The sequence below is a fragment of the Mytilus edulis genome, chromosome 13 (assembly GCF_963676685.1).
Source record: "Mytilus edulis chromosome 13, xbMytEdul2.2, whole genome shotgun sequence".
Taxonomy (NCBI): Eukaryota; Metazoa; Mollusca; class Bivalvia; order Mytilida; family Mytilidae; genus Mytilus; species Mytilus edulis.
This window is the reverse complement of record NC_092356.1, coordinates 51337994-51482172: the sequence shown is the minus strand read 5'-3', so window position 1 is coordinate 51482172 and position 144179 is coordinate 51337994. Positions and strand designations below refer to the sequence as shown.

At 31.8% G+C, this 144179-nt stretch overlaps 1 protein-coding gene and 1 long non-coding RNA gene across 6 annotated transcripts; both read right to left on the bottom strand.

The window, feature by feature from the left end:
* Positions 1 to 46543: 46543 nt before the first annotated feature.
* LOC139499888 (uncharacterized) lies at positions 46544 to 102856 on the bottom strand. 5 transcript variants are annotated; one of them, XR_011658255.1, is made up of 15 exons: positions 102638 to 102856; positions 82224 to 82367; positions 75517 to 75686; positions 70160 to 70203; positions 64535 to 64851; positions 58693 to 58765; positions 58092 to 58449; positions 57536 to 57640; positions 57087 to 57174; positions 56300 to 56548; positions 54389 to 54609; positions 53816 to 53998; positions 50410 to 51329; positions 49669 to 50003; positions 46544 to 49367 (listed from the first exon to the last, which is right to left on the bottom strand). XR_011658255.1 is itself a non-coding variant. In XM_071288517.1 (14 exons), exons 1-14 carry the CDS (start codon positions 102678 to 102680, stop codon positions 49841 to 49843), a joined length of 3078 nt encoding a protein of 1025 aa, XP_071144618.1. In that variant the 5' UTR covers positions 102681 to 102856; the 3' UTR covers positions 46544 to 49840. The 5 variants fall into 5 exon arrangements, 2 of the variants coding, with proteins under 2 accessions (XP_071144618.1, XP_071144616.1); XR_011658256.1 differs by having other exon boundaries at positions 46544 to 49257; XR_011658254.1 differs by lacking the exon at positions 102638 to 102856 and adding an exon at positions 84458 to 84657.
* Positions 102857 to 129387: 26531 nt separating this feature from the next.
* Positions 129388 to 138713, bottom strand: LOC139499892 (uncharacterized). Its single transcript, XR_011658258.1, has 4 exons — positions 138649 to 138713; positions 133864 to 133932; positions 132394 to 132491; positions 129388 to 132160 (listed from the first exon to the last, which is right to left on the bottom strand). It is a non-coding gene; the product is annotated as an uncharacterized lncRNA (long non-coding RNA).
* Between the last annotated feature and the right edge of the window lie 5466 nt (positions 138714 to 144179).

The window sequence follows — 144179 nt, the reverse complement described above, 5'->3', positions numbered from 1 at the left end:
GTGATAATGTTTACTTTTATAAATTATGACTTGGAAGGAGAGTATTCTCATTGGCACTCTTACCAAATATTCTTATATCTATGGTCATATCAGTGATATAAATATAAAGAAGACGATGCCTCTTAGAAATCAATGAGACGGTTACCTATATATGCTAGATAACTTTCAGAAAAGTAAAGTAAAATAGTAACAAACGACAACCACTGATTTACAGGCTCCTGACTTTAGACAGGCACATACATACAGAATGTGGCGGGATTAAACATGTTAGCGGGATCCCAACCCTCACCCTAACCTAACCTGGGACAATAGTGTAACAGTACAACATAAGAACGAACTATAAAATTCAGTTGAAAAGCCTGTAATTCAGTGGTTGTCGTTTGTTTATGTGTTACATATTTGTTTTTCCTTCATTTTTTTTTATATAAATAATGTCGTTAGTCTTCTCGTTTGAATTGTTTTACATTGTCATTTCGGGGATTTTTATAGCTGACTTTGCAGTATGGGCTTTGCTCATTGTTGAAGGCCGTACGGTGACCTATAGTTGTTTATTTCTGTGCCATTTTGGTCTCGTTTGGAGAGTTGTCTCATTGGCAATCATACCACATCTTTTTTATATTAACTCATCAATTGGATAAAAATACAAGTTAACGTGGACAATATATGCACAGTATAATCATAAAATGTCACTCAGTTTGTGTTTTTTTTTTATTGTACTCTTTTTAAAATCAGTTTTTACCAGCACCTGCTCTTAAGCATAACTTTTTTTACGATACTTTTCTATGGAGAAACAAAAGTATGAAAAGAAATATATGTTTTGTTTGATACATACAATATAGTTAATATAAAAAGAAGATGTGGTATGATTGCCAATGAGACAACTATCCACAAAAGACCAAAATGACACAGACATTAACAATTAAGTCGAGCATAATTGTATTCATAACTGAGTTTCTTACACCAATGAAACAATGCAGACCATTTATTTATATTTAGGAGGTCGAAAGCACTCTGTATATTTACTTGAACGAACAAGATGTCAAGGTACGCGCATGTAAGAATGTGTTTGATATATTGTTTTAGCATCAAGATTAGAATGAATATTGTATAGTATCTTTGCAAAATAAAAAAGTGCATCAAATTCAAGGAAATTTTGTATTTTAATAGTTCTGAACTTGCTCTGAATTAATATACAACGCCTACATTTTTGAAAATTAAAATGATTCACGATCATTCAAGATTGAAGGTGAAAAATCAGGGCAATAGTTGTCATATAAGAAAACCACTTTGTGAATTTTCAAGTTATTACGGAAACCACAGGGATACTTCACTAATATTATTTGATTCTTTTAAAATAGCTCAAATGCAAGATACAGCAAGCTACTTAAACAACGTTATAATTATAGCTTTATCAAAATTCCATTCTGATTGATGTCAAATTCTGAACTATACTGATTCCCCTTTTAAAGGTCATGTAGAAAACAAAATTGTTAGCGAAATGAATTAATATTTCGATTATGCTGTTTAATGTTTTATTTGAAACACTTCGTCGCTAGTTTTACGTATAACATCATTGACTAACTTCACTTATAAATTGGACATTTTTATGCAGTCAACTACCTTTCTTTTTATCACAAAGTTCCCAACAATAAATAAATTTAATCTTGAACTTTACAAAAACCACTTGCTGAATTATTATGGTAGAAACCCAATACCTAATTTTGTTAGTCGGTATTCAAACGTGACCTTTGTCGGTGAAAATAACCAAGTAATTGTCGATTGACACGAATATATATATATAGGTCCAAATATAGTATGTCAAATGTAAACAATTAGCATTGACAACCATATAACTAACATTGAATACATTTATGAGGGTCTGGATTGAGTTAGCAAATAAAGAGAATAATCGAACAAAAAAAATAGAAAAAAAGAATGCGTCCATAGAACACAGATGCCCCACTAGCACTATCATTTTATATGCTCAGGGGACTGTGAAATTGAGGTCAAAACATACATCTAAATCTTGGAAGCTATTTAACCTCTCTTTTGAGAATTTAGCATTAAAAGTAGTTGTTTGGACTTCAACTTCATCAAAAACTACCTTGATCAGATACTTGAACCTGAAACTGGACAGACGGACGGATGAACGAACGGACGGACTAACGAATAGATGAACGGACGGGCGAACAAATGAACAAGCGGAAGCATATACCGAAAAACATAATTCCCGTAAATGGGGCAAAACAAATAGACAAAATAAAGACTAGAGAATAATATTGCTGAAATAAAGATTAAAGCGAAAATGGGCAATAATTATACAAAATTGAAAAAATTACATAGCATAAACAATTGAGTGGACTCTTATCGTATGTGATAATAAACATATTGCATATACTTCCTTTTTCGTTTTCAGTACTATTAATTGAATATTGAACAATGGTTTTAGTTGTTCCTGATACAAATCTACACGCTCCAGCGATGTAATTGATTATTTGTTCAACACCTCTTAGTCCTTAAAATATATAATTTACTGAATAAAACAAACATTTGAAGAACAGTTGTGAAAATTTACTTTGTTATTTTTAATAAAAAAAAAAAAAAGAAATTTAGAGCTACCATCATGCAAATAATTATAGTTTAAAAAACGAGCTGCTACTGACAACCCATCTTCGCTAGCCAAGGGTTACGATCCACTCCAGTTCTAGAGGAGTGAATCGTATTACTAACCCTTGGCTAGCGAAGATGCTGACAACCATATAAATCAAAAGTTCACAGGTAAAGGATATACAAAGTAAGTGATCAATAAGACAGCGACCCAACAATACAATAACACAACATCGGATAAAGTCTTTGACTGTAGTTTGCTCTTTGGTCGGGCTGTTGCCTCTTTGACACATTCCCCCGTTTCCATTCACAATTTTAAAGCATAAAGTATTAGTTGCCGAAATGCAGTTCCTAGTCAAACTGTTATTAAGTGGTTTCCAAAACAGTAAAACATATGCCACAAAATGTTAATTGGACAAACACATTTAGAAACAGCGTCAACCTCAGAGTTGACAAAACATGCCCCTTCTCTTTCTCTTCATGTTTGTTTTATTTCTAAAACATCTGCATATTTATTGCTGTTGTGGTAACACAACCAATTGATCAATTGACCAATCATCTAGAAAGGATAGCTACTAGTATATGGAGAGATTTGGTCATTAAACTATTCAACAAGATCGGTTCTTGTACATCTATGGCTTTCAAATACAAATGTGTCCAGCAATGGACGTTCCTGGGGGAACATAAATTAAGGAAAACACATCAGTCGCGTGACATTTATAAAATGTTTTTTTTTTACTTTTATATATCTTTAGCCAAGATTAGTAGTCGTACATAACTTACTTCTATGCTTCACCAGTAACGCTGTTTGGATCATCAACAAGATAGGCAAATGGTTCACATTTCATACTGTACAATCAAAATCAACATGATCTTAAAGGAGGGGCGAAAGATACCAAAGGGACAGTCAAACTCATAGATCGAAAATAAACTGACAACGCCATGGCTAAAAAAGAAAGAGACAAACAGACAAATATTAGTACACAAGACACAACATAGAAAATTATAGACTAATCAATACGAACCCCACCAAAATCTGGGGGTGATCTCAGGTGCTCCGGAAGTGTAAGCAGATCCTGCTCCACATGTGTCGACTGAAGCGCATAATGTGTGTTTTAGATGTAAATATTGAAATATACTTATCCAAAGTTATTCAAGGCAACTAACTTGGTTTGGTGGATAACTAACAAGATTAGTAGTCGTACATAACTTACTTCTATGCTTCACCAGTAACGCTGTTTGGATCATCAACAAGATAGGCAAATGGTTCACATTTCATACTGTACAATCAAAATCAACATGATCTTAAAGGAGGGGCGAAAGATACCAAAGGGACAGTCAAACTCATAGATCGAAAATAAACTGACAACGCCATGGCTAAAAAAGAAAGAGTTTTTTTTTTTTATGTAAGTGTTGCTCATGGCTTCTATCGCTTTTTCAAAGCCAACCTGAATATTTCTTTCTGTTATTTATCTATAAAATTTTCATTAAAAATGCTCAAACATTCTCAGATATACATTTTTCCTTTAAAGAAACATTCAAATTATTTTAGCAAAAAAAAAATCGGTCAACTTATGATATTCATGATTCAAATGTAATAGAATAACTTTTAGTGTCAGATTTCGCTATGATTTACAAAGCACAGTCACACTATATATATATACTACAAGTAAGGAAAGATTGTTCATATTGGTGCGAGACAAGTTGTCCCAGTTGATATAACATTTATGAGCAGAAGCAATTTATAAATTTGTGAAAGAATCGCCATTTCATCTATACGAAATCTCTTGAGCACCAATTTGATTGATTGTTGGTTGCTTAAAACGTCCAGTGAAAACAAATTCGTTCATGTGCAGGACGATTTTTTATTTGACAACACCTTTAAAATTAAACTTCATTTTAAGATCATTTATTAGGTATGTACACCTCTCAAATCTGTATTGATAACGGTATTAAGTCATCAAACATAATATAAAAAGCACTTTGGCATAAATAGGTTAAATTTTCAAATTTGTGAAGACAATGTTTATAGCAACATTACAAATATTATAAGTAAACTGTGCAATCGTGTCGACAAAAACAACCATCTTAGATTACATGCATTGTCTATATCTAACTTTAACTATCAGGTCTTTAAGTATGTCTACTAGATCACAGATTGAATAGGTGTAATGATTTAAGGTTTAACAAGGAAATATGTGTTTTATTATCTACTGTGAATAGACATTTTTTGTTAAAATACACTTAAAAAATGTGTATGTTCATGATAAGAATTGAAAATTTTCTGCAGGAAGTCTTCCTAAATAAAAGTGTTCGAATGTTTTTTGATACAATAAATTATCAAATACATAGAAAAAGTGGCAAAGAAAAAACCCACTTAAAGCAAGGAAGTTTAGATTAATGCCATTATTGTAAAGAATTTTCTCCGACGCCCTTTCTCATTTTGTTCATAAAAAACTTTTCTGTGATACGTATAGATTATAACATGCCCTTTTCCATATTGGCCCTGGTATCATCCCGAGACTCCCATATCGGCCTGTGATACGTTTACATATTTCAGGTTGTCATATATATATATATACATATCCTACGTCCTATTCATGCGAGTTGGATTATTGATGCTTGCTGATATTCGACGTTGGCCTTTAGTTGTTTCTGTGTTATTTGGTCTCTTGTGGAGAGTTGTCTCATTAGCAATCATACCACATCTTCTTTTTATATTGACGCCAAGTTGCAAATATTTCATGCATAATCAGGACAAGACCAACTAAACTGTTAACATTGGGTTTTTTTCATATTAATAACCAGACACAGTGAAACGGACACCTTTTTTAAGCCTGTTTTGCCGGTTTTGATCACACTAGTACTAAACAATTGCTACACGGTTTCTTTAACAAGCAAACAGCGTGGCAATTTTCATTTACAAGACAGGTAATAACATTCCTAATCCAAAGTACGTCGCTATGTATTCATACACCCCGCAAACCAAACGATCATGCCCCTTTAATATGAGCTGAACTGCCGGATTTGTGAAATATTGAGGACTATTTGTTTAAACCAAAGTCCAGTCAACCAATGTTTTTTTTTTCAAAGAAGAATGATTTCTATGGAAGCATGGTTATTCATCTGAATTAATTTACATGTTCTTAATCATATGATACATGTTACTATGAAATATGGGGATGAGGTATTTTGCCTCCTTCTGAGATCAAACTGCCGCAGATGTTAGCAACAATATGTCACCGTGTGGTTTTCAACTATGAGTAAAATCCTTATCCCATAGCTATTTTTTAAAAGTCCCCAACACTACAAAATGTAAAATTATTCAAACTAAAAAAATATCACATTGTTCGTTACGAATTTCAATCAGACTATAGTCACTGTGATTTTTTTCCTCAGTTACTAAAATTAACTCTATTTAATTCCTCTCTGTATCCGATTTTCTTCCAAGCCATCACAGATCAGTGGAATATAACGAATGAATTATCCGGGTTATTACTAAATATAAATGTCGCCTAAAAATTATAATTTTCTCATACATGGTCTGAGACCACAATTATTTCGTAGTGCATTTCTTTTAGAACATAAATGAAAATAAAAAAAATCCCACCTGCGCTTTCTCAAAGGAACTTTTACAGTGTGTTGTACTACTTTTGGGAAAAATTATATCAAAATTATAGAAAACTTCATCGTCTCTAACTCAAAATATGGACAATTTTATCTTTAGGGTGTCTTGAAATCTTTTGACAGCTTCCGAAGTGCTATTTTTCAACCTTTTTCACCTGGACCAAATCACTACTTTCCTTTAAAATTCTGGACCCAATTTTTTTACAGTGTAATTTTACCCCCTTACTTGCAATTAGGGGCATTAAACATGGAGAAATAAATTTGGAAGGGGTATAAAAATTAATGGCAAGTAACCCACTGTCAACACTAGGGACTATATTTGAAAAATCAAGGGACGACAATTGTGGTCTCGGACCACATACTCACTAAGTAATCGTGACTATAATTTATTGCAGTGTCTTCAAAATTCTTTGTTTCTTTGTAACCATTGGGAGTAAACATAATAAAAGGATAGTTTTAGACACAGACCTTTTAATGTTAATAAAAAATACTTAGAATGAAAGTACTTGTATATGTTTGTGATATCATATCACTTGACCTATCTTTCCAAATGAAATATGTGATATATGTACCCCATTATCTTATGATAATAGCATAATGTTTATATCTTATCGTGTATATAGCATAACATTTATATCTTATCAATATTTTTAAAAGTCATAATGTATGACCAAAACTTATATACATTATACACATAAACTCTCAAGATAAACAAAATATGGACTTATAAGAGAGAAATAATACATAGAAGGTAGCATGAAAACAAATAGAATACATGGCAAAATGAATTATAAAAGATTCACGCCAATAACATTAATAATATTTCTTTCTTTTTTTTTAATCTGCTGAATGATTTTACACGACGTTCTAAGTTAAAGCATTCTATCTTTTTTTTTCACTTAAAAAAATGCATATTGTTTACGTTGATTTTAATATCATGATTATTTTACCTTTTCAATAATATATGTTAAGCAAGGATTTGTGTAACTAAAAGAACGAAATAGCCCTCAATGGTGAATTTCGTTATTTCTCCAATATTAATGAACCCATAATTTGCAATAAAAACAAAACCAAAAATTCACAAAACGGTCTGCCACTTTTACCAATTTAAAAAAAAAAGGCCGATAGTTATCACAAAATGTACTGGCAGAACTGAAAGTTTAACTTTTAGAAAACAGTTTTATTGACATATTAAAAAAATCTTTCACTGTTGTTTAGTTCTTTGTTTAAAAAGTAACACGTTAATCAAATAATTGATGTTTGACTTGCATTGCTAGAGTAAATAAAGAAATGAAAGGTTTTAATGGTGATTTATATCTAAACTTTGACACAAGAATGGAGACGTATGACCTCAGGTACTCCGAACTAGTGTTTGTTTATTGAAACCCACTTTGATGAATTGTAATGGTTATTGTGAAATGGTCAATATTTGTCTTGACTACCTGTGCATTTATCTAAAATTCTATACAATTGATTGGATATTGCAATTCTTACCCTGTTTATCATTTTATCTTGGGAAATGTCCTTTACATTCCTTATTAGAAAGTAGGTTAATCATTGACGATGAAGACTTTAGTATTTAGTAAAGTTAATAAAATTTCGACACTATGGTTTAGATGTAGTGATAATCTTTGTGCATGGGCAAGAATGGGGCAAGCAGACAGTGAGAATGCTTGTGGACAAAAAATAGCAATCAGACAGGAGAGCACTCAGACAGTGAGAATTTTCGTGGGCAAGAAAGTAGCAATAAACATTCTTAAATTTTAAAAACTGCCATAAAAATAATCCAGCATGTAAACTACACTCCCGACATAATGTCAGACAATCGTTCCCGAAAGGTAGAAATGGAATGTTCAAAGTGTTAAAAATTTCTGATATCTTTTTCTGACAGGGTTGTGAATGTTAAAATGTATGACATGTTGATAAAGTTCTCCGCTTAACACAAAGCTCTGAGAACTCAGATGTTTAAAACTAGAATTTGCTGTTAAAATGTTCTTTTATTTTAGTTTCTCATAATCTGCTTTGTAAGAAGCAGATCATTTAATTTCATATTTTAATTAAATATATTAATGATGTTCTCTCCATCAACAATTCAAAATTTTCGGATTGGGTTCCATTAATATATCCTACAGAACCAGAAATTAAAGTAATAACAGACACGGCATCCTCTTTCTCATTTTTAGACTTATACCTAGAATTTGTCATCAGAAGTCATCTCACTACCAGAAATTATGACAAACGAGACGATTTAATTTTGAAATTATCGCACCTTTATAGTAGCAATATACCAACTTCACCTGCAATTGGGATATACATTCGTTTTTCAGGATCTTGTAGCTGCTACTAAGACTTTGTAAAACGTCACAAGTGTCTGAGCAGAAATTTGATGAACCAGGGTTGTGTTTTATTTTCTTAAAAAGTTCACAAAGATACCAAGACCTTGTTGATAATATTCTGTATCAACTTCACAAATGAAATTATACATATCATCTTAATTACGTATTTTAAAACGTGTTCTTTTATTTGTGTTTGTAAATTATTACTTTTATTGTTTAGTCTATTTTTTGTAATAACCTTTGGCGATTCTCGGTATTTATATATCCCGTTATTTGGGTACTGAGTTTTGGTACCTTTTTGCATTCTTGTTTTTTGATTTTGTTTATGTGCTTTGTCTATATGCCTTGTTGTTTATCTATGCTGACACATTTGTTTGATTTTATATATATTTACTATGTTAACTGCTGTACTCCAATTTTGGACATTTTACTTATTATAGTTCTGTTTGCATTGTTCAGACGTTGTTGTCAATATAATGGAATCTTATGCGAAATTCATTAGAGTGAAAGGTTTAGCTAGCATTAAACCCTGATTCAGTCCATCATTTTCTACATAAGAAAATGCCTGTATCAATTTAGGAATATTCAGGGTAGTATACATAACTTAATAATGACTTCATGGGTCAGTTAGCAAACAAGCCAACCAAGCATACACCTTTACTTACACACCCAAGGCATTTTGCTGTAACGCGTAATCGACTCTAAGCATAAATGAAAGTTTAGACTTCACAAGTTCTAGATGTGGTAGCCTTGAAAAGCTGAAGTATAGTTATACTGTCTCATGTTATAAAGTTGATAGAGACACTAAAACTCTATTGTTCACTTGTTTATCTCCTGGGTTTGACTCTTTATGCATGGTATGACTTTAGAATAGGATCATGCGGTGCAATCACGTTGTACATCACTGCGCATGAGTTCATTCACCGATTAATTTCATTTGTTTTCAGAATCAATTTAAAATATAAACATTTGGTTCGATTTTCAATAACACAACTATTCGCCAGAGACCGAATGACGTAAATGTAAGCAATCATGGTTTATCGTACGTGTTATCTGTTTGTACCTAGACCTAGACCTGTTTCAAATGACGTCGATATACTAACTTAATAAAGTTCAAGTTTTACAGGTAACCGAATATGTAGTATCATTAGTATATTATGTTTATCTTAGGGTGTGATATACTTAATATGGTATAAATATTTCATACTAGTCAATAAAAGAAACAATACAATGCAAAACATTTTCTACATAATGAAATTGAATTCATGGTACCAAACTTGAAAATACCACATTGTTCCAATGTTTACAGAGCGGTGTTTATAACTTTAACGCACAATGGTATTTTTTTTGTTATTTAATTTCATTATATGGAATAATAAATTCGATTTGAAACACGAGTGTCATTACTATTGTTGACTAGTATATATATTTTCCTTGATACAGAGTTAAACTTGAAACTTTGACAAACAAGTTTTTAAGTGCATTATTTAAATTGATTTTTTTTCTTCATCTTAGTTATTATATTCTTTCCAGGTAAGCGACAACTTTTTGGTTTACCTAATATAAAAGTGCACGTCATGTAAAATTGAGAATGGAAATGGGGAATGAGTCAAAGAGACAACAACCCGACCAACTAAAAAACAACAGCAGAGGGTCACCAACAGGTCTTCAATGTAGCGAGAAATTCCCGCACCCGGAGGCGTCCTTCGGGTCTTCTTAAATTGTCATTAATTTCCAATTTAGTAAAACGATTTTATCTTGTGGCTAGTTGGTTATATGTTTTACTGTATTGCTTTACCATAATACAAACAATAAAAGTTAAACATGCAATACTTATACATATATTATTGAAGACATCCTTGAAACTGCGAGCAATATCACTATTTATTATAAAATTTGACATTGTCTTGTTGTTATCACTTATTATAAAAGAAATATATGAATTATTTATAGTGCTGCATTCGCTCCCTCATTGTCTCAATTTGTCTGTCTCTGATCATTAACCTGTACAGTGCCTGTACCAAGTCAGGAATATGACAGTTGTTATTCATTCGGTTGATACATGTGTTTGAGCTTTTGGTTTTGCCGTTTGATTAGGGACTTTCCTTTTTTAATTTTCCTCGCAGTTAAGGATTTTTGTGAATTTACTTTTCATATTAGGACATTGCAGTGTGTCAGTATTGATTTATATTCTTGTTTTTTGTTTTTTCCCCAGTCGTATCTAAACACTGTTTGTTTTGTTGCGCTGTCGTTTTTCTGTTTTTTTGTTGTTGTTTTTTTTAAGTCATATATTTCCGAATCAATCCTCCCAAAAATATTAAAAGCTTAACAACGAAATGTGAGGATAACAAATAACACTAGACATTATAGCTTTAATTTGGAACATTGAAAAACACTAGTTAAGCGAAACTGGTAGCTGGAGAAACGATAAACATGCTCTGTGCATATGGGAAAAAAATATGAAAACTGAAAGGATGTGATGAATGCGACAATGTATCAGTAAACAAGACAAACAAAACCAGCATCCAGTGTCTGTATTACAAATTGGTTGTGTTATTTTCCAACCATATTCATATACAAATATTTTTTGATTGTGTTAAGCCTTCCAATTGATATTTTATCGTGTGGTTTTCTATATTGTGATGTTATGCTATTGTTTCAGAAAAAGGGAGAAGGTTTGGTACTATTAAAACATTTAATCCCGCTGCAAATGTATGCACCTGTCCTATATAGATATAGGAAGATGTGGTGTGAGTGCCAATGAGACAACTCTCCATACAAATAACAATTTAAAAAGTAAACCATTATAGGTTAAAGTACGGCCTTCAACACGGAGCCTTGGCTCACACCGAACAACAAGCTATAAAGGGCCCCAAAATTACTAGTGTAAAACCATTCAAACGGGAAAACCAACGGTCTAATCTATATAAACAAAACGAGAAACGAGAAACACGTATATATTACATAAACAAACGACAACTACTGTACATCAGATTCCTGACTTAGGACAGGTGCAAACATTTGCAGCGGGATTAAACGTTTTAATGGATCAAACCTTCTCCCTTTTTCTGAAACAATAGCATAACATCACAACAAAGAAAAACATACGCTATACCTGTCCTATGTCAGGAATCTGATTTATAGTAGTTTTCGTTTGTTTTTGTAATTTATACGTGTTTCTCGTTTCTCGTTTTTATATAGATTAGACCGTTTGTTTCCCGTTTGAATGGTTTAACACTAGTAATTTTGGGGCCATTTATAGCTTGCTGTTTATTGTGAACCAAGGCTCTGTGTTGAAGGCCGTACATTAACCTATAATGGTTAACTTTTATAAATTGTTATTTGGATGGAGAGTTGTGTCATTGGCACTCACACCACATCTTCCTATATCTATGTCGATCGTTTACTGTCACAACGTCGCATTCATCACATCCTTTAATTTTTATTGATTTTTTTTCACGTGCACAGAGTTATGAATGCCAGTGGGTTGTCTTCGGGAACTCTATTTTCTTCCATCATTAAAAACCGACCGCAACACTATAGCCTAGAGTGTTTATAGTGATGCAAAACTCCTGCAATCAATCATCTTTATTTGTCATTCAAGGCACACACCTCTATACTTTATTCGAAAAAAAGTCGTTTTGAAATATCATTCCACTGGATGCTTAGAAAGTGAATGGTACTGATGATTTCATTTCCTTTACTTTATCGTTTGGTATACACAATTGTACCAGTATATAACGGGTTTTTTCTATACAAACGTTTATTCTTGTCAATATTATCTTGATTTGTTGAGATATAAAATCTCCTTCCATCGTGAAGTAGAATTAAAAAAAGTGTGATCTTGTAAAAAGTAAATTAACAAAAATACTGAACTCGAAGGAAACTCAAATAGGAAAGTCCCTTATTAAATGGCAAAATTAAAATCTTTTACACAGCAAACGAACTGGAAAGCAACTGTCATATTCCTGAGTTGGTAAAGGAGTTTCCTTATTTAGGAAATGGTGGATAAAACCTGTAGAATGTTTAAGTATGAAAATTGATGGTAGACAACAGATCAAACGGCATGGTGACTACTGGTAAAGAGGAAATACGTCATATCTGTACACTAAACTACCAAAAGAACAACTCATTGAAGCGGCCACCTGTTAAAAGACAATTGGTATACCTGTTTAATGGACAAAATTTCTTATCCGTTTAGTGCGCCATTTGTATAAGAGCATTTATTTTTCGCGATCGTATCAGATTAATATATTGTGACCTTGTAAATTATATTATTTATTCTATTTCAAACATGAAATATCACAATTGGAAGATATACAATCCAATCAATATATTTATCTATGGTATTTTAACATGCTTCAATCTGAACTTTAGTCATGAATTATATATTAATAGTTCTTATTTCAGTGAACTAGATTACCACTATTCAAACTGACGAATTCTGCCATTTCCAACTAATTTTTAATGATTTGTTCTTATATTGTGCTGTTACATCACTGTCCCATATAGAAAATGTCATACTATATATAAAACGATTTCTTAGAAGCAGGTTTAAGTTATAGTTTCCGGTTAGAGCAAAACCAAAAAAAGAAACGTCATCAAAAGACATTCTAAAAACAATGCATGTTCATATTACTTTTGTTTTGTTCACAAAATAAACCAAACCCATAAAATATCTAATATTTGTAAAATATAGCTGATCTTTTTAGTTGTTTGTTAATCTCTGTTGATCTCTCTTATATGAATATTTGTTGTAGCAACGAGATTACAAACAATTATTGAATTGTAAAGAAGTTAATAAGATTATAGATTTAGTACAGTATAGAATGACAATTTCTATATGTAACCAGATTTTGTCACGACTGTTTTATATTTTATGAAGTTTATGACTGTTATAGAGTATACGCGCAGATATTATTGGATGTTTAATTAACTGTATCGACTTTGTGTCACGCAGATAATGTTTATGCTTATTTTTGTGACGTAAAACGCGGATAACAACTTTGTGGGTGCGCAGTAGACGATGAAAGGTGCTGCAATCGCTCAACTTACATATCAAAGACCCAGCTAAGCTGCTTAAGCATCGCATTGTCTTTGTGTGTAATTTGCTTGTTATTATCTACTTTCTTATCATCGTATCTATAAACTTAATTTCACAAAAGTATAATATATCCATGTATTAAAACAGTTTATATTTCTATAATAAAATAAGTTGTGTAGTACCCCATGGATATCCTATGTAGTTTTATAGCCACTTATCAATTCAGTTACATTTTCATGGTTGACAAATAACATGAATAAGTAGAGTACTATCCTCACAATATCAAAGCAATTAAGAATCCTGGTATGTATAATACAAAATTTATTTGATTAAGACTAATGGTTTTCTTTGGTTGGGTGCATCCTGGAATTTATGTCAATTTTATACATGTTAAAATACATTTAATAAAAAATAATAAAAGATAAAATCACAAAAAAACTTAACTCCGAGGAAAATTCAAAAAGGAAAGTCCCTAATCAAAAGCCCAAACACACCAAACGAATGGATAACAACTGTCATATTCCTGACTTGGTACAGGCAAAAACTGTTTTATCTGCGAATATGAACTCTGCAATTTTCTTCTTTGTCCGGATCCTATTTCTTTTTTCTCAATGAAAGGATCGATATAGCTTAGGATAAATTTAATTTTCATGGAAAACAAAGTTTTGTGGATACAGTTTCCCTTGAGAACGGAAACATGCCGACCTGGTGAGAATGTTTCCTTTACGAACGGAAATATTTCAATATTGTCCATATTTTTTGTATTATTAATTTCAATAAACGCTATGAAAATAGTTGTATATAAAATCAAAATATACGGCATGCAAAGAACTGAAATCCGGGTAGCTGTGTATATGATCATAAGAAGATGTGGTATGATTGACAATGCGACAACTTTCCATAAGAGACCAAATAATGCAAGCAAACGACATAGAAATACAATGAATTATGTAGACAGCTCTCTCACAAACAAAAACCCTAATTGTAAAGTATATACATTGTAGATACATTGAACTTGAGTTGCTTAGCAATTTTGTTTTCGCCAGCTGGTTATTAGGTATTTTAAATAAAGCTGTGACCAAAGATGGAGTAAATATATCGAACTGAAGTTAACCAATAGTACACAATAATAATAACATCAATTGATTATATGTCATTAGAGAGGTAATAACTTGAACTACAAGAATATTCCTTTTGTAAGGTTCACATTCAAATACAAGAGGAAACAAACGACACAAAAGAAACACAACGTTAAAATGTAACACACACAGAAACGAACTATAATATAACAATGACCATATTCTTGACTTGGTACATATTTTTTTTAATGAGGTTCAGCAGTGATGCTTAGTCTTTAGTTTTCTATGTTGTGTCTTCTGTACTACTATTTGTCTGTTTGTCTTTTTATTTTCGTGGGTATCAGCTTTCGTGGATTGAGGAAAACTTTTGGATATTTGATTTCGTGGTTTTGACAACATCTGCATACAAAGCCTATAGAAAGTTTCTAATTCGTTCAATATCTAAATTCGTGATTCACCTGTATCCACGAAACCTACGAAAAGTGTTATCCAACGAATAATAATCAATGTATCATTATAAGCTTTTAGTTCTGTCGAACAGTACTGATATATAAGAGGGTAGAAATATACCAAAAAACGTGGATAAGTTCCTAGTAGTGTATTGTCGATGATGAACTAAATAGGAACTGGTGTGGAAGTCTGTATAGGTATTGGCCTTGGAATGCTGTCTTAATAAGAATTGCAGTGGTAGTTGTATGACTAGCTATTGGCTTAGGAAATGCTATCTAAAGAGGAACTATCGTTGAAGTTATCTAAATAGGTATTGGCTATGGGAATGTTGTCTAAATATGGACTGGTGTGGAAGTTGTTATGTAGCAATATTGCATGGAGGATACTGTCTTAAAATGAACAGATGTAGAAGTTGTTGTCTGATTACGTATTGGCCTGGAAAAAAGATATTCTGATAGGAACTTGCGTGGAAGATTTCGAAAAAGGTATTGGCTTTGGAGGTGCTTTTAAAATACGAATTGACGTGTATGTTGTTTCTCTTAATAGGTATAGGAAATGCCGTGGGAGTTGTTTAACTAGATATTGGCGTTCGAAATACTGTCTAAATATGAATTGTCGTGGAAGTTGTTTGAATATCTATCGTCTTTTAAAATGCTGTCTAAATATATATTGACGTGTGGGTTGTTTACTGGATAGGTCTTGGCTTTCGAAATTTCTAAATAGGATCTGATGTGGAAGTTGTTTGAATAGATAATTACTTCCGAAATGCTGTCTAAATTTGAACTGGTGAGGAAGTTGTTTTAAAGGTATTGGCTTTGGCAAAACTGTCAATATACGGACTGGCGTAGAAATTGTTGTCTGGATACGGAATTGCATAGAAATTGTTGACTAATGACGTATTGGCTATCGAAATACTGTCTAGATAGGGCCTGGAGAGAAATGCTGTATAATAGGAATTGACGTGGAAATTGTTTTCTAAATATGTATAAGCTTAAAAACGGCTGTATAAATATGTATTAGCTTAAGAACTGCTGTCAAAATAGGAATAGACGTAGAAGTGAAAACTATTTAGATAGAAACTGGCTTTGGAAATGCTGTCCAGATAGGACCTGAATTAGAAGTGGTTAAACTAGTTATTGGCCTTGGAAATATTGTCTAAATATAGATCGGCGTGGAAGTTTTTTTTTAGAATTGATGTATGCTTTGGAAATGTTGAAAAATAGGAATTGGCGGAGCAATTGTGGTACAAATAAATATTGACTTTGTAAATGCTGTTGAAATAAGAATTTGCATTGAAGTAGTTGTCTATATATGTAAAGTCGTGTGCTGTATAAATAGAAATAGGAGTAACTGTTTTCATCTAAATATGAACTGGTGATGACAGTTTAGGAAAACTTTGATAAATAAATGGGAACGCTTGAAATAGTTATCAAAGGTACCAGGATTATAATTTAATACGCCAGACGCGCGTTTCGTCTACATGAGACTCATCAGTGACGCCCAGATCAAAATATGTATAAAGCCAAACATGTGCAAAGTTGAAGAGCATTGAGGACTCAAAATTCCAAAAAAATTGTCCCAAATACGGCTAAGGTAATCTATTCCTGTATGTAAAACACTTGCATGGCTCTATCACGTGCTCTGTGTTGATTGTTTATAAATTTTGTTTAAGTAACAAATACTATTTCATTCAGTGATTGTTGATTGCAAACTAATTAACAAACTGATGCAACATGCTCAAATGTTAATTAGTTTAATAATAATCTCTCTACCGATTTATGAATTTTGAACACCTGTGTACTATTTTTGTCTTTATTTACGCGGTGAATTTTTCGAAGTGTTTTTTCTGGATTTAACTGTAAAAAAATATTTAACATTTCGTTTTTTTCTGGTTAAAACATACATTTATCAACCTTACAATACTTTTTACCATCACTTTTTTTACTAATGTTTGCTTTTACTGATAATACAAAGAATAATGTATTGCATTGAACGGGTTTCTTGTCAAGCTGAAGAACAAGTTATTTTATATGACAGGACAGCTAGGGGCCTCGCGTTTGTCAGTAAATACAATATGTATACTGTGCTGAGGAATTTAACCGAATTACATCGACATACCATCAGTGTTCTTCCTTAAACAAAAATGCACATTACAATGAACTTCGAAAACCTGATATGTTTTCAGTCTGTGAACCATGACCGAGGGATTTGAGGATTTACTTTGTTAATATGATGCATGTATGCTTGCTCTAATTTAGAAATATAATAATTATCACAAAACAGCAACCAGGTACGCCCTTCAGAAACTGTAAATATGAACGGGGAATAACAAAAGCGTCGTCACACGAAATATCTTAGAGGTGTAGGCAATTCATAAATTTCATAGCTTGAATAATTTGATTCAAAGCAGAAAAAAAATTATGTTGATGTAACATTACCAGGTAAAACTAACAATATAGTGAAAAGTAAAATCACAAAAATACAGAACTCCTAGGAAAATTCAAAACGGAAAGTCTCTAATCCCATGGCAAAATTAAAAAAAATACAACCACATCAAACGAATGGGAAACACATTGACAACCAAACTGCATTTTATTTCAATTTATTAACTTCACGCTTGTCATAAACATACACAAGCAAGAAATTTCGGGATAATTGACACTTCATTTAATTTACCTTTGACATACTTTTGGATTAGTGTGGTGAATGTTCAGTTTACGATAAAACTGTTTGTTTATGAAATCAAATTAAAGGACAGAACAAACACGTTCACAAAATTAGTTGAACAAATAAGTGTAAGTACACCCATCGTGAAATTAATGCATATATATTTCAAATAATAAAAAAAAAACTAGACGGAAAAGGATTTCAATGGGAGTTAAGTGAAAAGGTTTTTCCAACACTAATTTAAACACCCTTTGGTGCAATAGGGATTCAACTTTATGTGTTTTAATTGGATTTTTTTTTTCATGATGTCTTATTAAATAAAGGCAACAGTAGTATACCGCTGTTCGGAAATTCATAAAACGATTGAGAAAAAACCCCAAATCCGAGTGATAAACTAAATCTGAGGGAACACATCAAATTTAAGAAGAGAACTACGATTGTTCCTTTCTATCCTTAGTGAGTTTGAGTCTAGTTATTTTTCATTCATTGATATTTTTCTCATGGTTTATCCTCTGTTGAAGTTATTATTATCGTCTGTCCTATTTTTCCTAAATTGATGTTTTATTATGATTCTATCAATCCTTATTCTCGTCTGTATGCCCTTTCGTTTGTTTTTTGTTCCTAACTTTTTTTATGAATTGAGCTCTCTATCTTTCGTCTGCATGCCCCTTTCTTTGTTTTTATTTCTAAAGGAAATTAATACTTAGTTTATTTTGTTTCTGTCATTTGTCCTTTGTATTCAATTGTCTCTGTCCTTCATTGATATCTGTTGGTTTTTTTATCTTTACTTGTTTTTTCCTGCCATTTATATCTTGATTGAAGTCCGTCCAGAGATTTCAGTTAAAATTCAGGTCTGTCTTTCATGGTGTTTTCCTTCGTGTTTCTATACTTACACTGATAATTCATTGGAGCATTTTCATTAACTGATGTCATTTTTCTTCTTTGTTCTTTCATTGATATTTCCATACATTGCTGTTTTATTTTGTCTGTTATTTTGACGTTTCGCTTTGTTCTGTCATTCCATTGATTATTAAGGATTTGCTTACCCTTCCGGAGCACCTGAGATCACCCCTAGTTTTTGGTGTGGTTCGTGTTGCTTATTCTTTAGTTTTCTATGGTGTGTCATGTGTAATATTGTTTGTTTGTTTGTCTTTTTCATTTTTAGACATGGCGTTGTCATTTTTTTTCGATTTATAAGTTTGACTGTCCCTCTGGTATCTTTCGCCCCTCTTCTAGTTCGTCTTGTTGTTGATGTTTAAATTCAAGGATGTCCTCCATTAGTATGTTTATTCTTATGTGCCCTTCGTTGGTCCTTCATTTCAGTTTTCATGTTGTTACTGAAGGTTCTTATATTCATTTATTTTTTGTTTATGGTCCTGATATTTAGTTCTTATTCTGTTCTGTCCCTACATGTTATATCCTCGCCAGTTCTTATACAGATGTCTTTAGTTTTTACTGTTATTCGTTGATATTTTCATTCTGTGTGTCTCTTCGTTGTTTTTTTCCCATTAATTTATGTTAGAAATGTTGTCTGTCCTGAGTTTGACATTTTACTTAGATCTGTATTTCATTGATACTAGTATCCTCTTTTAATCTATATTCTTTAATGCCATTTTAAATCATTGATGATTTTTCCCATCAGTAAGTATAATCCATTGACATTTACTTTCATGTATATTTTACTATTGTCTGTCCTTCATTGATGTTTATATTCTCGTCTGACTTTCTACGCTCTTTCCTTCTATTCATGATTATTTCTGTTTGGCCTTCCTTTCCTTTTCTTGATATTTCTTTATTCTCGTGTGCTCTTTGTTTCTTCCTTCCATTGATGCCTCTTTTTTTTTTATTCCGGTCTGTCTTTTATTGATGCTTTATTCTATCCTGCCGTTCATTGATCTTTTTACTCTGGCCTGTTTTTCATTGATGTTTTTATTCGTTGCATATTCTAAATTAAAAAAAAAACACCAAAAAACATAATATTTCTATAAGAAATAGGAGATAACTCTGAAAACTAAAAAACATTTTTAGCAGGCGAAAAGGCATAATGAGTTAAGTACCATTTTAAAACTTCAACAAATTATTGAATTATTGTTTATTATCAATGCATTGGATCTATTGTCTTATTTAGGTCACATTGATGACAATCATTTTATTCATTTTACGTTAAAGTAGGAAATAGTACTTCGGTACTGGCATGAAAATACGGATTTTTTGTGTTATTTAAATTTGCTGTTACAAAATATTAGAAATTATTATAAATTAAGGAATGTATCTCCCTCATGCAAAGCTCCGATTCCTTTCACGAATTTGACTATACTTTTTGGAACTTTTGGATTATAGCTCTTCATCTTTTATATAAGCTTTGAATTTCAAATATTTTGGCCACGAGCATCACTGAAGAGACATATTTTGTCGAAATGCGCATCTGGTGCAACAAAATTGGTACCGTTGATTTTATTGTCTTTCTCGGACAGAAAATATGAAGAAAACTTAAAATGCTACATTTCTTATTTCCAGACTACCCAGGGTGAAAAAAGACGTTCGAATAGAATAATTATCAACGAGCCTGGACTAATAAAGGCACACAAAGAATAAGAGTAACATTCGTATTATATCCACACACATTTCCCTTGTCTATCTATACTTTACATTATCTACATTTAAAAATGCCTGTACCAAGTCAGGAATATGACAGTTGTTGTCCATTCGTTTAATGTGTTTAACCGTCGGTTGAACACTGCATCTCAAGAAAAAAGAAATAAGAAACGACACTCATTACAGATTTCATGAAATGTACAGTATTTGAGAGATCCTAGTAAATACTGCCATTACAACAGCCAGACAGCATGGAGAGATTGATTTTCCTTCAGTATGTCATTTATCTGTTATAATTGCAGAAACCCGCAACTTATATTGATTAATAATGATACTTTAACGTCATTTTAGATACAATTAATGACAACAGTAGGGAATCACATAACATCTAAAAGGAGCTAGACAGGAAGCATTATCAAGGTTAACGTATTCTATATTTATCCCCGAGAGTATGTAATGCGTCGGTCCTGTCCTGATTGATTACATATATATTTATTTCAATTTTACGTTGATAAACTTTAAATTTATAAAAATAAGACATAGGAGCCAACTTCACCAGATAACGTTTAGTTAAATTTTGCTTTTCTCTATTAATTCATTTTGGTCGTATACCTCCTAACGTTTGTCTATCTCTGACTTTCAAATGTGTAAGTTCGAGTGTTCCTGGTGAAGGTAGATCAATAAACATCCTCGGACGCATTTGTTGATAACTAAATCCCGGATTTTAAAAGTTCCCAGTTATACATAGATTGTGTTCATTAAAATCTATAACATACCTACAGACACAGGCATAGCGAATGAGTTGGAAAATGAACGCAACGTAAAGATATATGCAATTGGTTTTTAAGTGAATACCTACATTATGTCTTTGAATTATATTGGTGCAGTGTAAATATATGCTGAAAAGTAGAAAAATGACAGCTTTAGATGAAAATATCACTTTTCTGGGTTTAACTTCACCAGGAACACTAAAACTTTGAGAGCCAAGAATGTTTAAGACATAAGCACGTTAATCAGTTCGAAGATAATTTCGCATGTAACATTTTATATAATTGTCATGTAAGCAATAATTACAATTTATGTTATCAACATTATGTACATGATACAAATCATGAATGGTTTTAAAATAATCCCCGTTATATGATTATCATTTAGACCGACATAATATTCTGTCTACAGTTGTGTCTTCAACTTAAGTATGGGAACCTTCACATTGTGTATGTGGTTGTTCTTTCGAATTTCTTTGGTAGCGATATAGATCAGAACTTTTCTTGGCGTCGGCAAAATAACACCAATTCCAGCGATACTAGCAGATATGGGATGGCATCCTGTTTTCATTCACAACCAGTGTAACGTTGTCCGCTTATGGTGTCGTCTTATGAACATGCCTGGTCATATAATTTGCCGAAAAGTGTTTGTTTGGGATCGTGAAATGTCGAGACGTTACCGAAACACGTGGTTTAACAGCACAAAAACGCTTCTACACAGATGCAATCTTTTACACATAATTGACAACGACCCCGCTATCTCAACAAGATTCATACTAGACTCTGTTAAAAGTAAACTTGTAGCAGACTTCAAAGACAAGTGGTTTAACGATATAAGTAATATGCCAAAGTTGAGGGCATATAAACACTTTTCGGCAAATTCTATGACCAGGCATGTTCATAAGACGACACCATAAGCGGACAACGTTACACTGGTTGTGAATGAAAACAGGATGCCATCCCATATCTGCTAGTATCGCTGGAATTGGTGTTATTTTGCCGACGCCAAGAAAAGTTCTGATCTATATCGCTACCAAAGAAATTCGAAAGAACAACCACATACACAAAAGGTTCCCATACTTAAGTTGAAGACACAACTTTAGACAGAATATTATGTCAGTCTAAATGATAATCATATAACGGGGATTATTTTAAAACCATTCATGATTCGTATCATATACATAATGTTGATAACATAATGAGAATGAGTTGGAAAATGAACGCAACGTAAAGATATATGCAGTTGGTTTTAAAGTGAATACCTACATTATGTCTTTGAATTATATTGGTGCAGTGTAAAAATATGCTGAAAAGTAGAAAAATGACAGCTTTAAATGAAAATATCACTTTTCTGGGTTTAACTTCACCAGGAACACTTAAACTTTGAGAGCCAAGAATGTTTAAGACATAAGCACGTTAATCAGTTCGAAGTTAATTTCGCATGTAACATTTTATATAATTGTCATGTAAGCAATATTTACGATTTATGTTATCAACATTATGTATATAGTTATCAAAGGTACCAGGATTATAATTTAGTACGCCAGACGCGCGTTTCGTCTACATAAGACTCATCAGTGACGCTCATATCAAAATATTTATAAAGCCAAACAAGTACAAAGTTGAAGAGCATTGAGGATCCAAAATTCCAAAAAGTTGTGCCAAATACGGCTAAGGTAATCTATTCCTGGGATAAGAAAATCCTTAGGTTTTACAAATATTTAAAGTTTTATATTCAGGAAATTTGTAAAAATGACCACATAATATTCATGTCAACACCGAAGTGCTGACTACTGGGCTGGTGATACCCTCGGGGACGAAACGTCCACCAGCAGTGGCATCGACCCAGTGGTGTAAATAGTTATCAAAGGTACCAGGATTATAATTTAGTACGCCAGACGCGCGTTTCGTCTACATAAGACTCATCAGTGACGCTCATATCAAAATATTTATAAAGCCAAACAAGTACAAAGTTGAAGAGCATTGAGGATCCAAAATTCCAAAAAGTTGTGCCAAATACGGCTAAGGTAATCTATTCCTGGGATAAGAAAATCCTTAGGTTTTACAAATATTTAAAGTTTTATATTCAGGAAATTTGTAAAAATGACCACATAATATTCATGTCAACACCGAAGTGCTGACTACTGGGCTGGTGATACCCTCGGGGACGAAACGTCCACCAGCAGTGGCATCGACCCAGTGGTGTAAATAGTTATCAAAGGTACCAGGATTATAATTTAGTACGCCAGACGCGCGTTTCGTCTACATAAGACTCATCAGTGACGCTCATATCAAAATATTTATAAAGCCAAACAAGTACAAAGTTGAAGAGCATTGAGGATCCAAAATTCCAAAAAGTTGTGCCAAATACGGCTAAGGTAATCTATTCCTGGGATAAGAAAATCCTTAGGTTTTACAAATATTTAAAGTTTTATATTCAGGAAATTTGTAAAAATGACCACATAATATTCATGTCAACACCGAAGTGCTGACTACTGGGCTGGTGATACCCTCGGGGACGAAACGTCCACCAGCAGTGGCATCGACCCAGTGGTGTAAATAGTTATCAAAGGTACCAGGATTATAATTTAGTACGCCAGACGCGCGTTTCGTCTACATAAGACTCATCAGTGACGCTCATATCAAAATATTTATAAAGCCAAACAAGTACAAAGTTGAAGAGCATTGAGGATCCAAAATTCCAAAAAGTTGTGCCAAATACGGCTAAGGTAATCTATTCCTGGGATAAGAAAATCCTTAGGTTTTACAAATATTTAAAGTTTTATATTCAGGAAATTTGTAAAAATGACCACATAATATTCATGTCAACACCGAAGTGCTGACTACTGGGCTGGTGATACCCTCGGGGACGAAACGTCCACCAGCAGTGGCATCGACCCAGTGGTGTAAATAGTTATCAAAGGTACCAGGATTATAATTTAGTACGCCAGACGCGCGTTTCGTCTACATAAGACTCATCAGTGACGCTCATATCAAAATATTTATAAAGCCAAACAAGTACAAAGTTGAAGAGCATTGAGGATCCAAAATTCCAAAAAGTTGTGCCAAATACGGCTAAGGTAATCTATTCCTGGGATAAGAAAATCCTTAGGTTTTACAAATATTTAAAGTTTTATATTCAGGAAATTTGTAAAAATGACCACATAATATTCATGTCAACACCGAAGTGCTGACTACTGGGCTGGTGATACCCTCGGGGACGAAACGTCCACCAGCAGTGGCATCGACCCAGTGGTGTAAATAGTTATCAAAGGTACCAGGATTATAATTTAGTACGCCAGACGCGCGTTTCGTCTACATAAGACTCATCAGTGACGCTCATATCAAAATATTTATAAAGCCAAACAAGTACAAAGTTGAAGAGCATTGAGGATCCAAAATTCCAAAAAGTTGTGCCAAATACGGCTAAGGTAATCTATTCCTGGGATAAGAAAATCCTTAGGTTTTACAAATATTTAAAGTTTTATATTCAGGAAATTTGTAAAAATGACCACATAATATTCATGTCAACACCGAAGTGCTGACTACTGGGCTGGTGATACCCTCGGGGACGAAACGTCCACCAGCAGTGGCATCGACCCAGTGGTGTAAATAGTTATCAAAGGTACCAGGATTATAATTTAGTACGCCAGACGCGCGTTTCGTCTACATAAGACTCATCAGTGACGCTCATATCAAAATATTTATAAAGCCAAACAAGTACAAAGTTGAAGAGCATTGTATATGATACGAATCATGAATGGTTTTAAAATAATCCCCGTCATATGATTATCATTTAGACCGACATAATATTCTGTCTACAGTTGTGTCTTCAACTTAAGTATGGGAACCTTCACATTGTGTATGTGGTTGTTCTTTCGAATTTCTTTGGTAGCGATATAGATCAGAACTTTTCTTGGCGTCGGCAAAATAACACCAATTCCAGCGATACTAGCAGATATGGGATGGCATCCTGTTTTCATTCACAACCAGTGTAACGTTGTCCGCTTATGGTGTCGTCTTTTTTTTTTTTTTTTTTTTTTTTCTTATGAACATAGAATTTGCCCGAAAAGTGTTTGTTTGGGATCGTGAAATGTCGAGACGTTACCGAAACACGTTGTTTAACAGCACAAACACGCTTCTAGACAGATGCAATCTTTTACACATAATTGACAACGACCCCGCTATCTCAACAAGATTCATACTAGACTCTGTTAAAAGTAAACTTGTAGCAGACTTCAAAGACAAGTGGTTTAACGATATAAGTAATATGCCAAAGTTGAGGACATATAAACATTTAAAAGACAAATTTTATGCCGAGCCGTACGTACAAAAGCATTTAACAAGGATCTGCAATCGCTAGAATTCGCTGTGGTACTTTCCCACTAGAAATCGAACGAGGATGCTATAGAAACATTCCAATCGAACAACGAGAATGTAAAATGTGCAATTCTGGATCTATTGAAGATGAGCAACACTTCATCTTATACTGTAATCGCTACTCGGTTTTAAGAAATAAACTATTTACTGCAATATCACCAGATCATGCTTATCCTCTACGCATAAATTCACTTCCTCCAAATGTTGCCTTAAATGAACTGTTATCTAACAACAACAAATGTATAGCGAACTTTATATTGGACTGTGATCGTATCAGAAGAGAAATTATCCAACTATTTTACTTTAACTATTGAATTTTCTAATAATTTAGACATTCGTCCAAAACTATGTGCTATCTATTTTTCAAAATTTGAGCTTTAATTTGTCAGTGCATCGTAAGCCAATCTGGCTGGCTGTAATGTAATATTGTATTAATATGTATCTATTGTATAAATACAGGTTGCACTATAATAAATCATTCATTCATTCATTCATAATGTGATGTTGTGTTCGTTTGAATAATCCACAATGTGTTTGTCTATATATTTCAATACCACATAAATGATTAGTTTATGTTAAAAATTGCACAAGGTTTGATGTGTTTGAGTGTTTGTCTTTAGAACGTTGACAGTTTGTTACTTTGATGAGGTTTGTCCATTGGTTAATTTTGTGGAAATGTTTATTTCTGCGTTTAAGTGTTAGTTTCCTTTTTTATCTGTTAATTTAAAAAATGGAAATAATTCTTCGTGTTCAGGATAAAATTGTTTACAGTGATGATAATGTACTTTTTCTGATAGAGGTTATATATAATTCCTTCATAATATAAGTTCCAAAAGGAAAATATATTCTGGAATATTATTTCCACAGGAATAAGTATTACAGTATATGTTCCTATCGGAATAAATGGTATATAATATTTGTTCCAACAGGAATAGATATTATCACAATGTTTATAACAAAGTTGCCATTGGAATTTCTGTTAGGCGGAAGAAATATACGTTGACAGTTTCATATTAGGTTTTGTTCGTAACATATTGTAGTTAGTTGGACTTACGAGTAAATGTATTTCAGCCTAAAACGCTAATCTTAAAATAATTTTGTATTTGTTTTTTTAAAATTTAAAATCAATAAATTATATCTTTTAATAGTTACAACTTTTAAATTTAATCCCACAAACAATATCAGAATCTAATTCAAGATTGTCCATATTTTTTTATAATATTAATTTAAATAAACGCTTTCAAAATGGTTGTATATAAAATCAAAATATCATTTAGGAAAGGAACTGAAACCCGGGTAGCTGTGTTTATGATAATAAGAAGATGTGGTATGATCGACAATGCAACAACTTTCCATAAGAGACAAAATGACGCAAGCAAAAGACATAAAAATACAATGAATAATGTAGACAGCTCTCTCACAAACAAAAACTCTAATTGTAAAGTATATACTTTGTAGATACATTGAACTCGAGTTGCTTGGCAATTTAGTTTTCACCAGCTGGTTATTGGTTATTTTTAATTAAAGCTCTGACCAAAGATGGAGTTAATGTATCGAATTGAAGTTCACTAATAGTACACAATAATAATGACATCAATTGATTATATGTCATTAGAGTGGTAATAACTTGAACTATAAGAATATCCCTTTTGTAAGGTTACATATGACAAAAATGAGGTTCAGTATTGGCGCTTTCAATAGCAGAAATCAATTGGTGGGCCTGAGTTATGGAAGAAAATCACAAACATAATGATACAAGTTGACACCAATGTTTTGTGTCCCATTTATTCTTTTACACACCTTTCATAAATCTTAGAAACTACACATTAGTATATTACGTTTTCTTTTTTTTTTGTACCAAATGCGTTTTTGATATTTATGTTCAAATATCTCCTTTCACATTTTCCTGTTTTAAACTTTCATAAAAATTACATTTTGAAATATGCAGTTTTGTGTTTTCGACCTCTGATTATCAAATAAACTAGCAGCAAGCTTTAGCGAACGCAACACAAAACGAAAAACACATTTTTAGCCTGATTTCAAATGTTTAACATTTTCAAGTAATAAGTATTTTTCAGATTTTTGGCTCCCAACTTAGGACACGACTTCAGTCTTTCTACATTCAAATGTCTAAAAGTAAGCCACATAGAACGTCTTTTCGTTGGATATATACTGGTTGACAATAGTTAATTTTTTTACCAATTGTTTTGAGAGAACTGTTGATCATGGAGTATTTGAATAAAAAGTTATAGAATTAGTAACTGTACAGCTATTGTTTAATTATGAACAGTATCGAATTAATAGAAAGTACTAATACTGCGGATTCATTTATTTTCATGGGTATCAATTTTCGTGGATTGAGGAAAACTTGCTTTTTCGTGGATATTTGATTTCGTGGTTTTGACAACATCTGCATACAAAGCCTATAGAAAATTTGTAATTCGTTCAATATTTAAATTCGAGATTCACCTGTACCCACGAAACCTACGAAAATTGTTATCCGACTAATAATAATCAATCCACAGTATACCAATATAAGCTTTTAGTCTTGCCGAACAGTACTGATATGTAAGAGGGTAGAAATATGCCAAAAAAACGTGGGTAAGTTCTTAGTAGTGTATTGTCGTTGATGAACTAAACAGGAACTGGCGTGGAAGTTGTTAAAAAAAGGTATTGGCTTTGGAAATACTGTCTATATACGGACTGGCATAGAAATTGTTGTCTAGATACGGAATTGCGAAAAATTGTTGACTAAAGATGTATTGTCGTGTGCTGTATAAATAGAAATTGGAGTGGCTGTTTTCATATAAATATGAATTTGTGTTGATAACTTTGATAAATAAATGGGAACGCATGAAAAGTATGTAACAAACTTTTATGGCTCTATCAATTCACTTATTTGTACGAGCTCCTCCACATGCTCTGTGTTGATTGTTTATAAATGTGACAATTTTTTTTTTATCAACAAATACTATTTCATTCAGTGATTGTTGATCGCAAGCTAATTAACAAACTAAGGCAACATGCTCGAATGTTGATTAGCTTGCGATCAACAATCACTGAATGAAATAGTATTTGTTAATAAAAAATATAAGTAGATTAGTATTATTTTTTCTAGATTGCACGTTTGTTACGTAAGCGCGTCACTGATGTTGTGATATCCTGTTTTGTATGTCGTTGATGGAATATGTTCATTGCGGTTTGCAGGTTGTGTCGACTTTTATGTTATTTGTTTGGGCGTTTCTCTGTGATGAGAGTCCCTACGTGAGTTTATGCATGGTGTATTTCTGTCACGTAGTATTGTCAATTTAACGATATAATTTAACATTGTCATAAAGCGGGAGGTTTTGGCTAGTCATTAAACCAGATAAAACCAACCTTTTTTGTCTTAAAATGTCCAGTATGATGACAATTGTTATAAAATAGTTCTGTTCTGTGTGTTTGTTTTTCTTACACTTCAGTATTCCTGGTGTTCATTTGTTTTCCTCTCATAGTTGTTTGTTTCCATCGGTTTTAGTTTGTAATCCCGATTTGTTTTCTCTCTACCGATTAATGACTTTTGAACGCCTGTATACTATTTTTGCCTTTATTTAAGCAGTGAATTTCTTCTTATAGTTTTAACTTAATAAAAATTATCTAACATTCCGCTTTTTCTGGTTAAAACATACATTTATCGACCTTAGAATACTTTTTACAAACACTTTGTTAACTTGTCAAATAACTCCTTTTTTACTTATGTTTGCTTGTACTGACAATACAACAAATAATGTATCGCATTGAACGGGTTTCTTGTCAAGCTGAAGAACAAGTTATTTTATATGACAGGACAGCTAGGGGCCTCACGTTTGCCAGTTAATACAATATGCATACTGTGCTGAGGAATTTAACTGAATAACATCGACATATCATAAGTTTTCTTCCTTAAACAGACATGCACATTAAACTGAACGTCGAAAACTTGATATGTTTTCAGTCAGTGAACAATGACCTAGGAATTTGAGGATTAACTTTGTTAATATGATGCATGTATGCTTGCTCTTATTTAGAAATATAATAATTATCACCAAACACCAACCAGGTACGCCCTTCAAAAACTATAAATAAGAAGCGAGAAATGACACAAGCGTCGTCACACGAAATATCTTAGAGGTGTAGGCATTTCATAAATTTCATAGCTTGAATAGTTTGATTCAAAGCAGATAAAAAAGTTATTTTGGTGTAACATTACCAGGTAAAACTAACAATATAGTGAAAAGTAAAATCACAAAAATAATGAACTCCTAGGAAAATTCAAAACGGAAAGTCCCCAATCAAATGGCAAAATAAAAAAAAATACAACCACATCAAATGAATGGAAAACACATTGACAACCAAACTGCATTTTATTTTAATTTATTAACTTCACGCTTATTATGAACAGACACAAGCAAGAAATTTCGAAATCATTGTCACTTCGTTTAATTGACCTTTGACATAATTTGAGATTAGTGAGGTAAATGTTCAGTTTTACGAAAAACTGTTTGTATATGAAAGCAAATGACATGACAGAACAAATACGTTTACATAATTAGTTGAACATATAAGTGTAAATTAATGCATATATTTCAAATAATAAAAAAATAACTTGACGGAAAGGGATTTCAATGGGAGTTAAGTGAATAGTTTAACCTTTCGGTGCAATAGGGATTTAACTTTAAGAGTATTTATTGGTTTGCATTTTTTTCATGATGTCTTATTAGTCTGTTCCTTCCTATCCTTGGTGAGTGCCCTCTCTCTTATTTTTCCTAAATTGATGCTTTATAATGATTTCTGTCAATCCTTATTCTCGTCTGTATGCACTTTCGTTACTTTTTCCAACTTTTTTATTAATTGATCTGTCTATCTTTCGTCTGCATGCCCTTTTCTTGTTTTTATTTCTAAAAGAAATTAATGCTTACTTTATTCTGTTTCTGTCATTTGTCCTTTGTATTTAATTGTTCTCTGTCCATCATTGATATTTGTTTTTTTTTATCTGTACTTGTTCTTTCCTGCGATTTTTATCATGATTGGTGTCCGTCCTGAGATTTCAGTTTAAATTCAGGTCTGTCCTTCATGATGTTTTCCTTCGTGTTTCGATACTTACATTGATAATTCATTGGTGCATTTTCATAAACAGATGATATTTGTCTTGTCTGTTCTTTCATTGATATTTCCATCAATTATGTTTTATTTTGTCTGTTATTTTGACGTTTCCATTTGTTCTGTCGTTCCATTGATTACCATATACCTGGTTATTTTCGAGGTGTGCAAATTTTCGCCTATTTTCGTGCATGGAACAAAATAATAACCGCCAAAATATTTCGTACACCTTATTCAATGAAAAGCGCGAAATTTTAAACCCGCGAAAATAACCCGCTATACGGTATTATATTTTAACCCGTCCTATTGTTGATGTTCAAGTTCAAGGGTGTCCTCCATAAGTATGTTTATTCTTATGTACCTTTCGTTTGTTCTTTATTTCAGTTTTCATGTTGTTGCTGAAGGTTCTGTTATTCATTTATTTTTAGTTTATGGTCCTTATATTCAGTTCTCATTCTGTTCTGTCCCTACATGTTTTTTTTCGCGCCAGTTCTCATACAAGTGTCTTTAGTTTTTACTGTGATCCGTTGCCGTTTTCATTCTTTGTGTCTCTTTGTTGTTTTTCTCCTATTAATTTATGTTAGAAATGTTGTCTGTCCTGATTTTGACGTTTTACTCTGATCGGTATTTCATTGATACTATTATCCTCTTCTAAGCTTTATTCTTTAATGCCGTTTCAAATCATTGATGATTTATCCCGTCAGTAAGTATAATCCATAGACATTTACTTCATATATGTCTTATAATTGTCTGTCCTTCATTGATGTTTATATTCTCGTCTGACTTTCTACGCTCTTTCCTTTCATTCATGATTATTTCTGTTTGGCCTCGAGCTCCCTTTAATTCCTTTCCTTTCATTGATATTTTTTTATTCTCGTCTGCTCTTTTTTTGTTTCTTCCTTCCATTGATGCTTTTATTTATCCCGATCTGTCTTTTATTGATGTTTTATTCTGTCCTGTCGTTCATTGATCTTTTTATTCTAGTCTGTTTTTCATTGAAGTTTTTATTCGTTGCATATTCTTAATTTAAAAAAAAAACATTATATTTTTATAAGAAATGGGAGATAACTCTGAAAAACTAATTAACATTTTTAGCAGGCGAAAAGACATAACGAGTTAAGTACCATTTTGAAACTTCAACAAACATTAATTGAATTATTGTTTGTTATAAATGCATTAATTGGATCTATTGTCTTACTTAGGTCACATTGATATGATTTTTAATCTTAGTTTCTTGTGTATAATTTGGAGTTTAGTATGACGTCCCTTTTAACTGAGCTGGTAAACATGTTTGTTTGGGGGCAGCCGAAGGACGTCTCCGGATGCGGAGTTTCCCGCTGCATTTAAGACCTATTGGTGACCTTCTGCTGTTCTATAGTCAGGTTGTTGTCTCTTTGACACATTCCCCATTTCAATTCTCAATTTTACACAAAGAATAAGAGTTACATCAAACACATTGCCCTTCTCTATCTATACTTTATGTCGTCAAAGAAAAATTCAAACAACTGAAATATAAGACATAACATGCTGGGGAAAATATATCAAAAAAACGATTAAAACAAAAAGAAGCTAGCTTATGTGCCCACAACTGTTGGTTAAACACTGCATCTTAAAACAAATTGAATTAGAATTAGAAACGACACTCATTACAGATTTCATGAAATGTAATGATGAAATCTATATTATTTGAGAGATCCTAGTACATACTGTCATAACAGCAGCCAGACAGCATGGAGAGATCCTAGTACATACTGTCATTACAGCAGCCAGACAGCATGGAGAGATCAACATGTCATTACAGCAGCCAGAAACCATGGACTGATCAATACTTTTTCAGTATGTCATTTATCTGTTATAATTGCAGAAACCCGCATCTTATATTGATTAAAGATGAAACTTTAACGTCATTTTAGATACAATTAATGACAAAGTTAGTTTACTGATATTAAAACCTTGTAAATCTATTCGCATCATACAGATTAGGTGAGAACAACTTAGGGAATCACATAACTTCTATAGGAGCTAGACAGAGAGAATTATCAAGGTTAACGTATTCTCCTGTGTTTGCTTGACTCATTGAAATGCAAGTTCGTAAGAGCATTATTTTCGGTTTTTGTTTTGGCATTTGTTGTTAAACATGTTTGTGCTATAATAATGCTGTTATGTTTCGTGCAGATGGACTAATATTCCTCACTAAAGCCTTATCAAACGCCAAATTAGAAATTAAATTACCGAGGCCAAAATTAGGCAACCTTCAAATTATTGTTCAGTCGTCGTTCTATTACTTTTATGTCATGTTCCTTCGTGGAAAACTACCCAAGTCCTTGCATACATTATGATAACATTTTTTTTCAGACGAACATAGGAACTAGTAATACTGATTCAAAATTGTCCAATGGAATGATATAAAAGTAACCTGACCAATGACACCCAATAGTCAACAAGAAAAATCAATGTAAGGCGCTGAGTGTTTGGCAAGATAAATACTATTGTATTTCATCGAGAATTATTTATTTTAGAAGTTTCTTATGCATAGTTTAGAACAATTTAATCTTGCCATCACATATATAAACTGCATTTACAAAGAAAATAAAACTGGAGTTTAAGACTGCAAAACGAAGAGATATCACAATCTTGGAAATTTATGAGAGGCATCTGTAAAAGTACAATAAGATAAAAAAACCAACAAAAGAATGCAATGGTTTGAAAAAAACAAATGACGCGTTAAACTTCTTTCAAATAGTATTGCTGGAATTGTTTGTGAAACACGGAGGTGTTGTTAGATTGACCAAAACAGACGAGTTTGAAAAAAATTGAAGGTATATAATAAGCAAACTCCACATCATATATATATATATATATATATAGGTATATCAGGTATAAATGCCTATTATTGGCAATATGTGAAACAATTCAAGAGACAAAATCAAAGGTCTTATAAATGCTCAAAACAATCCTTCAGCAAAACAAATGCCAGACAGCAATCAACTGCAACTACTGAAAAACAGGATTTTTGCTTGGAATAGGAACAAAAACAATGTTGTTTGGTAATACACGTTTGCAAGAGCCCTACCAACACCTTAATCTACAGTTGAATCTCAGCAAAACATTAGACAAACTGATTAAACCAATACTGAGTTAATATCCCCGTGCAGGAAAATATATCCCCGAGAGTATGTAAAGTGTCGGTCCTGTCCTGATTGGCAACTCACACAGATTTAGTTTAATTTGGCTTTTTTCTATTAATTCGTTTTGGTCGTATCACTCCTAATGTTTCTTCATATTTGTTAATCTCTGACTTTCAAATGTTTGGGTTTGAGTGTTCCTGGTGAAGGTAAATCAATAAACATCTTCAGACGCATGGAATTCATTAAGCTTTTTGTTGATAACGAAATTCCGGATTTAAAAAGTTCACAGTTATACATAGATTGTGTTCATTAAAATCTATAACATACCTACAGACGCAGACGAGTTTGAAAATTAATACTTAACTCAACGTAGGGATATATGGAATTGATTTCAAAGTGAATACCTACATTATGTCTTTGAATTTTATTGGTGCAGTAGAAAATTGACAGCTTTAAAAGAAAATATTAATTACAGTATTTCCTGCTACCTACCAGTTGCGGATCCAAAAATTTTCATAAGAGGGGGTCCACTGACTGTCTAAGAAGGGGCCCGCTCAAGTCTTGCTTCAGTGATTCCCTATATAATCCACCAAATTTGAACCTTTGAAAAACCCTGTAATCCGCCTGTGCCTACGCACATTTCTTCAACAGGAACGCTAAAAATTCGAAAGCATGTTAATCAGTTCGCGTTCAAATGGGAACATACTGTGCCCCTCTACTTGCCGACTTGTTTTTTTTTTTTTATTATTATGAGGCTGACTTCATTCAGGAACTTCTTAAGAAGAAAGAAGAATTCAGTATTTTCTTATCCCAGGCATAGATTACCTTAGCCGTATTTGGCACAACTTTTTGGAATTTTGGATCCTCAATGATCTTCAACTTTGTACTTGTTTATCTTTATAAATAGTGTGATATGAGCATCACTGATGAGTCTTATGTAGACGAAACGCGCGTCTGGCGTATTTAACCCTGGTACCTTTGATAAATATTCACACCACTGGGTCGATGCCACGGCCAGTGGACGTTTTGTCCCCGATGGTATCACCAGCCCAGTAGTCAGCACTTCGATGTTGACATGGATATCTATAATGTGGTCATTTTTATAAATTTTCTGTTTACAAAACTTTGAATTTTTCGAAAAACTAAGGATTTTTTCATCCCAGGCATAGATTACCCAAGCCGTATTTGGAACAACTTTTTTGGAAATTTGGATCCTCGATGCTCTTGAACATTGTACTTTATAAATATTTTTGAAATGAGCATCACTGATGAGCCTTATGTCTGGCGTACTAAATTATAATCCTGATACCTTTGATAACTACTTACTGACTTACATTAGTACACGAAAATGTGGTATGTCAATTATCATTTTAGTTTTATCATCATTAGAACTGTCTGGACAGGAAAATGTAACTTCAAAAGCTATAAAAATGTTGGGTTTTTTTATTTGTTTCCATTGATTAATTCAGTACTGATCAGACTTTTCGATTGCATTCAATCAAACATTTTCAAGTCTCTTTTCTGACAATTAAGAATTTATCATTTTGCATATATAAATATCAGCTGATTAGCATTTTGTTCTGAAAAAGGATGGAACGGGTCTTAATAGCATCAAAGATAGCGTCGAAAAGTACTAATTCAACCGTAGCAGATTTGTCTAAAAATTAAGTATCAAGAATGTCTTTTGTTTGTTAATACTTAGTTAATTGTATAGAAGTGTTTGAGTGATGGATCGGAAAAGTCAATAGAAGTGTTTGTCTTTGGAACGTTGACATTAGTTACTTCTAGAAAATCGTTTTGTTCTTTGTGGTTTGCATATTGGTTGATTTTGTGGGAATGTTTATTTCTTCTTATTAATGTTAGTTTCTTTTTTTATTTGTTAATTTTAAAAATGGATATAACTCTTCGTGTTCAGGATTATTTGTTTTGTTCACAGTAATGTCTGTGGTAATGGACTTTTTCCGAAAGAGGTAATATTGTTTCATATTAGGGTTTTTTCGTAACATATTGTTGTCGGTTGGACTAACATCTGTACGAGCAAATAATTACATTAGATAATGTATGTTTCATTAAATACGTCATACTTTCAAATTATATCAGAATGTGTAATAAATTATGTTTTATGTGCAGTTTACTAAACAAATACGCTCAAATGGTATGAATTGTTTTACTTCCCTAAACGTGACTATGAATGTAATTCCGTGAGAAAGTGTCATTTGTTTATTTTCAGTTCAATTCAATAAATGATATCTTTTAACAGTAACAAGTTAATCTAATTCCACAAACAATATAAGAATCCAACTATTTACATCAGATGTGATTTCATAAGTAAGGTAATGAACTTAAACACGGCCGGCACTCGGCTAACCGAAAGAATTGTCGGTTAATCTATATTGAGTATGCGGCTATATCGGCGATTGGTCTGTTAATCGGGTTGGCTAAAGTCGGTTAATCAGGTGTTATCGAGAAAATAATTGCAAGTTTAGTATGTTTCATTGTATAACTTTTTAAATATATTTTTATCATAAAAATTATTCATGTCTGACAAAACAATTCAATGTACTGAATCCAGTGGTGTAATTTTTTTTTTTCTAGCTTTGATAAAAGATCTTTAAAATGAAAAGGCGGGTTACTCATCAATAACTTTATACACATTTTACACACACAAAATGTAAACAAAATGACACGTCGGTTGAATTTACTCCCATGCAATATTTTAAACATCGAAAAAAGACAGCATTATGTTTGTTAACCATATCAATATCATTGCGTTAAAAAATCTACACGAAAATTTGTATTTTGGTGACATTAATCAATTTTTATTTAAAACCTGGTCTGTTAATGGGTCGGATGTATAAAACCCAGTCTGTTAATTGGTCTGTTAAGAGTTATGAATGGCAATAAAAGTACAATTCTATTGCTATATGGGGTGTTATCGGATCAAATGGGTAGGCTCAAGACGAGCGGCTAAAACATACGGAAACAACACATGAACAATGAAACATAAGATATACGGAAAGAACACATGAACAATGAACCATTTAGACAATTGAAATTGAAAATTCATGAAAATGGTATAAATGTCACACATTATTTTGGTACTAAATTTTATATTTCAAACTGTCTAATTATATTGATTTCTATTATGTACATTTCGTATACAGCATGCATATTCAATTTATTCAATACTAAGAATGATCTCGAAAGCCGCTATGAACTTACATGTCCGAAATATTTGTTTACATCTGAAACATGTAAGATTATTAATTTATATTTGTCAATAACCTTTTAAACTCCAAGCTAATGCAAACATCTTACAAGTTCGTTATACAACTTTATTCGGTCATACCAGATACACACATAAGACATAGATAAATTCAGCCGTATAAGAAAAGCAAAATGAGAATGTTAAATTTGATGTATGCCTTTTTGTGCTACTTTGTTACATTTGTTGTTTATGTAGTGATATTAAGATGATAACACAATATTGACTGTTGTACCCCTATTTTTGACATTTTTACTCTTTGAGTATGTTTGTTTTGTTCATGCATCGTTGACAATGTAATGGAATTTGATGCGACTGTCATACAAGTGAGAGGTTTAGCTAGCTATAAAACCAGGTTCAATCCACCATTTTCTACATTAGAAAATGCCTGTACCAAGTCAGGAATATGACAGTTGTTATCCATTCGTTTGATGTGTTTGGACTTTTGATTTTGCCTTTTGATTTTTGATTTTCCTTTTTGAATTTTCCTCGGAGTTCAGTATTTTTGTGTTTTTACTTCTTTTTTTTCATAATTTAATTCACCGATAGATTGATCACCTATCGTAATTCACTTTGATAAACGTAAACAATATGTTATCTAATTTCTGTTGACGAAATGACCATTACAAACTTTGTTGTTAGCAACGCTATTTGGTATTTAAAGAAAGATAAATTTATATACAGGGACTCCGTTTGGACATGCCAACGAGAGCACATGAACTGCGTTCGGATTTTCCATCGCATTCATATACATTGTTTTTGGTTTAAATTAACTAAATTGTAACACTGATACTTTATATTTGGACTTTATTAAATGAATTTGGACTTTACCAATTTGTTTATGTTTACCATATTGAACTGCCGACTTGTGTGTGAATAAAGAGCTAGTACCCCGCATTGTGAATTGTTCCCAAAGACGGAATCCCACTAGAAGCCGTTCTGGCAATATTTATCTGGAAAGGTACAAAATCTTTCTTCATATAAAAAGTGTAATATTAAAGTAATAATAATTTCACCCAAGAATGGTCGCATATATCATGTGGATTCATAATTGTCATGAATGACACCAATTTGTCATCTACATTGGTAACCAGTATACAAATCAGAGATATACGTCGTAATGTAACTAAACATCAGTAAGTAAACTATATTGAGATGCTAAAATAGAAAGAATAGAAAAAGAATAATAAGTAAGATAAATAAAATGTAGAGAAAAGTGGCATAACAATTTAAAGAATACAGAAATAAACAACACCCCCAATCCAGACTTTCATGGTATACACGAGAATCGGGATGGAGACGCAGAATGTAGAATAATAGATAAGGACAGTAGAGAGTGGTGCATTGCTTAAAAAGAGAGAAAAAATAATAACTGTTTAAGAATACAGACATGAAACACCCCTGGGTGTTGAAACAGTAACGGATTTCGATGTATTCAGATTGGTAACAAATGCTAGAAGTTTACATGCGAACAACTGCAGTTCTCCTCTGCACTTATGTAGAAAGGAACTAAACGGAATAAAATGAATTAAAACTTAAGATAACCAAATGTAGCTGCATTCGCTCCTTCCCATTTACATCTTTAGAAGGATTTGTAAACAACATATGATTAAGTAATAGAAGAAAAGAACCAATTGGATGATGCTGACGAATTCGGGTTTAACGTCCAGTGACAAATAGCATGTGCATATGAGAACGAAAATACGTTATATGTTTGTCCTATGTTGTATAAGAAAGACACTTTCAGTCGGATTTTAGAACGTGCTACTTTGAACGGACACAAAAATTAAGGCTGATTGAAAACGATAAAAATAAATTCATGATATCCCAGCGGCCAATCCATATCACGCTATATCGAAGTGACACACCCTTCAATAAAATGCAAAGAAAGTCAAAATAAAAATGCTCTTACTAGAAGGATACTGTTCACCGTATTGTCTTTTTTATACTCAAGGACATCTCAATGTTAACTTTTTCAATGGAAAATATAAAGGTAGCAAAACTATTGTCGTGGCTAAATAACTCTTAACTGATACAATTTTAATTGTCCAACCCATTAACAAACTTTATTACCATCATTTTCACTAAACCGTGGTATTGTTGACGTTATATTACAATTATGAAATATTTACTAATGTCAATTTATTTTTTAGAACCAAAGCACTATTTTGTGTCCTTTAAATGATATCTAAAATTGTTTGATTCGCCTTTTATTAACAAAAATAGCTATGTGTATAAGCATAAATACTACATACCTGCGCGTCGCCCTTTAGTTTGATGTTTTTACAGGTGGAAAATGTTCTATGATAGATATCATTTTGTCAGACACTTTTCTTTTTTTTATTTGGTTCTTATAATATGCCAAACAACTGTATATTTAACAGAGTTTGACATTAAATTGTGCGTTTTACTCTTAACAGACGTATAACCAACGCGATTAACAGACAACCGCCCATATAGCCGCATACTCAATATAGATTAACCGACCAATCTCTCGGTTAGACGAGTGTCGGCCGTGTTCAATTAAATGCCTTTAAAACATAATTCAAAGGTTCAACTTAATCTAACCCCAATATATAAATACTATTCTTATTAGCTGTTGATCCAGTAACCTAAAATGTTTTGTTAATGTATTAGCTTCTTTTCTTTGTCGTTGCTTTTATATAATTTTTTTTTTAATTTTACTAATATTGAAATTATAACTTAAGCGGTACCAGTAAACTTTAATGTATTTTCTATTTTTAATCCATTTTTATTCAGTTGCAATAATTAAAATGTAAACCATTAATCCTCTTGAATATATATTCTTCGGGCAGTGGTAACTCATTTATAGAAATTTTATTATTTAAACATAAAGCCTAAACAATAGGACAATCACTTACTTAGAACACGATTTACATTCATTCCTCACAATTAAGTAAAAACAAACCTTACAAATTCATTGCAGGAGAGCACTTTTCTATATTCCAATTTTATATACATTTGTGTCAATCCAGCACTGTTAAGTCTGTTATCTGACAAATTCAATTCACCTGGTTTGCCCTTTTGCACAGGTAATTCAGCTGCTAGTTATTCTTTCCAAACAATACGTGAAAAAAAAAAATTCGCCAGCGTGCAGAATATGCAAACAGTAATTAAAACCGATACTAAATTCTTCAATAGATATTATGATTTGGTTTTAAAGTTTGGTTGTGCCTGTAGTAAACTTATTTAAACGGAAGAGCACATCCCCATTTTACGTGCCCGAAAATTTAGAAACGACCCTGGTTAACTTATCGATCCTTTCAATAAACTTATTCTAAAAGGTTACCAATTCAACACTGTATTTAGATCATTGAATATTCTTTTTATTGGTATTGATATTGATTTTGTTATCAGTCAATAAAAGTAAACTAAATATTATTTGTTTATACATATAAACATGAATGGGTCTACAATCTGTCGATACCTATATCTTGGCATTGCACAAGGTCATGTTTTTCTCTGACTATTTATGACGTCTTTACACTAAATCCATTGGATGTTTGATGTGTACTGATTGATAGTTTAGTCTTAGATGCATGATTTTTTTATAAGTTGCAATTGTTTGGCTTTGGACTAGCCGTCAGTAACTGCGAGTACTGTCAGATCTGTACTTCGTGTCTTTTTGTTGTTGGCATGTACAAGTATCGGGCCACGCCCACTTAATAGTATTTGTATTTTTATCCATCTGTTGAGTTAAGTTTTTCTCAATTGATTTTTATAGTTCTTTCTTATGTTGTACTGTTATACCACTGTCCAAGGTTAGGGGAGGGTTGAGATCCCGCCATCATGTTTAACCCCGCCACGTTTTGTATGTATATACCTGTCCAAAGTCAGCCGCCTGTAATTCAGTGGTTGTCGTTTGTTTATATATTACATACTTGTTTTTCGTTATTTTTTTGTACATACATTAGGCCGTTAGTTTTCTCGTTTGAAACGTTTTATATTGTCAATTCTGGGACTTTTATAGCTGAATACCAATCAACTGAACAAGTGACTGTCATATTTCTGACTTTTCGAAGACAAATGGTGAATGAAACCTGGTTTTATAGATAGCCTCGCAAAAACAAACAATTTTATTCCATTTTATTTTATTATTAATGTCAAATGTTATGAAGTCAAAGTAATTTTTCTTAAAAAATGAAATAGCGATTCTTTTTAATTTAAAACTATTAAAATTTACGAGAAGGATTCTTTGATTCCCGCCTGGCATTGTTTTTGGCATTTGTAGATAATGTGACACAGTGTTTTCTTCAAAAGTAGACCTTAAAATTTCACTACAATACCAATTTTACTTTTGAAGTTTTCTTATGACTGTTCGATCAAGAAAAATATAGAATCCGTTAGAAATACATTCAAATAAACGACAAACACTAAGTTCTGCAATTCGATTCTCTCCTCTCATCTACAGCCTCTAAATCTATTTGGAATCAACCCAAACTCAATATTAGTAAGGGAGTTTGAACCAATAGCGATAGCGACAGAATATACAAGGGACAATCTGACGTACGTTTAAACTCCATCTAATTTTTCACTTGAATCCTGTAGTATATTCAGAAATGTCGGGGTTTTCTTTAACTTAACTGATGTGTAAATAAAGGCAACAGTAGTATACCGCTGTTCAAAACTCATAAATCCATGGACAAAAAACAAAATCGGGGTAACAAACTAAAACCGAGGGAAACGCATTAAATATAAGAGGAGAACAACGACACAACACTAAAATGTAACACACACAGACACTGACCAAGCATCAGACATGATTTATAATCTGATGTGTTACAATCTAATTTCAAAACATTCTACAACCACTGGGTCGATGCCACTGCTAGTGGTGTTTTAATTCTTCGAAGGTATCACCAGCCCAGTAGTCAGCACTTCTGTGTTGTCTTGAATTATCATTGATATGTTCATAATCATAAATAAGCTGTTAATAAAACTTTGAAAATGAAATACTAAGGCTTTTCTACCTCAGGAATAGATAACCTTAGCTGTATTGGGCAAAACGTTTAGGAATTTTGGTCCTCAATGCCCTTCAACTTCGTACTTTATTTTGGCTTTTTATCATTTTTCGATTTGAGTGTCACTGATGAGTCTTTGTAGACGTGACGCGCGTCTGGCGTAAATATAAAATTTTAATCCTGGTATCTATGATGAGATTATTATCAACACCGTATAGATTTTGGCTGAAATTTGAAAACAAATCCAAGGAATCAGAAATACCATTAACCAAACAGGTGAAAGACACAACGACATATTGTATGCGTTAAAAAATCCTCAACAATTTTAACAACTATATACTTCCCATTATGAATACATAGGATCCATCATTACTTTGATATAGTTAATGAAATATATAGGCAACACCGAGACGTTAACCGTTGTTCAAATCTTGTGAATTCAAGAAGACGGTACAAATCAAGATTTACAAATCCTTGTCCAAATCAAGATTTACAAATCCTTGTCCAAATCAAGATTTACAAGTCCTTGTCCAAATCAAGATTTACAAATCCTTGTCCAAATCAAGATTTACAAACCCTTGTCCAAATCAAAGTGTAAAAGACACACTCTAAAACTGAGATAATCGCATTCAATTCAAAAGGCAAGAAGTCATAACAGATACATGCATTAAACTTTTTATTACAACAATTTTTATTTGTCAATCAAGACGCCCTGAGGAGCAGTAAAATTACAATTTAAATTAAAATATATACAAATAATTGTGGTGATGTTTTTCATTGAACTATTTGCGATTACAATACATGACAATAAAACTAAAACTATATAGGAAAAGGGAGATAACAAACACAGTATATATTCCCAAAGATAATGACCATAAAACGGCAGGTATGTCTTTCTATTTAACCAGGTTCAACCCACCATTCTTTTTCTTAAAATGTCCTGTATCAAGTAAGAAATATGACAGTTGTTATCAAATTGTTCCTTTCTATGTATGCTATCGTTTGTTTTTGCTGCACTTCAGAGTTTCTGCTGTTTCTCTGTATTCCTCTTATTGTTGATTTGTTATCCTGATTTTAGTTTGTAACCAGGATTTGTTTTCTTTTAATCGATTTATGACTTTTTAACACTGGTATACTAATATTGCCTTCCTTTTTCTAGGATTATAATAATTTATTATGTCCAAGGCATGAATTACTCATTGTAGTGTTGTCAAATCGTACACTTTTGACTAACCGGTTACTCGGATAATCGTTCGACAACATGATTGGTAATTCAGAATTACCAATCATGTTGTAGTTGATTTTGCGAACACCATTTTGTGTTATTTATTGATCACTTAGTAGCTGATTAGACACAACTGCAATCTTGATTGACAGATGTTATTATGTCCCATTTATGAACATTATATTTTCTGGTCTGTTCGTTCGTTTGTCCGTCCGTCCGTCCGTTCGTTCGTTCGTTCGTTCGTTCGTTCGTTCGTTAGTCTGTCTGTCTGTCTGTCCCGCTTCAGGATAAATTGTGGTCGATGTAGTTTTTGATGAAGTTGAATTCCAATCAACTTGAAACTTAGTACATATGTTCTCATGATATGATCTTTTTAATTTTAATGCCAAATTATAGTTTTACCCACATTTTCACGGTCCACTGAACATAGAAAATGATAGTGCGGACGGGGCATCCGTGAACAATGGACACATTCTTGTTCTAATTACAATGGACGTTAAGTTTGAAGGATGACATTTATATAGTATGTTTCCCGGCCGTTATTAAAATTCTCGACCATTAATATTTGTACATTCCGAAGGCATACTGAATATTTTACGGATGGGACCAACCTAACATTTATATAACGTGTTTTTTTCATATTTTTTTTATATCCCCGAATCGATACTGACATGATTTATAAAAGAGGGGTGAGCGATACAAGAGGGACAGTCCTTTCAAAAAGTGTCCGTTCATAAAGTTTAAAATTATTAAGAAACACAGGATTCAACTCCCTCAGACAAAGTTGGTATTAGATGGATTTGGCTATTTTATTAGGTTAGTTTTTGGTCATATAGCTCTTCAATTATTTTGGATCTTATAAATCCTTGGAGTTCAAATATTTTTCGAACGCATACATTTTATTTAGCGTGTTGTTTCAATTGTTTGATGAACTATTGACATTAAATACCGGTTTGATTTTTTACATAGATTACTCTTTATAATTTGTTCTTTGTAAGTGAATTTAATGAAGATCTAAATAAATAAACAAATATAATGGAAGCATGTACAGGTTTGTTATGTTTTCAATTGGTATTAATAAAGTTTGAATGACATAAAGATGTGAATAATTTGTTGCAGAAGACAGTGATAGGACATGTTTTAACTGTTGTGTAAGGAACACTGTAGTCTTTTTCCAAGATAATAACTTGTGATGAAGCTGAAATAAATCTCAACTATTTTGTTTTCGATTTTCTTTTCAGTTTACCCAAAACAACAAGCCGCTGTACAAGTCTGAAAATTTTAGAAATGTGGATTCATTTATTTTCGTGGATTGATGAAAACTTGTATTTTTGTTGTTTTGCCGAACTCTGCATACAACCTGATGGAAAATTTGTTATTCGTTGAACATTTAAATTCGTGCTTCAACTTTACCTACGGAATCAACGAATAATAATGAATCCATAGTAGGTGATCGTCCTTTGAATGTTGAAAATTGATAAGATTATGCTAGAAAATAATTGGGTAAAAAGATTTTATAAAGTTATAAAAACATACTTATCATTAAACACTTTTCGTGCATTTAATCGTTTAACCCGCTGCAGTTGTTTGCACCTATCAGGAATCTGGACAGTGGTGTTCAGAAGTTATCGTTTGTTGATGTGGTTCATATGTGTTTCTCATTTTATATAGATTATACCGTTGGTTTTCTTGTTTGAACGGTTTTAAACTAGATATTTATAGGGCCTTTTATAGGTTGATGTTCGGTGTGAGCCAAGTCTCCGTGTTGAAGACCGTACATTGACCTATCATGGTTTCCTTATGTAGATTGTGACTTGGATAGATAGTTGTCTCATTGGCACACATACCACATCTTCTTCTATCTATTAATCGAAATTATAGGACTGATATTCATTTATCAGTTTGGATTCTGCAGTTCTGATAATTGGAACAAGATTCCAATGAAATCTGTTCCTGACCAATTATGAAATCATTCCTTAATAAAGAAGATTATTAATATGTAATGAAGGTATTAGACAAACATACTAATGGACAAAATGATTATTGATACCATTGTGAGTAGGGGTTTAATTACAGTACCTTCAAAACACCGAAGATCGTCTCTTATTTTGATAATTTTTTATTGTTCATTGTTTTATTTTCTGTGTTATGTTGTTATTGTTATTTTCTTTTCTCATTTGATTGCTATGGGATTGTCTGTTTTTATTGGATTGCATTGCAACTGCACATGTTTCTATCTAAAATTGTCATATTTTCAAAATCTCCATAATTTATTCTTCATACACATGTGTTGCAGAACCAGTTTATCAAAGTAAATAAGAGCTTATTGATACTCAATTTGGAAAGTAGTTTGGGAAAGGACAAAATTCAGAAATGCTGTTCAGTATTGTATAAAAAAGATGTGGTATGATTTCCAATGAGACAACTCTTCACAAGATACCAAATGATGCAGAAATTAATAACTATAGGCATTGTAGTAGTATTCGTCTTTAAACATCTACTTTTGATAATGTGTTTAGATACCGTGTGTCCCTTTGGTCATACAGAAGTCAGATGTATACAATTGTTTGCATCTGTCCTAAGTCAGGAATCTGAAGTTCAGTGGTTGTCGTCTGTTTATGTGGTTCATAAGCGTTTCTCATTTTTTCGTTTTTATATAGATTAGACCATTTTCCTGTTTGAGGTTTTACACTAGTAATTTTTGGGGCCCTTTTTAGCTTGCTGTTTGGTTTGAGCCAAGGCCGTATGTTGAAGGCCATACCTTGACCTATAATGGTTTACTTTTATACATTGTTACTTGGATGGAGAGTTGTTTCATTGGCACTCATTGGACATCCTCCTATATCTAAACAGTAAATCATTTTGATTTTTCAATGAACGTAGCTGATCCTGAACAGAAAACAAAACAAGGTGCAACAAGTGCAGAAGTATAAAGTTCACCCTAAGGGTGTCAGAGTTCATCTAATTTAAGTTTGGATTGTATTGCTAAATCTTGCAGTTTTTTTCTGAGTTCATTCAATTTTTGTTTGGAGTGTATAAGTTAATGTAAGTTTCAATTTTCTGAGCCTTTTTTTATACTTTTGCTTTTCTTCATTTGGTCAGTATTTGTTTTTTTCTTTAATTAATATATTATATTTCCCATTAAGTCACATCTAACTTCTTCCTACTTCAAACAAACAGGCTCAGCACCTGTTTCTCAAAAGATTTCTTGTCATTGTATTTGACATATTTGACCTCTAATTTCTATTTCATTAAGTAACAACATAAGACAAATAATAGTTTGGCATTTTAATGTCAATTGATAAGCAAAACTGGATCTCTTATCCTTAAAGCTTTAAAAAATAAAGAATCATCCACTCTTATGTCTATATAAAATATATTTATAGATTCCAGTTTTTCAGCTGATCCTTTATTATTGTAACAATTCAACATATAATTCAATCATTCAACTTCATCACTGGGAATCTAAAGATTCCAAGTTAACAAATCTTATAGGTGTCAATGAATTTTCTACAAATCAAATTAATTTTTAAAATAGCATGTGGCAAAAATACAAAATAATTGTTTATGTAAAAATTAGAATTTCTTTTTATTTCATAGCAAAAATCATATCTATCGTAACAATTGACTGCCATTGAATAAAACTTAAATGTTTTAGAAGGAAAAAACTCCCTTGTAACTGGGGCACCGATGAAAAAACTATTAACAGTTAAACTAGACACCGAGAATTAAATCTGAACCCTGTTGGATCAAGAAAATCTAAATGTTCAACCACTGATAATCTTAAATACACATTTTTTAACACTATAAATCATGATATGTTTTTAACACTTGTAAACCAAAAAATCACAAAGTTTCATCCCAAAAGACTAAGAACCTTTTATCTTCTGATTGTCTCAGATTTTACAAGGTCACAGACTTTTGGAATTATACTTAATTGAAATCATATTATTATGAAAAATTCACCATTTGATTATAAATTCTTCTGATATGTTTATAATTATATATTTCTGTTACATACAATATGAAAAAATTGCAAAAATAAAAACACTTGAGTACTGTAATTATTTTGAGTTATCTCCCATGTCAGCAATTTGAATTATCTCCCTTAACAGTATTTGAAGCATTGTCTCAGACTTTTCTTTTTGATGATTGACGGACACATTTTGATAATTGAAAACAAAATTACTTTTGCTGCTTACAGTGTCTAGTTTCTGGTTATAATGAACATAAAATACATATTTTGATTAATTTGCATAATAATCTTGTTTAATTTCATATGATATGAAAGACTTCTTAATAGTTTTCAAATTTAGAAATATTTTCTATTGCTGAATAGAATTTCCTTTAAAAAAGCAGCTACTTTCATGAAAGAAAAATTCCAAAAAAATAATATCTTTCATGGTACTATCCAGATTACAAATTCAGGAACATTTATCTTAGTTCTTTTAGATTTTGCCTACAACATGTACAAGGATGTATGTCAGTATAAGGTCAAGTTTAAAAAATATTCTTTCTTTATTATATATGTTGTTAATTATTTAACTGAAAATGTTGGTATGTTGTTTTCCAACATTTGGCTTAGATTATTATAGTTAAGATAACAATTTGTACATTATGATATGTTTATTGCCGTTTTCAGGTCCGCAAAAACTGGTGCATGTTTTATTTAAAATCTGATCAGAAAAATAATCTCAGGTGAAAATAAATATGTAAAGAGTGGAAGAGTCCCTTGACAGTAGATATAGACTGACATCAATTTCATGTTCAGTATAGAACATTACATACAGTAAATTCAGAAATTATTGCGATGTTTTTATTATTGCGAAAAAATGAGATAGAGTTATAATCGCAATAATTTAAACTTGTATTTTTAGTTTTTCATATGAATCTAACAGAAATTATCTTAACTTTGCAAAAAAACTAAATCGCATTTTAGTCTAAAATGACAAAATCGCAATAATAAATGCACAAAATAATTTCTGAATGTACAGTATTGTTAATACAACCTAATATGTGTATACACATCAATGATAACTTTGCTATTTATAAAACAGCTCAGTTGTAAGTAGGTATATTTGACCTACATTTTACCTTAAAGGCCAACATGTATAAACAAAAACAATATACAATTCTACAGTATAAAACAAATAAAATGTATGATATGAACGTTAACAATAAAAACATTTTGATTTGAACACGCTATTTACAAATAAAGAGATCTAAAAAAAATATCATTGACCAAGTTATATCACAACACAGCACTCAACATTCCCCCCTAAAAAATATCATTAATTAATATCACAAGTGAGCACTACAAACTTAATATTACAAATATCTGACATTGTCACATTGGAAAGAATCAACCAGTCAGAATAGTCATTAGAAATACTTTCTTTCTCCACATTGTTCTTCTAAACTGAGTTCTAAAACAAAACTTTAAACAGTCAAAAGTTATGTTTAACCATAATCAGATGTAAATTTAGAATCGGAAATGGAATGAAATTGTTTCCAAGGGAAATCAATTCTATATTGAAAAAAAAAAAAATCCTCTCAACCTTTGAGTTCCCTTTTTGATCATCATGCCCAGACAACAAAGTATATACATCCCCAAGAGTATTAAATTTCAGTAAAATTGTCCCTTCATTTTTTTTTTTTACATGTTGCAATATTGTATTGGTAAGCTGAGAAAACTGAGTGTAAAAACAAAATATGAAAAGTGCTTATTTTTGCTTTAATATAACGAGTGCCATATCTACATATTGCAAATAAAGTATAAATGGTCCCATGAGATTCAACGCTATGATAAATATTATGACTTGCTATAAACTATCAGTTGTAAGATAGATGCTTGAATATACTCTAAATTCAGAAATTATTGCGATGTTTTTATTATTGCGAAAAATGCAACAGGGTTATAAACGCAATAATTTAAACTCACGTTTTGAAATATTTTCTATAAGGAAATTAAACAGGATTTGAATATACTGTAAATTCAGAAATTATTGCGAAAAATGCAACAGGGTTATAAACGCAATAATTTAAACTCACGTTTTAAAATATTTTCTATAAGGAAATTAAACAGGATTTGAATATACTGTAAATTCAGAAATTATTGCGAAAAATGCAACAGGGTTATAAACGCAATAATTTAAACCTGCATTTTGAAATATTATCTATAAGGAAATTAAACAGGATTTGAATATACTGTAAATTCAGAAATTATTGCGAAAAATGCAACAGGGTTATAAACGCAATAATTTAAACCTGCATTTTGAAATATTTTCTATAAGGAAATTAAACAGGATTTTTCTCCAAATCGTTAACTTTAAAATTGTATTTAAGTCTAAAATGACAAAATCGCAATAATAAATGCACACAATAATTTCTGAATTTACAGTAATGTAAAACCACAAAGTATTTCTTTTTATCTATCCTTATCTAAAAGTATGAGATTGCAAAAAAAAGCTGGTTGTTTTTGACAGATACATTTTGACATGTGAATGTATAATGCATGAAATACAGGGATACAACTTTCAGTTCTCCATATTGTGTTCTTATAAGATACATTTAACAATTATCATAACCCTCGTGTAATGATAAACGTTCTTCTAACAATGATATTTCGTCTGTAATTGTTCGACATTCTTCATCCAGTCTGTCATATTCCTCTTCAAGATAATTCCTCTCCAAATCTTTCACAGCCTGCTCTTTTTGATTTCTGACAGATATCCTGCAAAAGAAACCAATACATTTTCATTTTTTAACCTGCTTTTTTTTTTAAAACAAAAATGAATTTCTATGATATATGGTATCTTGTGGATAGCTGTCTTATTGGAAATCATACCACATCTTATTTTATGTTTGATATTTTGATCAGGTAAAGGAAAAAAGAAAAATCAACTTTTTAAACATTTTAGCAATTTCATTGGATAACTTAATAATTATTTTAAAGATATATCTTTATTAAATGCATAATATGTTGTAAATGTTAAGCTAAAATGAAATAATTTAGTCATGGTAATGACAAAAGTTATATAACATCATTTCATCCTTTTCAAATTTCCTACATTGTATGTTGATAGGGAAACTTTTTTCACACTTTTCTAGTTTTATTCAACAAGTACATCAAAACCTACCTGGTTTTCTTAAGTTCAACTAAATGAGTTCTTAGTTGCTCTATCTTCCGTAGAAAAGCTTTTGGGTTACCATCTAGATCTTCTAAAATGGATTCAGATTCGAATATAGCACTGTCACACTGGTCCCTAGATACAGACTTAGAATCAACAGTTAAATGTGTCTGAATTGTTTCATTTGTCTGTTCAAAAATTGTTGTTGTTTCTGTTTGGCTAAAGGTCTGCACAGAAGTATTTGACTGGTCGATTATAGAATTGGTAATTTCAAAATTGGTCCTTGAGGATTGGTTAAAACTTTGAGTTGAAACAGTTGATTGGTCCATTATACATTTGGCATTGATATGGTTTTCATAGCCATCATTGTGATGGTCAGCAGTATGTATGACAGAAGAGAACTCCTCAAGAGGACTGACTTGGATATCCGTCCCCTGACTTAATGTGTCCAAATTGTCACTAATGGAATGTACATCTTGGTGAGGTTTTCGTTCTAAAGAACTATTTTCAGAACACACAGCACTATTATAAGCAGTATCACTCTGCACATTAAACTCTTCAGAAACTAAAGAGTTCTCTCTGCTAAAATGGTGATTAATTTTATTGAGGATGTCTGCAAACATACTGCCATCCTCTTCAGAGTTATCTCCCTGTCCTAAATGACTGGTTTCCTGTTCATCAAACTTAAACACATTATCTGACACCCTATGATCACTAGTTAGAGATTCCTCATTGGCTGATTCTGAACTTTTCCTCCTGACTTGTGAGTATAAATCTCCTGTTACCTCCCCTTGAATTTTAGATATATCGGATTCACATTGATCTACAGGGATTTGATAGTCAGATATCAATGTAGTATTAGCAGTAATGTCTAGAGCAGAGTCTTCATTCTCCCCTTCAGAGCCTTTATGTTTCACAATGTTCAAATCCTGTAAAAGAAAATTGTAATGCTCAATAAATATTGTGACAAAAAAATTAGATTCTCTTTGTATCAAAATATGTTTGGGATTTATTGTTAGGATATTTATTCATGATATCAAAGGAAATCATGTCCAAAGTTTAATTTTATGTAACAATTTTCAGGAGCCATTTAAGCATACAAATGAGAATGTGTAAAATACAATTGATATTTGTAAAATTGATAAAACTTAAAACAATTAAATTAAACAAAATGAAAAATATTAAAAAGATTTCTGAAAAGCCTTCACTCTGAGAGTGACAGTTACATTTTTATAAGTTTCATATTTTTCATTGAAGAAATTTTATGATGTAATTAATATAATGAGGAAAATTAAATTGAAGATGATATGAATAATGTCTGACTGATATAGACTGATTATAAGTTGGTGCTGGTTACTTTTGAACTAATAACATTATACACTGGATAAAGTTATCCAAAAAGTGCTACTAAAAGATTGCTTAACTAGCAAAGAGCTTTATTTCTAAAAAAAAAAAGTTTTCATTTGATAAAAGTTGATTGCTACTTTATGATGTTTTATTGGATAGTAAACATGTTAACCAAAGCACATATTGTATTCAACACTTCAAACTTAAACCCTGTACATGGTCAATAGTTATAAAAGGTACCAGGCTTATAGTTTGATACCCCAGACTTGCGTTTCGTCTACATAAGACTCATCAGTGACGCTCAGATCAAAATAGTAAGAAAGTCAAACAAGTATAATGTTGAAGAGCAGTCATCCCTTTTCCATACATAAATGAGCACCAAACAAGAATGTGTCCATAGTACACAGATGCCCCACTCGCACTATCATTTTCTATGTTCAGTGGACCGTGAAATAAGGGTCAAATTTGGAATTAAAATTATAAAGATCATATCATAGGGAACATGTGTACTAAGTTTCAAGTTGATGTAACTTTAACTTCATCAAAAACTACCTTGACCAAAAACTTTAACCTGTTCTTCGCACTATCATTTTCTATGTCCAGTGGACCATGAAATTGGGGTCAAAACTATAATTTGGCATTAAAATTAGAAAGATCATATCATGGGGAACATGTGTACTGAGTTTCAAGTTGATTGGACTTCAACTTCATCAAAAACTACCTTGACCAAAAACCAAAAAAGATTCTGTTGAAGGGCTTATTTTATGGTATCATTGACAAAACACATTTACTTACTCCTATACAAAACAATGAAATAACTATCGAAAAATAATTAAATTGATTATAATTTTCTGTTTGAGCTAAATAATATAAATTTTATTGAAACTACAGCTAGGAATGGGAAAAAGCTCTGGTTGGAAGCAGAGTATTCTATATATTAAATGAAATGATCAAATTCATTTCTATTTGACCTATATTTAACAAGAAAGATAAAAGACATAAGCAATTAAGTTACAATTGTGAATGTTACTTAAAAAGTCTGAGGCAGGTAAAACACTAAGCTTGAGAGGAGTTAGATTACAGAAAAGGGATAAAATTTTACCGATCAGTTAGATTTGTCTTGTTTAAAAACAGTATGGCCTTCAGTTACAACAACATATTGACAAAAAGATCTTCTCTCACAAGTTGGAAAAGTTTATTTTCTTCAGCAGTGAGCACTGAAGTATAATCATAGAAAGATTTTTCCAGACATGAGCAAGAATGACCCCTCTTCATATCAGATGTTATTTCAGAGGCTACCGTGAGTGCATGAGTATCCTGGAAATTAAGATGACATATAATTCTTACATTTCAGTAAGCACAGACAGTATTAGCCAAAATTATATGTACATTAAATATATACATCAAGTAAATTCATTTAAATTTAAATTTTCATTTTCATTTTTCCTTAAGTCATTGCAAGTATCTAATACATAGGAGCTTTTTATCAACGAAAAAAAAATGAAGTTTGATGAATATTTCAACATGCATTTTTGGTTAATGTTAAAATCCATATTTTCATAATTGCTAGTAAAAAAATGTAGTAAATAAAAGGGGGAAAAAATTGGAATTAGACAAGTTTTTCTGGCTACAGATCAGAACTGAATTAGGTAGGTACCAGTGCATACAAAGATGGATTTTTTATTTCAATCAATAGTCTCTTTGCTCCTGAGTTTTAAAGTATTTTAACTACTACTCAAAATTGTAAATGCTACTGTTTCAGAATGATATTATAAATGTATAAAATTTTCTTATTCCACTGACCTAAAGAAACAACTCATTTTAATCAACATGAATAAGTTGCTTTTTAATTTGATTCAATTATTGAAATGTATTTCAAAATTATGTATTTCATCAATCTTGACCTTGTGATAAGGTATGAATAATAGATTCATTGATAAGACTTTTCAACAAATAAGATTTTCTCAGATCATCTCCCCTTGAAATACTTACATCTTTAATAGAAGAATTATCTCCCCTTAAAATACTTCCGTCTTCAAATAGGATTATCTCCCCTTAATATACTTACATCTTTAATAGAAGAATAACCCCCAGCATCTGATGTTGGAGAGGACATGTCTGTTGGATTTATATCATTATACGGAGATTCTTCTTCTACCCAGAATTCCTCCAGACCTTCAGGAACAACCTCTGTTGATGTCTCTCTCATCAGAACTCGTAACCATCCAAACATTTCCTCCCGACTGAGTGGCTACAAATATATAAATAATGAACTTACAATTTTTTTTAATTTTTTTTTATTTAATCTTTAAATTATTTTGATAGGTAACTTTTGCATTTTTTGTTGACAGAGATCACTTTGTCCTCTGGTGTACTGTCCACTTCACACTTCTATCTTTATCCACAAATGCTTCAAAAGTATTTACAAAATTTGACCTGACTTGCACAGATCTTTCTACCATGACCAAGTTGTGCACCTGCTAGTTTACATTTTTCAATTAAGCAGAATTCAAGTTTTTAAACTGACAACCTTGCATACTATCTGGTATCCACTTAAGGTAACTCTATCACCATAGAGATGTTGGTTCAGTTGGTTTTTTTTTATTTTACCATTATGTAAATTCTGCTTTTTTAATCATACCTCAATTGTTATTTTCTCTCCAGCTTTCTCAACCAGCATTAAGCCAAGTTCACTCTTTGTTTCTACCATTGCTCTCCGTAATTTACAATATCGTAATAAAAAGTCCAATTCACAAACACCACTAGTCTCATTTCTGTAACATTCAAATGTGTTATCACGTACAAGACACCATCGTTTTCCCCATTTTCTTTTGTTGAAGTTGCTATAGATACATAGATACCCTGAAATAAATTAAAACAAATGAAATTTGATCAATTATACAGGGCTCACACTACTTCAGAATTATAGGGAGAAGTGACTTCTCTTTTTGAAACTGATAGGGAGAAGTGGTGAGATTTGAAAGAGAAGTGCTCATTCGCACGGGTGCGCTACAATGTTTGGATTTTACAATAGTATAAAGGGCCATATGTAAATAATGTTCTTTTTATGTTGTTCAATTCATATGAGTAAAAAATTACAATTAAAGTAACATTTGAAATTAAAAGTTGTTTAAGTTTTACTAAGGTTCTTGTGAGAAACTACCAACTAAATATCTAGCACTAAAAAAAATAATTTTATTTTAAAAAATGTAAAGAAATTATATCAATTACAATTTAATTAAAAATTATCTTGTGTATGAAATTCAGTGTTTCTCATAAAAAAAATATAAAAGTTATTAAGCTGGGCCATAATATATTGATATTAGTATAATAGTCTCAGAGTTAAGCAACTTTAATCAATAGTTTGAAACATTCATAAAAAATATAGGGAATTATATACACCAATCAATTAGATGTAACCAAAAGTCTCTTAATGCGTGTGGGATGCGTAATTTTTCCCTTTGGGATCAATATTCTTCTGTCAGCTGTTCCCTCCGTGCGTCCGTAGTAATTATTGTAAAAGTACGGATTTCGGTCACAGCTGGTCCGGTTCAGATCCGTAGTTTAGAAATCGGTCAATGGCGGAAGAATGCAAGAAAATTTACAAAAATAAATGATGTTTGACAAGTTATTTGGAAAGGAACATGATGGTTTTAATGCAATAAATGGATTAAACATTTACTGGAGGCAACTTTTATCACGTTTAAATGAAGTAACAAACTTATTTTGCCGCCAAAATTTAGGTTGATGTACGTTTTCGAGTAACAAGCACCGGAACTTGCGAAAATGCACGCAGTGATAAAAAGTTGTATTTTTATCAAATAACCTGATACACACTGCGAAGACATTGCTTCAACCTCTTTTCTAAAGATAATGAATAGTTTATGTCTGAATTTCTTTAATTATCAGTTAAAAATTAATGTTTCATCAACTTGGTAAAAATTGAAAATGTCCGATGACGGAAGCGACTGAAAGCGACTTTCGTCAAGAACAGGGCGACTTGTTTTCGCTTTTGGGGGTCGGGGAAAGCGAAGTGACGGTCGGGAGGGTGACTTCTTCGCCCAAGTCGCCTGGTAGCGTGAGCCCTGTTATAATGATGACAGTATGAAATAAGTCCAAAATAATATCTTTTACAACCTATTCACAAGAAACTGAATCTTTCAAACATTCTAAATGTAAGTAAAATTTGTTGAAAGTATTTACACAAGATTTTTTTTACTAAACTGATAATTAATAAAGGACAACAAAAGTTAAAGATTACAAAATTAAAACCAGCACAGCTTTAAAATAACAAATTTCCTACATTTTTACAGAAATTTTTGATGATCAGTAAGCAGTCATTACTTAGTCTTTGGTCATTCCATTTGAATTAATTAACATGTGGTTATTTACTGGTCTTGTGCAAAACAACTTTTTTTTTTAATTGGTGTAGTTATTTAGTGGATTATCACATAAATTGCATATGGCATATCCACTACAAAGGGGAGACAACTCGAAATATTAACCATGACAGCATTGCTGACAATTTAAGTTTTTACTTATTTCAACTAACCTGAATGTGTTATAGGTCTAACTGATGGTAGAGATGGGATTTCAGGTAAAAAGTCAGGTAAGAACACAGGTGTATCTGGAGTCGTTACAGGTGTACAGGGAGACCCTAGAGAAGTCGATGTACCAGAACTCTCCCGAAGATTGTTTAAACTTGATACTGATGATAACTTTCTCCCAGATTTTTTACCAATGGACTCAAAAAACTGCGAGGCACGGAATGCAAAGGAACCCATTCTGGAAACTTTGGGTTCTGAAAATTAAACAAAATTATCGGTAAATAATTAAACAGAAAAATAAATGATTATCTAAACTGTGTAGCATATACTCCATTGTATTATTGTTGATCTTGAAATATTTTTCTGTTGAGTGTTAACAAATACCTTTTAACTGAATAATGAACACTTAAAAAGCAGCAAATTTTGAATGTTTCACTCAGAATGTTTATCTTACAAGTTTAATGTATACACAGTCTCTTTTCTTTCATTTCTATGACATTTGGGTATCTGTGCTTTCTACCAGTCAAAAAAGATATAGAAATAAATATTAAGAAATTTCATCTAATAATCTCCGTCTATAACTGTACACTGTTTTTCTTTAAAGTTAATTGGTTGCAAGCTGCTTAATTTCTTGATTAAATTTTTGGGGGAAAGTTAAGGACACCTTTTTTTGTTAAATTAACAGTATTTTACCCTGTCAATCAATATTGTTTTATTTTACTTTAACACAATTAACACATACTTTGTGAAAAAAGTTTCTAACCATTGATGCATTAACACAGAGAAACTTACTATTGAAACTGTTTGATCTGACAAAATCTTGGTCTAAACCATCACTACTGGCTAGAGACCCTTGGGATTGAGACATCTTCAGATCAACCTGGCAAATTAAATTAAATCAAACATAAGAATTTGTCTGTTATGGTGACAAAGTTTTGCAGAGTTTAAATTTAAGAATTTCTTGATCTTACCCTGTTTGACAGGTTTTATCTTCATGTTTTTTCTTATTCCTGTCCCTGATTTCTCTTAATACTTTACAGTTAAAATGAAATGAATTATGGAAATTGGAACCATCCCCTATTTCAAAAGTAAGATATATGTTTAAAGTTGTTTTTGAATGTAATTCATTATATCGCTAGCAAACCACATTTTTTCATGGTACTCCATTTGATTTTTTTTTTAAACTTGTGTTTGTACCCCCTTAATTCAGATTTAACAATAGAACTGTACAAATTACAAACCTTGCTACCATAAATCTGGCTGTTGTCTACTGTAAATGAAGTGGTTCTGGCCAGATGATAGTATTGTCCTGGTGGGGCGCCACCTTCAGCCATGGCATTGATATACTGAAAATACAAAAACACTATTACAGGTTTCTTAAAGTAGATAAATGTGTTTTGCATAGATCATGGTTATTCAAGGCTATATATGAGTGATGTCAAAATATATAAGTGTCAGTTAGCAAGGACTACATGTAATTCCAAGTCAGCAAGGACTACATGTAATTCCAAGTCAGCAAGGACTACATGTAATTCCAAGTCAGTAATATCCATTGTGATTGTTTTGTGTAGATCTTTAATGTGTTCAATTTATTCATTTAAAGACAATTTAGAGTTTGACAAATTGTGTAGCATGATATGTATAGTTCACTCCTTTGAGATGTGGAAAAAAGAAAATATTCATGAGGATAAATACAAATGCTAGCTAACAAATAAAGCAAATAATATCCAAAAATATCCAACAGATGGACAAACTCATAAAGAAAGTTGAATAACTTAAATTTTCATGTATACTTACATCGCACCACAAAGAAGCCCATTCTTTAAATTCCACCGAAAACACATGAAGTTCAAGTGAAGGATGAGTTAATTTTATATCAAATCCTTTACGATTGTCTTTTTCTGAGAAAGCACTTTTATATCCAGTCAACTGTATGACTAAGGCGGGTTTGGAATCACACTTATCAGGTTTATAACACACTAATCGTCCTTCCGATAAGGCACATGTTTTTCTTGTCCAGGATAGCTTCCCTTTGAACAAGAGCTCTCCTGACAGAGTCAATTCGTCTAAACATCGTAAAGGCACATTTAAATCCCACTCTTTGGATGAACGAGATTTGGATAACTTTTTGTGTTTATTGGATTTCTTGACTGGCCTGTAAAAAGTATTTATCAGGTTTATGTACTGTTTATAACTACAAATGTATCTTGAAAATCATTTAAAAAAAAAAAAAGTATTTATGTTCTTTAAAATATCTTATAAATTATAAAATATATAATAAATTTTAAGCTTACAAAATAGTAATGATAAGCAAATATATATTCATTTTAATATTTCAAATTTACAATAAAATTAATTTTGAGAACTAGAGTTATCTCCCTTAGATCATTAAACTTACTTTGGTAATTGAACATTGAATTTTGCAGCTTCTTCTTCAGTATAAGATTCATAAGATGTCCCATCTAAATCATCTGAAAAATATATTCAAGTTTGATTATTATAAAATAAACAGGTATTTTTAAAGTCTTGCAAAAAATATTAATGAATATATGTATAAAGTGAGATATGGGGTACATCTCTGAGATAGCAACAAAAACTTTTTAAAATGCTTGAAATATTTAATACTATTTTTCATTTTGTCGAGTATATCTTATCAATTAAACTACAGTCCTGCACTATATATAGTGTGAACAACTTTGACAACTATTTAGCTGAAAGAAAAATTTAGTACATTGCTAAAAAAAAAATTAATATAAGATAAACATTGGAGAGGATATAGAATGTTCAACTTGATTATCTATAAAATTATAAGTATATTATATTACTATTGATATTATTGATGGTAACAAGATACCACTAGTTTATAGTCATGTTACAGAAAAATTTACATGTGTATTTAGTCATGTTAAAGCAAAACTACATTTGTTTTGATTGTCTATGATAAACTAGATTATTCCCGATATGGATTTTATAAGAATTTATCAAGTAATTAATCTGGTTGTTTTTGTTTATATATGTTTACATTTTTGTCATTAAAGGGATTTTGTTTTAAAGGAAGTTTTTGGTTGTCTATGATAAACTTATTTACAACTTGATTAATACTTAAGATATTTGTCTGTTGTTTTTAGAAACTATTATATCTATTATTTTTTTTATGTTGTTTGAAGGTTTCTCATTGATCCCATATCTTGATATATCCATATTTACTTGTCTTATTTCATGAATCAAATGAAAAAGGTCCAAATTCACATAGATTTTATTTTCACAATACTCTATTTTAAAAATTCAGAGACTTTTTGAGTGTTTTTCCCTCCTTTTTTTATGCCCCACCTACGATAGTAGAGGGGCATTTTGTTTTCTGGTCTGTGGCTCCGTTCGTTCGTTCGTTCGTCCGTCCGTCTGTCCGTCTGTTCGTTCGTTCGTCCTGGTTCAGGTTAAAGTTTTTGGTCAAGGTAGTTTTTGATGAAATTGAAGTCCAATCAACTTGAAACTTAGTACACATGTTCCCTATAGTATAATCTTTCTAATTTTAATGCCAAATTAGATATTTACCCAATTTCAAAGTCCATAAAACATGGAAAATAATAGTGCGAGTGGGGCATTCGTGTACTTTGGACACATTCTTGTTTTTATATACAATACCAGCAGTAACCAGATGCTCAGCAGGGCGCAGCTATTTACGAACGCAGAGTTTGAACCCAGAACAGTTGGGGCAAGTATGGACACAACATTCAATTTGGACCACGATTTGGACCAACTTGAAAACTGGCCCCATAAGCAAAAATCTTAATACATGTTTAGATTCAGCAAAATTATTATCAAAGAACCCCAAGAATTCAATTTTTGTTGAAATCAAACAAAGTTTAATTTTGGACCCTGATTTTGACCAACTTGAAAACTGGGCCCATAATCAAAAATCTAAGTACATGTTTAGATTCAGCATATCAAAGAACCCCAAGAATTCAATTTTTGTTAAAATCAAACTAAGTTTAATTTTGGACTCTTTGGACCTAAATGTAGACCAATTTGAAAACGGGACAAAAAATTAAAAAGAATCTACATACACAGTTAGATTCGGCATATCAAAGAACCCCAATTATTTAATTTTTGATGAAATCAAACAAAGTTTAATATTGGACTCTTTGGGCCACTAATTCCTAAACTGTTGTGACCAAAAACCCCAAAATCAACCCCAACCTTTATTTTATGGTCATATACCTTGTGTTTAAATTTCATAGATTTCTATTTACTTTTACTAAAGTTATTGTGCAAAAACCAAGAAAAATGCTTATTTGGGCCCTTTTTTGGCCCCTCATTCCTAAACTGTTGGGACCAAAACTCCCAAAATCAATCCCAACCTTCCTTCTGTGGTCATAAACCTTGTGTTTAAATTTCATAGAATTCTATTTACTTTTCCTAAAGTTAGAGTGTGAAAACCAATGTGTCTTTGGACAACAAAAATGTTTGTGGTCGTAAAAAAGTGTAGATATTTCTGTCCTCACTTTATATCTTTGTCTTCACAAAGGTTCCTCATTTTAAGATGATATTACTTACTTCTTTCCAAAATATTTTCTATGTAGAAGACTAAATGTATGTCAAATGGATCCATGTTTGAAAAAGAGGACCAAAAGTCAAAATAGACAGGTATAAAACAATTGTTCATTATCTAATGATAATTAAATTCAATGCCAAAACAATAATTTACATAAATATTATAATAGGGGGAAAAGCAAAACAAATATCCTTATTAATTATTAATGACAACTGTTTATATATGGCTTATTTATGTGTAAAAAGGGAAAGGCCCTTACACAATACACAATGTGTCAAGCTTAAAAATCAGAAAAAAGTACAAAATATTTGTAACAGATAAACTATCAAATCAAATACTAAGAAATGACAAAATTCTTCTATTGCTTTAATATAAGTATTGTCAAGACCCTGGAAACTTGGGAGTTTAATTCAAAGTTTGGGTATTAAATGACTATTTAAAAATGTTATTAGTAGAACCCTTGAATGCCCTGATCATTTAAAACCTTGTATTGATTGGTAGCTGTCTCATTGTTCAAAATGTTTGATGTAACTGAACCCAAACTTTGCTGAGGCATATGATGGCCATTTTTGAAAATTGAAAAATCTAAACTCAGATGTTCTCAGCGTCACAAAAAGATAATCTCAACAAAGTTACAACTATGTTAAACTTTGGAGGTAATATTTTTAATATTACCTCCTTGTATAAACAAATCATTAAATTAACTAAGTTACTAGAGACTAGCAAATTATTTATAAGATATAACGAAAATTGGAAAAAAAATCCTTTATAAACTGTTGAACTGACTGTAGTTATATAAATACTGAATAATTAATGAGATCCCTGACAGCATTAATTAATTTCCTATTGAAATATGTGTGATTTTTATTGCAAATTGTGTATGCTTTTTATGCTGAGATCATCTTCAATTGCGCATTTAATTGTTTGTATTTTATTTTTATGTAATGCTATGAACAAATGCTAAACTGGACCCCTGTTGTGTTCACTTATCGCTACACTGACAACAGGTATGGCCTAAATCCCGTGGTCAGAATTCTGACCACGGGATTTAATAATTCGACGAGACTAGTACATCATGGGCTGTGTTTAATTATGTATTATACTGATAGCAAATCAACGAAAAATTAGCACATTTATTACCCTACTGAGTTCTTAAAGGAACAAAAGATACCGGCTCAGTTTGTCAAGAACATGTTAACACGCTCGTTGGTCATTTATCTGCGCTACTACCATGGGGTTAATTAACAGATACTTGTTTATTTTGCGGCATCGCAGTATTAACATTTAAGGTCAATTTCCTATCACTTTAATTGGCCAATTTTATTAGCGAATCGTTGAATTTGTAAGACTCGTCCAATTAATGCCAATGTGACAATAGCTCCAACCTGTTCCTTCGGTGCGAAGCTGTAGATAGAACGGCGGACCAGTTTAGAACAAATGCATGGTTTATTGCCATCCTTTAATAAAGTTAATTAATCAAGGTTAAGCTTGGTCTATAAATTATAAATTGAGGTAAATCTGATTGTATGGTTTTTGAAAGAGATTACATTAAACTTTTATTCAAAGAATAGAACTGATTCAAAATGTCTCATTATGAGGTTAAGTAAACCTTACCAAGTTTAAATTAAAATGCAGTCAATAAATCAATAGGTCAACAGCCCAATTAATTATAGGTTCTTTGACTCAGATCAAACAGAAAATATAACCTGACCTAATGGTCAAACGCACCCTTTAAAACCAATAATTATTCATCAGATTGATCTGTAACCTGATCCAATGATCAAAAACTCAACAGTTAACCATTAATTACAATGTTAACTGGATCAAACAAAATCTGGTAACCTAACCCACTGGTCATCAGCCTAGATTACACACCCAATCAAACAAAGGAAATTAGTCCTGTCAATGTACTTAACAAATTCATTCATATATTTTGCTACATTAAGAGAAAGAAGTTCTGTATACCATTCATTTTTCCTTCAAGCTTCTTTTTAGAAAAAAAAACCCGATCAAGTATAGGAATTTCAGTTAGTTTAACATTGATTCTTAGTAGCTAAAGTTTGCAAATTGTCAAAAAAAATCCAAATGCCTTATAGTAATGGTTCCGCAACTAGGACTTTTTTAAAGGTACATAGTAATTTGGTCCAATTAAAAAAATGTCCAAAATGAGTATGTCTGAATTTGTCAAAGTGAATTCAAGTTGCCCTTAACAGAAATGTCCCACAAGTAGAACATGTACAATTCACTGTAAAAATCTTTTTGAGAAAGCACTCATTCTTAAGAAATGCAATACAAATTAAGTTCTCAGACCATATAGAGGTTGTTCTATACAAATATATCTTGTTACTGTTCTAGCTATTGTTTCTAATTGGACAGGAAATTACTAACAGTCTGATCATCGGAGAGACAATACCAATCATTTGTCTTTTAAACAGACAAAATCAATTCTAGCGAGTATTCTTTACTTTAAAAATTTACTTCCGTAGTTTTGACAATTTACATACTAGTCATCTTTTTAAAGTACTCATTGATTTGGGAAATGGTGTAAAATGTCTATTCAATAGTGTATTTTTAAACAATTCGTCAAGTTTTTTTTGTTTTAATGTACATATGTTTTATGCAAATTTACAAAAGTTTTATCAAAACAAATTCAATCTGAATGTCAGTGTATGAAGGTCGAGTAAATTTTACAGCATAAGAAAACGTGATCAAAACTTTAAACAAATGATCAAAATTTCAAAAAATGTTAAGTTCCGGTAATTTCTGAATAAAATAAAAAAATGTGTTAACAATAGGTATCCAAGATTATATGCATATCTTTTACATGTGGTCTATTTTTCTTATCGTCACATAATTTAAACTAACATGATACACCAAACAATCATGCAAAAAGTTAAATAATTATTTGCACAATACAAAGAAGATATAAATTAAAATTGACAAGATAGATCCCATATAACTATATAAATATCATTTTACACTTCTGTGGTTTCAGTTGTGGTAAAAGATTTCAGAAATATTTCCTGTCAAAAGATTTTTTTCTCTATTATGTAACTACAAAATTTGAGAAAGTTATAAATGAATGAAAGTTCAGAAGCATGGATGAACATGTGCTTATAGAATTCCATATTGAGCAGCCTGCACCACATTGACATATTTACACTTGTATGCAAATTTGTGCATCATTACTTAAAATCACACTAGTTCCCACAAAATATTGCATCACAATAAAAAATTTAATGTCATGTTCCACAAGAAATTGTTGCTTGACATCAGAAGGTCATTCTGAGACAGATCTATAGGGTCATTTATAGACAAAATTCAGCTAAATACAAAAAGTGTCAACATGTCTATTGCTATTATCCTCAAATACTGGACATCACAGATATTACAGTAAAGTGGTTATCTCACAATAGATATATGTCTGATGCCACAACTTATCAAAAGTTATTGTTGTATGATACAACTTGCCAAGCCTCCCAAAATCTTTGCTCAAGTGTTGAAAGATTCATAAAATGGGGATAAAGGTCTATTATTAAGTATTTAATCATGCTAATTTGAAGATTCTACAATAACAATGGATTTTGTGAAAGAATTACTTAGAACATCACACATATCCTCAACTACCAGTACCCCTTTCTTAGAAAATTCTAGTCCTCATATATATTTACAAATAAAAGATTCATACCACAAAAATCATCTTCTACAAGTCTTTCATTGGAACCTTTATAAATCTCTGATTTAGGTGTGAGTTGTGGTCGTAGTGGAAGACCTGGTTTGATTTCTTCTAGTATACTCCCGCACGAAGACCGACTCTGGGCATCAGATGATGTCCTATCCCTCCTTGGAGGCAGAGGGGGAGGGACTGGACTGGCAGACTGTTCCTCCTTTTCTGTGGGGATCGGAGATATTGTCGTCTCTTCATAATCATTCTCCTTTGGTGGACTTTGAACTCCTTTAGGTACAGGAATCTCATATAAATTTACTTCATTTTCTAATCCCTCACTGAAAAAGAAAAGAAAAATCATCTCTGTTAGTAAGAATAGTATATCACAAAAAAAGAAAAGTCTAAGAAATTGTCAGGTATATTATACAAAAACAAAAAAAACACTGTTGCAGAAATTAATTTGCTTGAATTGTTTAACGTCAGATGGTGGAAAGACCTCAATTCAAGCGCTTTGCAAAAATAGAATAAAACCTCAGACTAAGTAATTTAGGCAATATGTAATGTTGCTGTATACCGGTACTGGTAAACAATTAGGAATTTAAACTTTTGAGTTTGAGCTGATTCAGTCAAATGTAACACAATCCTTTTTTTTACAGTTTTGACAGTTCTCTGAAATGTTTTGAGTTGATTGTTGTGACAATGGTTGAAACAAGGATGTAATGTGCGTCATACATGTTGTTAGTTTTAATATCGTAAATACATACATGTATAATGATATCAAAATACGTCGTATTTCTCATTGAATCAGATAGCATCATTACAAAATCTAAATCAAAACATTTTATTTGAATGTGTCACAAAAGATTTCTAGATGATAAATGAAATTAGATGTGCCAACAACACAGCAATCAAACATTAATGAAAATTTATCAAAATTAGACATCTAAAGGTCACCATTTGACCCCCTAAACAAAGTGAATAGATTCAAAAGCAACATCCAAATACCTCAATGCACCAACCAATATTCTAAATTAAGGTAGTATCAAAAATATTGACTGTAATTACTTTAACCTGTTTAATTTTCATAAAATTTTGACAAAGTATTTACTTTGACGCTTTGACAAAAATATAAAAAATTTCAAAAAACTTGACCCACATACTTTATCAGGAAAATTTCATTGGATATAAAGCAGTTAGACAAACACTTAATTTGGTCATTGAGATGCTTGATATTTCCTTAACAATAGAACGGTATTAAAACGCTCAACTAATTTCTATAGAGTTATCTCCCTGTAATGTTGTGCAAGAATAAACCACGGACTTAATAGATTTCTACTGTTGCAGAGATAAACTCATTTAGAGATGCACAAATCTAGAAGAATCATAAACAAGGATTATTTTAAATCAAAATGTTATCAAAATGTCAATAGTGACAGAGGAAAACCAAAAAAAAAAAATCAAACATGGTAAAACTTTAGAAAGACCTCTGCCTTACTTCTAGTGAACTTTAATTTCATAACTAATTAAAATAAAACAAACATTGAAAAAAAAAAATTATGTCAGGGTGAAACGTACTGCATAGGATATGATCAATTATCTTTTAATAAATATGGGAGTATTTTGTTTACTATGTTGACTGATTCTCTACATATACACTCTTAAACAGGGAAGTTTTTACTACCAATACACCTTTTATGCTATTTATCCGCCATTACTGGACATCACAAACGTTCCTGTAAAATCAAAAAGAGATTGTTCCATGACGTCAATAGTTCAAGCGGGGCATTATTCTCGGGTCAACAGGCCGGGACAGATATCCAAATAGAGATAAAGTGTTTCTTAACTCTTTTTAATCCCAAAGATGATTGACAGAGTGTCTCCCTTGAATTAATTTACTATATTTTATATCCTAATTTTGGCCCATTTCTGAATGTTTGATTTAGTAGAACAGTTTCAAAACCAGAGGTACAAATGTGGTACTGGTGATCACAGGGTCACAATTTGACTATTTTGACCTTGTTTGTTTTTAGAAAAACAGCTAGTTCTTGAAAAGTACAACCAATAAAATTTAAGTGGTAAATTTCTAATAAAATGTTAAGACTGGCCCATACTCCTGTTATTTGATTGCTGTATCATTGGTTGTCATCCTTGATATATACATACAGGCGCGGATCCAGAGGGGGGGTTCCGGGGGTTGGAACCCCCCCTTTTTTTTGGCCGATCAATGCATTTGAATGGGAGCATATAGCTGGAACCCCCCCCCCCCCTTTTACTCTGCGTTGGGAACCCCCCTTTTTAAAATGGCTGGATCCGCCCCTGCCATATTACATCAGCAATTTGAAATATGTTGGCACTATTAGATCCGTTTAAAGTACAAAACTCACCAACCTTTAATTCCAAAAAAGATAATGAAGTCTTCTTTTAAAAAATAAAAAAATAACCAACTTCATTAATATTAGAAAAGCTCCATTTCCTTAGTTTGTATAAAAACAATAAGATAATCTTTGTTTTATGAGATAACAAGTAGGCAGGTTTATATATTATTCTTATTGACTTTTATATAGAATACAAATCAATTATTTATATGCATATAAATCAATATACATGACAACTACCTATCTGACATATATTGTTTTGTGATTGTCAATGGAATACATATATATATAGACAATACATAGGTGTTTTATAAGTGCATTTTTGTGACATACTGAATGAATATGTCTATCCTACAGAAAATATGTACCTTATTTAGATATAAAGATATTGCTTTATGACCAAGTGATGATTACAAGTGAATAAAAGGAGATGTAGGGTCACTATACATCAAAGAGATATAGCAATTAACCACCAAAATAAAGAACCAAAATAAATATACATGTAGATAAAATATCAAAAGTCAAATAAGTATTTAGACCAAATGAAAAAATCACTTTAACTACTAAATCATATCATTGTGAGCCCAGTGTTTTATTGTTTCCAAAGAGATCATTCAAAAATGCCCCTTATTTTGAAATATCAAATCTAATGTATACTACATGATTTCACAATTTCTTCAAAATCTAAACCTGAAGCAGAAAGAACTTGGATTATTATCAAGGGGCCAAACCTACTTGGGTATCAGGGGGTCAAAATTGATTTTAGAGGTAAAAGTTCAAGGTCTTTTTCGAATTAACAAACCAAGATATTTAAGGTGAGTGGTCTCAGACCATTTATAAAAACATACTGTACTAAAGAAGTTAAGGTAAACAAACTATTTATAAAGGAGGAATAACTAATGTTGGGCTTACCCTTAATGCAGGCATTTCTCATTAACTTGAAATTTTACGTAATTAAATTTGCATCCTTGTCATTCCTAAGACAATATTATGCTTGACAAAATACATTTACTTACTAAATATTTATGACTTTGACCTGAAGATGAACTTAGAAGGCAGGCATAATAGTATATAAGTACAACGCCACATATGGATAATTTATGTGACAAAAACAAGGACAGTGTACTACGTGTACCATATATCATCTGTCCTAAAACACAAACATGTCCACACATCCTTCATTTTATTATAATATACTAAAAACCTATTTATCTTATTCCAAGTATGAAACAAATTTCGGTGGTTTTTTGGTTTTCAAAGTGGAAAAAATTGGTGCATGTCAAAATTTTGTCATGATTTGTCGGGCATAAAATATTAATGAGAAGTAAATGCTAAATTACTTTTGTTGGGTAACTGTTAATTTTGTTCTATATAGTATTGAATGACAAGAAATCCAGCCCTATACTCTTTCCTGATACATTTTAATACTTTAATAGCAACATTTTGGACCTGAGAACAGATATATATTCTGTCAGATAACTGGTTTAAAGCATACATGCCCTCTTCAAATTAAAGATATATTCTCTTCTATACACTTGCTAATTCGTTCATTCAAAAAAGGTTTACAGTTTTCAGATTTAACTTGTCATGAGTAAGCTGCCATGTCTAAGTTTTTTTTTGTGTTTTCCAAAAAATATCTAACTCACATCTTACATAGGTGTAGCAAAGTATGATCTATAGATAGGGTATATAATAAAATTGAACAAAAAGGCTATCTTAATACTGGTTTGATAACATATTGCTATCAATTGATAAAGCAATCAAATTTGGTAAAAAAAATAATTTTTAAACCTCTCTCTATCATACTTCTATGAAATTTCGGTATACAGCCTCAACTAGGTGTAACACTTCTTGACTTGCCTGAGCATATTATTATTTGAATCTCATTCGTGAACTCCCTTGCATGTTTGTGTGCCACGATATAAACATGCTGTACATGTCTCTACAATAACATGAAAAGTCCAATGTTTAAAATGTACGTCACCTCAATTTAAGTCTACGTAATTTATAACAAACAATGTGTCTTTGGCATAACTTAATGTGTAAAATATGCCATGTTTTATTATTTAGAATAGATGGCATCTTTTAAATTACAACTGTCACCGGACAACATGAATAGTGTTGTCACATGATTGTCACATGACATTAACACAATACTTCCCTTTTTCTTATACAAAACTTTGGTCAATTTCTATTTGACAAAATGTTTTGTAAAAAAATGGAGAATGTGTTCATGATCACGACATAGATGATGCCCCACTGGCACATTATATTAAGTTATAGAGGGACATAAATGTAGAAAGGTAAAAGTCATGCTATTCTTTGTACTTGATCCAAGTTTTGAGGTAATAAGAATTGTGCATAAGTTTTGTAACATTTTGGTGGAGGCAAACTAAAGTAAGAGAATGCCCCCTCCTTTATCGCAGGTCATAAAAATAATTTTGGATGCACAGTCAGAAGGATGATGGTTTCAATTCTTTAATTATCAATACTTCTTTGTCACTGTGGCTATGAATACCAGAATATCAGCTACTAATAAGGTCTTTGAAAAAAAGAACAAAAATAATAATACATGTCTGACTAAGATGTTTATAGATACAAGTCTGTATCATAGTGAAACAAACATTACGTAGAATTGTTTTTTTTTCTGAATTTGGTATCAAAATAAATAGATATGTTTAACGTCATACGCTCCACATAAATCCGTGACAATTTAAAACCCCCTCAGGGCTGACAATAAAACATCATCATTTTGAAATGAACTTGTTATGAATTTTATGTCATAGCAATGTTGGTTCACAATACATTAAAACCTAACCTACATTTTAATTTTTATTGTCCATATTTTGAGATAAATGATGTCAAATTTTAACTATTAATCATTTTCCTATTTAATGTTTAGTTACATGAAGATCATTATTTGAATGATGAGAGTTTCGTGGAAAGAAGTTTCAATTTTGATATACATGTACTTGTTAATTTGTATTCTGACGTCTAACTTAAAGCAGTATGCATGCACTCACCTATTTGGCTATTTCAACAGATCCAAAGTTCATAAATTAGTCGAATGTTTTAGTTTTTTCAAAGAACCGAACATAATTTCAGTTAGAATTAAATTTGTCAGAGCAAGAGTTAAGGGGTGGCTAGAGGTGCCTACAGATCTGGGATATCCCCCAGTGTTTTTTGGACCAATTTGGGCCTTTCCCTGTATCCTAGTCTTTGAAAGGGTTGACAGTTGTCTCTATTGTCGTTTTACTATGTTATATCATACCTGTTATTATTCTGGTGGTCTATATCATCATACAACTTCACTCTCTGAAAAAAAAGAAGATAAAATACCATTGTGACACAACAAGATAAATACATTCCCATACAAATAAAACCTTGTGACACAACAAGATAAAGACATTGTAGGTCAAACAAAATAATTAAAAACTAATCTTGCTGAATTATGCAATTGGTCAATAATTGTTGTTTTGACACTTCCAAAATATGGTTTGATTCATTGCGTTTGACAGTCTGCTAGATAATATGTCTAATTTTATAGTTGCAAGTTTCCTCATTAAACACTAATTTTCAAGGCAATGTGCAATTTGCATTCTCAGAGTAAATTCTCATACAAATTTGGCAGTTATTTCAAAAAAAATATAACAGTCAATGGTTCTCTGATACCACTCCTGCTTCCTTAGACCTCCATTAAAAACTAGATAACATATGATATAGCCAAGAGTTCTGATTAGTGGTGTAAAACAACAGCAATCAATCAATCAAAGCAAAAAGATGGCTTTATAAGTTTTAAGATCATATAACCAAATTATATAAAACAATTATCATACCCATAGCCAGGGGGGTTCGGATGACCCCCCCCCCCCCCCCCCTTGAAAACAAATAAGCACTGTTAAAGTCAATGTTTTGTTCGAATTGTGACTGTTAAAGTGGAGTTTGTGAGTCCAAATAACACCCCCCCCCCCCTTTTGGAAATTCCTGGCTACAGGCCTGATTATTTCTGGTTGAACTTTCAGAAATCTGAAATTTACATCCAGATTAATTGTGTGACTGAATTATAAGAATATTTTAACACCCATTGTGCAGATACCTGCTGTAAAATGCAATTGAAACTTGCTAAAAATACAAAGTATCTGACTCATATAAATACCATTGACAACTTCTAAGTACTTCCTACAACAAAAACTAAGATTTCAGAAATTTTCTCAATCAGATATTTTTAGTCACATTTTTTCCCAAAATGCCTGGCAATTGACTAGATGTCTAGGTGATAAAAAAAGAATGTCAAGTTGATAATTTAGCAGTTTTTATATTGTTATGTAAGATCAAAGACACGAATTATATAACCTAAGGTTAATATATAGATCAAACAAAAATATACACTTCAGTAGAAACATTCATCAACTTTAAGTGAGATTTTTTATTTTTTATCAAAATAATGTTCCTCTTAATTTTCATAACTTCCTAAAATATCATTAATGCACTCCACCCATTAATTTACATTTTCTCAAATTATCATGTATATTAAATATGTCCAAGAAATAAAAGGAATTGGAGGTTACATAACAGTTCTTATAGGCTTTACAAAAAAAATGGCATAATGGCCTTAGGAGGACTGTGCTTTGATACAAAAGGGCTAAAATAATCTGAAGAGTAACATTATAGTCCCAAATAATTCACTCTTGTTTATACAAAAATATGAATTTTCTTGAACTGATCAGATGGTGGCTGCATGATCTTTGCCTAAAATGCAAACTTAAATTGATGATGCATTTTTAGGACAAAGCACTTAATTTTTTTTATTCCCAATTATAAGTTTTTCACTATCCTAAACTTAATTTTGTCTTCTTCTTTGTTAAATCATTCATATTGCCTTATAAAAACTATAAGTACATGTATTCTACTACCTGATGAAGGTTAAAATTCCAGAAATAATCTTGATAGTTGTGCCACTCAAACTTGCTACCCAGTTTACACTCTAGAGGGGTAATTCACTTTAGGGATAATTGAATCCAGTCCTATATAATCCTTGTCCTTAAATTAAGCAGTCAGTACAGAAGATAGCACTATATGTTCTATACTAATCAATCTCAGTATCTTGAGAACCAATTGCAACAGATTTGTCATGGAGATAATACAGTGTACCCTGTTGAATCTAATGACCTACTGTAAAAAGTGAAATATTCTTATTTAATAATATTGCACTGAAGTCATGTTGATGGTTCATTAATGATAGCTTAAAAAAGTCAAGAGGAAAATACTTCATGCTACTTAGAATGGTGCACTCAAATCTAAATTCTTGCGACAAATTTAAAAAAAAAATCTTACAAGAAATAATACTGCTCATTCATTAACATTTCATTGTAACGTTACTTACAATCAAATATTGTCGTCAGATTTTTTGTGAAAAGAGGACCTGTATCAATCTACATAATATCTTATTTTTTTGGCAAAATAAAGTGGAAATTAATCAGCAGCTGCAAGCGATGCAATACATTTCTGTAAAATTAAATGTAGAATCCAATAGCTTTGCACTGATATCAATTTGTACAATTCTGATATATTGAATGATATCTTAGTTTATTTATCTAAAATCACTATCAGTTCTTTAAATTATTAATAGATAGTGCATAAAAAATTAATGTGTATGTCTTGTTATAGCATGACCTCTGGTATAGTTTAATTATTACTCGATTAATTAATTGATAACCTTGCACTAAATTTCCTATTAGTCTATGATTAATTTATTATTATACCCTTAAGGTTAAATGAGAATTTAAAAAAAACCCTGAATTTCCTGTATAGTTATATAATGTGTTTTCTAATTAAAATGAAAAAGTAAATGTCATCCTTCTTTTTTACAAGCTAGAGCAACTTTCTCACATTTTGTGAAGATGATATTATGAAAACCCACTGTTATGTCACAATTAAAAATAAATCTTATAGAATTTGAAATAAATACTAGACACAGTGACTATGCAAAATTGAATTCAATACTTTTTTGGATGATTTATTTAAATTTTGAATATATTGTATTGATAAAAAGTCTATATTTTCTACTCTGAATGATTCAAATTAAAGCTTAATGTGTTGTATAGATAAGAATCTATTATTGAAGACACAGCATGCTGTTCTTGTATTTGAGAACTTTTTGTATCTTTTGGTTGTCAGCTGAATCATTTGTACTTCAAAGCCTTTTATTCACAATTCAGAAAAACAAATTGTCGTCATGCTTATTTTTCTTGTTGAAAAAAACAAAATAATTAAACCTATACAGTACAATAATCTGGAATAATATATGTCATAGGAATTCCATGAAACACAATACCCATCATTACGATCACCATTTAATTTGGATATCATCATCTCTTGCACTGTGATCCATATAATTGCAAATTCAACTTAAACTTCATATGGAAAAGTACACTCATCAGAGGCAATTGTCTCTCAAAAGTTTTTTGAATTTTTAGAGACCACACTTTACATAATAAAGATAAGTAAGATACTGTCAAATGGAAAACTAAAATGTCCATTATAGGTCTGAATGAGAAAATGAGACTTGGCATACAAACTCTAAAAAGCATTATAGAAATCAAGGTTATAGAAATTAATAACTACAGGTCACTATATGGCCTTCAACAATAAGCAAAGCCCATACTGCATAGTCAGCTATAAAAGGCCCAAAATGACAAATGTAAAACAATTCAAACCAGAAAACTATACATGTTCAAGTATGCATGTATCTTGAAAAGAAAATGGTTTAATTTATACTTTGGAAGTAAATTGGAACTACAGTACTCAGCTTTTGTGATATGATTTACAGTAGCGTGTGGTAATGAACTCAAATTTGGCCACAAAATTATTTTATATATATATTATCAAAATTATTTCCAGTCTTATATTTCCTTAGAAGTATTCATATTAGAAGAAACTGTCAAATAAGACAAATGAAATTCCAATAAAATGTCTGGAATGATGGAATAGAATGCTAGAAAAGGATTGGTTCAGTGGCTGTAACTGAAACACAATCCAAGCAGACAATATTTAGAATGAAAATTGCGCAAATGAAACATGATTCTACGCAGACAATATTTAGAGTAAGAAAAACAGAATTTCTTAGTAAAGCATATAACGATTCAATTTGGCTGTAAATGAAATAGGATTCCAAGCAGACAATATTTGAGTGAGAAAAAACAGGATTTGTTAGTAAAGCATATAATGATAGATAGGAGAATCTGGTAAAAGATTTATTTGTCAGACTGTGATGTTGTCTATATAGCTTTCTACTTGTTTTACTAACTCACCATGTCTGATGAACATATTTTTTATTGGGAAAACAATATTGATTGACTGATTGATCGATTTGTGTCTGCTTTACAAGATATAAGACTAATAAGGTCAAGGCCAGATTTTTTTGGGGGGGATGAACTTGAAGGGCAATTTAGGCAGGGGCCAGGGTCTAATCCCCATCCCCCTTTTGGAGCTTTCTAAATGATTAACGCATAAACTTTTATCCAGAATTACATAAACAAAGGCTTGCCAGAAACAAATTCCAACTTCCCTTCAGCATCCTGGATCATCATCTGAGGTTTAAGATGCACATATAGAGAACTACATTTTAAAGCAGATCTTGAAAATTAAGACAACCAGTGATCCAATGAAACAATTAAGGTCTTTTGCTACCTCACTCAGACCTTTGTCATTTTATGATTAGCAGAATATGTTTGACCAATAGCAAAATACAGATTGTTGTTACAATTATTAATTGCAATAAACTGATAATTTAATTGTACACCATGACCATAAAAGTAATGATCTCTGTCATAAAAGATCTCCATTACTCAACAATCACTGGTATGATTACTATAGTATTATAGGATATAAAACACTATAGAGACCAAGATCAATATATGCCAATTATGGAAGGTACACTTTTATACTTGGGAAGTATATAAACAACCACCACAGCTGTACAACAATGAGACAACAAAGCTCTAATTTCTATCAATTGGACATAAAATTAATAGTATCTCTGATTCTGAGGTCAGTAGTTTGATCAGAAGGTCAGATGCTTGACCAGATGGACCGCTGTTACCTAAGATATAATTCTAGTCCATTGTCAGCTAAGTTCAGAAGGTCCCACCTGAATGCTAGGTTCATGTTTTGTTTACATAACCATGATTTCCTGCCCTTTTGTAATATTTGACATATATGAAAACAATCTATTGGCCACTTTAATCAATAATGATTTTCAACAGAAGAAACCCCTAACTTGCTTATTTCTTTAAAATAAAGAGTTGCAAATGAGGCTTAAGATAACAAATTAACAGTGGCAATTTCTCTTGTTAATCCTTTGCTTATGCATTACGAGTAAAATGTCCAAAATAAAACATTTTTAGTAAGGTATCAACTACATTGTGATTGTGCAATGTTATCACAACTTAGTTAAGTTTTCTTTTTAAGATATATTGTCAATGACTTCAGACCATTCACAAAGGAATAATTTGACCAAAGACATCATCATAATATTTTCCCACTTAAAGTAGAGTTATCTATCATATTGAAGTGGAATTAAAAATTCTCTAGTTGACAGGGGCATGATGACTCTTAATATTGACCTACCAATTCTTCCTCACTGTATGCTCCAGACAGAAGGGATCGTGAAAGTTCTCGTTGGTATGCCACAAAATCTTCATCTTCTATAGATGTGGGTGATTTTAATTCTCTGTCAGGAGAGCTCTGGCGGTGGGTTGGTGAACCATGGATTTCTACAGTTGTTTCTAGTCTTGTGGCTACAAAAAAGATGAAAAAGTATTGTATATTCATAAAAAGAAAAAATAGATTTTGTTGTATAGCTTTAATTAGTCATATTTGTTGTTCTTACTTTTCTTTGTAATAATTCTAGTTTTTTCTCAGTTAAATTGTTCATGGAACTTTTATAGCTGACCATTGAGGATGGGTTTTGATTTTCTCACTGTTGAAGGCTGTACAGTGACCTATAGTTGCTTATAACATCCATATCATTTGGTAGATTTGATAAGCAATGTTACCACATCTTTTCTTTTATACTTATACTAATTGTGACTAACTTAAATCAGCATGAAAATCACATAACTAGAAAAACTTTGTACTTAACAAGTTGAAATTCTAAGTACATTTTTTTTTATGTTAAAGAGATTTTCACCCAGATTTTGTTTGGTTCAATCTTTTGTAAAAAGTCAATACAAACATAATCTGATGTCCTTAGAGGCAACTTTACTAGGGTATATTGCCATACAATAAAGACAGCTCTACTGCACTGTACACAATCAAAGAGACCTGATATAGCATTCAGTGGGATAACTATATTTGTCAACATTTTATCTGCTGTCATATCTCTTACATTCATACTATATTATGTCATTCTACAGTCTAAATGTGAAAGTCAACATCTTTAATAGTGTCTATTTCAGTACGAAGACCTCAAGTCATATTTCATCAAAAGAATTTGCAGTTCACAAAGTCAAGCCGTCGGCATATCTGCATGCATTTTTTTTTTAATAATTGCCTTTATGATTTACACATTAACATGGCTAGAAAATTATGAGATTGTAATCATAATTAACTAGAATACTTAATATTATTTGGGAAAATGTTAAATATTATATAATATAAACATATGTATATGTACTCAAAGATATATTTATTAAAAACAAACAGAAAGAGGTTAATTGAATTAAAAATATGTGTTTATAATGTGCTTTTTCACTCTTCTGATGCATGTACATGTACTTATGAAAATTTTGTTTTAAGAATGCAAGACTGATTCATAGATAGACAGAGAAATGTAGTGCATGCAAAAACCACATGAACTTGAAAATGAAAAAAGGATTTCATACCAAAATACTTGAGGACAATAATTAAGTTAGCTCTTGCAAATATATCAATTGACTAAAATGGAAGTTCATGGGTTTTCATTTATTGAAATATCTGATTTTTAAATTTATATCTCAAATAAATTCAAATCTTACACATAATTAACCTAAGGTACTAATTTTAATGAAAAATTAGGCAAATGAATGTTTTTACAGTAAACTAACTTTTCCAGCAGGGGAGATAATCCATGATTTACAATGTTATCACTTTGAACTTAAAAGTTTCTGTTGAATGTAATGTGCTACATCATAATTTTTAGAACTTTATAGGTTTGACTACACAATAAATATTAGATCATCACTAAATTTGAGGAAATAAAGGGACATCTTTTTTATTTGGTCTTTTCTTTAGCATCTGCAGTCAGAGGGGAAGGGTTACTATAGTCATAATCAGTTATCTTTAACAAATTAAGTCAAAAGTGAACAAAAAACAGTAAACCAAATGTATAATGTGCTATATCATAATTTTTAAAACTTTATATAAGTTTTACTGCACACTTGATAGATCATCACCTAATTTGAGGCCATATAGCGAATTCTTTTTTCTTTGGTCTTTTTTTTTAGCATCTAGCTGTAGAATGGAAGAGTTACAATAATTGTAAAAAGTTATCTTGTATCCCTAGATTTTCCATCATCTAACATGGAAAACTTCATGGAATTCCATGGAATATTTTTCCATGGAATTCCATGGAGTATTGGAACCTATTTTCCATGGAAATCCATGGAAAATAAAAAGAGAAAAAAAAGAAAATAATATTTCCATCTGAAACATTTTCCATGGAATTCCATGGAAATATTTTCCATGTTTTTCCATGGAATTCCATGGAAATATATTCCATAGAGTTTCTTTTTCCATGGAATACCATGGAAATATTTCCATCATTTCCATTTAAAATGAATTGCTCAAAATTAACCTTTTGGCAATATACCCTGTTTAACTGTACCTGTAATAATGAAGGTATAAAATTTAGGTGCCATGCTTTTTTCGGTTTGATAAGGTCTTTTGAGTCTTGCATTGGTCAGTAATAAGCAATAAAACTCAACCATCATTTTAACCTTTAATTCAAATTCATTTGATGTATTATAATAAATACAATAAACAAGCAAAAACTTTCAAAATTGGTATATGTTTGCACTGCCTTTATAACAAGAAATTAAGGTTATAAATGTCACTTTTTTCAACACCAGGCTTCTGTAGATCCATCTTGTAGAACAGCATTGACCATTTCATTTGGAGTTTCAGTTCTTCCTCATGATACCTAAAAATAATTTAACTGTTATAAATAAAGAGATATTCTTTAAATAATGTCCTTTATAACACAATAATGGTTAACAACTTTAGATTTGTCCTAAATATTTTTTTTCTTCATAATTATTGTATATAAATGTCTTCATTGGTATTGTCCATATCTTTAGAACTTAGTTTTATCTGCAGTTTGCTGTAAAGATACACTTTTTTTTACTTTTATGGATCTATTTCTCATTGGCAACCAATTTCAATAGATCTTAAATTTTATAACCAAATTACTTCATTAGTGGATTATAAGTTATTATGATACACTATATAGAATAGAATAGAATAGAATATTTTTATTTCCCAAATTACAGGGCCCATAAAGGGCATAAAATCAGATACAATTGATTTACATAATTGGTAACAACAACAATATATACAGTTTGTCTTGTCTTAAATGTAATACCCAATCATAATAATTATAAGTGAAAAATCTGCTATAGGTGTTTTCATTATGTTATTATGTTGAACTAAAGGAACTTGCACACATTCAAAATGGTAGAATGTAATTCAGTGTACTTACCACAAGAAATGCTCCTAAATCCAACAGTCAATGCAAGTCATCAGAGAATAAATCTGCACTATTCGATGTCAAGAACTATTTGGAACTATTTAATCTATGTCCAATATAAATTTTACATTTTGTTCAGGAGAGAAGACATCTTTGTTTGTTGCCTGCATATCCATTGCCAGTTTAAATTTTCAATGTGTTGGGGGTTGTATGAGGAGTTATCTGATTTCTTTTAAAAGAGTCCCAATTGAATACTGTTATTTACCTATATCTTCAATATTTTATATATATTTTAATAAAAGATTATCCATTTATTGTTTATATTTACCATTTTTATGTTTTAAGTAATAATAATTGCACAAAAATGTATAAATCCATGTGCTATCCAGTGTTTTCATTAAGAACCGGCCGCCGGCTATTTTGACCTGTTCAATTCAATTTCTGGCCGGTTCAGTTGTCCTGAATACAAAAAAAAAAGTCCTATTTTTTTTTATGAGATCTTTTTATATTAAAATCATGACAACGGAGTTCGAGGGAGTTCGAAGATTTGTGTTTATATTTTAAACCGACATGCGGTTGCAACGACGATTCTCATTGGCTGTTATTTCAGACTTCCTGTTTGACACACGTGTTTATCGTTGTTATGATTGAATGAATAGTATGTACCCTCGCAGCTCTCGAGTCTTCATTATGTATGTATGTATGTAGATCCCTCCGTTTACGGAGCACCCAGAACACTACATGATTTTTTTCACTTTAACAACTACCACGTCAAAGAGTAACAAGGTTTGGATTACTATGTAGTTTGACAAGATTTGGAACAGTTTGAATGACGTTATAGTTTTACTGTTTAATTAATGTCTACAACTGGCCCCGTCGATCTGCCGGCAACTACAGAGCATCCGAAAAGGGGGCAGGGTACATCGATGAAAAGTTGCATTGACAGGTCCCGTTCCAAATCATAGATATATTTCTGGTCATAATACTTTCAGTTGTGAGGTATGTAACCCTTTTAAAAGCTATCAAATGAAATTAAGAAAAAGTGGAAGCTCATGTTTTCTTATAAATGAGCCTGGCCAGCACTTCTTCTTCTTCTTTTTTTACACATCTTTTCATACCACCGGGATAATGGGAAGGGGGATATTTAAAACTGCTGCGTGCAGGGGAAGTGCTGTCCAAATTTTTTAGGGGTCCTCAAAGGTAGGACAAGAATCTGGTTTTAAATGTAAATAGCACCATAATTTTCTTATTGTCCCAAGTCCCTATCTAAATAAAATTAACCTCTTGTCAGGTTCAGAGTTTTTGCTACTACATGTACATGTAACCTTTTATCAACAAAATAAAGCCAGAAATAAATTATGATGCTCAATGTAGAATTTTTTTATTCTGAGGATGAATCAGATTTTGAGGACGATTGTTGCTGGTGAACTCTATTTTGGCATGGATAACAAGTTGTTATACATAAGTGTCATTGAATTGTATCCATCAATCATTATAATAATTAATCTCTTATTAAAGTGATAAAAATGAAAATATTTCAATATTATACTTTCTGACTTGGTGATGTTAGATAATAATTCATTCATTGACTTAGAAAAACTTTAGGTTGCCTACATTAACAGTAGTACTGTAAAAGTGACATTTTAAGAACAATAACAATTTTATGCCATGGCCAGAATTCAGGATTTTGTGTCTAATTTTTTTTTTTAAATCTTTGAGGGGTAGAAATGACATTTTCAGAACTATAGTTTTATGCCAGGAATGCAGGTTTTTAAGCCTTTTTGTTTAAAAAAACAAGGGGGCTAGTGGTAAAAGTGACATTTTCAGAACTATAATTTAATGCCCAGAATGCGCCAGAATGCAGGATTTTGCGTCTAATTTTAAAAAAATCGTGGGGGGGCACCCCCCCAAACCCCCCCTTTTAGGTTTGGGCCTGCTTAAATCTCTAATTGGCCCCTTCAAACAAAATGAAGTGAAACCCCTGGCTATCCTACATTTGGCCTCACACTATGGTCATACCACTTCCTGTTTTCTACACAAAGACTTATGAAAAACAGATGGCATTTCTTTCACTGGCTCACATGTCTAATTGATGATAAAGAATTAATGTATGTAATTTGTGTGTACATTTTTTCCATGACTTTCCATCTCAAAAATATTCTAAGTTAAGATTCTATAATTTTTCCATGTTAAAAATATTCTAAGTCAAGATTCCATAGTCTTTTCCATCTCAAATATATTCTAAGTCCACTTTCCATCCTCTTTTCCATCTACAAAGTTTTATTAGTCTACTTTCCATCCCATTTTCCATCCAAAAAGTATTTTTTCCATGGAATTCCATGGAAAGTTTTCCATCTTATCATGGAAAATGATGGAATAAGTAACACATATAAGTTTTCCATCTATGATGGAATATTTTTCCATGAAATTCCATGGAAATCCATGGAAAAAAACGAAATTTCCATCATTTTCCATCATTTTTTCATGGAAAAAGTTGAACTGCATGGAAAATCTAGGGATGGGATAAAGTCAAAAGTGTACAAAAACAGTATTAAAACCAAATGACTTCTACACAAAACAATATTAAAAACATTTATCTCATTGTTTGGAAATGATCAATTTCACCTACTTTTAATAGAATGGAATACTAATCAAGTTTATTTTAAGATCAATTAAATAATTACAAATTGATACAAAAAATACAGGATGTAGTCTCAAACTATTTTAAGAAAGACGTAGTTTTAGGCGTAAGCAATTGTAATGTACAATTTTGTGAAAAGTAAAATCGTCATGCATGTAAATCTATTCTGATACTTTGTACTGAATAAATTGATGTTCATAAAAGCCATCTATTATAGCTATTACAAATTATTCCACTAAGGAAACTTATATACACCTGTTTGACATACCTATCAAATAATTAGAAGTAATTATCCTTATATCACATGACATAGTAATTACTTCTTATTTACATTATTTGTATACATATATATAATCTATCTTATACAGCAATATGATTTCTCAAATCTGTGCAAACAGTTTTGATCCTTATGAAATCCATGAATTTAATTTTAAAGGTTTACAATATACAAATGCACATGCATAGTAAAGTTGTTGATAAATTCAGAGAAACCATCAAATGAATAGGTCCGTTGTCACACAATACCTAACTGCTGTCGTCTAACCTCAATAATTTAATTTCACATACCTCCATATAATAGCAAAGGATCTGTCACTTGAGTATACTACTATGTTACATTGCCATAGTTGTAAAGGCTGCATTTTATTAATACAATCATAGATGTAATATGGGTATAACATCTATGATACAATGTACTAGTATTGGTTTGTTCTTATATGAGCAAACAACTTTGTAGCAGGATTTGTTTACCCTTCTAGAGCACCAAAGATCACAGCCATTTTTGTGTGGTGTTCGTGTTGCTCAGTCTAGATTTGCTATGTCGTGTTTAGTATACTGTTGTTTGTCTTTTGGTCTTGTCCTTTTTTTTAAATAGCCTTGCCAGTATATTTTTGCTTCATGAGTTTGAGTGTCCCTTTGATAACTTTGGCCTCCTTTTTTAAAGACAGCACTAATTAAGTTTATACTAACCACTTGTTCTTGGAGGAACTGATGGTGGAAGTTGGAGGATATCTAATCGTTCTACGAAATACTGACGCTGCTGCTCAGCTTGTTCTGATAGATGCTCCTTAGCTAAAGTTTTGCATAGGAAATCTTCTATGCCTGGTAACAACTCTAAAAAGTCAAAGAAAAAAACAGAAAATTAACAATAGGAAAACAAAATTAACAAATGAAAATAGAATACAAAACGTTATACGTAATCATTTTTCTTGCACAAAAAATCAAATCTGCATTATGATTGGGTCATCATATAGTGATGAAAATAGGCTGTAAACAGAGAAACCACAGGGAATCAAAAATCATTTTTCAACCAAAATGGTCAACAGACACCCCCCCATATGGCATCAAATGGTAATTTTTGACATCTCAAGAAGAGATTTTTACCTCTAGTAAAAGAATTTTGACATCAAAACTCTCAACCATTTTTTTTACCATATACTGATAGTTGTCACCAAGCTTTTAACCTTTTTATCAAATATGTCATTTTTATCAATGGCTTATATTAGCTTTAATTTAATTGTCAAGCAGAAATATTTGGAATTCTATTTCACAAATGTCATACAATTATCATGCTAATAAACAGGTACAGTGCTAAAATCTTATAATAGTTAAAGCCAGGGGTGGAGACTGCACATGTGGAGAGTCACTGCCAAACTATTTCTATAACTTAAACAGATGATAAATATTACATATTACTGCAACGAGGAAAACACATGATGTAATAATTGTATTGCAAAAACAATAACAAACCTCTATCAAAAACTGTAATTATAAACCTTTTGCCAACGACCTTATATTAGTTGGAATATTAGTACTTATGCATTTTGATGACTAACTTCGGTTATTTTCTTGAGAAAAATTCCTCTTTGCCTGAAGAAGCTCAAGGAAGCTTGAGAATTATCAGAGTGTATTTAGAATTTTAAGATATGTTATCTTTATTAATTAATGGAACCAGGAAGTTGTTTGCAGGAAATTGTCTCATCATTGAAGCAGACAGCAATTTGAATAGTACATCTCATGTATTGACATTATGAGTGCCTACTGCATAACTCGATCATACAACTAATTGTAACCTAAATATCAACTCTCTAAAGTGGAAACAATCTCTGATATAGGTTATCAAAATAAATCTAGCACCATGAACTGTCTGCCATATGGAAAGAATTGTTGTTTGAAGAATTATATATCAAACTTGAAATCATCCCCCCTTTTATACCTAACTTAAAGCTTTTCCTCACATATTAAAGTGTCAGGATGATTCATATCATTGTACTTAAGCTTTATATGATATCAAACTCAAATTAAAAAAAATCCTGCATGGATTCTCATTATTCAATATTGGGATTTTGAACAATGAACAAAAAATTGAGATTTATATTAATGACAATTTCTGAAATATTTTCAGGACTTGCTGCATGCAAATTTAAACTATCAAGATTTCTTAAATGTTTACTTTTGTGAAACCTGAGCAATCTTGTCGCAGTTTACACAAAAGCAGCAACTCAACTTCCAAACAAGAATGTGTCCATGTACATAGATGCTCCACTTGCACTATCATTTTCTATGTTCAGTGGACCATGACATCATGGGGTAAATACTCTAATTTGGCATTAAAATTAGAGAAGTCATGCATGTGTTCTAAGTATTAATTTTATCAAAAAATTCCTTGACTAAAAACTTTTAACATACAGACGGACAGACAGATGGATGTACAAACAACAAACAAACAGATTAATGGACACAGAGACCAAAAAACATAATGCCCCTTGGTTGGGCATAAAAATATTCACATTTTCTTCAATATCTAGATATTATTGAACAAAATGATTCACTCTTCCTTATCTGTTTTACTTATTCTTGTTACAGATTTAATTAATAACTGATTAATGTATAATTTGCTACTTCAGTGTTATCCATCAAATCTCCATAAGAATCTCATAATCTACAACCAATGATAAACAGCTACTGAATTACAATACATGTGCTCAATAAAATATTTGATTGAATTTCAACAAAACTTAATTCAAAATCTATTATTACATCTTATTTAAACATTAGAATTAGAGTATCAATATATAGCATGCAGTCAGTCTATAAAGATTTTAAACTATTGTTGAAAAAAAAACGAAAATATAAAAATGTTTGAAGTTATCTTCAATTGAAATCTTAATATACTTTTGATACACAGAATATAAATGGCTCACCATGAAATAGAATTTTTATCTTTTTCAAATCCTCAACTTCAATGTCTGCCATTAAGAAACTTCAGGAGGAAAGAATCCTCCTCCCAAAAGATAAACGACAATAAATTTCCATCTCAGCCAAAACATCTGTCTGAGGGTTTTATGAATGAATGTATCTTATCTCATACAGCTGCATTCGTTTACAAACAAAAATCTGATGCATTGTGAAAAGCAAAACTTCAGAAGGTAGATAGATATATTATGTAGGAAAGATGATTTTATAATTAGAATAACATCATTTCAAATCATAAAAAAAATAAAATGGCTCATTTTACATAGATAAGAAATTATGCCAAGTTTTAGTGAATTTCATAGCACTTTATGTAACTCTCTGACAGAAGAAGATGGGTAGCATGGAATTTAAAAGTAAAAAGTAAACTAAAGGCATACAATAGTTTCATCAATACCAGGTCTCAGCAAGTCCAAACACAAAACTACCCGACAGATCCAGGATTTTGTAAAAAGACCCCTTAGTAGACTAAGTGTGTCACTGTGCATTTAGCAGGCAACAGTCTCAATTAATATAGTTACGTAAAGGGTAAAATTAGGTGAAGCAGGGGTGGATCAAGCCATTTTTAAAAGGGGGTTCCTATCCCAGGATAAAGGGGGATTCCAACTACTGGTATAAGTCCCCATTCAAATTGCATCGATTGTTCAAATAAAGGGGGTTCCAAACCAGGACCCCCTCCCCCTTTCCTTTTAGATCCTGCACTCTGAAGAATGTCTTTCCAGTTATAGATAGACTGATCTTGTATTAGTAATGTAGTGAGATGGATTTAAGTCACATCTTCATCTTGATGAAGACCTACTTAGAGGGTAACAACATTTTAGCCTTCTTCAGGTTTTTAGACCTAAGGTTGCAAGAAACAGCAATTGTCCCATCAAAACTCTTCATATTTAGAAAACAAAAATTAGGCAAAATTAGAGGCTAACATTGTATACAAACATCATTGTGGTATGTACTTTAAAATTCTCAAGAGGGGATATTTTAAATTAGTCTGGTAGAAAATAGAAGGAAACTGTTCTATTCAATTAGTTTAATACAAGTCATTGTGCGTAATATTGTACTGCTCAATTTCAGGAAGAAAGTAATATTTACGTAAGAAAATTGACTAATTAAATAAAACCATTGCTATTTCTGTCAAATAAGTGCAACCACAAGTATTCCTGCACTTCATTAATGTCGAACAATTAAATTTTCAGTGCACGAATTCATTTGAAAAGATTGCAGCTTTCGTCATTGAAGATATTTCATACAATTTATAAAATGTCACTACATCTCTTTATATGGTAACAACAATAGCGTAAGCAAACAGACTCATACAAAGACACACAAAATAACCCATCGATCTTACTTAATGATCAATCAAATGACGGCTCTCAATTCAATTTTTTCAAGAAACTTGAGGATAAATGACGCAAATAAAGGGACAAAAATATGCATGTTATTTATTTATTAAAATTGCTGCATGCATCTTGAACACTTATTTTGTGGATGACACAAATATAAACGAGACAAATATATGCATGTTATTTATTTATCAAAATTGCTGCATGCATCAGTAGAACAAATTTTTTGAAGAGCTCAAGATGTCAAAATTAGTTATTTCAGATAATTGTGTCGTGTGCAGAATCTAATTTTATGATTGTTCATGCAGTCTTTTTAACTTAGAAAAAAGTTATTCTTGATTATTTCTATTTCATATGTATAGAGACAGAACTACTGGTGAACACTTTTAAAATTAAAATTGATACAGCAACCCATCAACAAATAAATGTTGTATGATTGCCAATGAGACAACTCTCCACCAAAGACCAAATGATGTAGAAGGCTTATTACACAGGTATTACCATACCAATCATTCTAAAAGTTGCGATACATTGGGCAAATATACCACTAAAATTTGATTTGGTCCATTAATGTGATATTATTATTATTACCAGGGTTTCCGGATCAAATGACCAGTCAAATTGTAATCCAAATCATGTATCAATGTTAATGTCCTTTTGAAAAAATAGTCTGTTCTTGTTAAGAAGAATGGTTTACTGGACCAACTGTCCAATTGATTTCTCAAAGCCTTGGGAACCAATGCAGTACAGCCTTAAACAACCAGCAAAATCCATACTACATAGTAACTTTTAAAAGTATGATTAAATCACATCAGCGAACGATATTAAAATGTACACAGAATTAAAAATTTAAGATTAACAGATTATTACTAGCAAAAGTCAACAGAGGGTCTTACATAGAAAGCTTTTAAAAATAATTTAAAAAAGTCATTTTCCATTTATGTATTTTAAGCCCTGAAATCTATGACTGTGCCCTAAGCAATAAGGAGCTACTGAAAGGTCAAAAGATAGATTAGAATAACTGAGTATATGTACATGGAATTGTTATCATCAATAACTCCTAATATTTAACTTCATGAGAGAGATTTACCGATTCATGAGTTATAAAATTTTATACAATTTCAAATTAGAATTTCATCTGGCTTAAAATCTGTAATATACCTGCTTGTCTGAAGTATGAACATTTGTATGAGGGTATAAATGCCCTTTATCGTCAAGCGTTAAACATCTGATTTCTGCTACTGTTAGCGTCAATTGAGCATTAATTTTTAATTGTCCTTTGTCAAATCTCATTTTGAAACATTTAATTTAAACCGCAAATGTAGTAAAATATCATGTAGAGTACCCCATTCCTACCCTCATGTATGTATATTGTTTATGGACTGTTATGCAAACCTGAGCTCATCTGCTTATTTTAAAATATAATACAATACAACGAGCAGGTCTAGGCATATATATATATGTAATTGAATTTTGACCCAAATTCATGGGTATCATATCTTTATGACTCAAGTAGTTCTACATCCATTGACACTGCTGATGTATATAAATGATATTTTTAAGGGGGTCTCATTGGGAGGTTCCGATCCCGGATCCCGCTTACTGTTTTGTTAGATTCCCGTATCCCACTTACACTATGTACGTAAGCAATTCTCATTTTTTTGTCATTTCCCAGGTCCCGCAAGACTTCATTTCCCGTTTTCACGACACAATAAAGCGACTTTCACGTTTCACGCTTACGAAAAATCGACAATCCCGCGTCACGCTTAGACCCCAATGAGACCGGGCCACTTTTAACCACCCTGACTCTTGATGAGTAAACCATATGTTAAATAAAACACTTTAAAAGACATCTAATGCATAATTTGAAATAAGATAGTATACATTACTAATAAATCAAGTGTTATATAACAATTCTTATAACTTATTGTTATGTCACTCTTTTTTTCTATGGGGAATGTTGACCCCAGATATTATATTGGCCAGGCACCAGAATAGTTTCATATTATTTATTGTATAAAACAAAGTATGTGATCTTCCCTATTATATAATGTAAACTTAATATCTCAACAAAGAAGCATAACTTTTTGTAAAATTGATTACACCATTGCATCATCGCACAGGGTGATAATATGGTATTTCTCCACTGCAGACCATGACACTTAGGATTTATATTACTATATTTCAACTTTGCTATCATTTATTCTTTCACATTCAATCACAAAAATTGTGTATTTGGGTAAAATTCTCATGTCTTACATATAAATTACACCCCCCCCCTTTTCCCTTTCCCATTAACCACCTGTAAATTCATATAATCATTTGATAATTACTTCTTTTTGATTCGGTTATATTCTTTTGGAATAGAACCATCTTATATGATTACAAGAAGAAGTAGGTCATGTCAATAAGACAGCAACCCAAAAACAAAATACCATTTAGAGGTCAATAAGTAGTGTCCTTTTCACAATATGGACAGTGGTGAGACAGCAACCCAAAAACACAAATTCCATCCAGATGCATGTACTTTTTTCAATTTTTTCATCAACAATAAGAAAGTAATTCAACATGAATTAAGATGTACTAATTTACCAGTGGGTCTCATTGGGGTCTAAGCGTGATGCGGGATTGCTGATTTTTGGTAAGCGTGACACGGGAAAGTCAAATTATTGTGTCGTGAAAACGGGAAATGAGGTCTAGCGGGACCTGGGAAATGACAAAAAAATTAGAATTGCTTACATACATAGTGTAAGCGGGATACGGGAATTGGACAAAACAGTAAGCGGGATCCGGGAATCGGAACCCCCCAATGAGACCCCCTTACCACCACATATCTGCCTTACATTTTTTAAAGCCACAAAAAAACAATCCTTTGGTGCATGTTATGTTTTAATGTAATGTTTACAATTTGTCACAGAACACCTGCATACCTTGGACCTTGCATCTTAATGATTCTGAATAAAAACTATGACACTAACACACCTGGAAAAATTAATTACCTTACACCTGAAGATGAATTTCATATGTTATATTTAGTTACAGGAAACTGTATCACACTTAAACCTCATGCACAAAATGTATTTAGTTTAAAAATTTCTAATTATACATTTAATACATGTAGTTTACAATAGGAGACACACCCAGATATCCAAAAATTGTGCCAAGAAATTCTCATTCATAGTCCTTAAATTCTTGCAGTTGAAAAAAAATGAAGGAAGTCTAGCTACATGCATACCTGAAGCTTCATATACACAAATGTTTAGCTCAGGATGGGGTTTACAGAATAGAAACGTGCAGAATAATTTTAGGGCAAAAAAATAAAAAACAGAGTGAATTTGGCAGCCAAATAAAATATAGAAGATAATACAGTTCTGAAATTAATGAAGAATATAGCTATATAGAGGCTAATGGTTAAAAATACAAAAAGAATAGACAAAGTGGTAGACAAATTTAAAGAAGTAAATAAATGAAGGACACCTTGTCAATCAAAACCACACACATGCAATACCAAAACAATTCAATTTCAGATAGAGAATTCTTAAGTCAAATTTTACTATAAGTATGACTTAAAAACAAATAAAAACATAGAATTCATTCACAAAACTTGAAGGTGGGGTTTCCGCTATGAATTTCATAAAAGTTTCACTCAAAAACAAATAAACAACAGAAAAACAGGATAAACATGTCAAATTTGTTATTCTTATGAATTTATTATTCTGTAAAAATGCAGAATAAACTATATAAGTTTGGCAATGTCTCTTAAAAATTTCATAATAATTAATTACTGTCACATATAGGTAAAGTGTGAAATGCTTAGGTGTGAATGACCTCAATAAATGACAACTGACAGAAGGCAGGCGTCTTCCAAACTTTGAGGAAAAAAATCTTTAGGAATAAAAACATAACTCAATAAAAAACATTTATTTGGTTGTAGTCATCCATTAAATTTAAAATTAGCAAATATTTTTTAAGTATGCATCAACTTTTTCACACCTTTTTCCTTCTTTATATCCTATTTAACTTATACTATGCATTTTTAAAGATAAACCACAAGAAAACAGTACATATACAGTCAAACCTGCATATGGCAACAACCTTAGGACCAGACATAACTGACCCTTAAAAAGCTGGTGACCTTTGATTTTGAGGCTGAAAATGAATAGATATAACTATAGTGGGACAAAAAGAGCGTGTCACCTCAAGACCAGCTTTTTCTTCCTAGAGGTGACCTTTAAGAGCAGGTTTCACTGTATATACATGTGTGGGTTTTTGTAATGGAACACTTAGTTAAAGAGGTCTTCTTAATTCATCAAAGAAGCTATAATTATAATTCATCAATATCTCGTTAATACTTTGACAACTGTACTCAATGATAAATCACACAAAAGACAAATTGGGGTGAAGGTTAAAATATACAAGTTTTCTGAAAATTTACAAGTTTTCATGTAAAGAGAAGTCTTCATGCATGTAATATCAGCTGAAACCCATCATTGCAAGCTTACAGGTTGCTGACCTTTTTGTGTTGAAATGGGCCACACTTCTTGTATTGTATTGCTGTTATGTTCAGAGATTTGAAGTTCAACCTATATCCAGAAGAGGACTGTCTGAGGGACATACTGCTAGAGGTTGATTTCAAAATCCCCCCTTCGTTTGCACAAATACTGAAATAGGTAGATAATAATACTGGTATGCAGAAATTGCATTTCTACAGGGAACAAAATAAAAAATCCAATAAATAAATGTCTTCATAATTTGAAGCATCCTTCCTTGTAATGGTTTGTCAGTTCACTCGAACATTCCTTCAATTTTTAGTACTGCTTGAATTAATATTCAAACCTAGAAAACTGATTCTGATGCATGCATTCAATGTTGGATTGCTGTATTATTGCCATATATCTGTTTTCAGCCCATTACATTTGTTAACAAATTTATGATTACCCTTAATACCTTGATGCCCCACCCTATATGTTTTTCTCTTGTGTGCTATTTGAAATTTCACAGATACCAAGTGAGGTTTGACATGACTAAATTCGTTCCATTCACAAAACAACAAGAAAGAAAGAAATGTCAAAGATAAAACATGCCACTTATGCACCATCTTGAACTGAATATTTATATGTAAATGTCACCATTAGTTTAAGTTTTATTATCTAATCTGTGTCAAAATGCACATTAATGCAATGCATGATTTGCCCTTCATGTGCATGCTCAAATATTAAACTTATGTATAAATATCAAATGATTATGTATTAGCAGTCATAATACAGGTATGTATATATATGGGTCTTTTTCTTCCATAAATGTACTTCTAAAATAATACTGGAATTATCCAAAACCAATACACATGATCCTAAATTTTGACAAAAAGAAGCAGGATTTCAGACCTCAGCTGTACACCTTGTATCAACTGTTTTTATTTGACCGCCACTGACAACTTTGTGTAGAGGAAACAGACATCAGGCATACCAATGTGCACTCATTAAAATTTGCGATGCCACCTACCAAAAAATTACCACCTCCAGAATAAGAAATAAATACCTATTATAAAATTAATGTCTGTTTTGCCAAGCAACTTGTGGACAACAACACATAAAAGAAAAGTATTTTAACCAAAAATAGTAAATTTAGTTTTAGTCGTAACCACACGAGGCAATAAGCAACCCACATCTATCAGAACAACATCATCAACAGCTCAGTGATAGAATTTTAAATTTTAAAGGAAATAATTTAAATTCAATTAAAATAAGGATTGGTACATAATGTCTCAGGTGCATGACCATTATTATGATTCTGACAATAATTAAAGTTCTTAAACTTTCTTTCAAGACATAGATTAATACACCCCCAAAAGCCCTTTTATGTAAGCACTGATCTGACATCTTGTTTTAATATAATTTTTATGTACACCTGTCCCCACTGGGAAGGTATCATTCCCTTTGATGTCTATACCTATAAAGGTGTAAACAGTTTTACCTGCAGAAAAATTCAATTTTGTTATTTATGCAGTACTGTGACTGGGGAATTTGCAGTCAACCATGAACTGTATAAGAACCAAACTGAGAGTTTTTAATACTTGTTCACAAACTGTAATCAATATTTTTAAGGACAATTACACAATGTTATGTCATGTTTTTTGTTATTTTACATTATTTATTGAAGTGCTCTAAGACTTAACATGTAATGGCACGGTTTACATACAGCAATGTATTAAATGATATCTTCAAATAGGCCCTCATATGGTGCATACTGCTGAACGAAGTTGTCCTTCATGTTGTATTGATATAAAGCTTTCCAGCCTCTGGGCTAGTACAGGAAAACACTGCTTTGGACTGACCAAACACACGATACATAATATATATATAGGCTTATTAGCCCATCATGCAGCCTAATCAGAAATAGACTGATTTGGACTGGGCAAGCACACAATACATCACTTCTTGTGTATATTTTTTGATGTATTTTGGACCAAATTATTTTTTGATCATTCTCTATTTTTTTAAGAATTGAAATAAACATGATACTTCTATGGTGATATTTACAGGTATATTTAGTTCAAAGACTTGACAATCAGACACCATTACCATTCTTTTATAGATCAAACAAGATGTTATTATTTTTGCTTAATCATTTAGTCAAGGACTAATTTTCTAATTATATGTGACAATTTTTCAGCTATTGACATCTGATAACATATTTCCTACAATGTAAACAAGAAGAAATTTAAAACAGTCTATTAATTGGACAAAAATGATATAATTATATTAACTCTTACATCTTATCTAAAATTCAATTTTTTTTTTTTTTTTAATTATTATTTAAATGATCAACAATTACAATGAATGTATCTTGAGCATATATTCTATATACAATTATATTAAAGACTGCATAAAAAAACCACTAATTATTAGTTTCATAGAAAACTGACCATAAATAATTTTTATATAACATTTTACAGACAAATCTTTTTATTTTCATAATATTATCAAACTTCTGTATTAATTGCATAATCTTATTATAAAAGGAACAATAAAATTCAATATACAGTTTAAAAATTAGAACTTAAATTTTAAAGTTTAGTCAAGCATCAGCGTTCTCAACTAGTCAGAGAGGCAATATTATTTGACCCAAAACTGGTTCATCATTTAGGACAATGGAATAAAGATTACAGAACCAGACAAAGCACGACCTTGCCAAGAGGTCACCAATTAGCTGAATCAATGAACTGTCAAATTATTAATAAATCAATTCCTGTCTTTTAATCAGCTCATGGAGTTATTTCAAACAAAGCTTCCTTGATCACATGATAACCATGTGACATGTCAGACAATACAAAGGCTCCATCCTATACTGCCATCACAAAAACAACACAATTTATACCATTTAAAATATGAAAATTATAGATAATGATTTGGGTGTGGATTTTAACTGAATGGGAATTAGCTGACTTAATGGCCTTAAAATAGTTGACATTAATTGTTTTGTGGTGACAAAACTGGTGGTGGCCAACAAAACATTTAATCTGAGTATTTTTAGTTCAAGGCCTGTTTACACATGCCATTGTCAACTGTTTTAGGGCTGGCATATATTTGCTCAATAAGCAAAACAAACACTGGATATATTTGTATTTATATAGTTTTAATACCTAAATCAGAAAAAAAATAACTTTAAATTATATTCAACTGCAAGCATTTATATTCATTTTCAACAGATTAATATACTACCGTAGATTTATATATACTAGATTCTATCGTTTCTCTCTAACATTGCTGTGCACATCGTATGTAAAAAGAATCATAAATATGTAGCTTTCTTTAAACTTTTAAAGAAAACTATTTTATCATATATTATAGAAAAAAAATCATTTTGATGTTTTATATTTTTCCCATTGATCTTTCTTCATTGCTTTTATAAAACCTCTCAAATTAGATTTAAAAGATTGCATCTTATCGCATATATGCATTTTTGTGTTGGGTAAGATGTGGCTCAGTCTCATCCAGAATTCCTGATAAAATAAATACCAAATCCAGAATCTCAAAATGAAAACAAAACAGATACAGGTTATAACACCTCACTACTGTGGTATTTAAATTTCCAAAACTAATGCAATTGTAAATTAAATTAACTACAACAATTAAGCTTCTGTATAACAGACCAATACCTAATTCTAAAGACTATTCATACATGCACCTCTGCAGTAGTCAAGTTGGTGTCCAATTTCTCTCCAACTTCCGAAACTAAGCTGGCGAAAAAGTGTCATTTTATTAATCCCAAATACTTCATCAATGGAATATATATACTCACTGATTATTTACACCTGAATACATGTTCCTTGCATGTAAACAAAATATTAATATAAGTGCAAATCAATTTAACAATTAACATCTTATATGTCAATCTGTCAACTTTTGACCACAGAACTCCAATTCTAGTTCAAATAAATATGTTAACCAGGTCCAAAACATAAGTGTCAGGGACTTTTGAAGGATTTCATATTTTTGTTTAACCAATTTCTTTCGCATTTAATAGAAAAATTTAGAAAAATTTAACATTAAGCTGGCAAACCAATAAAACACTGTTGTAGCAGAATCTGATATAATTGCTTCTCCTTATAAGTTTTTTTTCTTACAATTTCCCTTATTGTACCTTTCACCTCTCCTGAGGACACACCTCTGTAAAGAAAGAATCAATGACCACTAGGCCAATCCAGCCATCATAAAAAGATGACCAGTACCCCACAGGTTACATGTATATTGTCTATAAATCACTTTATCTAATGATCATCAAAATATATCTAATGACCCCATGCAAAGACAAGGACAACCAATCAAGTACACCTTAAATGCAAAGGTACTTTTTTGTACAAACTTTAACATGTTTACCTATTAAAATTCTTATGTTATAGTACATATGTGTGTTGCTAAAGCATGTATGTAAAAAGTGATTTGCAATAAAAAAATGTATATCAAAACCTAACAATTCCCTATGAACATTAAACAATAAAATTGAGAATGGAAATGGGGAATGTGTCAAAGAGACAACAACCCGACCATAGAAAAAACAATAGCAGAAGGTCACCTGAAGCATGCATCAATCAATCATTCAATCAAAGGTCAAACAGACACCTGGTACTATTTCTTAACTTTTGACCATGTCTCAAGTGTCCACAAAAAAACTCCACATAGTACAATGCATGCTTCTTATAGGTTAAAAAAGGTCCAAAAAATGTCTTTCTATTACTTATGTCCAAATTTAACATTGCAATGTCATTTACACAAATACATTGTATAACTTTTAATTTCATATCATTCCATTTCCTGCTTGTATATTTTTTTAATCAATGTAATGGAAGCTCTACCAAATTAAAAGGTTCTTACTCATTTTACATGTGCTTTTAAATGTTATGAAAAAGTCACAACAAGTTAACAGTAACTTGATACTGATTTACTTCATCGAGGTAAATGTAACCTGTCATCATAAAAAAAACCTTGGAAAAGCCCAATTTTGTAACTTGTTTAAAAATCTCTAAATTTTTTGTTTGAATTCCTGAATAATTACATTAGATGTATGTTTCATTATAATACGTTATTCTGATTGGCCAACTGCACATCTCATGCTATTCCTGAAACAATTGTATTAGACAATAACATTTATCATTCATGATGACACGAGGTCCCACAATAAAGTGCACGGGTAAATTAAATGAAAACTTGATAAAAATCGTGTTTTCATGATTGTAGCTAAAAAAAAATGTAATTATAAGTATTGAATGCTTCTTTTTGTAACTTTATAGGGTTGTAAAAGCGTTGACCGTGCGCACATTTTTAGTATGAAGCGCTTCTTCATACAAAATGTACTTCGGTCAACGCTTTTACACCACAATAAATTTACAAAAAGCAGCATTCAATTCTTAAATAAAATGTGGACCAACTGAGATCCCCCCTTTTTCCGGTTGAGTTTTGAATTGTTCAGTCTTTAGTCTTTCTATGTAGTGCTTTGTAAAATAGGCAATCATACTACTTCTTTATACTTTTATAGTTTGTCTATTTGTTTTTAGAAAAAATTACTTGTATATTACTGAATACTTATTAATAGAATCACTGTATCCAATTTAGGAACCCTTAAAGCTAGCCAAAATTGTTTTGATGGGTGTTTCTTAGTCATCAACAAACATTCTATGTATCTACATGTGTAGGTAACAATATATAACCTGCAATATTATCGATTCATTTTCAATCATTTAAAACCTTTTTATATAAAGTTTCAAGTAAGGCGTTAAATTTAACACCTACAAGTTTCAGGATTAAAATTCCTTAAACTGTCAAGGTTTTAAATCTTTTGAAGATTATAAAAGGCTGGATGATGTGTATAATTTAAATATAAAAAGTTACCTCAACATGGGGTACATTCATACACAATAGTATGTCTCAAACTACATTTACTTTTCAATTCTGATGAAATTTCAGATGACATCACACATTTCTCTTTCTAAAAACTTTTAATAGAAATTTGCTGTAGGCGTTAAAAGATGTTGAGAACTGTAATTCCCAGAGAAAAAGTATTCAAACTAAATGAATCATGATCATACTTGCATTTGACTTGTGTGATAGAATTTTTTTTTATAACAAATTCAATTCCATTCTGGTATGTTTATGAAGTTCTGCATATATACAAATCATGAAAGAAATCTGTTTTAAAGTTTCCAAAAAATTGAAAAAGCTTTTTGCTTCACAGGTATTTAGTTGAAATGACAAAAAAACAAAAATTAATACCAGTAACTACATTATATAACAATAACATAGATAACATTCCTTATTCACTATAATTGAATGAAGGATATCAAACCACATTTTAACTTAAATTTTGAGTTATACAGGAAGTTTTACACCTCAAGAGAAATTCAATGTGCTAATTGTAGGTTATCGTAACATGTAATTATCTCCCCTTAAATTAGCAGTTAGACACCAGAAAGTTACATAAATTGTCACAGCTATGGGAAAACTTCGCATGATCAAAGAAAAGCTAAATAATTATAGGAATTCTATACTTTTAACAAGTTTCTTAAATTTCTGCACAGTCAATACAGTTTTAGATAGTTATCCAATGTAGGTCACCTATGGTACTCTGTTGAATGGGGATGGGGTCAACCAACATCAATGAACGATATGTCAATTTCAAGGGGAATCTAATTATTTCCTTATTCTTATGCAAAATATATCTGAATTCATTGAAAAGCTAAAAAAATGATCTAAAATATAACAGAAAACTTGGTGGTCACTCATGGGTTTAATTTCAATTTCACTCCAAGTGAGGGCGGGAAATCAAAATATGTGAAAATTTAAAACCTCTTTTTAATTACCATTAAAGCTGCTAAATAGTTAATTATTTTCTTTTCTTTAACAACTGAAACTTAAATTTGTAACAGATAACTACGAAAATTTATAAACCACATGGCCTTTTCCTTTAATTTCAGCCGCCTCATCATGTCCTCATGGCTCATAATTATAGAGTAGGTGAACTTCATCTTGTCCTTGTTAATTCTTATGCAAAAAAAAATCTGAATTCATTGAAAAGCCAAAAGTTTTTCCAAACTACTACAGAAAACTTGGTGGTCACTCATGGGTTTATTTTCAATTTCACTGTTAATATCAAGATGCCTCAGCCTCATTCTAAAGTTTCCAATAATTAAAGAGTAGACACTTGCCATTCTAATTGTATTTGAAGCAGTCTATAATTGAATGGTAGTGGTGAAGTGTAACTTGTTATTAAATTGTGATTAGGTGGACTTGTAAAGTGCTTCTAACACTTCAATGACTATTGATAATAAATTGGAGATCAGTAAAGTAGCTCTTGTTATCACCTCTAAAATCCACACATAGTCCCTTGTTCCAATTACTGAACATTGAAAATAAAAGAAGGTTACTGGTACTGTGTCAAGTCTTCACACTTGAAGCCCAGGTCAGACATATTATGTAAAATGTGGCATAATAGCTTGGAGTATTAATTACCAAATCTATCAGTATTATCAGCCAAGAAAGTAAAACAAAGTATGGAATCTAGATCTGTATCAGCTAAAATTAATACTGTAAATTGAGAAATTATCACCAGGTTTTAATTATGCCACTGGGTAATTATTGCAATTAAAGAACCTCACATTTTGATATCTGATACTAATATCTGTATGCAGATTGTCTTTAAATCGTGATAATTAATCTCACATTCTTATCCAATTTTTAAGATAGAAATAAATTCTTAAATTAAAGTTGTCAGACGAGAATTTAGGGGGTGGAGGGAGAGCGGGTAGGGATTACAGTGAAATTATTATGCAAAGAAGAACAGAATTACTTTTTTGTGTTTAACCGTCTATCTGTTATAATTTATTTTAATGCTTCAAGAATAAAATTTTTAAAAATTGTAAAAAAAAAAATTAAACAGATTACCAAAGATCTCATCATACTTTCATCAAATTGTTTGAAGGACAAAAATTGAAATACTTTCATGTGAACTAAGATGTACCACTTATAAGGTTTGGACTTGTCAGACACCGACAGCTACATTTATACAAGAAAAGTAGTAAAATTGTACACCAATTATGTATACATTTCATTTAAAAAGTCCAAAAGAAGGGTCATAAAATTTGTTTAAAGGAAAACCAAAACAAACATTGTAATATACACTGTATAAGTTACTCAAACTGCATTAACTTTTTGACTTTACATCATAAATAATAGATTTTAAAAGGGTGCTAAAACTACCATAAAAAGCATGCTTCAGTTCTCATTTTATGCATAGAGCTAAGATAAATGCATAACTAATAAACACCTTTTGTCAATATTTCTCATCCTGACACCAATTTAAATTATATGTACATTATGTAAGAAGATTTTTAATTTACTGCATCTGAGATTTCTTTGGGTTATTTTTAAATGCAATAATTAAAGACATTAATTTTTTTCTGCCTGTATAAAAAAGCTTTTAAAACCTACATTATATTGTTATTCTATAACACTTCAGTACATAAAATTGCTTGGGAATGTTTAAGTAAACAAAATTCCCAAATTATTACATGCTTTTTAGAATATTTCCGCTTTTTGATGAAAACCATTCAACTGAACAAAACATGTTCAAATTTTTTTATTGGAAAATATAAATCATCCATAAAGACACATTATATTTCTTGTCATTTATTTCTTCTTTGAATTTTATGTCACATTATATAATCTTGTACTTTCCAATTCAAATTTTCATTTCATACATACAAATTTATTTCATTTAAAAAAAATTGTAACTTAGTCATTCTCTTTTTATAAAGTCTTAAGAATATTCCTCAATCATACTAACCTAACTGGAAGTTAACAACTAAATAAATGTTCAGTTATACAGAAAAACAACTATATATGTGTCCATAGGAAGCCTCCAGTATCATATTTCCATGTACACTAAAACTTATAGTAATTTAATAAACAATGGGCTTAAATAAAATCCCCTTTGCTCATTGTTGAAGGTCATACAATGTAGGGTGACCAATTGTTGATAATAACCATGTCATTTGGTCTCTTTTTTCATAGTTCCCTTTATATGTAAGTAAGTAAGTAAGTAAGTAAGTAATTTTTATTGGTTTAAAATCCAAAATTACAGGATTGATACCAAGACAAGGAACATACCAAGTTAGTTGATAATTCATGTGACGAAGAAATACTCTACAGCACATTTTAGCAAAAGATATAGTAAGGATATCAGATGGTCAGACTGATAGAAAGTAAGACAGACCAACACAACAAACTGAAAAACATAACGCCTCTATTATATCCAAAATGAAAAATTCAAAAGCCAAGACCAATCAACAGATAATCCAAAAGGGGGTCTCAATCTGCCTCTGAGTTTTACATTATTGTTAAAAACAATTAACAATCCATCATTCATTTCATGGTGCAAGTTTACCTGTTTACAGCTTTTAACAAATCAATATAATCAAAAGCCAATGTTTTTAAAGGACTTTTTTTATATTGTACCACTGTATACCACTGTATATCCAGAGCATTGACTGTATATCATTGATAGCGTGCAGCATTTTACTCAGAAGTATCATGTAACAATTTAAAGGATAAAGGTCACGAGACATGATAAATGGAAGATCTTCTTACTTTGTTTGGCGGTGTATCAAATTCAACCAACCACAAAAATAGCTAGAAGATATTAAGCTTGAGAAAACCACACTGATTTTCATGTCGCATAATAATAATTTCTGAAAAACCACACCATATTTCATTAAGCTGATATTAGTTGTGTCAAACATACAGCTTTGTTGTATGAACAGTTGTTTGTGATGTTGTTTTTGTGAATTTATGACTATTAACAGTTTGTTTTAACAAGAGGTCATTTTTCAAAATGGGATTTCATGACATTCAATATTTACCCATACATTTGCACATGTTGACATGTTAAGAAGTTCATTACACCCAGATCTTGTTTTCTGATATTTTAAACAATGATCAAATCATAAACTGTCCTTATAAGATTCATACTACTTATTTTAAGTTTGCATTATTTAGTGATGAGACTAAATAAATCAAATATTATCAGAATTGCATGTTGTCTAATTGATATTTCATGTCTCTGATAATCTGAGAGTCTAACTTGTTAAATTTTCTATGAAATATGTCAATGCTTAGTGCATTTCTTAATATTATTTACTTAAAAAATAACTTATTACAAGGATTTGAAACTGACTCTAATATGTTCTTGGTCATTGTTGAAGGCTGCACAGTTACCTTTAACATCGTTAGATCTCTGGTGAATAGTTGTCCAAATCGGGAATCATACCATATTTTTGATCAGTTTGGCATTTCCCAAAATTCACTGATAAATGACTCTCCAAATAATTCAAATTATATTTTTACTTCTTAAATATTTTGATATATTAGATTTATTTAACAGCAAATGATCGATATATACATGTACATGTATTGTGAGAGAAAAATATGTTGTCATAATTTGTTCCTGTTTTGTTATATCAAATCTAATAAGTTTGCACCAGGAACATGTATTTATTATGACATATGGTCACACCTTCTGCCAATGCTTTTTATCTACTTTTCAATTATTAAATATTAATACTAATAAAAAGACAATAGTAACATACATTTAATAAGTAACTTTGTCCAATAGAAAGTTCAAAGGGCCTGTTATTGCTACCTATTTGTGAAAATCACTCCAGTTGATATTGATCTAGGTTATTGACTGGGTAACAATTATTGACTGGGTATAATACCTGAGGTAACGTTACATAACAACAAGTGAAAGTTACAATCAATATGGAGTAATTATTTGAAGTTAGGACAAGTGTGAAAATAGTTTGTTTAGACAGCTTTGTAAATATATGTGAAATGGAAAAAGATAAGCTATAGTTAGTATAGTGACATGGTAAGGGGAGGGGAGGGGAGGGGATAATAAATTGTTGAAAACTTGTAATTTTGAACTTTCTTCAATATATGAATAGACTGATAAATTGGAATCAATTATTGATCACCAAAAAATAAGGCTTTAAAGTCATAAAGGGTAAATAGCGATTATTTCCCTTATTAATTTCCAAAAGTTTGAATAAAGATGAAAAATTGAAAATTGAAAAGATTGTCTTTTATTATCATTAAATTTTATAACTTCCCAAGTCAGCATCTGGATGGGTGTTGATTTTTTTTTTATAAAATAAATTATTTCAACCATATATTTTTCAACAATTAAAATATTGTAAAATTTTATAAATAATTTCGATATTTTGGCAATTATCTAAATAACACTGCACAATAGTGTGAAACATGTACATGTTAAAGTTCCAAAATCTTGTTACTTCAAAATAATACATTTCCATAAAAAGTAATGGGCTGTGGTATCAAAACAACTCTAAACTTTCTAAACACTCAAACATTTCACAATTAAAAAAATGTTATTCAAGGACAGTAAAACATGCAGTTGACGTAGAGTAATTAAGAGATGTATCTTCATTATTCAGAGGTCAAACCTTTGGAATATCAGGTGCAGTTTTGACAAATTGTTGTTTGTCTTGTTTGAGGTCATCCTACTACCACAGTTCAAATTTACGACAACACAAATATTTGTCTTTGACAAGACACCGTCATAAAGCTGGAAAAAGTATTTGTCTTCAATTTTTTACCGCTTGAGGAAATTTAATAAACATGAAGTTTTTTAAAATTTATTGACAATATGAATTCCTACAAACAAAATTTAAGATGAACACTTGCATAAAGTTATCATAGTAAAAAACAGTTAGATACATAATTTCTATCATTTTTTATAAATTTGAGTTTGCCACCCTGTTAAATCTTCACTATGATTACATGTAATGAGATACATCAATAAAAAGTGCCAATGTATGAAACTTTAAAGGGTCATTATATAGTGGTCAGTTAGTACATATCTGTTGAGACACCAATAATCATTACTTTAGTTTATTGCTACAGCCATAATACATAATTTAAACAAATACACAATCGGTATCACAAACTTTGATTACCCTTAGGCTCAAGATAAGCTTCTCTTTCTACCCATTTAAACATTTTCCGAAGTGTTGACAAACAATCAAATCTTATCGACTAGTTCTTGACCCCCGGTATATGTATAAACATCTCAATGATAATGAGTAATCTGATAAAAAAAATATTTAGACACGACCGAACAGTCCTGAAATCACAAAAAAACGAGAAAAAAAATACCAGTAGAATAGAATAAATGGAACATGTGTTACTCCAAACAGATAAATTGTACAGTTTCACTCACCTTCAACCTTGTCCATTTGTCCAAGTAAAATATTAAACACCATCACTGAAAATATCCATTCACAACACAACTATATTATCCCATATTTACACTTTTTCATAACTGACACTTTGTTAATTCTAAATTGAGAAAGATACTTGTCCTGTCCCAAGCACTGTCGTTTGTATTCTGTCAGCTGATAGTACCGCAACGCTTTGTGTACAATGTTTCTTTGGGTTTACCTTTAAGGAAGAGCGATAAATTCTGACTTCCGAACAACAAGACAAATTTCCCGGGAAAAAATAAAGCGAGATAACTCAAGTCCGTTTTTGAAATTAAATAAGTGAAAATTCCTTTATATCGCTAAATTATACATATTGAAAATTTACTTTTAAATACATCAATTCTCTAAATAATACATTCAACAAATAAAAAAATATAACATTAGCCAAAGAAAGCTAGCCCAAAGATTCAAAACATAGGTAGACGAAACACTAACAATGCCCCCGCAAAAAAAGAAGAAAAGGCTCCTATGAGCTCGATTCGCTCATATGTATTAAATTGGCAAAAAATACAAAAGATTAGTTGAACATGGAGAAAGACACCAATTGATATTGCATTATTTACAGTAAGTAGACATCTTCCTTATCTCGAAATGGAAAGTGAAAAATGTTGTTATTTTCTTTCCATTATAATACTTCATATGGTATGGAATCTCAAGTTCTCGTGTGACACAGGGACTTTGTCTCAGAAAAAAAAATCTTATATACCTTTAAACATATCAATGATATAGGAAACTTTTTTCTCATACAAGTGCCTGTGTCGTGTGAACAAAAGAACATGTCGACAAGACAGCAACCATAGGAAAGCCGATTGTCTGCTTTAAAAAAAAAATCAGTGAAGCGATAGATAATTGAAAACTGACTGTCACATCTTTAGTGATATAGAAATTTATACATACAATGTGATAACTTTCCACTGTGATATAGAAATGTGTTAGTAAGATACTGACATCATTGCCAATGAGATAACTATCCACTGTGATATAGAAATGTATAAGTAAGATACTGATATAGTTGCCAATGAGATAACTTTCCACTGTGATATAGAAATGTATAAGTAAGATACTCATATCATTGACAATGAGATAACTTTACACTGTGATATAAAAATGTATAAGTAAGATACTAATTTCATTGCCAATGAGATAACTATCCACTGTGATATAGAAATGTATTAGTAAGAGACGGATATCATTGCCAATGAGATAATTATCCACCTTCAGTGATATAGAAATTTATAAGTAAGATGTGATATCATTGCCAATGAGATAACTATCCACCGGTGGATGTAACAACCTCTACGTATGTCGTACGATCATCTATAATGTAAAAAAAAAAAAAAAAAAAAACGGCGTGACTTCTGTTTTTTTGTTTGAAAAACAATAACCAAAATTGGAACAAAAAGAACCTAAACGCGTACGACAACCACTCAATTACAGGTTCCAGACTAAGCACAGAGACATTTTATTAATTTGGCGTTATCAAACATGTTGGTATTCATTTAACCCATTTGCAACTGCTTTTTACATTTTGTTCTTATGTTGTGGTGTAACATTAATTTCCCATGTTATGATAGCGCTCACAAACATGATTAACCCTGCCACATTATTCAAGAGCCCGTCCAAAGTCAGTAGCCTTAAATTCAATAATTGCCGTTGGTTTTTTGACTGTCATATTCAAACTTTGTAAATTGCAAATTGTACTGTTGACATTGATAAGGCCCGACAATGACCTATAACTGCTTTGATTTTCGTCATTTGAACATTGGTATATAGCTGTCTCATTGGTTATCATACCTCATCTCCTTATTTCTATATTGTGAGCGTTCCATCCATACCTCACAAATGTTCATATGAAGAGTGTTCAAGGACATACCGGGTACCTCAATATTTCCGCACGAAACACAACAAATAATCCAAATAACTTTTGAAAAAATTATATATTTTTTCAACCGTGCAAGGGCTGTATAGCCAGCCAAGTTCGTTAAAAACTTCAGTCGTCGTTATATTGTTAAAATTGTGAACTTTCCATTTCTATCTAGCAAGGATTTGTATCTTAACATACAATATTAATTTAATTGAGATCTTGAGCTGGCATGTCAGTAACTGTTCGTAGTGATTTGTTAATTTATGCATCATTGTCATTTTGTTTAGGTTCTTTTGTAACCCATTCTGACAAGGCAAACTCGGACTTCTTTTAAAATGAGTTTTACTTGCATGTGTGTTTTTTCTACATTGGCTAAAGGTATAGGGGGAATGTTGTGATCTCACAAAACATGTTTAACTCCGCTGTATTTTGCGCCTATCCCAAGTCAGGAGCCTCTGGCCTTTGTTAGTATTGTATGATTTTTAATTTTAGTTCATTTATATATTTCGGAGTTTAATAAGTATGACATTCAATATCGCTGAACTAGTAGACATTTTTGTTTAGGGGCCAGCTGAAACACGCCTTTTATTGTAGGGTTTTCTCGCTGTGTTAAAGACCCTTTGGTGGCCTTCGGCTGTTTTTTCTGCACTTTGGACGGGTTGTTAAATCCTTTATACTCTGGGGAGGTTAGATTAGGTTATATGAGCCTCCTCGTATGGAGCAACAATCCAGCGGCGACTGCATATAGAGTATAAATATATCTCCAAGTTGATTATACGGACGCCATCCATGACGAGTTTGTTGACCATTATCAGATAATGGAATAAGGCTGTATCACAGATGACGATGGATATTTTCCAATTGTCGTAACAGCAATCCCATCTTCCCTCAAATGTGACTTTCCGAACAAGACTTATAACTGGATTTGTAATTACATTTCTCGTATATCCCAAAAGGTTCAAATATACATACATAAATTAGGCCGTTAGTTTTCTCGTTTAAATTGTTTTACATTGACATTTGGGGACCTTTTATAGCTGACTATGTGGTATGGTTTTGCTCGTTGTTGAACGCAGTACGATGATATATAGTTGTTAATTTGTGTGTCATTTGGTCTATTGTGGAGAGTTGTCTCATTGGCAATCATACCACATCTTCTTTTTGCGTAAACCCCTGAGGGTTTACGCAGTATATATTGGACGAGTGATGTAGTCTTTCGGAACACCGGATGTTAGTCGGAACACTTCTGGTCTTTCTATGACCACCTTTCAAATACATACGCAATAGCTATGACCACCTTTCAAATGCATGCGCAATAGCTTACTAATCTGTTGAATATGCATTAGCATCTTAAGTTGCTATAGAGATATTTTACGTATGATCTGAAATTTATTATGATATAATATTTTCTTGCACACGATTACAAGCTGCTAATATTAACCTACATGCGTAGTATTCTAATTAGTCAAACGATGTAACCAGCTGTGTTTAGATATGAGATAAGATTTCATGTAAACATTGCGCTTTATATTCTGAACGAGAATACTTAAGAATAAAATCTTTAGAAAGAGTTTTAGTAGCATTTTATTTTAGATTTTACGTTTAGTGAAGATGTACATGCTGTAAAAAGCAAGCTATTTATTTTTTTATACTGAAATTAAAGGGAAGTCTTTCTTGCATATGATTAAATTACAGTTATTTTTTTTTGGTTAAATATTGCAACTTTAATAAAAAAAAAAAGGTTATTAAAAATAAAATTAAATAGATATTGAATATGAAAAAATAAAATATTTTGAACGAGAACAATTAAAAATAATATCTTTAAAAAAAGTATTGAGCACTTTTTGAAATTTTACGTCTAGGATAGACCAAGGACATGGAAATATAATCATAAATACGTGCCTCAAATAGGTGTAAAAACGAGGATTTTAAAAAAAAATCGTTTATTGAAAATAACGTTAAAATTAATTATGAAAGTTATGTCCGTATTTATTTTCATTAATATTGCAAATTTAAAGTTATTTTCTTTGTTTAAATATTGCAACATTATTTACTTTTTTTAATAACCTCTGAATCCTTTTCGTCATTAAAATGCGACTGATAAGTATAGATATTCAATATGAAGGGGGAAAAAATAACCGTGACTGAAATCTAAATCTAAAATTTATTTTAAAAAAATACACATTTGACCATGCAGATGTAAGAAATGATACTTCAAGCAATGAAACAACGAATTAAATGTGCCACTTTAATTACGACTGATAACCTAAAAATGAATCATGCATGCATTTTTAGCAGACTTAACCAGGTCGGCGATAAGATATCGAATATAAAAAAAGAAGATATCGGGTTTGGTGTCAATGAGACAACTATCTACAAGAAACCAAAATAACACAGAAATACAAACTATGGGTCACCGTACGGCCTTCAACAACAGGCAAAGCACTTACCGCATAGTCGGCTATAAAAGGCCCCGAAATGACAATGTAAAACAATCAGTCAAAAAAGAAAATTAACAAAGTCCGTATCATCGTATGCGTAACTTAGTTGCTCACCAGAGGAATTCTACGCCAGCGTTTAAACAGGCGTTCCATAAGTTTGAAGTACGTCGAAATGCAAAGGTATACGCTTTACTTCAGGAAAATTTTAATGGAACATAAAAAAAATCATTCAGCTCAAGCGTTTGTCAAACGTATATACCTGTAAACTGCACGCACATAATATACACGCTACACGAGCGTTGAAAACGCTACAGATAAGTTTTAGACACGTTAAGGGCACATTGCATACAAAAATACTCGTCGCCTTAAAGCTTTCATTTAGGAAAAGAAGTCCGATACGGGCGAAACTTCATCAAAACTACAGAAGATATTACACCCTCTCCAACCATGCAACATGGGACTAGACATAGAAGTACAGGAACTACTCACATTAGTTTGAGCTGTACAAGATCTACAAAAATATCCCGCCTGCCTCAAAGGTGCATATAGGATCGACCATGGTCCAGCACTAATGATACAAATACCAACCAGAGTTACAATGACGTGGTAGTAAGTCTTTAAAGGCCACCGAGCGGCCTCCAAAAATGAAAAAAAAAACACTATTTACTAAGTCGGCTATTAAATGCCCCGACCATTAAGATTTAAAAACAAAAATCAAACAAAACTAAACAGCCTTATTGATAACAAAATAATTTACGAAAACAACTTGACCGACATGAATTATGAACAACAACCACTGTACTACATGTTTCTGGCTTTAGAATGGACATTGGCACATAAACAATGTGGTGGCCATAAACCCAACCCTCCCAAATGAACCAAACCTTAAGGACAACAAATCGCAAGAAAAAACTGTAAAATATCAGTTGCAATTCGCGTCCCTAAAATTATGGGTACGGTGCACAATAATCACTTACATAAAAACAATAGACACAAATCACTGAAATAATCGCACTTACCGAAAGCTATTTCAAAGCTAGTGAACATGTAGACGAACCAGTGGACATAGACGGACTGGTAAACATGTAAACAGACAGGCGAATGTGACAGACTTATTGACAAACATTCACATATAGACAGACCTGCAGTTGGGAATGTAGGAAGACTAGGAGAAACGCTAAGGTACGCTTTACGCACACCCAATACACGCTTTAAGCTCGTTGTGCACACGATACAGATATGATTGACAGGTTGAATGCATCAAAATTACTAGCGTTTTGGTAGCGTGCATGATTTTTTTTTACCTCGGCCGACGTACGTCGGATCTATACGTTGATGTGTGAAGCCGGTATTACATTATTTAAACCACTAAACAGGCAATGTCAATTTCTAATTCTTATGCACAACAAAAGTAATATAAGACAATACATCTTTATTAAACAATTATCTAATATATATATAATGCCAAACAAGCATTTGGGTTTACGATTGCATTTCTTTTTTTAAAGAAAGCAACTTGTTTATATTGTTATAAGGTTGACTTACATGCACCCTTTGGTATACGAGGGTCTGGATGGGGGGTCTGTTATTATGTAAAATTGAATTTTCACCCCTTTTTTCTCTAATCTTCAAAAAATTTACCCCTTTTTTCTCTAATCTTCATTTTTTTTTGCCTGTTATTCTCTAATCTTCATTTTTTAAGGGCATTATTCTTTAATCATTTAACCCCATCCAAACCCTCGTATATCAGAGTATGCAACCCATAGTGGCCAAGTGATGGATGCATCCCGCTTTTTTTTTGTATTTTGATCTTATGAGATTTTAACATGGATTTACCACTGTGTCCTTAGTTTATCAATCTAATTAAAATATAGATCTCTGATTTCGTTATACAATATAACTAAATTACTTAGTTCATGCGATTGTTAAGATTCAAGGATTACTATAAGGCAGTAAAATGAAAATACTCATAGCAGTGCATCACAACAAAACATGGTCTAGTATGGTGAAAACCAGAGACATGTAATATTGTTTTATATGTCTCTGTGAAACCCATGATGTGAAGGGAAGTATTTTTTGTTGTGCAGGATCCATAACTTTGCATTTTTTAATGACATTCAAATCTGATGCTTTGGGTAAAATTCCTGTGTCCTCTGCTTCATATAACACACTTCGGTTTTGGATCTTGATTTCTAAAAAAATGTTCTTCTGACAAGATAATAAAATGACCATCTGAGATACAGAGAGAGTTTGCTATTAATTGTAAACAAATCTGATTATTCAAACACAGTTGGTATTTGAAGAATAAACTTAATTTTACTGAACCATGACTTTATTTTCAATGTTGAACAGCTCAACGTTCAAAATTTACATCTCGACTTTTGTAATAACATAAGCAACACGACAAGTGCCACATGTGGAGCAGGATATGCTTTCCCTTCCGGGGCACCTGAGGTCACCCCCAGTTTTTGGTTGGGTTCGTGTTGCTTAGTCTTTAGTTTTCAATGTTTTGTCTTCTGTACTATTATTTGTATGTTTGTCAGTTTATTTTTCAAGCTATGAGTGCAACACGACAAGTGCCACATGTGGAGCAGGATCTGCTTTCCCTTCCGGGGCACCTGAGGTCAACGGCCCCCAGTTTTTGGTTGGGTTCGTGTTGCTTAATTAGTCTTTAGTTTTTAATGTTTTGTCTTCCGTACTATTATTTGTCTGTTTGTCTTTTTATTTCTAGCCATGGCGTTGTCAGTTTATTTTTTAATCTAGGAGTTTGACTATCCATTTGGTATCTTTCGTCCCTCCTTTATAACTTTCAACTGGACTTTCATAACTCGTTAAATCTTTAAGAATATATATATATAAATGATTCATTGACAGACATGGTGATTATTCTAGGCCTCTCAAATTGTTTGCAAGGGTAAATATTTGGTTATTTCTATCTCTGGTGAAATGTTGGTTGTCTCATTTGCAAGCCAAATCTCCTTGTTAGGTAATCAGTTTGTTCAAGCAGAAAATAAAGGCCAAGGTGACCCAATTAATAATGATTTGTTTGCATTGTCCGAGTATATATATTCAATGGTCAAGTTTACTATCCAAGATATGCATTAAACACAAAAAGAAAACCAATTTCTAATAGTACCTTAAAGGCTTTCAAGAGAAACACACAGAGAGAAAAAAATCAATGGGTTACTCACATCTGGCAATCGGGCACTGAAAACAAATTTATAATCTCAGATGTTGAATATCATTAACAACTTTTGAACTTTTGAAAAATAAAAATTACATGGATTTTTTTCAGGAGGAAACAGTTGATAAAAAATAATCAAAGTTCACTGAAAAGTTTGCTCTCAGCACCAACCAACTAAATGAAAGCTTATGGTCCAATAAGAAATATAACCACAGAGGTTCAGTATCAGCTATAAACAGTTACCTCTGGTTATATGAAGATTTTACTACAAGTATTGCATAAGCATAACATTGTCAATGTTTTATGAAAATGAACCATGATAGACATTCGTATAGGTACATTTATAAGAAGATGTGGTACGAGTGCTAATGAGACAACTCTCCATTATAGATCAAATTACGGTCCTCAACACGGAGATTGGCCTATACCGAAAAGCAAGCGATGAAGCCCCCCCCCCCCCCCCCAAAAAAAAAAAACCCACGTTGTAAAACCTTTTAAATGAGAAAACCAACGGTGTACACCTCACAATCATTTCATATAACAATTATAGTGGTCCTGTTGGTAAAAGTACTGTAGAAAGAAAAATCATTAAAATCTTAAAATTGGTCAATGGTCCATGAAAATCGGGTCAAGATCATATGAACCCTGATAGTAACTGATAAACTGGTAAAATAACATAAGTACACACACTGAAATGTCTCGCCTACTTCACTACCATTGGTTTTATGTTGATAGATTAATCCTAAATACATTTTTTTACTAGAAGTATCACATTAACTTATCATGATCCAAAAAATGAGGTCAAGGTCAGATAAACCATGCGAGACATACATATACACCTTAAAACCATTCCATGCATTTAGTATTATATATTCTTGACCTATTGCTTATAGTATACAAGAAATGGACCAAACCATGAAAACATTATCTTGACCATTGAACCTTGAATGTGAGGTCAAAGCCAGGAGAACCATGCCAGACACACATTAACACTTTACAAGCATTGCATGGATCAAATATACATGTAGTTGACTATGAAATAAAGTATCTAAGTAAAAAAACTTATCATTAAACGAGAAACCATGAAAATGAAGTCAAGGGGAGAAGGTAACTGACAGACAGCCAAAAAAACCAATTCAATCATGCCATACAAACAGTTTTCCTATTGCTTAGTTTCAGAAAAACAGACCAAAACATAAAAAAATTAACATTGATTAATGTATTGTGAATATGAGGTCAAGGTCAAATAGAATCTGCCAGACTGACATGTACACTATAAAATATTTCCATACATCAAATATTGTATACAGTATTAGAAAATTAGACCAAAATACAAAAACTGAATTCTTACCACTGAACCACGAAAAGGAGACCAAGAAGAGATGACACCTGTCAGTTGGGCTTGTACACCTTACGATCATTCTCTACACCAAATATAGTAGACAAATCTGAAATATAGACTTGACCATGAAAACTTAACCCTTGTTTACAAATTCATGAAATGATGTCAAATCACCGTCAAGTGAAAACTGTCAGACAGGCATGATGATCATGCAAGGTATGCACAGCAAGATATGCCTATACCAAATATAGTTATCCTATTACTCATAATTAGAATAAGAGAGAAATTTACATAACAAATTTTTTTTTTAAAGTACTCTGTGAACCATAAACTAGAGGCTCCAAGGAGCCTGTGCCAATCACCTGCTATTTTTGTTTACAATTGATGCATGAAATAATGCAACCTAGTTTCAGAGATATAAGTCAACAAGAGTGCACACGCTGAAATGTCTAACATTCTTCACTAACCATTGATATTATGCTGATAGTCCTAAATATAAAGCTTTACTACAACTATCACATAAACTTAACATGATCTAAGAAAATGAGGTCAAGGTCATATAAACCAAAACAGAAATACATGTACACCTTACAATCGTTCAAAACAATATATAGTTGACCTATTGCATATGGTTTCTAAGAAACAGACTTAACCAAGAAAACTATAACATTGACCAATGAAGTATGAAATTGAAGCCAAGGTCAGATTGACCATGTCAGGCAGACATGTATAGCTTACAATGCTTCCATACAACAGACATATTGCTTATAGTTTATGATTTTTTAAAAAGACCAAAACACAAAATCTTAACACTGAGCAATGAACTGTGAAAGTGAGGTCAAGGTCAAATAAAACCCGAGATACTGACATGTACATCATACAATTATATTTTTATACACCAAATATAGTAGACCTATTGCTAACAATATAAGAAAAAAACAGACAAAAAAAACTTAACTATAACACCTGAACCATAAAAAAATATGGTCAAGGTCAGATAACACCTGCCAGTTGGACATGTTCACCTTACAATCCTTCCATACACCAAATATACTAGACCTATTGCTTATAATATCCTAGATATGGACTTGACCACCAAAACTTAACCTTTAAATTGAGAATGGAAATGGGGAATGTGTCAAAGAGACAACAACCCGACCATAGAAAAGACAACAGCAGAAGGTCACCAACAGGTCTTCAATGTAGCGAGATATTCCCACACCCGGAGGCGTCCTTCAGCTTGTTCACTGATTGATGAAATGAGGTCAAAGTCAAGTGAAAACTGTATGACATCATGAGGACCTTGCAAGGTACGCACACACCAAATATAGTTATCCTTTTACTCATAATAAGAGAAAAATTAACATTACAAAAAATCTTTAAAAAAATTCAAATAGTCACTGAACCATGAAAATGAGGTCAAGGACATTTGACCTGTGACAAAAGGAAACTTCATAACACTGCAGAATCACTATCCCTATGTCGAGCTTTCTGCCAAAAAAGGTTGCAGACTCGACAAAAACTGCATTTTCCCCCTATGTTCAATTCTAGGCCATGTCTGCCATGTTGGTTGGCAGGCAGGGCCATCAGACACATTTTTTAAACCAGATACCCTAATGATGGTTGTGGCCAAGTTTGGTTTTATTTGGCCCAATAGCTTCAGAACAGAAGATTTTTGTAAAAGTTTACGGAGGATGACGGACAATGACAACGGATGCCGGACGCCAAATGATGGTAAAAGCTGAAAAGGTCAAGGACAAAGGACCGAAGACAAACCAAAACTCCATAACATAAGGCATCTATATACAAAGTATGAAACAACCAGGTCTTCTTCTTTCTGAATCATAAGCTACCTTAATAAGGCTAAACAAACTTATCATTGACTAATGAACCATGAAAATGAGGTCAAGGTTATATTCACCTTCCAATAGTTCCATCCACCAAGTATAATTGAACTATTCCTTGAAATACCTGTGAAATGGACCATCTGAAATCTAAAAAAAATGTTCAATGAACCATAAAGTTGATGTCATGGACAGATAAAACCTGCCAGTTGGACAATTTACACTTTACAATCTTTCTGTACACCAAATCAGAGACATATATAGGTGTATATATGTCTCTAACCAAATAAAGTTGACCAAATGTATACAGTATCCAAGATACGGACTTGACCATCTAACTTTAACCTTGATCATTGATCCATAAAATACAGTCAAAGTCAGGCAAACTCTACTTGACAGATAGGACTTTGCAAGGAACCCATACATCAAATATAGTTATCCTATTACTCATCATAAGTGATGCAAGGAACCCATATATCAAATATAGTTATCCTATTACTCATCATAAGTGATGCAAGGAACCCATATATCAAATATAGTTATCCTATTACTCATCATAAGTGATGCAAGGAACCCATACATCAAATATAGTTATCCTATTACTCATCATAAGTGATGCAAGGAACCCATATATCAAATATAGTTATCCTATTACTCATCATAAGTCAGTACCAGTATTTCACTTGACAAAAAAACTGCAGTCAAGGAGCTATGAAAATGAGGTCATGGACAATGGATATCGACAGAAGAAAATTTCATAACATAAGGTATTTGCAAACATTCCAGGTCTTTTACGTTATGAAAAGTATTATATACAGCTGTATACAAATAGTTTACTCTGTTGTTACAGCTGCCGGATTGTATCCCCATGTCTGGCATTCCAGCACTTTCTTTGCAGGCAAGACAATAAAATTTGGGGCCCTTTATAGCTTGATATTCAGTGTGAGCTAAGGCTCCGTTTTGAAGACTGTACCTTGGCCTATAATGATTTTTTTTATAAATTGTGACTTGGATGGAGATTTGTCTCATTGGCACTCATACCACATCTTCCTATATCTCAGACAATTAAACCTTTTTGGGGGAATTCGAACTGTTGTTTGTAAAATAAGGTATCGCTATTCAAGGTATGAAACATCAAGGTCTTCTACCTTCTTAAATACGAAGCTTTATACAAATAGTTTATACGGTCACAGCTGCTGAATTGTAAACAATGTCTCGCATGTCGCAGGCGAGACAAAAATGAACAAATTTGATCCCTAAAACTTAATGTTGAAAGCTGCATTTCAGCATATAGCCAACGAATATAACGAATAAACCCAATAATTTAAGTAACATACATACACAACTAAATCATACAGTCAGTGTAGTCTTATTGGCATATTAGCCTATGTTCTATCATGTTTAAATAAAGCATGTATATTCCGTTGCAGGCAAAATAAACAATGTTGTGATGTTATATTACTGTTTCAGAAAAGGGAGAAGGTTTGGTACCATTAAAACATTTAATCCTGCTGCAATTGTTTGCACCTGTCCTAAGTCAGGAATCTGATGTTCAGTAGTTGTCATTTTTTTATGTAGTTCATAAGTGTTTCTCATTTCTTGTTTTTTATAAAGATTATATAAGACAGTTGGTTTTTCTGTTTGAATGGTTTACTTTAGTAATTTTTGGGGCCCTTTATAACTTGCTGTTTTGTGTGAGCCTAGGCTCTGTGTTGAAGACTGTTGCTTGACCTACAATGGTTTACTTTTATAAATTGTGACTTAGATGGAGAGTTGTCTCATTGGCACTCATACCACATCTTCCTATATCTTATATAATCACTGCAAAAAAAACATGGAGAGACATTCTGCCTAATTATCCTATTTATAAATTGCTAAGTTGTGATTATATCAAAATAATATTGCAATGTCAATCACTTATACAGTAGTTTTGAAAATACTGTTGAACTCTGCATGATTTGAAGATTGAAAATATTTTGGAGATTCTTTGTAATCTCAGAACTCCTTCCTGCATTTTCTAGCTACATTTGAAAATGCCTGTACCAAGTCAGGAATATGACAGCTCTTGTCCATTCGTTTTTGATGTGTTTTGTCATTTGATTTTGCCATGTGATTATGGACTTTCCGATTAAATTTTCCTCTGAGTTCAGTATTTTCGTGATTTCACTTTTTTCAACACTGATGAATGTCATGGTACAAGTACATTCAATTTAACAATCTCAAACATAATCTCATTGTTTTCTTTCAAAATTTAATCAGCTTCCTTGCAAAACCTTTATGAAATAAAAGAAAATAACAAGTCAAATACTATTTTAATACTGAATGCAAATCAAATGTTTAGGGTTTGAGGTATACAAATACCCATTCAAAATCAGAATGCTGCAAAATTTATGACACTGTCATTGTGTAAATTACATAGAAGGTATGATTTATCCAAAATATCTAAAATTAAAAGAATTAAACAATTTTGAAGCCTGCAATGACAAGAGGATAAAAAAGAAATTCAAAGTATGCTAACTGTTGACCCCATCTTTAAACTTTTTATTATGTAGAACTCTGATTACAATTTTGTTTTCATATTATTTTTTGTTATTTTTTTTTTTTTACATTTTTTTTTTTTTTTTTTTTACAGAGCTCTAGATAATAAAAATAAATATCAGATGTACCCAATTTAATAAATTCAATAAATATAATTTTGTAAACTATCTTAAAATTACTAATGTACAGTACACAAACACTTAACAAACAATAACAAAATATTATCAGCACTGAAGGGAAAAGACTGCTTTCTTTTTTTCAACATTAGCAAAAATTATTTGAGTTATCTCCCATTGTCGAAAAATGTTGTTGAACTTGAACTTTTCTTTTTGGAAGACTGATTCATATATACCATGCACAATTTATGTTATTTTTTTTAATAAAAATAGTTAACATGGAAAGTATGGTTATACATGCACTCACACACATCATGTTTTAACTTTAATATCTGAAGAATTTGGGCATGGATATATATGATCTGTTCACAATGGACTATAAAACATAATCATATATATATGAACACAAACACTTTACAAACAAACAAACAAAGTGCCTGTCAGCAGTGAAGGGTAACAACTTAATTCTTCCATTTTCAATTTGAACGTCAATTATCAATATGGAGTTATCTCCCATTGTCCAATATTGGTTGTTGAACTGGTGAACTTTTGTTTTAGAAAGATAGATTCATATACACCATGCACAATTTATGTAATTTTTTGGAGAAAAAACTTTTTATGAAAATAATCTACATGGAAAGTATGGTAATACATGCACCCACACACATCATGTTTTAACTTTAATGTCTGAAGAATTGAGCATGGTATATAGGATCTATTTACAACAGACTATTACACATAAGCATACATATATGAACACAAACACTTTACAAACAAACAAAGTGCCTGTCAGCACTGAAGGGAAAAGACTGCTTTCAATTTTTAATTTGGGCCAAAATTATTGGAGTTATCTCCCATTGTCCAGTATTGTTGTTGAACTTGTGAACTTTTGTTTAAAAAAGATAGATTCATATAAACCATGCACAATTTATGGTGCGTTTTTTTTTCTTCATGAAAATAATCTACATGGAAAGTATGGTAATGCATGCACACACACACATCATGTTTTAACTTTAATGTCTGAAGAATTGGGCATGGTTATATATGATCTATTTACAACAGACTATTACACATTAGCATATATATATATGAACACAAACACTTTACAAACAAACAAATAAAGTGCCTGTCAGCACTGAAGGGTAAAGACAGCTTGCAATTTTTAATTTTGAGCTTAAATCAATGGAGTTATCTCCCATTGTCCAATCTTGCTGTTGAACTTGTGAACTTTTGTTTTTTCGAAAAGACAGATTCATATACACCATGCACAATTGATGTAATTTTTTGAAGAAAAAAATAATTTACATGGAAAGTATGGTTATACATGCACACACACACATCATGTTTTAACTTTAATGTCCGAAGAATTGAGCATGGTTATATATGATCTATTTATAATGGACTATAAAACATAAGAATACATATATGAACACAAACACTTTACAAACAAACAAACAGAGTGCTTGTCAGCACTGAAGGGAAATATAAGACTACTTTCAATTTTTAATTTGGGCCAAAATTATTGGAGTTATCTCCCATTGTCCAGTATTGTTGTTGAACTTGTGTGAACTTTAGTTTAAAAAAGATAGATTCTATAAACCATGCACAATTGATGGTGCGTTTTTTCTTCTTCATGGAAATACTCTACATGGAAAGTATGGTAATGCATGCACACACACACATCATGTTTTAACTTTAATGTCTGAAGAATTGGGCATGGTTATATATGATCTATTTACAACAGACTATTACACATAAGCATATTTATATGAACACAAACACTTTACAAATAAACAAACAAAGTGCTTGTCTGTACTGAAGGGTAAAGACAGCTTGCAATTTTTAACTTTGAGCTTAAATCAATGGAGTTATCTCCCATTGTCCAATCTTGCTGTTGAACTGTTGAACTGGTGAACTTTTGTTTTTTCGAAAAAGATAGATTCATATACACCATGCACAATTGATGTAATTTTTTTAAGAAAAAAATAATCTACATGGAAAGTATGGTAATACATGCACCCACACACATCATGTTTTAACTTTATTGTCTGAAGAATTGGGCATGAATATATATGATCTAAGGAATCTTAACCTTAATGCACTGTCTTGTTTGAACTCTCGAAGGTGAAGATGAGGCTTAGAAGATATAGCTATTGAGCCAGTACCAAAAGAAAGATTTTCAAGTTCTATAACTCTTAAATGACTATAATGTTAAAATTATTAAACTTGAAAAATAGCATTGTTTTTTGTCAAGTTTTGAGCTTTTTGTTTTTTTAAACAACCAACATTTTTTAAATTATGTTATTTCGAACAATACATTTCAGATTTCAGGACACTTTACATTTTGAACCAACCTTAAATTGAAAAAAATATAATACATTAATTGTTATATAATTAACCTAGAATAAAATAATATTGCACAATACAGGAACAAATATATCACATAAACCATTGCACACATGACACTTGTTACAGTCTTCAAAGTTCGCTACAAATTGCTCTTTCTTGGTTGTACATGTATATAAGATATACACAGGGAATATCTTTCAAGTCTGATTAAAAAAAAATCTAGTATGAAGTATTTCCATGATTAAAGAACATATTTTCCCCATTATCTGCTCTCATATTTCAATAAACACCAATTAAACCTAATTTTGAATGAAAACACAACATTTTTTTTTAAAAGTTTCTCCATGGAAGACAACAGAATGTACTTTACTAAATAAATAAAATAAAGACTTACATTGTTTAAGTTTAGTTCTAATAAAAAAAAATAATCCATTCATCTTTTAAGAATCAAAGTCTAATAGTTTCAAAGCTGAACACCAAAACATTGTGATTGGTTTAAAATGTACAAAACAATTGAAATTCAACCAATGTCGTTACATTATTCTCATTTTCTTATATGAACAATAAGATGATTACCCATAGTCCTTTAGATTCTGAATGAAAACTAAAGACTTTTTCTGTTTAAGTATTATTCCTGGTCCAGAGAGAATTTCTTATTTCTGACTTAATTGTTGTTTTTTTAAGCTTTTGTAGATTTTGAATAAGAAGTTCACAAAATTTTGATGCCACATGACAGCAACTGCACGCATGCAATTCATAAAACACTTAATGTGTTATATATCCTTCACTTTTAATCAAATTCAATTTGACAAATAATGTATTGAAAGTTAAGCATTTAATAAGTGGAATTTTTCTTGATTTTCCAATTATTTGATTCAATTGTGAGGGGAACATACAAGGTCCAGCGTTTCACTAATAATGGCTAATCATAAATCTACGTAGTCAAGATTACTTGCATACAGTTGAATGAGAACTTATGTTCCAATAATAACTTAGATGCCATCAAATATTATACTGAAGACAATTTAGCCTAATCACATATCGATCTTATTATGAGGGTCTGGATGGTGGTCTATAATTTCTGTATTCTATAATTTTATAGGTCCTTTATTCTCTAGTCTTTATCTATTTTACTTTTTTCTCTACTCTTTATTCAAAGGGCCCTTTAATGCTAATGAATATTCTTTATTCTATTCTTAAAAGCCCATTCAAACCCCCTATTATGACACTGTTTGCTATGCGGGAACCTTTTTATTTTACATCTTTGATGGGTTGTTGTCTCATTTCGTTTATATATCTAGACCCACATTCACCTAGGCTAGCAGGGTTTTAGTGCTGGTCAATTGAAGACCAAGTGACCACATTTCTAGACCCCAGTCACCCTTGGGGTGGCACATGGATGGCAGTTGACCTAGTGACCATATTTCTATGGCAATCATTTTATGTATAGCCCCACATTCACGTAGGCTAGCAGGAAAGCAGGGTTTTACTGCCGGTCCTTTGACGACCAAGTGACCATATTTCTATATCCCAGTCACCCTTGGGGTGGCACATGGATGGCATCTATACCCAAATCACCCTTGGGGTGGCACATTGATGGCATCTATACCCAAGTCACCCTTGGGGTGGAACATGGATGGCATCTTTACCCCAGTCACCCTTGGGGTGGCACATGGATGGCATCTTTACCCCAGTCACCCTTGGGGTGGAATTTGGATGGCATCTATACCCCAATCACCCTTGGGGTGGCAATTGGATGGCAATATGGGACTATTGTAGAAAGAGAATGAGTAAACAAGGTACATAATGATCATAATCCTGAATCAAATACCGTACTAAAGCTGTGTGATTGAATGTTGATTGTGTGGCACAAAGTGGCAATTGTATATGTATATTTATAACTAAAGCCTAAACAATATCAATAAAATTCAAGATTTTAAAAATTTTCTAAGTAGCATTAGAACTCTGTACTTTAATGATATTTTTCAAATTCAAAACACATAGTATTACTTCAGCAGTTGTATTTCAAAACTTTTCTTAGTAGCATAGGAATTTGAAACTCTGTATTTCAATAATATTGGTGATTTTTGATTTTCTTTTCAGTTTATAAAACAGAGTATTACTGCAGCAGTTGCCTTTCAAAAGTTTTCTAAGTAGCATAGGAATTTGGATCTCAGAGTATTTAATAATATTGGTGATTATTTTCTTTTTTAATTTAAAACACAGAGTATTACTTCAGTAGTTGTCTTTCAAAACTTTTCTAAGTAGCATAGGAATTTGGAACTCTGTTTTTTAATAATATTGGTGATTATTTTTTTTTTAATCTAAAACACAGAGTATTACACCAGCAGTTGTCTTTCAAAACATAAATATATACTACCAGGATAGGCACTCTTAAATCATTACTATAAATACTTATCAAATGGAACAATAACAGTTCTGACTGAGTAATACCATTCATTTCAGCTAATTCAGACATTCAATTTTAAAGACGATTGATCAACAAGGGACATCAAAAGTTCAATGTAGGATAAAAACATTCATTTCAGAAGAAGATTGGAAGATTAAATAAATCTATGTAGATGAGACATTCATTTCAGAAGACAATTGGATGATTAGATAAAACTATGAGGAAGAGAGACATTCGTTTAAGCAAACGATTAGATAAAACTATGTAGACCACAGACATTTGTTTCAGCTAAGATTGGACGAAAACTATGTAGATGACCGACATTCATTTTAGAAGACGATTGGACGAAAACTATGTCGATGATAAACATTTATTACAGAAGAGGATTGAACAAAAACTAAATCTATGTGGAGGATTGACATGCATTTCAGCTGACGATTGGACGAAAACTATGTAGATGTCAAGACATTCATTTCAGCTGATGATTGGACAATAAACTAAAATTATCTAGATGTCAGCTGCATATCTTATATATAAAAAAGAAGATGTGGTATGATTGCCAATAAGACAACTGTCCACAAGAGACCAAAATGACACAGACATTAACAACTATAGGTCACTTTACAGCCTTCAACAATGAGCAAAGCCCATACCACATAGTCTTAGACTTTCTTCCTGCAAAGGAAGGGATACTGATCATATCAAACTCGCTCACCTTGGTCTATGTGAATATTAAACAATGGACACAGATGGATTCATGACAAAATTGTGTTTTGGTGATGGTGATGTGTTTGTAGATCTTACTTTACTAAACATTCTTGCTGCTTACAATTATCTCTATCTATAACAGTACTTTCTGTGGAAAATGTTATTGAAAATCTTTAAATTTTAAGAAAATTGTTAAAAATTGACTATGAAGGGCAATAACTCCTTAGGGGGTCAATTGACTATCTTGGTCATACTGACTTATTTTTAGTTCTTACTTTGCTGTACATTATTGCTGTTTACAGTTTATCTCTATCTATAATAATATTCAAGATAATAACAAAAAAACAGCAAAATTTCCTCAAAATTACTAATTCAGCATGTTCAGGGGCAGCAACCTTACAACCGATTATCCGATTCATCTGAAAATTCCAGGGCAGATAGATCGTGACCTGATCAACAATTTTACTTCCTGTCAGATTTGCTCTTAATGCTTTGGTTTTTGAGTTATAAGCCAAAAACTGCATTTTACCCCTATGTTCTATTTTTAGCCATGGTGGCCATATTGGTTGGTTGGGCGGGGCACTGGACACATTTTTAAACTAAAGACCCCAATGATGATTATGGCCATGTTTGGTTAAATTTGGCCCAGTAGTTTCAGAGGAGAAGATTTTTCTAAAAGATTACTAAGATTTATGAAAAATGGTTAAAAATTGACTATAAAGGGCAATAACTCTTAAAGTGGTCAACTGACCATTTTGGTCAGGTTGACTTATTTGTAGATCTTACTTTGCTGAACATTATTGCTTTTTATAGTTTAATCTTTATCTATAATAATATTCAAGATAATAACCAAAAACAGCAAAATTTCCTTAAAATTACCATTTCAGGGGCAGCAACCCAACAAAGATATGTCCGATTCATCTGAAAATTTCAGGGCAGATAGATCATGACCTGATGAACAATATTACTTGTGTCAGATTTGCTCTAAATGCTTTGGTTTTTGAGTTATAAGCCAAAAACTGAATTTTACCCCTATGTTCTATTTTTAGCCATGGTGGCCATCTTGGTTGGTTGGGCAGGGCACTGGACACATTTTTTAAACTAAATACCCCAATGATGATTATGGCCATGTTTGCTTAAATTTGGACCAGTAGTTTCAGAGGAGAAGATTTTTCTTAAAGATTACTAAGATTTACGAAAAATGGTTAAAAATTGACTATAAAGGGCAATAACCCTTAAAGTTGTCAACTGACCATTTTGGTCATGTTGACTTATTTGTATATCTTACTTTGCTGAACATTATTGCTGTTTACAGTTTATCTCTATCTAAAATAATATTCAAGAAAATAACCAAAAACAGCAAAATTTCCTTAAAATTACCATTTCAAGGGCAGCAACCCAACAACGAAATGCCTGATTCATCTGAAAATTTCAGGGCAGATAGATCTTGACCTGATGAACAATATTACTTGTGTCAGATTTGCTCTAAATGCTTTGGTTTTTGAGTTATAAGCCAAAAACTGCATTTTACCCCTTATGTTCTATTTTTAGCCATGGCGGCCCTCTTGGTGGGTTGGCCGGGTCACCGGACACATTTTGTAAACTAGATACCCAAATGATGATTGTGGCCAAGTTTGATTAAATTTGGCCCAGTAGTTTCAGAGGAGAAGATTTTTGTAAAAGTTAACGCCGGACGACGACGACGGACAACGACGATGGACGACGCCGGACGCCAAGTGATGAGAAAAGATCACTTGGCCTTTCGGCCAGGTGAGCTAAAAAGGGCATATTTCAAAACTTTTCAATTTCATGGAAACACAGTAAATTTCCTTTTTTCCTAAATATATACCTAGATAATTCCTATCCTCTGTGAATGTGACAAAATCTAACACATTTTTGAATACCTTGAGCATTTTCTTGACAATAATTTGTACTTAGTAGTTAAGGGGGCTCACGGGAATAAATCCATTTCTTTATTTTATCATATACTTAATAGAAAAACAAAATAAAAAAATGGGGTCACCATTCATTTAAGCTCACTATCTGCCTTTGAAAGAAGCATGCAGTTTTGTTAAGGTACTTTTTTTCTGTTGAACTACTAAGAGAAATAGAGGTTATATCGAAATAAAAAAAGATCTAAATTACAGAAATCACTTAAATTTTACGATTGTTTAGTTTAAGTACAGCTTATTTGAAAAATTATAAAAAATATAGGACAGCACCCAATGAGTTAAAAAGATATTTCAATTTTAATGTAAAAAAGAGATAATTTGGAGCTTTTTCAATGATATCAACATTTTAAAAGTCATCTGGGACCAAAACGAATAGATTTTTGGGGTTGATTTTTGTATATATCATAAAGCAACAACTCAAAGTGTAATAAATAAAATTTGTAATAAAAAAAATGTTTAAATTTTTGCTGAAATTTTTGTACCCTTGGGCCTCCTTAATTGGATTTCTCAAATGTATTGGCTACGTAATTCAAAAGCTACCAACCATTACGCTGAACCTTAAGTTGGTGACTTTGGACAGGCACATTAAGATAGTTTTCGTTGCCATAATTGTTACTAATGGTTACTGAACACCCCATATAAGAGCTTGATTAGAAAATTGTTACACAAAAAATAATTATATTTTGTATGGACAAAGCAATCAACAACATTGGTAAGATAGGTCTTTAACATATGTTTGTTTATTCATAGAAAATTTGCACAACATTAATTTCTTTTTATCAGGAATAGGGTTAACTATTCCAATTGATATTTTATAGTATGACTTTCTATGTTGTGATGTTATATTGTTTCAGAAAAGGGAGAAGGTTTGGTACCACTAAAATGTTTAAACCCGCTGCAATAGTTTGCACCTGTCCTAAGTCAGGAATCTGATGTTCAGTAGTTGTTAATTTTTGTCTGTTTATGTGGTTCATAAGTGTTTCTTGTTTCTCGTTTTATATAGATTAGATCGTTGGTTTTTGGGGCCCTTTATAGTTTGCTGTTACAGACCGTACCTTGACCTATAATGGTTTACTTTTATAAATTGTGACTTGGATTGAGAGTTGTCTCATTGGTACAGATACCACATCTTCCTATATCTATTTAAGAGTTATAATCTCCCCCCTCCCCCTGAAGAACTTTCCTCAGAGGGAGATCATTATCTGAAATACCAGGTCCACAGTCAATCTCCCGCTGAAGAATTTTCCTCAGAGGGAAATCTTTTGATTTGCAGATTTCAAAGGATTACACCCGATTAAACAGATTGTATTAAAAAATTACCAGTATTAAAAATTGAGGATACATGTATCAGCATTTATGGTCTAGAAGCTGAATTTCAACAATATAAATTAAAATTGATATGCTGTTTAAAATTAAAGGCTTTAAGAGGGTCCAAATAAATCAATACATGTATATGTTAACAAGCTATAATACCAATATCAGCACTGCTTAATGTGGGAATGATATGCCATTGAAAAAATCCTTAGTCAGCAAATTCACATTCCACCCTACTCCCCACAATTTGAAAGTGACATCTTAAGTACAGCTATTTGTAAGATCCAGGCAGGGGATGATTTGTGTATGTCTCAGAACTGCTTTATTCTTTTATATAAGCTAAGATTGAAATAAAGTTTGCAAGCTAATTTTCTTAATTTTGTTGAACGGTTGCTATGAAAACATGCAGCCATTTTTTTGAGGAATTTATGATGAAATCGGACATGAAAATTGGAAAATGTCTACTTTTTGGTTGCAGCAATTTTATGATAAAGACAATTTAAAGAAAAAAAAAAATTTCAACATATAATTAAGCATTATTTGAAGTTTATATTTTGATGTTGAGGTTGTGAATTATTTTTGGATATAAGGCTAAAATGGTATTCAAAAAGGTGCAAAAATCTGTATTTTCACATTTTCTGAAAATAGCTTAAATATCATATTTTAAATCAAGTAAAATTGGGCAGATAAGTTCATTATAAACAATGATTGCATCTTAAAGTTCATATATTGAATTATTAAAAACACAAAAAAAGTTCTGTTCTTTTTTTTAATTTTTAGTTACCATGGCAACTAAAATTGGTAAAATTCATAAAAATGACAAAACACAATACTTGTTCATTATCAAGATGGTTGCTATTTTTTATATTACCGGTAATGTAATTTAACAGACAACAAAACTTATAATTTGTTTGAAAATGATAAAAAATTAGCTTTAATTTAAATGGCTGAAAGACCATAGCAACATAAAAAAAAGCCCTAGCAACTGATCTGAAATTGCTGAATTAATATAGAATCAGCATCACATACATGGATTTCTAGGTATTGGATACATATAAATGATAGAGTTTGAATTATAGACTCAACAGTTAGATAGTTAACACTAGATCTTCTTTTCGTAACCATGGGAACAAAAAAGTTCAGATTTGATACAAACCATTATGTACCTTATAATATCTGTTTTGCAGCACTGTAAATATACTTCTTTCAACCATAATCAACAAGCAATTATATTTCTCTATATTTATAACTCATATCTCTTGATTTCATGAAAGGGTCATTTGGTTATTGTAATAACAATGTATGTCATAGAAATATTAGATGGAGAGACAGAGTTAATAATAGTAGGACTGCTAAAATTGGTGGTTCCTCAAAAATTTGTATTCCTGGATTTTTCTCAATATCTCAAAATTTAAATTGCATTTTGGTCTAGAATCTAAAAGTAAATGCATGTGGTACTTATACCTCTTTATATTTCAAATGTTTGGCTTTGAGTGTTCCTGATGAAGGCAAATCCAGAAAAGCGCTTTGGACGCAAGAAATTATTTAACGTGTTGTTTTCAATTTTCTAATTTCTGAATTTACAGTATCATCGAGAAGCAATTTCCAGTGACACATCTATTGATAGATATTGTTATTTTACTGTTGATCTGCCCAACTCAGTCATTATGACTTTCCTAGTCATCCCTCAAGTTTAATTTCAATCATTTCAGGGAAACCGTTATGACCAATTGGAAACGGCCCATTGGAAATATAAGGATTCCTCCAGCTAACAACAGTTGTCATAATGTACTGAATGACAACAGTGCACTTGTCATATATACGTCTCCTCAAATAAAAGCTGTTCAATTGCAGGATGGTGCAAGTCATGTGGTAACAGACCATGTCTGACTTGTCAACAAATACTAAATACTCAAACATTTACTTGCCACTCGACTGGGTATTTGTACACTATATTTTGCAATGTAACTTGCAAAACCAAGAATGTTGTATACCTCCTTCAGTGTCCATGTGGCATGCAGTATGTTGGCGAGACAGAGCAGCCATTCAACAAACGCATGAATGGTCACCGAAGTGACTACTTACAAGCCCTACCTACCCATAAGTTGCCATTTTAGATCACCTGGGCAGGCCCAAGCTGATCTCAAAAACCTTACCATCACAATCATAGACCACAACGAAGGTGGGTCGAAGGTCAACAGAGTCGCTCGGGAAAGATTTTGGATAAGAAAGTTAAGGACAGTTTCCCCAGAAGGCATAAATGAAAAAACATAGAATGAGTTACTCATTTTCCTGTCATCACTTGTTTCCAGTAACTCCGGCTTCCGTCCTGGCTTTGCAGTTTGAAGATTTTTTTTTAAATACCAGTTTAAATTACAGGGCTCCATTGACCAATAACTGAATATGTTCGGCCTTTTAATACAATGGATACAATGGATACTATAAATCTACTATATATCTAATATACTTGATTTGACATGATTAGTTTTCCTTACACTAACCATATAAAATTCTAACCATGTCGACAAACCATGATGACTAAATGTTTAGGCAAATTTTTTTTAAAACATAAAATAAACATTGAATATTATAAGATGTCCCTTCTCAAATGACAAACGAACAATAATTTTAACTAAAAATGTGCCAGAAGCAAGACTTTATTTGCAGCAGGTCAAGTTTACGAGCTTATTCCATCTACGCCAGTGACTTGCAACCTTACGACTTTTCATGGTGCGCCAGAGGGTTGCATCCTGTTCTGCAAATTATTTTTTGTATCCATATAAATGAATTTGTTTCGCCAAAAGTTAAAAGATACCAAAATAATTTTTATAGAGTTTTAGAATTTCCTAAATCATCTGTCATTTGAAAAGAGACTATATAATATATATATATACCTTTCTCCCATTCCAGAATATGACCCTTGTGAGAAACACAGGGTTGTCTGACATGGAGCAAGACATTCTTACTTTTTGGCGCATCTGAACTATAAAAACGTTGAGTCAATGACCCATAACTGAATACGTTCGGCCTTTTAATACAATTTTAACCATGTCGATAAACCATGATGACTAAATGTTTAGGCAAATCTTTTTTAAAACATAAAACAGTTGTTGAATGATATGTACAAATTGTTGTAACTTCAATCTCGTGATCTTTTCCTAAATGTCACCTTCCAAATAAGACTTATCACCGAAATTGTTCTTACATGAGCGACACAACAGAGGTCACATGTTGACTAGGATCTGCTTATCCTTCCATAGCACAGGAGATGACCCCTGGTTTTAGGTTGTATTGAAAATGCTCACAATGCTCAGTCTTAAGTTTGTTTTGCTGTTTTGTGTGTTGAACTGTTGGTCTTTCCATCAGTTTTGGCCTTGTCAGATTGTTTTTGACTTTATCAATAATAAGTTGAAATATCAGTTTGGTATCAGTGTTCCCCTTTTCTGATTGATTGATTTTTGGTTTCTTAATGTCCAGTGGCATGCATATTCAGGACAACCTCTTTTCTGAAGACCAAATATTAAATCATACCCTTTCATAGAACCCAAGTAAAAATTGATGAGTTTTAACTAATTTCTGAAAGACGGACAGACGGATCGATGCAACAGATTATTTTAAATCATACCAAATATTAAATCAACCAAATATTAACAATAGGTCAGGTCTGCTAAGAATTTGAAGTTATGTGTGATCAATGAAAATATAAAAAAAGATTTGGTATGATTGGCAATGAGACAACTCTCCACAAGAGACTAAATGACACCGAAATTAACGGCTATAGGTCATGGTACGGCCTTCAACCATAAGCAAAGCCCATACCACATTGTCAGCTTTAAAAGGCTATGAAATCACAAATTTAAAACAATCCAAAAAAGATTACTAACAGCCTTATTAATGTACAAAAAAAATGAACAAAAAAAAATATGTAACACAGCAACAAACAACAACCACTGAATTATAGGCTCCTGACTTGGAATACGCACATACATACAGAATATGGCGTTGTTTAGCTATTTGGAATTCATGTGTGATCAATGCAAAAGGTAGTTCGTGCCAAGGATGCAGAGTCACAAGTGATTTAAGACAATAGGTTCGGCACTGCTAAGGATAAGAAGTCATGTGTGATATTTGAAAAAGGTAGTTCATGCCAAGGATGCAAAGTCACAAGTGATTAAGACAATAAGTTTGGCACTGCTAAGGATTGGAAGTCATGTGTGATCCTTACAAATGGTAGTTCTTTTAAAGAATACAAAATCATGTGTGATAAATATAATAGGTTCAATGGCTATAATAATTATTGGAAGTCATGTGTGATCAATACAACAGATCACCTGATGCCTTAACAAAAAACTAATTTGAAACAGTGAATGTACCAGTGAATGTACTAGTGAATGTACCAGTGAATGTACCAGTGAGTGTACCAGTGAATGAACCAGTGAATGTACCAGTGAATGTACCAGTAAATGAACCAGTGAATGTACCAGTAACTGTACCAGTAACTGTACCAGGGAATGTACCAGTTAATGTACTAGTGAATGTACCAGTGAATGTACCAGTAAATGTACCAGTGAATGTACCAGTAATTGTAACAGTGAATGTACCAGTGAATGTACCAGTAAATGTACCAGTGAATGTACCAAACTGTACCAGCGAATGTACCAGTAAATGTACCAGTGAATGTACCAGTAACTGTACCATTGAATGTAGCAGTAAATGTACCATTGGATGTTACAGTAACTGTACCAGTGAATGTACCAGTGGATGAACCAGTAAATGTACCAGTGACTGTAACAGTAAATGAACCAGCGTGTGTACCAGTGAATGTACTAGTGAATGTACCAATTGAATGTACCAGTGAATGTACCAATTGAATGTACCAGTGAATGTACTAGTGAATGTACCAGTGAATGTACAAGTGAATGTACCTGTAAATGTACCAGTAAATGTACCAGTGAATGTATTAGTGCATGTACCAGTGAATGTACCAGTAAATGTTCCAGTGAATGTACTAGTGAATGTACCAGTGAATGTACCAGTGAATGTACCAGTGAATGTACCAGTGAATGTACCAATTGAATGTACCAGTGAATGTACCAGTGAATGTACCAGTGAATGTACCATTGAATGTAACAGTAACTGTACCAGTGAATGAACTAGTAACTGTACCAGTGAATGTACCAGTGAATGTACCAATTGAATGTTCCAGTGAATGTACCAATTGAACGTACCAGTGAATGTACTGGTGAATGTACCAGTGAATGTACCAGTAAATGTTCCAGTGAATGTACTAGTGAATGTACCAGTGAATGGACCAGTGAATGAACTAGATTTACAATACCTCATTCCCATGATTAGTCAAAACAACATTGAACAAAACTTCAACCTGATAAAGGACACCAACAAATAACAAACAGAATGTCTGTCTGACCAATAACAAGAAAACATGATGCCTCTCTTCTTTAATTAGGTATTTACTTCCCCTCCTTTCGTTCTCTTGGTTGATATCCCTTTTTAATTGAAATCTTGAGAAGTTTTTTTTGTTTTACTTTTTTTTCTATAGTAGGCGGGCACAAAAATCATACCAGTAGCCAGGGGGGTTCAAGGGGTTCGGATGAACCCCCCCTTGAAATCAAATAAGCACTGTTAAAGTCAAAGTTTTGTTCAAATTGTGACTGTTAAAGTCCAGTTCATGAGTCTCCCTTGGAAATTCTTAGCTACGGGCCTGAAAATAAATGACATATCGATATTGCTTAGAAACTGAGGAACAGACCATAATCCTTAAAAAGTTCACTTGATTAAGGTACCCATTTTTGATATATATTCATAAATTGTTCAGACATACTGCTGGTAGTACTATTCCACTAAAATTTAATCAATTTGATATTATTTTTTTTAATTTTTTCTCTGATTGTCTATAAGCTTGAATCAGCACTGACTCTCAAGTTTCTAGTGCATTCAAATTTTACTATATTTTCATTTCAATCTTTTTTCTGAAAAGGGGTGATTCTATTCAAATTTTGTATATTTTTATTACTCATTTTGAAAATCAAAGTATGCTAGTTAAGTGTAAACATATTTATTTAATGTTGATTGGGAAACAATTTTTTACAACTTATATTAATCTCTTTCCACTTTGATGGTGTAAGTACTGCCTTTAAGTGGCATTAGTCTGCTCTTTTTTTAAATCTACAAGCGTGTCTTTTACGTGCAAGAGATTATTGCACTATCTTAGGAAGAGGCAGCCATTTATTGTCCCCTTCTGACTGACCATCATGATTTCTAAAGATCATACTCCAAAAAAATGTCAAGAGAGAGCCAAAAATTTAGTCCATGAAATTTTCTCCTGGAACGGGGAATGGACCAGGAACCTTTGTTTGTAGTTTTTTGCACTAACCAAAGTTAATGCAAGTTTAGGCTCATTTTATGAAAGACCCATTTTACTATATTCAGAATTAAATACCATGTGTCTAAGACCATTCTCTTTCTCGACCAATCCCAAAAATTGTAATGGTAAATCAAAACTTACACCTAGCATCCCATATCAAATCTCATTTGTGCACAAAATATGTATTGTTGTTCTCTGGTTTAGTTAATTTGAGAAAGGGAGATAATTTCTGACAAGAAAAAATTAAAAATAGGACTTGATAGAAAAGTCCAATATTTGACAATGAAATAGAGCATCAGCATTATTGGACCCTCAGGAAATTTTTAATTTATACTTTCACATTCTTTTTGCCCAAGTTTAATTTCAACCTTTTATTTATTTTAGTGTTCGCTTATGAATACAGGAATTGAGTTACTTCATTGTTCTCAACTGTAAGATTTGTTAATTAATTTCAATTTTAATTTTCTTTATCTCAAAACACCTATCTATAGATGGACTGGTCTATAATGAGCCAACTGTTTAACTCCGCCCAGTCAAGTTAAATAAATCAAGTAATACTTTAAAAGACAATCAAAAACTGCAGTGTGTTACAATCTAAACTGCTGTACCATTACTTAGATTTCAGCTAATACATCTTGAACATTACAAATTTTCTCATTGAACAATAATGTGTCCCAAGTACACGGATGCCCCATCAGCACTATCATTTTCTATGTTCAGTGGACCATGAAAATGGGATAAAATCTCTAATTTGTCATTAAAATTAAAAAGATCATATCATAGGGATGTTTACTAAGTTTCAAGTTGATTGGACTTTAACTTCATCAAAAACTACAACGACCAAAAACTTTAACCTAAAGCGGGACAGATGGACGAACGGACAAACAAAAGGACGAATGAAGGCACAGACCAGAAAACATAATGCCCAAAATCTAACACCATAATAAAACTATGCTAATTACAAAGTAAACCTATTTCCTTTTCAAAATTATGTGTTGGTCGGCTTTGATGATAGGATAAGCTGTAAATTCACCTGAAAATAAATAAACCCTAATTAAAATCAACTTTCTGTTTGAAAAGTAACTGTTAAAATTGAGTTCATTCTTCAAAAAACTTAAATTTAATACGTACAATAATTTCTGAATTTACTGTGGTAAGCAAAACTACTGATATATCTTTTACTACTGCCTTTTCACTATATATACAATGTTGATGAAAAAAAAAGTGCTTACTGATTATTAGTGCTAAATAACTCTCACAAATTACCTTTATCTCCAACTTTTACTCTTATCCTTTTTTTTTCATTTTAGACGATTGATTGATTGTTGTTTGCTTAACGTCCAGTGGCAATATTTTTGATCGTCCTACAATGTAGATATTAATATAATAATATTAGTAATTTACAGAAGAAATCAATGGCCCGCTGGTCATATCACCTCTAAAAAAAACTCAAAAATCAGAAAGATCACATCATAGGGAACATGTGTACTAAGTTTCAAGTTGATTAGATTTCGACTTCACCAAAAACTACCCAAATCTTTAATGTTACATAAGTTATGCAAATATTAAAATGAACCATGACTGAGGTACATGGCTAACATGGCTAAACTATTATATGTAAATGAGATGTGTCAATGCTTATACAACTGCATAACAAAAAGCTTTGACTGATTATAAGTCCTTCCCTAAACAAATATTAACTTGTAAATATGTAAAACTTTCAAAGTTGATGAACCATAAAGAGGGGGTGGGGGCTATATAATCTCCATGAAAACGATTATTGCAAATGAATTTGCATACCAAATATTGTTGACTTGACATAATAGCAGTTCATCTTAAACTGATCTAATCACAAAATAATACATGTAAACTAAGCAAGTTTCAAAATCAATAGACCATGACTGAGGGGCCAGGCCAAATATTCTCCATGAAAATGAGACATGCTGCTGCTTATACAACTGAATACCAATCAACATTGGCCTACTATTAATGGTTCCCCTTAAACTGACCTAATCACAGACTAGTACATGTTAACAAATAAAAAATTTCAAAGTCAATAGTCCATGACTGAGGGGGGCAGAGCCAAATTATCTCTATGGAAATGATATATCAAAATGCCAATGAGATCTGAATGACATAACAGGCTATTATTTCAACTTCACTCACTCACTCAGAAATTATTTTTTGATATGGAATTTGCATTGATTCTTGTGATTGAAATTTTAATAAATTCCATGTATATTCTGTATTTTAATGTTCTGTGCAGTGCAGAACAATTCTATTACAAAGAAAATGTCACATTTTCAATAGAATGTACTGTGCAGCGTACAACACTATCTATACAAAATATCATTGTATGGATAGTGTACTGCTCCGCTCAAAACTTTATAATACAGATTAAACATGGAATTTATTAAAAATTTCAAGCAAAGAAATAATACTTTTTTCTGGTTATTTGTTGTATATGATATATCTGTTGCTATAGTACCCATCTTTGGAGACTGTCAGGAATGAAAATAATTATTAATTCATACTAGATATCTTAAGAACTATGCATTTCAAGTTTGTAAGACAGTAGAATAAAGAGATGTCAAAAGCTCACTTGGTCTTTTAAGCCAAAAAAAAGAGGAAAAAGAGTTAGAAGTGGCTGGGCCGAACAGATTGGAAGGAAGTTAACCCCTGTATTCCAATACTTTTTTTTAAAACATAACCACACTTTTTTAAAATAATACAAACCCATGGTTTCTGTTGCTTTCAACATATTTATTCTTTTGGTTGGTGGATTGGCAGTTACTGACTTTTCTCCTGTTATCAAAACAAGAAAATTAGTTGTAAAATTTACAAGTTTAACTCACTGGTAACATTATGATTTCAAAAAATGATCATTTTGTATACTGTTAATTCAGAAATTACTATGTGCATATATTATTGCAATTTTTTTTAACTAGAGGCTGAGTAAAGAGCCTGTGTCACTCACCTTGGTCTATGTGCATATTGAACAAGACAATAACAATCAAAACCAAGGCGTAAACAAAGACTCACAAAACCAAAGGACATTTACCTCAACAGATATAAAAAATAATTAAGAAACAACATGAACTCCACTAAAAACTCCACTAATGGTCAATCAGCTCATGATGGTGACTGTAAAATTTCTTGAGTGATGACCTTAATTTGATTGATTCATAACCCTGCCTTAGCAACTTTTGAGAAAGCAATATTCCTGGTTCAACAAAATCAACGTACTTTGAGCTAGCTCTAGAGTAATGTATCAATTGAGACACATATACTTCATATGCTGGTGCCGCTGAGATGATGCTACACAGAAATGGAAAGTTGACTAAGGACAGAGATGGATTCATGACAAAATTGTGTTTTAGTGATGTGTTTGTACATCTTACTTTACTGAACATTCTTGCTGCTTGCAATTAGATGTGTTTGTAGATCTTACTTTACTGAACATTCTTGCTGCTTACAGTTATCTCAATCTATAATGAATTTTGGCCCAGTAGTTACAGAGGAAGAATATTTTGTAAAAATTTACAAAAATGTACAAAATTAATGAAAATTGTTAAAAATTAACTATAAAGGGCAATAACTGTATTTTACCCTATGTACTATTTTTAGCCATGTCGACCATCTTGGTTCGCGGGCAGGGTCATCAGACACATTTTTTAAACTTAGTACCTAATGATGATTGTGGACAAGTTTGGTTAAATTTGTCTCAGTAATTTCAGAGGAAATTTTTGTAAAAGATTACTAAAAGTTAAGATTTTTTTCTTCAAAATTGACTATAAAGGGCAATAACTCAGGGCAGCAACCCAACAATAAGTTGTTTGATTCATCTGAAAATTTTAGGGCAGATAGATCTTGACCTGATTAACAGTTTTACTATGTCGGTTACGCTTTAAATGCTTTGATTTCAGAGATATAAGCCAAAATTTACAGTTTCCTCCTATGTTCTATTTTTAGCCATGGTGGCCATCTTGGTTGGTTGGCTGGGTCACCCGACACATTTTAAAAACTAGATACCCCAATGATGATTGTGGCCAAGTCTTATTAAATTTGGCCTAGTAGTTTATGGGGAGACAATTTTTGTAAAAGTTCACAACGACCGACAATGGACGCCAACTAATCTAATCACAAACTAATACATGTAAACTAATCAAAAGTTTCAAAGTCATTAGACCATACCTAAGGGGTGGAGCCAAATAATTTCCATGGAAATGAGATATCCTAATGCTTATACAACTACATACCAAATATCATTGACCTAAGCAAAAGTTTTGAAGTCCCATTGACCCATCACTTGTGGTTTACCATAAACTAGACCTTATCACAAACTTATACATTGATGACAATGCAACCACTGCAGACACAGGTTACAGCATAAACTATGTCTCGCTTTTTGACTCTGTCTAGCTAGGCAAGACTTAAACGTGCATGCAAGACTTCAATTAAATATATATACATGCACTGGTTCAATAATTATGATATCATTAAAATTTCAAGAAACTTGTATCATTATCACTTTTAAATATCAAGCTTCTGTAAATTATGATCAATTATAACTGTAAATAAGAATGTGTCAATAGTACAGAATACCACATTCACATTATTTTTTTCTATGTTCAGTGGACTGTGAAATAGGGGTAAACAAGAATGTGTCCATAGAACACGGATGCCCCATCCGTACGCACAGACCAGAAAACATAATACCCATAAATGGGGCATAATCAATGGGGCATACAAATATTATTTGGCATTTCAGATAGAAAGATGATCCAAAGATCATATCATATGGAACATGTGTACTAAGTTTCAAGTTGATTGGACTTCAACTTCATCGGTACTACCTTGACCAAAAACTTTAACCTGAAGTGGGACCATCTCAAGTCAATTATCACTTCCTTTAACATAATTTTCAAGCAGTATAAGGGAGGTAATCAAGTAATCAAACATATATAAAACAGTATTCTTTAAATTTTTAAATTGGAATTGGATTACCTCCCTTACACTGCTTTTAAATTGTCTAAATTGTCTTGTAACCAAAACAAAACATTGTCCCCCCCTTTTTTGCCTCTAATTGCTTAATGATTTGATCCATTATCCCCTATAACCATCCCTTTGTAGTATGGAACCTTGTGGTATAATTTCAGAGAGATTTATACACTTAAACACAAGTTATTGACTGAAAACTACAAAAATGCTTCTTTGGGCCCCTTTTTTGCCCCTTTCTTATTGAAATCCCCCTTGCAGCAAGAACCCCAAAACTCAATTCCAGCTTTCGTTTGTAGTAAGAAACCTTGTAGTGTAATATCAGAGATATCTGTACACTTAAAAATAAGTTATTGTCTGTAAACTAAAAAAAATGCTTCTTTTTGGCCCCTTATTCCTAAATGTTCAAAGATATTAACAGAAACTGACACCAAGCCTTCCCCTCATTATATAGAACCTTGTGGTACAATGTCAGAGAGATCCATAATGTACAGTTAAACATAAGTTATTGTCCCGAAACTCAAAAATGCTTGTTTTGGCCCCTTTTTAGCCCTTAATTCCTCGACTGTTTTCCCCATAACCCTAAAAATAAATCCCCACCTTCTACTTAATGGTATGAACATTGTGGTACAATTTCAGAGTAACTGAAATACGTATACACAACTTATTGTCCTGAAACTAGATAAATGTATGTTTTGCGGTCGTATAAAAAAAGAAAAAAAAAATATTTTCAAAGGTTTGCTTGACATTAAAAAGCTTCTTCCCAAAGGTTCATAAAACTCTTATGTGTAACAAACTTAAGCCCAGATTTTATCTACTTGTTTATTACAGAACAATAAATATAAGTATTTTAAAGTTTACTGTTGATACTGTTGATACTGTAGTTTGGTCATAAAGAATTATATACTGCAGCTGTGATATTTGAGCAGTCAAATTGCATTGACCGTATATTCATATGTGATATACAGTCACTGACCGTATATCACTTTGTTTATGACGTGGACAATGTGTTTCCGTAGAGTTTTATTTATGACGTCAATAAAACATACAGGTTCGCGGCAATTTTACGTTGTCCGCTCACAATTAAAATATGACGGTTTTTACCCTAAATACTTCATTTAGAACAGTTATAAGAGTTGCAGTATATAAAGAATAACCATACATTGTCTCGAAATGTCAATCTGTTATTTGTACTCGGCTCGAAACAGGTAGAAATGCTCGGCACAGCCTCGCTTTCTACCTGTTTCTAAGCCTTGTACAAATAACATTGATATTTGGAGACAATGTATGGTTATTCTATATATATTAGTTTGAGTCCAAATTTCATAAATTTCCATGAAGGTTTGACTAAGTTATTGATGACCAAAAACCGTAACCTTTGGTGTCTTAAAAAAACTTTAACCACAGAAATAACCTAAATGTTGCCAACAATGACGACTGAATCTAGGACTGCTGTCTTTCTTTCACAAAATAAACTTTGAAGGCTTACCAAATATGGTCATCGATGGATAGTATTTTAATAAGGAGTTAAATGACGATTTCGACCTAGTCACACTTATTGTAGATCATTGTCTTGCTGATTATAATAATTAAAATGATTGGTTGATGTATAGCATATTAAAAAGAAGATGTGGTATGATTGCCAATGAGACAACTGGCCACAAAAGACCAAAATGACACAGACATTTACAAATTATGTATATAGGTCATCTTACGGCCTTCAACAATGAGCAAAGCCCATACCACACAGCAATTCATTTATTTTTTCTGGGCTTTGTTATAGTCTTGTATGATTTTTTAATTTTAGTTCATAAGTTTCAGAGTTTAGTGTGATGTCCATTTTCACTGAACTAGTACACATTTGCATTTAGGCATACAGCCTCCGAGTACAGGATTTTCTTCCTGTACTATTGACCATTTGGTGGCCTTTGGCTGTTTGATTGTTGTCTCAATTTGTCTAATATAAAATTACTTGATAAAAATTTATGATTGTAAATTTTCAAATGCTCTACAATGTATAAGGGATATAACAGACTATTATTTGAACTTGGAATTATTTTTAATTATGGAATTTGCATAATTTCTTCTGCTGGAAATTTTTAATAGATTCCATGATTATTTGGTAAAAAAATGTATTATAATGTTTTCCATTTTTTTTGTATTTTGTATAGATAGTGTTGTGCGCAGCACAGTACATTCTATTGAAAATGTACTATCTTCTTTGTAATAAAAAGTGTTGTGCGGAGCACAGAACATTTGAGTACAGAATAAACATGGAATTTAGTAAAAAATTTCCACCACAAGAAATTATGCAAATTCCACAATTAAAAATAATTCCAAGTTCAAATAATAGCCTGTTATATGTGTTTTTACATAAATTGTCATTCTGCCTTTTTTGTGTCAAGTTGCTCATCCTGCCTTTATTTTTTTCAAATTTCCTGTACTGCTTAATTTTCATATTTCATCCTAGCCTCCCCATAAAAATAAAATGGTAGCTCCCTTACAAAAAATGATGTCTATTACCTTCCATTTTCCTTTTGAGACCTCTATAAGTATACTCTGACTGTAGACTCACTGCAGTGTTGCCTAATAAGGAAAAAAGGAAAGAATTATTATTTTAAAGTATAATTATTCTATTAATCCCTTCTACATAATTGTTGCAATTCTGACTGCAGACTGTGTGTCATAGTAAAGTAAAAAAAAACAATATATCAAATTAGTTTTTCCTGTAAAATCTACATCTGCTTATTATAATTTACATAATATGATGTGAATGAAATAAAAAAGGGCAGATAGAGCCCATTTTAAAAGGGAATGGGTTCCAACACTGAATAATAAGGGGGTCCAACCATATGTCCCAATTCTAAGGTATAATTTGATTGTCAAACCCAGGAACCACTCACTTAATAAAGATTGTCAATATTCAGACACATAATTTTTTCACTTTTACTTTTAATAGGCATTCATCATACATCAATGACCAAAAGAAGGTTCATGACCATGACATGATCTAACACATATAAAAGGATATCAACCTGTATGTAATGTGACGCCTATAAAAGAGACGGAAACCAGAAGATAAAATCATACTATATTCTGGCTTCATTGCAATGTTTAGAGAACTATCATTTGATTTTTATGGGGAGAACTAATTTAAAAAAAAAAAAAAATAGACAGAACTATCTATATCTATAAGTAGTTCCAGTAGGTACAGTGGAAAATATTTAGAAACAAGATATGTCAAAGCAACACGAATAGCCCCGTCTCCAAAAATTGAAAAATCTGAAATTTCAATAAAAATTAAAAACAATTTGAAAAAAACGGATTTTCAACAAATTTCAAAGTTGTAAACCGTTAATTTTGACAAAAATTAGTGGAACAGAATGAAACTTAAACTTGATCTGTAACTCATCATGGGTAACTCACATACCAAAAATCAGCCCAATATCTGATTGCGTTTTAAACTAGAGGCTCTCAAGAGCCTGTATCGCTCACCTGACTCTATACAGTCTTTGAAATCATATAAAAAAAGATAAAATTTGGCTACAAAGTAACAACACTTGGCCAGCACCTCCAAAGGAAAGGAACAGTCATGCTATGTTTGGTTTCATTCAATTCAGTGGTTCTCTAGAAGACTTGTGTATGCATTTCCCATAGGGTCCTATGTTAAACTTAGTCCCCTGCTGGCGGCCATCTTGGATGATGGATCGGCTACAAAGTAACAACACTTGATCGGCACCTCATAAGGAAAATTCATGCTATATTTGGTTTTATTCCATTCAGTGGTTCTCTTAAAGAAGTCATTTGTATGCATTTCCTTTAGGGTCCTATGTTAAACTAAGTCCACCATTGGCAGCCATCTTGGATGATGGATCCCCTACACAGTAACAACACTTGGTTAGCACCTCATAAGGAACATTCATGCTATGTTTGGTTACATTACATTTAGTGGTTCTCTATAAGAAGTCATTTGTATGCATTTCCCATAGGGTCCTATGTTAAAGTAAGTCTCCCGCTTGCGGCCATTTTGGATGATGGATCGGCAACAAAGTAACAACACTTTATCAGCACCTCATTAGGAACATACATGCTATGTTTGGTTTTATTACATTCAGTAGTTCTCTAAAAGAAGTCATTTGTATGCATTTACCATAGGGTCCTATTGTAAACTAAGTCCCCTGCTAGCGCCCATTTTGGATGATGGATCGACTACAAAGTAAAACACTTAGTCAGCACCTCATAAGGAACATGCATGCTATGTTTGGTTTCATTGAATTTAGTGGTTCTCTAAAATGAGTCAATGGTATGCATTTTCCATAGGGTCCTATGTTAAACTAAGTCCCCGGCTAGTGGCCATCTTGGATGATGGATCAACTACAAAGTAACAACACTTGATCAGCTCCTTATAAGGAACATTCATGCTATGTTTGGTTTCATTCCATTCAGTGGTTCTCTAGAAGAAGTTCAAAATGTAAAAAGGTAACGATGAAGACGAATGACGACGGACGCCAGACGCCAAGTGATGAGAAAAGCTCACTTGGCCCATCAGGCCAAGTGAGCTTAAAAAGTCAATATAACTATGATTTTCAACAATTTATCATAGTCCAAAGCCTGTAACTTTCACAAAAATTAGCGGAACGGAACGAAACTTAAACTTGATCTGTAACTCATCATTGGTAACTCACAAACCAAAAATCTGCCCAATATCTGAAGGCGGTTAGAACTCTGTATAATGATTTGTTGTAGAATGACGGAATGACAAAATTTCGGAATTACAGGATTTTGGACAAGGGTAAAACTATATGGCAACGACAACTACGTCATGGGGCGATAAAAATTTACAAAATTTATGAAAATTGTAAACAAGTGTGCACACGCTGAAATGTCTCGCCTTCTTTACTAATTATTGATATTATGTTGATAGTCCTAAGTATAAAGCTTTATTAAAAACTGTCACATAAACTTAGCATTAACCAAGATAACTAAACAAAGACCAATGAACCATGAAAATGAGGTCAAGGTCAGATGAACCATGCCAGGCAGACATGTACAGCTAACAATGCTTCCATACAACAAATATAATTGACCTATTACTTATAGTTTAAGAAAAATAGACCAAAACACAAAAACTTAACACTGAGCAATGAACCGTGAAAATGAGGTTGAGGTCAAATAAAACCTGCGACAAAAGTCGAGCCCACCCTTGTTTCAAAGGTAAAACGCAATACAAATATGAAACAGACTATAATTTAAAAACTAGTTAATCAATAATTCATTTATCACCAAAAAAACCAGTTTCACATCAAATTTAAAGAAAAACTACTGTGTTTGACACTTTCTGAGCACTATGATATAGCAATGTCGACTCTGTATAAATTGAAATAAACAATTAATTTTCCCATAGGCGACAATGATACTTTTTTGAGATACAGACTTTAGAAAGTTGATTTTTTAAACGAAACCTTGCTAGAATTACTGGAAAGTTATTCGGAAAGTATTTTTTGGTCCAAAAAATATAGGTTCACATTGCTTTTTTTAACGTATTTTGTACCTATATATAATATTAACTTTCCTTCCAGTATATTTTTTTTGCCATGGTGTGGCCATTTTTGCTGACAGGCAAGAAAGAAAACATTCAAGAGTATATATAATGTATACTGAATGCCATAAGTACCATTTATTTTAAGTTTGGTTAAATTTGAGATTGTAGATTCAAAGATAATTGATAAAAAAAAAAATTACAACAGAATAAACAGATGGCAAGATCTCAAAATCATATGGACTTTGATCCCCAAAAAATATGATTGATTGGGCCCACCAGATTTGCAGGAAGTCAACTATCAAATTTGAAAATTCTTGTAAAAGTTATTCAATTGTATTTCTCTGGTATAACCAAACTTTTCAATATGATACGAACCTGTGTTTTTCTTTAAAACTTGTGGTCTTTTAGGTACAGGCACTTTTGCTGTAATCAAAACAAAAATAAACTGTTATCACAGAGATATGTTGCGCTTTTTAGTGATTTCAATAATGCAAATGTTGAATTAACATGTTTTCAAATATTCAAAGTCAATGAACCATGACTGAAAAATCAAACCTTTTACAATTGGTTTGCCAGGAGTTGTGAACTAGTCAATATATTTCAAAATGTATTAACACTTTCTTTACTGGATTGAATGTCTCTATGAATTTATCAAAATTGCACGCGACCGTCATCCGCTTTCAATAAAAGTGTGTGTTTTTTGTTGTCATTTCGTAAACCGATATGTTGATGCTTTTCCTGGAGCTGTCGTGCAATTATTGATTAAACATTTATAAGCTAATAATATATTAATTGTTCTGTCATATTTTTTCTGTAAATACGTGTAAAATAAATATTTAATTTGGGAAAGCTATGGAAGAATTAAGTCCATTCGTAAAAAATGGAACGTTTTGGAGGAGAAGCCTCTTTGAAAAGAATCATATTCGCATATTTTCCGTTAAAATACCTTCATCAAACAAATCGGTGATGACTCATTTATTTTAATTATTAAAACAGTTGTGTAAAGGAAAGTGTATGTCGTATGGTCAACACCTCAAGGTGATCATAATATTTTGTCAGCGTCCAATCTGTTGCAGCCATTGACACCTTGACTTGATTTGGAATCGCCTTTCCCCAGTTAATTATATAAATAGGTCATATTTCTAAACACAACAATATAAGTAGCGTAGCAGCAGGTCTTTTCAATATTTCAGCATCAAAATCATATGATTTTTTTAGGAGGAAATTACAGAGAAACGGTCTCTTGTCAGTCTTGATTCTCTAGAAGTCAGAGTATAAAATCTTTACTTAAAATTTCTTATCATTGGAATTTTGATGATTTATTTATAGTTGCATATATCTGTTTTACACCAGATACTTAAATTATTATCTGAACTTTTTAAAACACTTGGACTTTAACTTTCCTAAACAACACCCAGGTTTTTCAAATTATTTTTCTTGAAAATAAAATTAGGAATTTAACTCTTTTATCAAAGGAATTGTGTATACTTAAAAGGAATATCAATTTTGTCAGTTTAGATTATGTCTCGGATTTTGTTACCCCCTCCCCCCCCCCCCCCCCCCCTTTAAAAATCATTAAAATTAAATCCTTCTTTGTATTTGGGACAGGGCAACCGAACAAACTATTTTGTTTTAACTATATTACACCCAGTATTAAAACATCAATGTAATACATATGAGTTACAATGCATGTCTTAATCCTCTCTCTACTTGACATCTGAATATCTCATTTTTTATCTCATGGTTTGAAAATGAAAAGACTCAATATTTCAGAAGTACAGTCTCTCAGATCACTCCTTTCCTGTAGTTTAAATACCTAGGGTAAATTGGGTTGGTGTTCAGGTCAATAAATTAAAAAAAAATATATTGCTTTCCCCAAAAGCCCTCCATAGACATTAATAAGATAGTTCCCTTTAATTTCTGAGGTATTAATTAAAACAAATAAATAAATATATATATATGTCATTTATCTTTTTAAAACGTACCGATATAACATGGAAATAAAGGGCCGTTGAACACAACTTGCTCCACGGCAGACACCATTAATTTCTCCCATTGTAACTGATGTTTCAATTGTATTTTTCTTATTTTAAACTGTACGATTACACTAAACCAAGCATAAAAACAACTTTAAAAATACGCCCAATGACTACGTCCATTTTCCCGTTTATAAGCCCTGTCATTTCGTCATTAAACTGATTTTAAAAATACCGAAAAACTATGCCCTAAGGCATCATTGGGCCAACATCAGGCGATGCCTCAAAGCAACGTCTGGGATGAAAGGGTTTAAATGTAAAAACAAACCTTTTACAATTGAATTCAATATATTTCAAAATGTATTTAACATGTGAAAACAAATCTTTGACAATTGGTTTACCAGGAGTTGCACACTAGTCAAGATAATGTAAACTGTATTTAACATGAAAAAATCTTTGACAATTGGTTTGCCAGGAGTTGCAAACTAGCTAAGGTATTTCAAAATGTATTAACATGTAAAAACAAACCTTTGACA

Bases quoted from the DNA above. Each gene is read 5' to 3' on its own strand.
- LOC139499888 (XM_071288515.1), bottom strand. From the start codon at position 84,509: ATGGCAGACATTGAAGTTGAGGATTTGAAAAAGATAAAAATTCTATTT. The intron at 64,852-70,159 runs GTATGATATAAC...TTTCTTTTTCAG, and splicing joins GACCACCAGAATAATAACAG to TGAGGGATTAGAAAATGAAG. The intron at 54,610-56,299 runs GTTAGTTGAAAT...AATTTATTTCAG, and splicing joins TAGACCTATAACACATTCAG to GGTATCTATGTATCTATAGC.